Raw genomic sequence first — 106,452 nt, 5'->3', positions numbered from 1 at the left:
ACACTTACCCGCCGACCTTTCTGGATCCGGTCGTTCCTCGAGGTTGCAGGGTGGCGCGAACGAACGATGAAGCTCTGCATCCGCGTGAACGAGCTCACTGAAAGAACGACACCTGGTTCGGAAGGGAAAATCCAGTTATTCCAAATGACAAGTACAAGCGGCTGTGAAAAGGGGGAGAAAAGCGGGACCAGGGGGTGGAATTAAAAGCAGTAGAAATCAGCCACAAACCCAGGTCCCCTTGATGGTGGGAAGAAAAAGACAGCTCCCTCTCCTCTCCAGGGTGGAATAATAAAATCACAACGCAAATAAACTGGCCAGAGAGGCCTTTGCTGACAGATGGGCGCCATATAAATCACATAAATCAATTAGCAAATAAATAAATAAATCACACACACACACACACACAAGCACACATAAATACAGACATGCATGCACGCATACTTACATGCATACATAAAAAATAAATAAAAGAAACAACCATGAAGCACTTCAAATAATTTAATGCAGTGAAAAGTGAGGGAGACGACTGCAAGGCCGCAACGCAATCGCAACGCAAACAAACGGGCCAGAGCGGCCTTGGCTGCCAGATGGGTGCTATATAAATCGCAGAACAAGCAAACAAACAAACAAACAAACAAGCACATGCATCAATAAATACATGCGTGCATACTTACATACATAAAAAATAAATAAAAGAAACAACCATGAAACACTTCAAATATTTTAATGCAGTGAAAAGTGAGGGAGACGAGTACAAGGCCGAGTCCCGCCCTGAATTTCCTACGGGGTTTGGAGGCAGAGGGAGGGAGCGAAATCCACCCAGACCCCCTTTAATCCTTTCCTTAAGGGCCAGCCTCATGGGGAGGAGACCAACTGTAACTCTGCCCATGCCCCAAAACTTGAAAAATCCCGAAGACCGCCTTTCCCACCTTGGATCAGATTCATCTCCTGAAGGACTACAAAGCCCATCATGGGGTGGGGGAGAAGGGTCCCAGCAGTCACCCCACCCTCCCCCACGGGCCTCCTTACCCAGCCGCCGTCCCCGGTCGGAGCGGGGCAGCGTCCAGCGCAGGCCGGGTCTGCCACCGGCCTTGCAGCCGGAACAGCCTCTGGGTGCCGCAGGGGCAGGCCGGACAAATAATGGGGAGACACGGTGGGGAAGGAAAAGCGTGACGCACCGGCCTTTAGCGTCCCAGCGTCGCCATGGCAACGGGACAGGAAGGGGCGGACCCAGAGGACCTGCTCTCCGAGTGCAAAGGGCTAGAAGGTCCCCATGGCGACTTGCAGGAAGAGGCGGGCCCTGAGGACCTGCCCTCTGATTTCCATTGGCTGGGAGCGGCTCCATGGCGACGTGACAGGAAGAGGCGGGCCCGGAGGACCTGCCCTCTGATTTCAGAAGGCTAGAACGGCTCTGGGGCAACTGCCAGGAAGAGGCGGGACCAGAGGACCTGCCCTGTGAGTTCTGAAGGCTAGAACGTCAGCATGAAAGGCCCTCTGAGTCCAAGCGTGCTAGACGGTGCCTCTACTCCCTTGGCCGGCCACTTCCCGGCTCCCTCTGCTGGCAGCCTCATGCCGGAGGACCCTAGTCATTTCTAACCCACCCCCCACCCCCGGCTTCCCGGCTGGGGGAATTAAAAGCGCGGCTCCTAAACGGCTCCTGCTCCATGGGGGGGGGGCATATCCTGAGAGGGACCTAGGAGGAGGAGGAGGAGGAGGAGGAGGTGGAGGTGGAGGAAGAAAAGGAAGGGCGCCTCGCTCTCCCAGGGACTGGGGAGGAGGAAACCTCCTCGTGTCTTTTTTCCCTGGTTCGTCTCCCAACGTTCAAGAGGACGACTGCAATTCAATGAACTTTCGGTGCTTGTCTATTTCACCTGCTTTTTATTAGTAACCCCCCTCCCCTTTTCTCCTTTATCAGCCACTTGTAAAGGTGGTTTTAGATATCTGTAATTTCTCATTTGAACTAAGCGTCCTTTCTTTAAATTAAAATATTTGTTTGCCTTAGTAAGATTACTGCATGAAACGGTAATAAATAAATATAGTTATAAATGATTATTATTGTTGCAGTTATTGTTATTGTTCTTCTTCTTCTTCTTATTGCTTTTTGTCCTACTGTCCACGCTGTAACTGGTGGCAATTTATTTCTTTATTTCTTTATTCTATTTATACCCCGCCTATCTGGTCATTTCGACCACTCTAGGCGGCTGTTTAATTGGTACACTGTTTAATCGGAAAGCTACCAGATGTCTGCGCCTGGATCTTCTTTACCGTTGTCCACGCCCCGTAGCTGTGGGTCTTTATGATGGCAATTTTAATTGTATTTCAATCGTATTTGAATTGTATTTTAATCATTTTATATTTTATTGTATTGAATTTTAATTGTTGTAAGCCGCCCAGAGACCTTTGGGTAGAGTGGGAGGCATATAAATTAAATAAATAAATAAAATAAGAGAAGAAACTCATGGTCCCAAAGCCGTTTCCTGAAGTCTAAAAAGTAACACTCGCGCTCACACAAAAGAGAATGCAGGTGGGGGGGAATGAGAATTTTCAGGTTTTATTGGCAACCCTTTTGCATATTCACCATTACCCATTACCCATGCAAGTTCAGATGTAAAACCGGCCGGCGATGAACGTACTTTAAAGAAGACACTTTACTAGGATATTAAGAAACAGATGATTCCAATCCCCCTCCCCACCCTGCCTTGGTGGGCCCTTTCACTGTATTTTTTTGAGATTTAGAGAAGGGAGTGGGATCCTATAGTGCCACGACCGAGAGCGTAAGGGGGTCTGCCTCTCTTACAGATGGGCTGAGACTCATGGGAAGAATGCAGGGAAACGTGGGTGCGTTTGTTTTAAAGAACCCTAATAATGGATGACAGACTCCTCTGAAGCACTGCCGCCTGAGCTCTTCGAATAAATACAGCAAAGGCAGAAAGCTGTCTGCTGGCACCCTGAACAGGGAAAAAGAAAAGGCCTCCTCTGCCTGCCAGATCACGGCGTAGGGCGAGAGGGTCCTCCAACCTTCCTTCGGCCCTGCTCCCCCCCCCCCCCCCGTGCGCGCTGGAGGAGACAAGAACAATAAAAGCCAGAAGAAGAGTAATAATAAAATAATAACTTACATGAAACACAAAGAAGACGGTCACGGCACTCGGCCCCGAACTGCACTTTCTCTCGTCCTTGGCGGGAAAGAAGGGGAGATGGAAGTCCTCAGGAATCTCCACCTCGGCACTCGAACCCGAGCTGGGAGGGAGACTGCAGACAGCTCGCCATGTCCTGCAGGCGTAAAGGGCCGAGAGACATACGCACCTGTACACACATCTGCCTTAATCCTTTTTTGTTTTGGACCGGCCATCCTAACGGCAAGTTTGAAAACTGCAACTCTGTGCACGCCCAGGGGCGTTAAAATTACCCAGAGCGGTTTTTTAAATCGTTATTTCACACCTTTCTTCTCTGTTAACAACTACAAGGGCCGTCACGGGGCAGAGGGGCTCGTGACAGACCCACATGGTATGCCTACCATCCCGCCGGCCCCCTGCACACTTACCCGCCGACCTTTCTGGATCCGGTCGTTCCTCGAGGTTGCAGGGTGGCGCGAACGAACGATGAAGCTCTGCATCCGCGTGAACGAGCTCACTGAAAGAACGACACCTGGTTCGGAAGGGAAAATCCAGTTATTCCAAATGACAAGTACAAGCGGCTGTGAAAAGGGGGAGAAAAGCGGGACCAGGGGGTGGAATTAAAAGCAGTAGAAATCAGCCACAAACCCAGGTCCCCTTGATGGTGGGAAGAAAAAGACAGCTCCCTCTCCTCTCCAGGGTGGAATAATAAAATCACAACGCAAATAAACTGGCCAGAGAGGCCTTTGCTGACAGATGGGCGCCATATAAATCACATAAATCAATTAGCAAATAAATAAATAAATCACACACACACACACACACAAGCACACATAAATACAGACATGCATGCACGCATACTTACATGCATACATAAAAAATAAATAAAAGAAACAACCATGAAGCACTTCAAATAATTTAATGCAGTGAAAAGTGAGGGAGACGACTGCAAGGCCGCAACGCAATCGCAACGCAAACAAACGGGCCAGAGCGGCCTTGGCTGCCAGATGGGTGCTATATAAATCGCAGAACAAGCAAACAAACAAACAAACAAACAAACAAGCACATGCATCAATAAATACATGCGTGCATACTTACATACATAAAAAATAAATAAAAGAAACAACCATGAAACACTTCAAATATTTTAATGCAGTGAAAAGTGAGGGAGACGAGTACAAGGCCGAGTCCCGCCCTGAATTTCCTACGGGGTTTGGAGGCAGAGGGAGGGAGCGAAATCCACCCAGACCCCCTTTAATCCTTTCCTTAAGGGCCAGCCTCATGGGGAGGAGACCAACTGTAACTCTGCCCATGCCCCAAAACTTGAAAAATCCCGAAGACCGCCTTTCCCACCTTGGATCAGATTCATCTCCTGAAGGACTACAAAGCCCATCATGGGGTGGGGGAGAAGGGTCCCAGCAGTCACCCCACCCTCCCCCACGGGCCTCCTTACCCAGCCGCCGTCCCCGGTCGGAGCGGGGCAGCGTCCAGCGCAGGCCGGGTCTGCCACCGGCCTTGCAGCCGGAACAGCCTCTGGGTGCCGCAGGGGCAGGCCGGACAAATAATGGGGAGACACGGTGGGGAAGGAAAAGCGTGACGCACCGGCCTTTAGCGTCCCAGCGTCGCCATGGCAACGGGACAGGAAGGGGCGGGCCCAGAGGACCTGCTCTCCGAGTGCAAAGGGCTAGAAGGTCCCCATGGCGACTTGCAGGAAGAGGCGGGCCCGGAGGACCTGCCCTCTGATTTCAGAAGGCTAGAACGGCTCTGGGGCAACTGCCAGGAAGAGGCGGGACCAGAGGACCTGCCCTGTGAGTTCTGAAGGCTAGAACGTCAGCATGAAAGGCCCTCTGAGTCCAAGCGTGCTAGACGGTGCCTCTACTCCCTTGGCCGGCCACTTCTCGGCTCCCTCTGCTGGCAGCCTCATGCCGGAGGACCCTAGCCATTTCTAACCCACCCCCCACCCCCGGCTTCCCGGCTGGGGGAATTAAAAGCGCGGCTCCTAAACGGCTCCTGCTCCATGGGGGGGGCATATCCTGAGAGGGACCTAGGAGGAGGAGGAGGAGGAGGAGGAGGAGGTGGAGGTGGAGGAAGAAAAGGAAGGGCGCCTCGCTCTCCCAGGGACTGGGGAGGAGGAAACCTCCTCGTGTCTTTTTTCCCTGGTTCGTCTCCCAACGTTCAAGAGGACGACTGCAATTCAATGAACTTTCGGTGCTTGTCTATTTCACCTGCTTTTTATTAGTAACCCCCCTCCCCTTTTCTCCTTTATCAGCCACTTGTAAAGGTGGTTTTAGATATCTGTAATTTCTCATTTGAACTAAGCGTCCTTTCTTTAAATTAAAATATTTGTGTGCCTTAGTAAGATTACTGCATGAAACGGTAATAAATAAATATAGTTATAAATGATTATTATTGTTGCAGTTATTGTTATTGTTCTTCTTCTTATTATTATTGCTTTTTGTCCTACTGTCCACGCTGTAACTGGTGGCAATTTATTTCTTTATTTCTTTATTCTATTTATACCCCGCCTATCTGGTCATTTCGACCACTCTAGGCGGCTGTTTAATTGGTACACTGTTTAATCGGAAAGCTACCAGATGTCTGCGCCTGGATCTTCTTTACCGTTGTCCACGCCCCGTAGCTGTGGGTCTTTATGATGGCAATTTTAATTGTATTTCAATCGTATTTGAATTGTATTTTAATCATTTTATATTTTATTGTATTGAATTTTAATTGTTGTAAGCCGCCCAGAGACCTTTGGGTAGAGTGGGAGGCATATAAATTAAATAAATAAATAAAATAAGAGAAGAAACTCATGGTCCCAAAGCCGTTTCCTGAAGTCTAAAAAGTAACACTCGCGCTCACACAAAAGAGAATGCAGGTGGGGGGGAATGAGAATTTTCAGGTTTTATTGGCAACCCTTTTGCATATTCACCATTACCCATTAGCCATGCAAGTTCAGATGTAAAACCGGCCGGCGATGAACGTACTTTAAAGAAGACACTTTACTAGGATATTAAGAAACAGATGATTCCAATCCCCCTCCCCACCCTGCCTTGGTGGGCCCTTTCACTGTATTTTTTTGAGATTTAGAGAAGGGAGTGGGATCCTATAGTGCCACGACCGAGAGCGTAAGGGGGTCTGCCTCTCTTACAGATGGGCTGAGACTCATGGGAAGAATGCAGGGAAACGTGGGTGCGTTTGTTTTAAAGAACCCTAATAATGGATGACAGACTCCTCTGAAGCACTGCCGCCTGAGCTCTTCGAATAAATACAGCAAAGGCAGAAAGCTGTCTGCTGGCACCCTGAACAGGGAAAAAGAAAAGGCCTCCTCTGCCTGCCAGATCACGGCGTAGGGCGAGAGGGTCCTCCAACCTTCCTTCGGCCCTGCTCCCCCCCCCCCGTGCGCGCTGGAGGAGACAAGAACAATAAAAGCCAGAAGAAGAGTAATAATAAAATAATAACTTACATGAAACACAAAGAAGACGGTCACGGCACTCGGCCCCGAACTGCACTTTCTCTCGTCCTTGGCGGGAAAGAAGGGGAGATGGAAGTCCTCAGGAATCTCCACCTCGGCACTCGAACCCGAGCTGGGAGGGAGACTGCAGACAGCTCGCCATGTCCTGCAGGCGTAAAGGGCCGAGAGACATACGCACCTGTACACACATCTGCCTTAATCCTTTTTTGTTTTGGACCGGCCATCCTAACGGCAAGTTTGAAAACTGCAACTCTGTGCACGCCCAGGGGCGTTAAAATTACCCAGAGCGGTTTTTTAAATCGTTATTTCACACCTTTCTTCTCTGTTAACAACTACAAGGGCCGTCACGGGGCAGAGGGGCTCGTGACAGACCCACATGGTATGCCCGCCGGCCCCCTGCACACTTACCCGCCGACCTTTCTGGATCCGGTCGTTCCTCGAGGTTGCAGGGTGGCGCGAACGAACGATGAAGCTCTGCATCCGCGTGAACGAGCTCACTGAAAGAACGACACCTGGTTCGGAAGGGAAAATCCAGTTATTCCAAATGACAAGTACAAGCGGCTGTGAAAAGGGGGAGAAAAGCGGGACCAGGGGGTGGAATTAAAAGCAGTAGAAATCAGCCACAAACCCAGGTCCCCTTGATGGTGGGAAGAAAAAGACAGCTCCCTCTCCTCTCCAGGGTGGAATAATAAAATCACAACGCAAATAAACTGGCCAGAGAGGCCTTTGCTGACAGATGGGCGCCATATAAATCACATAAATCAATTAGCAAATAAATAAATAAATCACACACACACAAGCACACATAAATACAGACATGCATGCACGCATACTTACATGCATACATAAAAAATAAATAAAAGAAACAACCATGAAGCACTTCAAATAATTTAATGCAGTGAAAAGTGAGGGAGACGACTGCAAGGCCGCAACGCAATCGCAACGCAAACAAACGGGCCAGAGCGGCCTTGGCTGCCAGATGGGTGCTATATAAATCGCAGAACAAGCAAACAAACAAACAAACAAACAAACAAGCACATGCATCAATAAATACATGCGTGCATACTTACATACATAAAAAATAAATAAAAGAAACAACCATGAAACACTTCAAATATTTTAATGCAGTGAAAAGTGAGGGAGACGAGTACAAGGCCGAGTCCCGCCCTGAATTTCCTACGGGGTTTGGAGGCAGAGGGAGGGAGCGAAATCCACCCAGACCCCCTTTAATCCTTTCCTTAAGGGCCAGCCTCATGGGGAGGAGACCAACTGTAACTCTGCCCATGCCCCAAAACTTGAAAAATCCCGAAGACCGCCTTTCCCACCTTGGATCAGATTCATCTCCTGAAGGACTACAAAGCCCATCATGGGGTGGGGGAGAAGGGTCCCAGCAGTCACCCCACCCTCCCCCACGGGCCTCCTTACCCAGCCGCCGTCCCCGGTCGGAGCGGGGCAGCGTCCAGCGCAGGCCGGGTCTGCCACCGGCCTTGCAGCCGGAACAGCCTCTGGGTGCCGCAGGGGCAGGCCGGACAAATAATGGGGAGACACGGTGGGGAAGGAAAAGCGTGACGCACCGACCTTTAGCGTCCCAGCGTCGCCATGGCAACGGGACAGGAAGGGGCGGACCCAGAGGACCTGCTCTCCGAGTGCAAAGGGCTAGAAGGTCCCCATGGCGACTTGCAGGAAGAGGCGGGCCCTGAGGACCTGCCCTCTGATTTCCATTGGCTGGGAGCGGCTCCATGGCGACGCGACAGGAAGAGGCGGGCCCGGAGGACCTGCCCTCTGATTTCAGAAGGCTAGAACGGCTCTGGGGCAACTGCCAGGAAGAGGCGGGACCAGAGGACCTGCCCTGTGAGTTCTGAAGGCTAGAACGTCAGCATGAAAGGCCCTCTGAGTCCAAGCGTGCTAGACGGTGCCTCTACTCCCTTGGCCGGCCACTTCTCGGCTCCCTCTGCTGGCAGCCTCATGCCGGAGGACCCTAGCCATTTCTAACCCACCCCCCACCCCCGGCTTCCCGGCTGGGGGAATTAAAAGCGCGGCTCCTAAACGGCTCCTGCTCCATGGGGGGGGCATATCCTGAGAGGGACCTAGGAGGAGGAGGAGGAGGAGGAGGAGGAGGAGGAGGTGGAGGTGGAGGAAGAAAAGGAAGGGCGCCTCGCTCTCCCAGGGACTGGGGAGGAGGAAACCTCCTCGTGTCTTTTTTCCCTGGTTCGTCTCCCAACGTTCAAGAGGACGACTGCAATTCAATGAACTTTCGGTGCTTGTCTATTTCACCTGCTTTTTATTAGTAACCCCCCTCCCCTTTTCTCCTTTATCAGCCACTTGTAAAGGTGGTTTTAGATATCTGTAATTTCTCATTTGAACTAAGCGTCCTTTCTTTAAATTAAAATATTTGTGTGCCTTAGTAAGATTACTGCATGAAACGGTAATAAATAAATATAGTTATAAATGATTATTATTGTTGCAGTTATTGTTATTGTTCTTCTTATTATTCTTATTGCTTTTTGTCCTACTGTCCACGCTGTAACTGGTGGCAATTTATTTCTTTATTTCTTTATTCTATTTATACCCCGCCTATCTGGTCATTTCGACCACTCTAGGCGGCTGTTTAATTGGTACACTGTTTAATCGGAAAGCTACCAGATGTCTGCGCCTGGATCTTCTTTACCGTTGTCCACGCCCCGTAGCTGTGGGTCTTTATGATGGCAATTTTAATTGTATTTCAATCGTATTTGAATTGTATTTTAATCATTTTATATTTTATTGTATTGAATTTTAATTGTTGTAAGCCGCCCAGAGACCTTTGGGTAGAGTGGGAGGCATATAAATTAAATAAATAAATAAAATAAGAGAAGAAACTCATGGTCCCAAAGCCGTTTCCTGAAGTCTAAAAAGTAACACTCGCGCTCACACAAAAGAGAATGCAGGTGGGGGGGAATGAGAATTTTCAGGTTTTATTGGCAACCCTTTTGCATATTCACCATTACCCATTACCCATGCAAGTTCAGATGTAAAACCGGCCGGCGATGAACGTACTTTAAAGAAGACACTTTACTAGGATATTAAGAAACAGATGATTCCAATCCCCCTCCCCACCCTGCCTTGGTGGGCCCTTTCACTGTATTTTTTTGAGATTTAGAGAAGGGAGTGGGATCCTATAGTGCCACGACCGAGAGCGTAAGGGGGTCTGCCTCTCTTACAGATGGGCTGAGACTCATGGGAAGAATGCAGGGAAACGTGGGTGCGTTTGTTTTAAAGAACCCTAATAATGGATGACAGACTCCTCTGAAGCACTGCCGCCTGAGCTCTTCGAATAAATACAGCAAAGGCAGAAAGCTGTCTGCTGGCACCCTGAACAGGGAAAAAGAAAAGGCCTCCTCTGCCTGCCAGATCCCGGCGTAGGGCGAGAGGGTCCTCCAACCTTCCTTCGGCCCTGCTCCCCCCCCCCCCCCGTGCGCGCTGGAGGAGACAAGAACAATAAAAGCCAGAAGAAGAGTAATAATAAAATAATAACTTACATGAAACACAAAGAAGACGGTCACGGCACTCGGCCCCGAACTGCACTTTCTCTCGTCCTTGGCGGGAAAGAAGGGGAGATGGAAGTCCTCAGGAATCTCCACCTCGGCACTCGAACCCGAGCTGGGAGGGAGACTGCAGACAGCTCGCCATGTCCTGCAGGCGTAAAGGGCCGAGAGACATACGCACCTGTACACACATCTGCCTTAATCCTTTTTTGTTTTGGACCGGCCATCCTAACGGCAAGTTTGAAAACTGCAACTCTGTGCACGCCCAGGGGCGTTAAAATTACCCAGAGCGGTTTTTTAAATCGTTATTTCACACCTTTCTTCTCTGTTAACAACTACAAGGGCCGTCACGGGGCAGAGGGGCTCGTGACAGACCCACATGGTATGCCTACCATCCCGCCGGCCCCCTGCACACTTACCCGCCGACCTTTCTGGATCCGGTCGTTCCTCGAGGTTGCAGGGTGGCGCGAACGAACGATGAAGCTCTGCATCCGCGTGAACGAGCTCACTGAAAGAACGACACCTGGTTCGGAAGGGAAAATCCAGTTATTCCAAATGACAAGTACAAGCGGCTGTGAAAAGGGGGAGAAAAGCGGGACCAGGGGGTGGAATTAAAAGCAGTAGAAATCAGCCACAAACCCAGGTCCCCTTGATGGTGGGAAGAAAAAGACAGCTCCCTCTCCTCTCCAGGGTGGAATAATAAAATCACAACGCAAATAAACTGGCCAGAGAGGCCTTTGCTGACAGATGGGCGCCATATAAATCACATAAATCAATTAGCAAATAAATAAATAAATCACACACACACACACACACAAGCACACATAAATACAGACATGCATGCACGCATACTTACATGCATACATAAAAAATAAATAAAAGAAACAACCATGAAGCACTTCAAATAATTTAATGCAGTGAAAAGTGAGGGAGACGACTGCAAGGCCGCAACGCAATCGCAACGCAAACAAACGGGCCAGAGCGGCCTTGGCTGCCAGATGGGTGCTATATAAATCGCAGAACAAGCAAACAAACAAACAAACAAACAAACAAGCACATGCATCAATAAATACATGCGTGCATACTTACATACATAAAAAATAAATAAAAGAAACAACCATGAAACACTTCAAATATTTTAATGCAGTGAAAAGTGAGGGAGACGAGTACAAGGCCGAGTCCCGCCCTGAATTTCCTACGGGGTTTGGAGGCAGAGGGAGGGAGCGAAATCCACCCAGACCCCCTTTAATCCTTTCCTTAAGGGCCAGCCTCATGGGGAGGAGACCAACTGTAACTCTGCCCATGCCCCAAAACTTGAAAAATCCCGAAGACCGCCTTTCCCACCTTGGATCAGATTCATCTCCTGAAGGACTACAAAGCCCATCATGGGGTGGGGGAGAAGGGTCCCAGCAGTCACCCCACCCTCCCCCACGGGCCTCCTTACCCAGCCGCCGTCCCCGGTCGGAGCGGGGCAGCGTCCAGCGCAGGCCGGGTCTGCCACCGGCCTTGCAGCCGGAACAGCCTCTGGGTGCCGCAGGGGCAGGCCGGACAAATAATGGGGAGACACGGTGGGGAAGGAAAAGCGTGACGCACCGGCCTTTAGCGTCCCAGCGTCGCCATGGCAACGGGACAGGAAGGGGCGGGCCCAGAGGACCTGCTCTCCGAGTGCAAAGGGCTAGAAGGTCCCCATGGCGACTTGCAGGAAGAGGCGGGCCGGAGGACCTGCCCTCTGATTTCAGAAGGCTAGAACGGCTCTGGGGCAACTGCCAGGAAGAGGCGGGACCAGAGGACCTGCCCTGTGAGTTCTGAAGGCTAGAACGTCAGCATGAAAGGCCCTCTGAGTCCAAGCGTGCTAGACGGTGCCTCTACTCCCTTGGCCGGCCACTTCTCGGCTCCCTCTGCTGGCAGCCTCATGCCGGAGGACCCTAGCCATTTCTAACCCACCCCCCACCCCCGGCTTCCCGGCTGGGGGAATTAAAAGCGCGGCTCCTAAACGGCTCCTGCTCCATGGGGGGGGCATATCCTGAGAGGGACCTAGGAGGAGGAGGAGGAGGAGGAGGAGGAGGTGGAGGTGGAGGAAGAAAAGGAAGGGCGCCTCGCTCTCCCAGGGACTGGGGAGGAGGAAACCTCCTCGTGTCTTTTTTCCCTGGTTCGTCTCCCAACGTTCAAGAGGACGACTGCAATTCAATGAACTTTCGGTGCTTGTCTATTTCACCTGCTTTTTATTAGTAACCCCCCTCCCCTTTTCTCCTTTATCAGCCACTTGTAAAGGTGGTTTTAGATATCTGTAATTTCTCATTTGAACTAAGCGTCCTTTCTTTAAATTAAAATATTTGTTTGCCTTAGTAAGATTACTGCATGAAACGGTAATAAATAAATATAGTTATAAATGATTATTATTGTTGCAGTTATTGTTATTGTTCTTCTTCTTCTTCTTATTGCTTTTTGTCCTACTGTCCACGCTGTAACTGGTGGCAATTTATTTCTTTATTTCTTTATTCTATTTATACCCCGCCTATCTGGTCATTTCGACCACTCTAGGCGGCTGTTTAATTGGTACACTGTTTAATCGGAAAGCTACCAGATGTCTGCGCCTGGATCTTCTTTACCGTTGTCCACGCCCCGTAGCTGTGGGTCTTTATGATGGCAATTTTAATTGTATTTCAATCGTATTTGAATTGTATTTTAATCATTTTATATTTTATTGTATTGAATTTTAATTGTTGTAAGCCGCCCAGAGACCTTTGGGTAGAGTGGGAGGCATATAAATTAAATAAATAAATAAAATAAGAGAAGAAACTCATGGTCCCAAAGCCGTTTCCTGAAGTCTAAAAAGTAACACTCGCGCTCACACAAAAGAGAATGCAGGTGGGGGGGAATGAGAATTTTCAGGTTTTATTGGCAACCCTTTTGCATATTCACCATTACCCATTACCCATGCAAGTTCAGATGTAAAACCGGCCGGCGATGAACGTACTTTAAAGAAGACACTTTACTAGGATATTAAGAAACAGATGATTCCAATCCCCCTCCCCACCCTGCCTTGGTGGGCCCTTTCACTGTATTTTTTTGAGATTTAGAGAAGGGAGTGGGATCCTATAGTGCCACGACCGAGAGCGTAAGGGGGTCTGCCTCTCTTACAGATGGGCTGAGACTCATGGGAAGAATGCAGGGAAACGTGGGTGCGTTTGTTTTAAAGAACCCTAATAATGGATGACAGACTCCTCTGAAGCACTGCCGCCTGAGCTCTTCGAATAAATACAGCAAAGGCAGAAAGCTGTCTGCTGGCACCCTGAACAGGGAAAAAGAAAAGGCCTCCTCTGCCTGCCAGATCACGGCGTAGGGCGAGAGGGTCCTCCAACCTTCCTTCGGCCCTGCTCCCCCCCCCCCCCCGTGCGCGCTGGAGGAGACAAGAACAATAAAAGCCAGAAGAAGAGTAATAATAAAATAATAACTTACATGAAACACAAAGAAGACGGTCACGGCACTCGGCCCCGAACTGCACTTTCTCTCGTCCTTGGCGGGAAAGAAGGGGAGATGGAAGTCCTCAGGAATCTCCACCTCGGCACTCGAACCCGAGCTGGGAGGGAGACTGCAGACAGCTCGCCATGTCCTGCAGGCGTAAAGGGCCGAGAGACATACGCACCTGTACACACATCTGCCTTAATCCTTTTTTGTTTTGGACCGGCCATCCTAACGGCAAGTTTGAAAACTGCAACTCTGTGCACGCCCAGGGGCGTTAAAATTACCCAGAGCGGTTTTTTAAATCGTTATTTCACACCTTTCTTCTCTGTTAACAACTACAAGGGCCGTCACGGGGCAGAGGGGCTCGTGACAGACCCACATGGTATGCCTACCATCCCGCCGGCCCCCTGCACACTTACCCGCCGACCTTTCTGGATCCGGTCGTTCCTCGAGGTTGCAGGGTGGCGCGAACAAACGATGAAGCTCTGCATCCGCGTGAACGAGCTCACTGAAAGAACGACACCTGGTTCGGAAGGGAAAATCCAGTTATTCCAAATGACAAGTACAAGCGGCTGTGAAAAGGGGGAGAAAAGCGGGACCAGGGGGTGGAATTAAAAGCAGTAGAAATCAGCCACAAACCCAGGTCCCCTTGATGGTGGGAAGAAAAAGACAGCTCCCTCTCCTCTCCAGGGTGGAATAATAAAATCACAACGCAAATAAACTGGCCAGAGAGGCCTTTGCTGACAGATGGGCGCCATATAAATCACATAAATCAATTAGCAAATAAATAAATAAATCACACACACACACACACACAAGCACACATAAATACAGACATGCATGCACGCATACTTACATGCATACATAAAAAATAAATAAAAGAAACAACCATGAAGCACTTCAAATAATTTAATGCAGTGAAAAGTGAGGGAGACGACTGCAAGGCCGCAACGCAATCGCAACGCAAACAAACGGGCCAGAGCGGCCTTGGCTGCCAGATGGGTGCTATATAAATCGCAGAACAAGCAAACAAACAAACAAACAAACAAACAAGCACATGCATCAATAAATACATGCGTGCATACTTACATACATAAAAAATAAATAAAAGAAACAACCATGAAACACTTCAAATATTTTAATGCAGTGAAAAGTGAGGGAGACGAGTACAAGGCCGAGTCCCGCCCTGAATTTCCTACGGGGTTTGGAGGCAGAGGGAGGGAGCGAAATCCACCCAGACCCCCTTTAATCCTTTCCTTAAGGGCCAGCCTCATGGGGAGGAGACCAACTGTAACTCTGCCCATGCCCCAAAACTTGAAAAATCCCGAAGACCGCCTTTCCCACCTTGGATCAGATTCATCTCCTGAAGGACTACAAAGCCCATCATGGGGTGGGGGAGAAGGGTCCCAGCAGTCACCCCACCCTCCCCCACGGGCCTCCTTACCCAGCCGCCGTCCCCGGTCGGAGCGGGGCAGCGTCCAGCGCAGGCCGGGTCTGCCACCGGCCTTGCAGCCGGAACAGCCTCTGGGTGCCGCAGGGGCAGGCCGGACAAATAATGGGGAGACACGGTGGGGAAGGAAAAGCGTGACGCACCGGCCTTTAGCGTCCCAGCGTCGCCATGGCAACGGGACAGGAAGGGGCGGGCCCAGAGGACCTGCTCTCCGAGTGCAAAGGGCTAGAAGGTCCCCATGGCGACTTGCAGGAAGAGGCGGGCCGGAGGACCTGCCCTCTGATTTCAGAAGGCTAGAACGGCTCTGGGGCAACTGCCAGGAAGAGGCGGGACCAGAGGACCTGCCCTGTGAGTTCTGAAGGCTAGAACGTCAGCATGAAAGGCCCTCTGAGTCCAAGCGTGCTAGACGGTGCCTCTACTCCCTTGGCCGGCCACTTCTCGGCTCCCTCTGCTGGCAGCCTCATGCCGGAGGACCCTAGCCATTTCTAACCCACCCCCCACCCCCGGCTTCCCGGCTGGGGGAATTAAAAGCGCGGCTCCTAAACGGCTCCTGCTCCATGGGGGGGGCATATCCTGAGAGGGACCTAGGAGGAGGAGGAGGAGGAGGAGGAGGAGGTGGAGGTGGAGGAAGAAAAGGAAGGGCGCCTCGCTCTCCCAGGGACTGGGGAGGAGGAAACCTCCTCGTGTCTTTTTTCCCTGGTTCGTCTCCCAACGTTCAAGAGGACGACTGCAATTCAATGAACTTTCGGTGCTTGTCTATTTCACCTGCTTTTTATTAGTAACCCCCCTCCCCTTTTCTCCTTTATCAGCCACTTGTAAAGGTGGTTTTAGATATCTGTAATTTCTCATTTGAACTAAGCGTCCTTTCTTTAAATTAAAATATTTGTGTGCCTTAGTAAGATTACTGCATGAAACGGTAATAAATAAATATAGTTATAAATGATTATTATTGTTGCAGTTATTGTTATTGTTCTTCTTATTATTCTTATTGCTTTTTGTCCTACTGTCCACGCTGTAACTGGTGGCAATTTATTTCTTTATTTCTTTATTCTATTTATACCCCGCCTATCTGGTCATTTCGACCACTCTAGGCGGCTGTTTAATTGGTACACTGTTTAATCGGAAAGCTACCAGATGTCTGCGCCTGGATCTTCTTTACCGTTGTCCACGCCCCGTAGCTGTGGGTCTTTATGATGGCAATTTTAATTGTATTTCAATCGTATTTGAATTGTATTTTAATCATTTTATATTTTATTGTATTGAATTTTAATTGTTGTAAGCCGCCCAGAGACCTTTGGGTAGAGTGGGAGGCATATAAATTAAATAAATAAATAAAATAAGAGAAGAAACTCATGGTCCCAAAGCCGTTTCCTGAAGTCTAAAAAGTAACACTCGCGCTCACACAAAAGAGAATGCAGGTGGGGGGGAATGAGAATTTTCAGGTTTTATTGGCAACCCTTTTGCATATTCACCATTACCCATTACCCATGCAAGTTCAGATGTAAAACCGGCCGGCGATGAACGTACTTTAAAGAAGACACTTTACTAGGATATTAAGAAACAGATGATTCCAATCCCCCTCCCCACCCTGCCTTGGTGGGCCCTTTCACTGTATTTTTTTGAGATTTAGAGAAGGGAGTGGGATCCTATAGTGCCACGACCGAGAGCGTAAGGGGGTCTGCCTCTCTTACAGATGGGCTGAGACTCATGGGAAGAATGCAGGGAAACGTGGGTGCGTTTGTTTTAAAGAACCCTAATAATGGATGACAGACTCCTCTGAAGCACTGCCGCCTGAGCTCTTCGAATAAATACAGCAAAGGCAGAAAGCTGTCTGCTGGCACCCTGAACAGGGAAAAAGAAAAGGCCTCCTCTGCCTGCCAGATCACGGCGTAGGGCGAGAGGGTCCTCCAACCTTCCTTCGGCCCTGCTCCCCCCCCCCCCGTGCGCGCTGGAGGAGACAAGAACAATAAAAGCCAGAAGAAGAGTAATAATAAAATAATAACTTACATGAAACACAAAGAAGACGGTCACGGCACTCGGCCCCGAACTGCACTTTCTCTCGTCCTTGGCGGGAAAGAAGGGGAGATGGAAGTCCTCAGGAATCTCCACCTCGGCACTCGAACCCGAGCTGGGAGGGAGACTGCAGACAGCTCGCCATGTCCTGCAGGCGTAAAGGGCCGAGAGACATACGCACCTGTACACACATCTGCCTTAATCCTTTTTTGTTTTGGACCGGCCATCCTAACGGCAAGTTTGAAAACTGCAACTCTGTGCACGCCCAGGGGCGTTAAAATTACCCAGAGCGGTTTTTTAAATCGTTATTTCACACCTTTCTTCTCTGTTAACAACTACAAGGGCCGTCACGGGGCAGAGGGGCTCGTGACAGACCCACATGGTATGCCCGCCGGCCCCCTGCACACTTACCCGCCGACCTTTCTGGATCCGGTCGTTCCTCGAGGTTGCAGGGTGGCGCGAACGAACGATGAAGCTCTGCATCCGCGTGAACGAGCTCACTGAAAGAACGACACCTGGTTCGGAAGGGAAAATCCAGTTATTCCAAATGACAAGTACAAGCGGCTGTGAAAAGGGGGAGAAAAGCGGGACCAGGGGGTGGAATTAAAAGCAGTAGAAATCAGCCACAAACCCAGGTCCCCTTGATGGTGGGAAGAAAAAGACAGCTCCCTCTCCTCTCCAGGGTGGAATAATAAAATCACAACGCAAATAAACTGGCCAGAGAGGCCTTTGCTGACAGATGGGCGCCATATAAATCACATAAATCAATTAGCAAATAAATAAATAAATCACACACACACAAGCACACATAAATACAGACATGCATGCACGCATACTTACATGCATACATAAAAAATAAATAAAAGAAACAACCATGAAGCACTTCAAATAATTTAATGCAGTGAAAAGTGAGGGAGACGACTGCAAGGCCGCAACGCAATCGCAACGCAAACAAACGGGCCAGAGCGGCCTTGGCTGCCAGATGGGTGCTATATAAATCGCAGAACAAGCAAACAAACAAACAAACAAACAAACAAGCACATGCATCAATAAATACATGCGTGCATACTTACATACATAAAAAATAAATAAAAGAAACAACCATGAAACACTTCAAATATTTTAATGCAGTGAAAAGTGAGGGAGACGAGTACAAGGCCGAGTCCCGCCCTGAATTTCCTACGGGGTTTGGAGGCAGAGGGAGGGAGCGAAATCCACCCAGACCCCCTTTAATCCTTTCCTTAAGGGCCAGCCTCATGGGGAGGAGACCAACTGTAACTCTGCCCATGCCCCAAAACTTGAAAAATCCCGAAGACCGCCTTTCCCACCTTGGATCAGATTCATCTCCTGAAGGACTACAAAGCCCATCATGGGGTGGGGGAGAAGGGTCCCAGCAGTCACCCCACCCTCCCCCACGGGCCTCCTTACCCAGCCGCCGTCCCCGGTCGGAGCGGGGCAGCGTCCAGCGCAGGCCGGGTCTGCCACCGGCCTTGCAGCCGGAACAGCCTCTGGGTGCCGCAGGGGCAGGCCGGACAAATAATGGGGAGACACGGTGGGGAAGGAAAAGCGTGACGCACCGGCCTTTAGCGTCCCAGCGTCGCCATGGCAACGGGACAGGAAGGGGCGGGCCCAGAGGACCTGCTCTCCGAGTGCAAAGGGCTAGAAGGTCCCCATGGCGACTTGCAGGAAGAGGCGGGCCCTGAGGACCTGCCCTCTGATTTCCATTGGCTGGGAGCGGCTCCATGGCGACGCGACAGGAAGAGGCGGGCCCGGAGGACCTGCCCTCTGATTTCAGAAGGCTAGAACGGCTCTGGGGCAACTGCCAGGAAGAGGCGGGACCAGAGGACCTGCCCTGTGAGTTCTGAAGGCTAGAACGTCAGCATGAAAGGCCCTCTGAGTCCAAGCGTGCTAGACGGTGCCTCTACTCCCTTGGCCGGCCACTTCTCGGCTCCCTCTGCTGGCAGCCTCATGCCGGAGGACCCTAGCCATTTCTAACCCACCCCCCACCCCCGGCTTCCCGGCTGGGGGAATTAAAAGCGCGGCTCCTAAACGGCTCCTGCTCCATGGGGGGGGCATATCCTGAGAGGGACCTAGGAGGAGGAGGAGGAGGAGGAGGAGGAGGTGGAGGTGGAGGAAGAAAAGGAAGGGCGCCTCGCTCTCCCAGGGACTGGGGAGGAGGAAACCTCCTCGTGTCTTTTTTCCCTGGTTCGTCTCCCAACGTTCAAGAGGACGACTGCAATTCAATGAACTTTCGGTGCTTGTCTATTTCACCTGCTTTTTATTAGTAACCCCCCTCCCCTTTTCTCCTTTATCAGCCACTTGTAAAGGTGGTTTTAGATATCTGTAATTTCTCATTTGAACTAAGCGTCCTTTCTTTAAATTAAAATATTTGTGTGCCTTAGTAAGATTACTGCATGAAACGGTAATAAATAAATATAGTTATAAATGATTATTATTGTTGCAGTTATTGTTATTGTTCTTCTTATTATTCTTATTGCTTTTTGTCCTACTGTCCACGCTGTAACTGGTGGCAATTTATTTCTTTATTTCTTTATTCTATTTATACCCCGCCTATCTGGTCATTTCGACCACTCTAGGCGGCTGTTTAATTGGTACACTGTTTAATCGGAGAGCTACCAGATGTCTGCGCCTGGATCTTCTTTACCGTTGTCCACGCCCCGTAGCTGTGGGTCTTTATGATGGCAATTTTAATTGTATTTCAATCGTATTTGAATTGTATTTTAATCATTTTATATTTTATTGTATTGAATTTTAATTGTTGTAAGCCGCCCAGAGACCTTTGGGTAGAGTGGGAGGCATATAAATTAAATAAATAAATAAAATAAGAGAAGAAACTCATGGTCCCAAAGCCGTTTCCTGAAGTCTAAAAAGTAACACTCGCGCTCACACAAAAGAGAATGCAGGTGGGGGGGAATGAGAATTTTCAGGTTTTATTGGCAACCCTTTTGCATATTCACCATTACCCATTACCCATGCAAGTTCAGATGTAAAACCGGCCGGCGATGAACGTACTTTAAAGAAGACACTTTACTAGGATATTAAGAAACAGATGATTCCAATCCCCCTCCCCACCCTGCCTTGGTGGGCCCTTTCACTGTATTTTTTTGAGATTTAGAGAAGGGAGTGGGATCCTATAGTGCCACGACCGAGAGCGTAAGGGGGTCTGCCTCTCTTACAGATGGGCTGAGACTCATGGGAAGAATGCAGGGAAACGTGGGTGCGTTTGTTTTAAAGAACCCTAATAATGGATGACAGACTCCTCTGAAGCACTGCCGCCTGAGCTCTTCGAATAAATACAGCAAAGGCAGAAAGCTGTCTGCTGGCACCCTGAACAGGGAAAAAGAAAAGGCCTCCTCTGCCTGCCAGATCCCGGCGTAGGGCGAGAGGGTCCTCCAACCTTCCTTCGGCCCTGCTCCCCCACCCCCCGTGCGCGCTGGAGGAGACAAGAACAATAAAAGCCAGAAGAAGAGTAATAATAAAATAATAACTTACATGAAACACAAAGAAGACGGTCACGGCACTCGGCCCCGAACTGCACTTTCTCTCGTCCTTGGCGGGAAAGAAGGGGAGATGGAAGTCCTCAGGAATCTCCACCTCGGCACTCGAACCCGAGCTGGGAGGGAGACTGCAGACAGCTCGCCATGTCCTGCAGGCGTAAAGGGCCGAGAGACATACGCACCTGTACACACATCTGCCTTAATCCTTTTTTGTTTTGGACCGGCCATCCTAACGGCAAGTTTGAAAACTGCAACTCTGTGCACGCCCAGGGGCGTTAAAATTACCCAGAGCGGTTTTTTAAATCGTTATTTCACACCTTTCTTCTCTGTTAACAACTACAAGGGCCGTCACGGGGCAGAGGGGCTCGTGACAGACCCACATGGTATGCCTACCATCCCGCCGGCCCCCTGCACACTTACCCGCCGACCTTTCTGGATCCGGTCGTTCCTCGAGGTTGCAGGGTGGCGCGAACGAACGATGAAGCTCTGCATCCGCGTGAACGAGCTCACTGAAAGAACGACACCTGGTTCGGAAGGGAAAATCCAGTTATTCCAAATGACAAGTACAAGCGGCTGTGAAAAGGGGGAGAAAAGCGGGACCAGGGGGTGGAATTAAAAGCAGTAGAAATCAGCCACAAACCCAGGTCCCCTTGATGGTGGGAAGAAAAAGACAGCTCCCTCTCCTCTCCAGGGTGGAATAATAAAATCACAACGCAAATAAACTGGCCAGAGAGGCCTTTGCTGACAGATGGGCGCCATATAAATCACATAAATCAATTAGCAAATAAATAAATAAATCACACACACACACACACACAAGCACACATAAATACAGACATGCATGCACGCATACTTACATGCATACATAAAAAATAAATAAAAGAAACAACCATGAAGCACTTCAAATAATTTAATGCAGTGAAAAGTGAGGGAGACGACTGCAAGGCCGCAACGCAATCGCAACGCAAACAAACGGGCCAGAGCGGCCTTGGCTGCCAGATGGGTGCTATATAAATCGCAGAACAAGCAAACAAACAAACAAACAAACAAACAAGCACATGCATCAATAAATACATGCGTGCATACTTACATACATAAAAAATAAATAAAAGAAACAACCATGAAACACTTCAAATATTTTAATGCAGTGAAAAGTGAGGGAGACGAGTACAAGGCCGAGTCCCGCCCTGAATTTCCTACGGGGTTTGGAGGCAGAGGGAGGGAGCGAAATCCACCCAGACCCCCTTTAATCCTTTCCTTAAGGGCCAGCCTCATGGGGAGGAGACCAACTGTAACTCTGCCCATGCCCCAAAACTTGAAAAATCCCGAAGACCGCCTTTCCCACCTTGGATCAGATTCATCTCCTGAAGGACTACAAAGCCCATCATGGGGTGGGGGAGAAGGGTCCCAGCAGTCACCCCACCCTCCCCCACGGGCCTCCTTACCCAGCCGCCATCCCCGGTCGGAGCGGGGCAGCGTCCAGCGCAGGCCGGGTCTGCCACCGGCCTTGCAGCCGGAACAGCCTCTGGGTGCCGCAGGGGCAGGCCGGACAAATAATGGGGAGACACGGTGGGGAAGGAAAAGCGTGACGCACCGGCCTTTAGCGTCCCAGCGTCGCCATGGCAACGGGACAGGAAGGGGCGGGCCCAGAGGACCTGCTCTCCGAGTGCAAAGGGCTAGAAGGTCCCCATGGCGACTTGCAGGAAGAGGCGGGCCCTGAGGACCTGCCCTCTGATTTCCATTGGCTGGGAGCGGCTCCATGGCGACGCGACAGGAAGAGGCGGGCCCGGAGGACCTGCCCTCTGATTTCAGAAGGCTAGAACGGCTCTGGGGCAACTGTCAGGAAGAGGCGGGACCAGAGGACCTGCCCTGTGAGTTCTGAAGGCTAGAACGTCAGCATGAAAGGCCCTCTGAGTCCAAGCGTGCTAGACGGTGCCTCTACTCCCTTGGCCGGCCACTTCTCGGCTCCCTCTGCTGGCAGCCTCATGCCGGAGGACCCTAGCCATTTCTAACCCACCCCCCACCCCCGGCTTCCCGGCTGGGGGAATTAAAAGCGCGGCTCCTAAACGGCTCCTGCTCCATGGGGGGGGCATATCCTGAGAGGGACCTAGGAGGAGGAGGAGGAGGAGGAGGAGGAGGTGGAGGTGGAGGAAGAAAAGGAAGGGCGCCTCGCTCTCCCAGGGACTGGGGAGGAGGAAACTTCCTCGTGTCTTTTTTCCCTGGTTCGTCTCCCAACGTTCAAGAGGACGACTGCAATTCAATGAACTTTCGGTGCTTGTCTATTTCACCTGCTTTTTATTAGTAACCCCCCTCCCCTTTTCTCCTTTATCAGCCACTTGTAAAGGTGGTTTTAGATATCTGTAATTTCTCATTTGAACTAAGCGTCCTTTCTTTAAATTAAAATATTTGTTTGCCTTAGTAAGATTACTGCATGAAACGGTAATAAATAAATATAGTTATAAATGATTATTATTGTTGCAGTTATTGTTATTGTTCTTCTTCTTCTTCTTATTGCTTTTTGTCCTACTGTCCACGCTGTAACTGGTGGCAATTTATTTCTTTATTTCTTTATTCTATTTATACCCCGCCTATCTGGTCATTTCGACCACTCTAGGCGGCTGTTTAATTGGTACACTGTTTAATCGGAAAGCTACCAGATGTCTGCGCCTGGATCTTCTTTACCGTTGTCCACGCCCCGTAGCTGTGGGTCTTTATGATGGCAATTTTAATTGTATTTCAATCGTATTTGAATTGTATTTTAATCATTTTATATTTTATTGTATTGAATTTTAATTGTTGTAAGCCGCCCAGAGACCTTTGGGTAGAGTGGGAGGCATATAAATTAAATAAATAAATAAAATAAGAGAAGAAACTCATGGTCCCAAAGCCGTTTCCTGAAGTCTAAAAAGTAACACTCGCGCTCACACAAAAGAGAATGCAGGTGGGGGGGAATGAGAATTTTCAGGTTTTATTGGCAACCCTTTTGCATATTCACCATTACCCATTACCCATGCAAGTTCAGATGTAAAACCGGCCGGCGATGAACGTACTTTAAAGAAGACACTTTACTAGGATATTAAGAAACAGATGATTCCAATCCCCCTCCCCACCCTGCCTTGGTGGGCCCTTTCACTGTATTTTTTTGAGATTTAGAGAAGGGAGTGGGATCCTATAGTGCCACGACCGAGAGCGTAAGGGGGTCTGCCTCTCTTACAGATGGGCTGAGACTCATGGGAAGAATGCAGGGAAACGTGGGTGCGTTTGTTTTAAAGAACCCTAATAATGGATGACAGACTCCTCTGAAGCACTGCCGCCTGAGCTCTTCGAATAAATACAGCAAAGGCAGAAAGCTGTCTGCTGGCACCCTGAACAGGGAAAAAGAAAAGGCCTCCTCTGCCTGCCAGATCACGGCGTAGGGCGAGAGGGTCCTCCAACCTTCCTTCGGCCCTGCTCCCCCCCCCCGTGCGCGCTGGAGGAGACAAGAACAATAAAAGCCAGAAGAAGAGTAATAATAAAATAATAACTTACATGAAACACAAAGAAGACGGTCACGGCACTCGGCCCCGAACTGCACTTTCTCTCGTCCTTGGCGGGAAAGAAGGGGAGATGGAAGTCCTCAGGAATCTCCACCTCGGCACTCGAACCCGAGCTGGGAGGGAGACTGCAGACAGCTCGCCATGTCCTGCAGGCGTAAAGGGCCGAGAGACATACGCACCTGTACACACATCTGCCTTAATCCTTTTTTGTTTTGGACCGGCCATCCTAACGGCAAGTTTGAAAACTGCAACTCTGTGCACGCCCAGGGGCGTTAAAATTACCCAGAGCGGTTTTTTAAATCGTTATTTCACACCTTTCTTCTCTGTTAACAACTACAAGGGCCGTCACGGGGCAGAGGGGCTCGTGACAGACCCACATGGTATGCCTACCATCCCGCCGGCCCCCTGCACACTTACCCGCCGACCTTTCTGGATCCGGTCGTTCCTCGAGGTTGCAGGGTGGCGCGAACGAACGATGAAGCTCTGCATCCGCGTGAACGAGCTCACTGAAAGAACGACACCTGGTTCGGAAGGGAAAATCCAGTTATTCCAAATGACAAGTACAAGCGGCTGTGAAAAGGGGGAGAAAAGCGGGACCAGGGGGTGGAATTAAAAGCAGTAGAAATCAGCCACAAACCCAGGTCCCCTTGATGGTGGGAAGAAAAAGACAGCTCCCTCTCCTCTCCAGGGTGGAATAATAAAATCACAACGCAAATAAACTGGCCAGAGAGGCCTTTGCTGACAGATGGGCGCCATATAAATCACATAAATCAATTAGCAAATAAATAAATAAATCACACACACACACACACACAAGCACACATAAATACAGACATGCATGCACGCATACTTACATGCATACATAAAAAATAAATAAAAGAAACAACCATGAAGCACTTCAAATAATTTAATGCAGTGAAAAGTGAGGGAGACGACTGCAAGGCCGCAACGCAATCGCAACGCAAACAAACGGGCCAGAGCGGCCTTGGCTGCCAGATGGGTGCTATATAAATCGCAGAACAAGCAAACAAACAAACAAACAAACAAACAAGCACATGCATCAATAAATACATGCGTGCATACTTACATACATAAAAAATAAATAAAAGAAACAACCATGAAACACTTCAAATATTTTAATGCAGTGAAAAGTGAGGGAGACGAGTACAAGGCCGAGTCCCGCCCTGAATTTCCTACGGGGTTTGGAGGCAGAGGGAGGGAGCGAAATCCACCCAGACCCCCTTTAATCCTTTCCTTAAGGGCCAGCCTCATGGGGAGGAGACCAACTGTAACTCTGCCCATGCCCCAAAACTTGAAAAATCCCGAAGACCGCCTTTCCCACCTTGGATCAGATTCATCTCCTGAAGGACTACAAAGCCCATCATGGGGTGGGGGAGAAGGGTCCCAGCAGTCACCCCACCCTCCCCCACGGGCCTCCTTACCCAGCCGCCGTCCCCGGTCGGAGCGGGGCAGCGTCCAGCGCAGGCCGGGTCTGCCACCGGCCTTGCAGCCGGAACAGCCTCTGGGTGCCGCAGGGGCAGGCCGGACAAATAATGGGGAGACACGGTGGGGAAGGAAAAGCGTGACGCACCGGCCTTTAGCGTCCCAGCGTCGCCATGGCAACGGGACAGGAAGGGGCGGGCCCAGAGGACCTGCTCTCGGAGTGCAAAGGGCTAGGTCCCCATGGCGACTTGCAGGAAGAGGCGGGCCCTGAGGACCTGCCCTCTGATTTCCATTGGCTGGGAGGGGCTCCATGGCGACGCGACAGGAAGAGGCAGGCCCGGAGGACCTGCCCTCTGATTTCAGAAGGCTAGAACGGCTCTGGGGCAACTGCCAGGAAGAGGCGGGACCAGAGGACCTGCCCTGTGAGTTCTGAAGGCTAGAACGTCAGCATGAAAGGCCCTCTGAGTCCAAGCGTGCTAGACGGTGCCTCTACTCCCTTGGCCGGCCACTTCTCGGCTCCCTCTGCTGGCAGCCTCATGCCGGAGGACCCTAGCCATTTCTAACCCACCCCCCACCCCCGGCTTCCCGGCTGGGGGAATTAAAAGCGCGGCTCCTAAACGGCTCCTGCTCCATGGGGGGGGCATATCCTGAGAGGGACCTAGGAGGAGGAGGAGGAGGAGGAGGAGGTGGAGGTGGAGGAAGAAAAGGAAGGGCGCCTCGCTCTCCCAGGGACTGGGGAGGAGGAAACCTCCTCGTGTCTTTTTTCCCTGGTTCGTCTCCCAACGTTCAAGAGGACGACTGCAATTCAATGAACTTTCGGTGCTTGTCTATTTCACCTGCTTTTTATTAGTAACCCCCCTCCCCTTTTCTCCTTTATCAGCCACTTGTAAAGGTGGTTTTAGATATCTGTAATTTCTCATTTGAACTAAGCGTCCTTTCTTTAAATTAAAATATTTGTTTGCCTTAGTAAGATTACTGCATGAAACGGTAATAAATAAATATAGTTATAAATGATTATTATTGTTGCAGTTATTGTTATTGTTCTTCTTCTTCTTCTTATTGCTTTTTGTCCTACTGTCCACGCTGTAACTGGTGGCAATTTATTTCTTTATTTCTTTATTCTATTTATACCCCGCCTATCTGGTCATTTCGACCACTCTAGGCGGCTGTTTAATTGGTACACTGTTTAATCGGAAAGCTACCAGATGTCTGCGCCTGGATCTTCTTTACCGTTGTCCACGCCCCGTAGCTGTGGGTCTTTATGATGGCAATTTTAATTGTATTTCAATCGTATTTGAATTGTATTTTAATCATTTTATATTTTATTGTATTGAATTTTAATTGTTGTAAGCCGCCCAGAGACCTTTGGGTAGAGTGGGAGGCATATAAATTAAATAAATAAATAAAATAAGAGAAGAAACTCATGGTCCCAAAGCCGTTTCCTGAAGTCTAAAAAGTAACACTCGCGCTCACACAAAAGAGAATGCAGGTGGGGGGGAATGAGAATTTTCAGGTTTTATTGGCAACCCTTTTGCATATTCACCATTACCCATTACCCATGCAAGTTCAGATGTAAAACCGGCCGGCGATGAACGTACTTTAAAGAAGACACTTTACTAGGATATTAAGAAACAGATGATTCCAATCCCCCTCCCCACCCTGCCTTGGTGGGCCCTTTCACTGTATTTTTTTGAGATTTAGAGAAGGGAGTGGGATCCTATAGTGCCACGACCGAGAGCGTAAGGGGGTCTGCCTCTCTTACAGATGGGCTGAGACTCATGGGAAGAATGCAGGGAAACGTGGGTGCGTTTGTTTTAAAGAACCCTAATAATGGATGACAGACTCCTCTGAAGCACTGCCGCCTGAGCTCTTCGAATAAATACAGCAAAGGCAGAAAGCTGTCTGCTGGCACCCTGAACAGGGAAAAAGAAAAGGCCTCCTCTGCCTGCCAGATCACGGCGTAGGGCGAGAGGGTCCTCCAACCTTCCTTCGGCCCTGCTCCCCCCCCCCGTGCGCGCTGGAGGAGACAAGAACAATAAAAGCCAGAAGAAGAGTAATAATAAAATAATAACTTACATGAAACACAAAGAAGACGGTCACGGCACTCGGCCCCGAACTGCACTTTCTCTCGTCCTTGGCGGGAAAGAAGGGGAGATGGAAGTCCTCAGGAATCTCCACCTCGGCACTCGAACCCGAGCTGGGAGGGAGACTGCAGACAGCTCGCCATGTCCTGCAGGCGTAAAGGGCCGAGAGACATACGCACCTGTACACACATCTGCCTTAATCCTTTTTTGTTTTGGACCGGCCATCCTAACGGCAAGTTTGAAAACTGCAACTCTGTGCACGCCCAGGGGCGTTAAAATTACCCAGAGCGGTTTTTTAAATCGTTATTTCACACCTTTCTTCTCTGTTAACAACTACAAGGGCCGTCACGGGGCAGAGGGGCTCGTGACAGACCCACATGGTATGCCTACCATCCCGCCGGCCCCCTGCACACTTACCCGCCGACCTTTCTGGATCCGGTCGTTCCTCGAGGTTGCAGGGTGGCGCGAACGAACGATGAAGCTCTGCATCCGCGTGAACGAGCTCACTGAAAGAACGACACCTGGTTCGGAAGGGAAAATCCAGTTATTCCAAATGACAAGTACAAGCGGCTGTGAAAAGGGGGAGAAAAGCGGGACCAGGGGGTGGAATTAAAAGCAGTAGAAATCAGCCACAAACCCAGGTCCCCTTGATGGTGGGAAGAAAAAGACAGCTCCCTCTCCTCTCCAGGGTGGAATAATAAAATCACAACGCAAATAAACTGGCCAGAGAGGCCTTTGCTGACAGATGGGCGCCATATAAATCACATAAATCAATTAGCAAATAAATAAATAAATCACACACACACACACACACAAGCACACATAAATACAGACATGCATGCACGCATACTTACATGCATACATAAAAAATAAATAAAAGAAACAACCATGAAGCACTTCAAATAATTTAATGCAGTGAAAAGTGAGGGAGACGACTGCAAGGCCGCAACGCAATCGCAACGCAAACAAACGGGCCAGAGCGGCCTTGGCTGCCAGATGGGTGCTATATAAATCGCAGAACAAGCAAACAAACAAACAAACAAACAAACAAGCACATGCATCAATAAATACATGCGTGCATACTTACATACATAAAAAATAAATAAAAGAAACAACCATGAAACACTTCAAATATTTTAATGCAGTGAAAAGTGAGGGAGACGAGTACAAGGCCGAGTCCCGCCCTGAATTTCCTACGGGGTTTGGAGGCAGAGGGAGGGAGCGAAATCCACCCAGACCCCCTTTAATCCTTTCCTTAAGGGCCAGCCTCATGGGGAGGAGACCAACTGTAACTCTGCCCATGCCCCAAAACTTGAAAAATCCCGAAGACCGCCTTTCCCACCTTGGATCAGATTCATCTCCTGAAGGACTACAAAGCCCATCATGGGGTGGGGGAGAAGGGTCCCAGCAGTCACCCCACCCTCCCCCACGGGCCTCCTTACCCAGCCGCCGTCCCCGGTCGGAGCGGGGCAGCGTCCAGCGCAGGCCGGGTCTGCCACCGGCCTTGCAGCCGGAACAGCCTCTGGGTGCCGCAGGGGCAGGCCGGACAAATAATGGGGAGACACGGTGGGGAAGGAAAAGCGTGACGCACCGGCCTTTAGCGTCCCAGCGTCGCCATGGCAACGGGACAGGAAGGGGCGGGCCCAGAGGACCTGCTCTCCGAGTGCAAAGGGCTAGGTCCCCATGGCGACTTGCAGGAAGAGGCGGGCCCTGAGGACCTGCCCTCTGATTTCCATTGGCTGGGAGGGGCTCCATGGCGACGCGACAGGAAGAGGCAGGCCCGGAGGACCTGCCCTCTGATTTCAGAAGGCTAGAACGGCTCTGGGGCAACTGCCAGGAAGAGGCGGGACCAGAGGACCTGCCCTGTGAGTTCTGAAGGCTAGAACGTCAGCATGAAAGGCCCTCTGAGTCCAAGCGTGCTAGACGGTGCCTCTACTCCCTTGGCCGGCCACTTCTCGGCTCCCTCTGCTGGCAGCCTCATGCCGGAGGACCCTAGCCATTTCTAACCCACCCCCCACCCCCGGCTTCCCGGCTGGGGGAATTCAAAGCGCGGCTCCTAAACGGCTCCTGCTCCATGGGGGGGGCATATCCTGAGAGGGACCTAGGAGGAGGAGGAGGAGGAGGAGGAGGTGGAGGTGGAGGAAGAAAAGGAAGGGCGCCTCGCTCTCCCAGGGACTGGGGAGGAGGAAACCTCCTCGTGTCTTTTTTTCCTGGTTCGTTTCCCAAGGAACAATTCAATGAACTTTCCGTGCTTGTCTATTTCACCTGCTTTTTATTAGTAACCCCCCTCCCCTTTTCTCCTTTATCAGCCACTTGTAAAGGTGGTTTTAGATATCTGTAATTTCTCATTTGAACTAAGCGTCCTTTCTTTAAATTAAAATATTTGTGTGCCTTAGTAAGATTACTGCATGAAACGGTAATAAATAAATATAGTTATAAATGATTATTATTGTTGCAGTTATTGTTATTGTTCTTCTTCTTCTTATTATTGCTTTTTGTCCTACTGTCCACGCTGTAACTGGTGGCAATTTATTTCTTTATTTCTTTATTCTATTTATACCCCGCCTATCTGGTCATTTCGACCACTCTAGGCGGCTGTTTAATTGGTACACTGTTTAATCGGAAAGCTACCAGATGTCTGCGCCTGGATCTTCTTTACCGTTGTCCACGCCCCGTAGCTGTGGGTCTTTATGATGGCAATTTTAATTGTATTTCAATCGTATTTGAATTGTATTTTAATCATTTTATATTTTATTGTATTGAATTTTAATTGCTGAAGCCTAGAATATCAGCATGAAAGGCCCTCTGAGTCAAAGTGTGCTAGACCGTTCCTCTACTAGCCTGCCCTGCCACTTCTCCGCTCCCTCTGCTGTCAGCCTCATGCCGGAGGACCCTAACCAATTCAACCCCCCCCCGGCTTCCCAGCTGAGGGAATGAAAAGCCCGGCTGCTAAAGGGCTCCTGCTTGGGGGCAGATCCCGAGATGGACCGAGGAGGAGGAGGAGAAGGAGGAGGAAGGGCGCCTCACTCTCGAAGGGACTAGGGAGGAGGAATCCTCCTCGTGCCTTTTTTTCCTGCTTGGTCTCCCAACCTGCTATTCATTGGACATCCGGTGCTTGTCTATTTCACCTGCTTTTTATTAGTAACACCCTTTGGAGAACTACAGGTGGTGACCATTCAGAGGCCCCTGGCAAAGGTGGGGAAAAGGCACTTCCAGCCAATGGCGCAGCAAATGGATGCAGAAGAGTCCACATGGCACACCCCCGTGAGCTCCCTTCTTTAGAACCTCTCCTTTGTTCACACCCTTTTTACTTGGAAGGCCTGGTGAAAGGGTAGTTTTCAAAGCAAAACCAGAACTTCTACTCAGGGGCCTACTCAGGGGGTGGCAGGATGGGAAACGGGGGGGGGGGCAGTAAGCTTGGGAGACACAAGAGCATTCTGAAGAGGTGGCAACGCTACAACTTTATTAACCACACTCATAATGCTACCACCATAAATCAGAGATGTTAGTATATTTTCACCATTTAGCTTAGATTTTACACTAAGTATATATTTAAATGTTTTCTCTCCACTTCTTCGATGCCAGTCCATTCTACAGGTAACTCAGCTCTGGCATGGTCTTCATGTCTTTCCACACACAAAGGAGGCATGAAAAGGGCAGTAGAAACACAAAACCTGCCCCTGAAGTAAAGTTGCAAGCGTTACCGTCTAGTTAAGAGGGTTGCCCAGCCTTCCACGGTGCCACCATGCAAACAGCCCTACTTCCGTTTCACAGAAGTTCCTGTTCTATATGCTAAGAATCTGTTACATCACAGACATTCTAAAAGTGCCACAGGAGATGGAATAGAATGACAACTCAGTGTACAGCTCTGTAATTTTTTTCAAGAAGATACTCCAAACCAAGATAGTCTAATAAAGATTTAATTCACGGTACTACTAGAAAAGTACATGTGAAACAACAGAAAGGAGCTGTGCATAGCAACAGAATGGGATGCATACAGTTGAAGACTCCACTTGACACGGAGAGCTGTGGTGGAGGACTAGGCTTAACAGTTAATCCACTAGGTGGAAAAAGCTTCGAGAAAGCTACACCATGATCCCTTTACAGAGACTCCCGGGTGAAGGGGAGTTACTTCCCATAAAACTTCTTGTTCAGGAGAAAAATTAGGAGATTAACATTGACTTTTGCTCGATCAAACAGCTTCATGACAGCCACACCTTCATACTGTAGTTGTAACAGATCCTGCATCAGAGGGAGGTGAGGGGTGACAAGAAAAAGGGAGAATTAATTGACTAAATTCTCAAGCTGCTCCTTGCCAAGCATGAGTGAGGGTGAACCCTTGGTGCCATCTGAGCAAAGATTTTCCAAAATAGCATTGACTTCATTTAGTGGGGGAGTGGACAATCTTGGACAACGGCTTCATCCAGCCCATTTCTTTTAACCCAGATCTAGTGGGCCCTTTTAGGCTATCGGTGTGCAGCAAAATAAATCTGCAAATACAAGTTCTGTGCCACTCCCCAAACCCAACTCTGGGGTTAAATTTTCACGCAGGTTTCCCATCCCATCCCTGTCTGTTGCTGGGACATAAAGAAATGACCAACCCTGAAAAAAATGTAGCCGATCAGCATTATGAGTTGCAGGCTGTAGTTTTTACATGGCCTGCCTAATCTGGACTTGCGATCAGTTCAAAACGGACAGATTGAAACCATGTGATTCAGCAGCTGCTTTCTACAGGACAAGGAAGGCGAAGGGATTGGTTGCAGCAAACAAAGCTAATTGTTGTAAGCTGCCCAGAGAGTTTTGGGTAGAGTGGGCGGCATATAAATTAAAAAAATAAATAAAGCTGAGGAGTCACTTTATGAAGCCTTAGGAGAACCCTTGCACAATAATTTTTAGGGTGAAACATGCTATCAACCTGTGATGCAAAGTATGAAACTTTCAAGCTATTATAATGGCAGCTGTCCCACCTGTTGATCATGGGAAGAAATATCTGGAAGACCAAGTGCCATCCTCCATATGAATGACAAGAAGTTTAGGCACGATATTTAATTTGTTGCATTTGCTGGTTGCCTCTCCTTCAGCATAATCTCTCCTAGGCACTCATCAGGCCTGCTTATCCTCAGGAAACTGGCTGGCTCATGAACTTTTAAGATACTCGGGGATTTTGAGCATGCCGAACATCCATATACCTAGGATTCATACCTGATAATGCAGCATGAACGTCTCCATCTGGACACCCATGAACTTTGCTTTTACTTCAAAGTCACCAACTTCTTCGGTTGGGCCAATTTCAAATATCACATTTTTAAATCTGTATGGTTGGGGCAAGAAAAAAAACATGATATTTTTATCTGCTGGCTTAAATCAAAGTGTCAGTGCAACATTAGACAATGAAATACGAGTCAATATTTAGGGCCAAAGTGAAGGCCATTCAAATGAAGATGAGATGGCAAGGAGCAGGAAGAGGGCTGGCCAGAGACAGCCGTCCAATGCCATTTCTCCAACATAATTCACCCCAGATTTGTGGGCTTCTTAAACTTAAAGCCTGCACCTTCCCCACTTAACCCAAAATCAATACTGCTCTCGTTAATTCTAACAAACAGAAAAAGAAAAGTCTTCTGCCTGCTTTCATCTTACCACCAGAGTAAGATTTTCTTCCCCTAACATTTTGCCTTACATATTGGCTAGTTCTCCTGCAAGTTTTCAAAGTCATAATCATTTTCTAGTCATTTTAGTAATTTAGATTCAAAGAATATTTTTAGTTGCTGCAAAATAATTTTTCCATCTGTATCAGAAAGTACTTTTCAAACACTATAAAGAGCAATGAGAACACATTACTTTAAAAGCTCTAGGATGGCTTAACTGGCTCTTTCGATCCGGTCCTTTATCATTATCCCCATTATCCCTTCTCACTCCTGTCAATTCTAGGAAACCTGTATTATGAGCAGGGCTGGAAGGCAACCGTCCGCCCTCTGGGTAGTTTCCCAACCACATTCAGAGGCATGCGCTGGACGGCCCTTGGGGAGGGGCGCAACCACTTCATACAACGCCCCAAGCGATAACTTGGTTGACCGCTTCCCCTCCTGGAAGAGGAGAAGACGGCCGTGTCAGAGAGGCCAGAGACGTCCCAGGCTGCCCAATTTTAGGCCTGGGAAAAGCTCTTACAGGGATTTTACCCCAGAAAGGTCTTTTCACGGTAAAATCCATCCCAATGTTCAAAGCAAGATGCAACAAAGCACAACATTAAGTGGAGACTGCAGAGTGGAAGGGCTGGAATGAAAAAACCCTATTCCCCCCCCAAAAAAAAAGCTGATCCTTCTGCACAGAATGACCCCAGAGCCTCACTCTGGTCTCTGGGGCCTGAGCCAGCGAGCCGAAGACACCTCAGAATGGCACCAGGAATCAGCGAACACCAACCAGCTGCAACCATCCCCACACTGCCCTCGAAAGTGCCACACAGGAGACACCCACGCAGCAGAGAGCACCATTCTGGTCTGGGGATAAACCCTGTTGCCCTCCAGTCTTGACGGGATCCACGTCCCAGCACCATCGGATGTTTAACGTTTTCCTACATTACCACGTGGCTCTTCCTCCAAGGAGTTCTGGGTGCCACAAGGGTTACCCAAAGGAGTGGCATGAATGGCTTCTTCAAAATGTTTCTCATCATGCTTTGTCTACCACTTTGCCATGGAACGAGACCCACTGCCTCTTGGCATGTTTCTCCTTCCTCCTTTGGGAAATGCAATACTCACTGGCCAACTTGCAGGTCCTCAATCTCAAGCAGAACTCCCTTCTCATGGAGTCGGGCTGCTGTGTATTTCAGGAAAATCTTCTTACTTTTCTTTCCTTTCATTTCCCGTGGCTTCTTGGAGACCCTGAAGAAAATTAACACAGGGCCCTTTGCTGAAGAGGAAACTGCAGCAACACTCACGGGACCCCTCCCCGTTTGTCAGGGGCTCCCGGGTCCCTCCATTCCCCAGCGTTGGGCCAAAACAGTGGCAGGGCTCAGGACGTCACAGAACCCAATGGGGAGGATAAAGGCCCCCTCCTGCCTCTTAGGTGCTCTGCCTAAGAGCCCGCCTCATTCCTTCTCTGACGGGCTGGCTATTCTCAGTCCTCCTTGGGCCCTTGCTCACGGAGAGGGGCGCCAAGGTCAGTTCCCCTGTGAGGACCAACTCACTTGCCCTTGCTGGCCAAGTTATCCAAGCAGGTTTTTATGTAGCTCTTGTAGTAATCCACTTGCTCTTCGTAAAACGTAGCCTTAGAGTTGAGCGCATTGTACGTCTGTTGCAGCTTCACCAGTTCTGCTTTTCTCCTTTGGCGATATCGGCGCTGATTCCGTATGTCCTGAATCAGGCAAGGGGGGGGGGGGGAAAGCAAGCCTCACGCTGACATGAAGGTCCGACAAGGAGAGGCCCAGCAGAGACAAGGCCCAGCCGTCAGGTGCAAGAGGAGGCAGCCACCGTGTTCTGGGAGGAGGGGTGTGGCACGTGGGACACGGATGTCTTTTGCCTCCCACACCTGCCCCTCAGCACCCAGACGTGGAAGCACGAGCCTCTCGCACCCCCGGTCTCAGCAAACCTGAGGGAGTTTGCAAGCACACAGCCAACTTTTCTTGGCACCCACCTTTGCCACATCATTGATCAACTCCTGGTATCCGTGCTTCGGGTTGACAAGGCCCAGTTCTGTGAGCTTCTTCAGCCCTGACCTGATCTTCTCCTTCTTCTCCTGGAGGCTCAGGTTGCTATCCTCCTTGAGCGCTTTAGAGGTCTTCATTTTGTCAGGAGTTCTGGCGTCCCGAATCGCTCGCCTCTGCATGGCTCTCTGGTGCTCAGCTTCCTAGGCCGGGGGGGGGTCAAAAGGACGCCTTAAATCACATCCAATGAGGCCCAATTAGCGGCCTGCAGGGCTACCGCCTTCACTGGGGCCACCCCAGCCCCACATGCCAACAGAAGCCAAAAGGAAGGGGGCAGCAGAGGCAAAGAGACAATCGTCCTACCCTACCTGCTCAGTGCTGGCCGGGGTCTCCAAAATCTCACCTAGCGCCTCTCCCGGCTGGAAGCGAATGACATCCACAATCAAGCGCTTTGTGCTGAAAAGCAACAAGAGATGAGACGTGACCCACCCTCTCGACTCGCCTCCTGCATGACCAGAGGAAATAAATGCTCAGTGGGAGCAGCCAGGCTTCTTGGCTCACCACCCCAACAGTCTAGAAAGCAAAGCTACGGGCACCCAGGACTAAACCCACTCACCATCGGGCATTTTCAAAAGTAAGCGGGGTAGGACGGCGTTATTCACTCGGCAATCAAAGGCAAGGGAAGGACAAGGGGGGGGAACCCCTGGGCAGGTCTGGCTGCCAGTGAGGAGGTTCAAACCTTGGCCCGGGCATCTCCTCTGGCTGGCAATATTGGGATAAATTCACTTAGGGTCAAGATAATGCAAGTTTTAAAATCTGGTTCTTTGACTTGGCCAGTCGTGCCATGGGGCATTTTCACGGCGGATGTTGTCACGTTGCCTTTATTGAGGGCTTTTATGTTTCTGCTGTTTTCAGTGTCTTGATTTGTTGTACCCTTAGCCTTTTTAAAAAACTGAATAGTGTGATAAAGTGTTGTTAGGAAGAAGGAAAGGCATATACCTTGTTCTCTGCTCTTTGGAGGAAGATGTGATGCAAAATGTATTAATAATTTTTTTAAAAATAGTGGCCCTTATTTCTTGATGGTTTCTTAAATGTATGTTTTAGCTATATCAGATTATTCCATTTCCCCAGTTTTTCCTACTACAGGACTGACTGGTCAACCACCTGTAAGGACCTAGATGTTAACATCCTCTCTAACATTCTCTGGACTTGGCACCATCAAGAAATCAATTTTATGGGCTTTCCCCTCAAATTGACAGACACTGGCCCCACCAGTGTCTTTTGCAGCACAACCAATCGTAACTGCAAGTCAGCAAGTCAAACCTTTTTCCTAAACTTTATTTGACAATCCATCTGTGCAGCACAGCGGTGAAAACAGCGGCTTATATATTGTGAATACAACTCTTCCTAGACTTTGGGAAGTAAATTCACGTCGGCTTTTAAGAGATTGGTGCAATCCATGTCTGTTGGCCTCTGGATTGCTGGATCTGAGTTCAGGCACACTATCCAGTGGTTCTTTATGTAGTCTTCCTTATATTTTACCTGAATTTTATATGTGGCCTACATGTCTTTTTACTTGTTTTTTTAAGGATTAAAAACACTTATCTTATTATGAAGCCCAGTTTTTTTCCTGTACTTGAAACTGAACAAACATATCTGAGCACTAGAGCATTGTGTGGCTGAAGGCAGGTGTCCCAGGCCATTGTTCCGGTCTTCCTTTAAGGGAAAAGGTTACCGGTCGTAAACCTGTCCCCAACCGCGATCACAAAAAACACAATGCCCCCTGTTGGGGCCCTCTGCAAGTACGGTGTCTTCCTACGGTCTCACCACGCCTCGAACACCATGGACGCCGCGAGGTCACAGACAGAGCCGGTGCAGGACCAAGCGGGAGAGGGCCAAGCCTCCAGAGAGGGAGGCGCCTTGAACTGAGCCCCACTTACTTCAGCAGGATGGTTTTGGCATCCATTTCAGCATTCTCATCCATGGGAACATCAAACTTATTCGTCAGTGTGAGGGAAACCTCTGTCTTGGCCAGCATCTCCTTACTGGGATCATTCATGCTTCCAGTTCCTTCACCTGGGACAAAAACAGACAGAGAAAGAACAGAAGGGTTCACTTCCTTTCTCTAGATCTGCCATGAGTTGTTTTTACTAAAAGTCATTTTTTGCATCTTCAAATTTCTTATCTGGAAAGTTTCATCTTATTCTTTAGAGGAAGAAAAATCCACAAGGAAAGTCCAGTGAATGCCAATTAATGATCTGCATATATATTTTAGTATATATGTAACCAAATTCTCAATATACTAGGTGTCTATAAAAAGGATAGAATATGAACACATTTAGAGCAGCAGGAGCTTAAAGATCAAATGCGGTCAAATTGATGTCCCAATCCCAAACGACTGTGTCATTGCCCCCTCCCCACAAACCCACAAGCCCTCTGGCCCAAACAGGAACCACCCCTAAGCCTCAGTCAGGCCCATGAGAGCAGCACCCCCACAAGAGCCACACCAGCCTGGAATGAAATGACTGAATGGGGAAAGGGAAATCCAGGACAGAGAACGACCAACTGGCATTGCTCTCCTTCTCCATGTAAGGAAAAGCAAAGGTCTTCAACTTTGAACAGAAATTGAAAAATGCCTCTCTCACAGAAAATGAGACACGGGCTGGACTCCCTGTGGCTAACATGGGAGCATTCATTAAAAGGGCCAACCCTTTAGGCTGACCTAAAGAAAAGCTTACCTATCAGAGATTCAATGGTGGGAACTTCACCAAGGTCATCCAGAAGTTCATGAAGAGGGTCATTGTGTTCAGGTGCAATTGCATCTTGATGATCCAGAAGCAGCTGTTTGAAGAGACCAAAGAGGCCTGGTTTAGATGGTACTGCATCTGGGTTCCCCTCTAATTTGGAAAGACACTTTTGTAATGCAGTGCCGTTTCCTTGCCTTGTTTCTGTGAGAGCCCCCATTGGAGACTCACGGCTTTGGTTACACTCCAACGGGCAGGAGACTTACTGTGTGCGTATTGATGATTTCTCCAATGGAAATATAGATCACCGGCTTCGTCAGAGTCACTAAATCAGAGTACTCATCCACATTGAACTTATCCTGAAGCTCTGGGACCTCACATGCAGCTTGGAAAAAGCGCCTTCAGAAAAACAAAAGATCATTAGCCTCCTTCGGCAAGCAAACACTCCAGCAACCCAGTGATTTCGCGCCCCCACCCCCCACCCCCCAGCCGCTGCCTTGCTGTGGCTGGACTTGGACGTGGGCGCAAAACCTTAACTTGTTCTTCACTATAAAAGACACTAAGAAAACAACTTAGTGGAAATTTAGGCACCACTGAAAGTATGGCCAGCTACTTATGCTGTACATCACTGAAATCCTGTGATGCCACGCCACTATCAAAACTCAACCCTTCTTGTATTGTAGCAAAATGCCAAACCAACAGGGCAATAGAAGAAATGCTCTATTCATAATATTTTTTTCTCCCACTCTTTTTTCTTTGGTTTTATGCTACGGTAGCATACTGTATCCTGGAATGTGCAGTCACTGCATTGCGCATGTGCAGATCACCCAAGCTGCCCCGAAACACAGCAGGGCATCCGGGCATCCAGAGGAGCGTCTCTCGAGAAGCTGATGGGATTTTGTGGGAGCCGAAAGAGAGCCCCAGCACAGAGCGGCGGGCACCAAGGGCACGTCGCTGCACTTCCTCTGGCTTCCCTGGCCCCTCGTCAGCCCCCCCCCAATTCACAAGACATCCATTAAGTCCCACCTGCCGCCAGGGATTCTTTACCTGAATTTCTGATAGGACTGAGAAAGGTATTCATTTATAATCCCAAGATGTGCATTGTCACCCAGAAACATTTTATTGGATGCGGCATGTTGCAACATTTTTGCGATGGAGCCGAGGTTTCGCCGCTGGTCCGTGGTCAGTTGCCCTCCAGCTGACAGATCGATGATGTCGAAGGCGTCGGGAGCCACAATGGCCGGGTTCATGTAGCGATAATATAGAAGGTTGCCGACAATCTACAGAAAGACCAAAGACACCAACACAGCTCTCTCTCTCTCTCTCTCTCTCTCTCTCTCTGTGAGTGTGAGTGTGAGAGAGACAGAGACTTAAGTCTGCCACAAGTAGGAAAAGATGCGACTAACAGGCACTACGCCTCTCCCTCACATCAGTTCCAGGTTTACTCAGCTGAACAGAGAAGCAGAAAGGAAGCAATGGGCATTTAAAAATAAATAAAGCTGAAATATTTGTAGATGTTCTGCATCTGTTTTCCTCACTTTTAAGACCAATGAGTTAAACACTGTGAGCCTTTTATTACGGACACAATGAATAGCCCCGAGTGGGAAAACTCTTGAGCCTTGCCACCTGCAGAATTTGGCCCCATGTCCTGTGAAGTCAGAAATGGCAAAGGGGAAAGTGGTCGGGGTGGCAGCTCTTCTTTCCAAACCAGCTCCTCTTTTGCCAAGCAGCCTCAAGCAGGACACCCGCTAAGGGAGAAGAGCAGGGGCCAAAGACAGACACACACCGTCCACAACCTGAGCTACTTGTTTCTTCTTCACTGAAACAGTTGCCTGCAGAGAGACAGGCCTGAAGATGTGGACAGTGGAAGGAGGAGGAATTTCAAGCCAGAACGGCAGGTGACCCCTGCTGCCCCCCCCTCCGCCCCGCTGGCTCCCAACAAGAAAGGCTTTGACACAGAAGCTCTCCCAGCAAAGCCTCCCTTCCCCTCGTGCATCATCCCACTACTGCTACACCATTACCAGCGGAGAGGCTGCTTGCTTTTCACCTAAAGGTATGCTTTAAAAATCAAGTCACCTGCAGAGAAAGCCTAGATGCGAGGCCTCAGTGTAGGAAAGCACAGAACTAGAAAAGAGAAGAAAACAGCATTCACATGTCTTTTAAAGGAAGAGGCACAAGACGGCTCTCTATCTATCCGGAAGAGAAGGTGCCAGGTAGATATCGTTCAAGGTCTCTTCCTTTGGGGGAGCCGGAAGCATCGAGGCAGGTCGCCCCCAATGTGTTCGTGGGACCAAAAGGCCACCTTTTGGGCAAATGGTTTTGGCTACAAATAATAGACTGGGAGGTTAACAGGGAGCTCTGGACCCTCCAGGGCCAGCCCCCAAGACAGCGGGATGCTTGGTCTTTTCCACACCGCCCCAGCCCCATCGGAACATGTTGGGTGTCTCTACCTGACATCTTCTCTCTAAGAACGGAAGGAAAGCGGGCTTTGGCTGCCCCTGGAAGAGGACAGGGCAACCGCGGTCAGCCCCTGGAGAGAAGCAGCCCAGCAGAAAGAGAGACAGGCAGGCAGAGGGCAGAAGCAACACCTCCTGCAACTCTCTGGCCTCGGGTACGAGGAGGGAGAGCCAAGGGCCTGGCCTCTCACCTTCAGCAGCTCATCCTCGCTGGCGTCAGGAAATTTCTCATGGAGCGAATCTTTCAGGACTTTGGCGATGAAGCGCATCCCGTACCTGCAGGAGGGGCAAGAGAGAAAAACAGCAGCAACGGAGAAGCTAGGGCCAGGCTTCTGGGCCCACCTTCCTCCCTACAGAAGGAGCTCTTGGGGGGACTCACGGGATTTTCTCCAGAGAGCCGATGATGGCCAGCAGGAACTTGTCAGTCACGGCCCGCATGTTCTTGACGGAGGCATCCAGGCGTGTCCTCACCTCTTCGTGGGCCAGGGCTTGCTCTGGTGTAACGTCATAAGGCAGCTTACTGCCAGAGAAAAAGCAGCAGAGACATAAATCTCCGGGGAGGGGAGGGGGAGAGCCTTGCTCACGTCCCACTTCACCTCTACCACAAACTCACACAAAGGAAGTGGGAACGCAATCCGTTTAGATAACTCGGCATGCTGGGACCTAAAGCCTGGGACCATCGGTCATGAAAACAAGAGCTCCCCGTGTTCCCAATGCAAGGTTTATTGTTCTTAGCGGTCAAGGTTTTTCCTATCTTTTTTCCTTTGTTGGTTTTATTGTTATTATTCCATGTGACATTATTAACAATAAAAAAGAGAAAGGGGGGGGGGAGAGTGTTCTCACCTGGCCTCTCCTGTCTGTGACTCCATTTGGTTGACCCATGACTTGTATATGTCCACAGGATCCGTTTTGATATTGAGGGATTTGTCTTCCATGATCTCCTTCACCACAGGGGCCAGAATCTGCCTCAAAGCGTTCTGCCCACGAGCACCACGGTTGAAGCTCACCACCATTTTGATCACTGTGGGGTTTCCAGTCACAATCTCGTGGAGCTGATCCACTTTTGATCTGGAAGGTGAGAATCACAACCTTGACTGTAGACAGACAGACAGACAGACAGACAGCATCTCTCTCTCTCTCTCTCTCTCTCTCTCTCTCTCTCTCTATCTATGCGCACATACACACACACACACGATTTTAAAAGACCAAACAGAGTTCCTTCTTCTGGACGAGGTATCCCCCCCCCCCCGAGCGCAACAAAGGACCCCCTGAAGGTCCCTCCGCAGAGGAAATGGGATGTTCCAGAGAGGAAGCAGGTCGGGGGCCCTTTGTCCCTCCTGCCTGGCCCCCGCCTCTCTGCAATCCAAACAGAAGTCCAGTTTGGGTCTCCCAAGGAGCCCCAGAGAGGTGCGACGAAGACAAGCAGGGCGGCCATCGATCAGAAGAGCTACTGCTCTCTTTCGGGATTCATGAGAACAGGAACCAGGGGCATAAAACGCCTGGGTAACCCTAGTTTACAAATGGTTAAGCCAGAAGCACAGAAGGAAACAGCAGCAGCTGGTCTGTGCCCATGGTTCTATTCATTTATTTATTTAAAATATTTTTATCCCACCTTTCTCCTTAAAAAGAACTCAAAGTGGCAAACAACTTCTAGAAGTTGTTTGTTTAATCAAGGCAGTAACATGCTGGCCAGGTCAGGCAAGGACTTCATGCCATGAACAGTTTTCCCATGGTTGCTGTGGGTTTTTCGGGCTCTTTGGCCGTGTTCTGGAGGTCGTTCTTCCTAATGTTTCGCCAGTCTCTGTGGCCGGCACCTTCGGAGCACAAAGTGCTCTCCTCTGAAGATGCCCATGGCCACAGAGACTGGCGCAACATTAGGAAGAACGCCTCCAGAACATGGCCAAAGAGCCCGAAAAACCCACAACAACCATTAGATCCCAGCCGTGAAAGCCTTTGCAAATACAGTTTTCCCATGGTTTCAACAGAGCGGCTGGCATGCAGGACTCCCAACCGCAGGCGGACCGGGGGAGGGGGGAGAACGTCACCCATGTGGCCCTCCTCCTCCTCCTCCGCCTCCTCCTCCTCCGTGCCCAGCTGGACTCAGCACATGAAGGCGTTCCTGGGTTTCCTTTTGCCACAGTCCATCGTGGTGAGTGTCTGCAAAAACTACTTACACAATAAATCCTCAAAGATGACCGTGGCTCTTTATCATCATCTGCATGCGAAGAACAGACATTCCCTGGAGGGAGGGGGGAGGGGCTGGCTGAGCCAACCTTGCCAATTAGCACACATCCCAGGCTACCTGAAAGACTCTGTGCTCTTAACACAAGCTCCAGCCGGGTTCTGAGATCTGCTGGAGAGGACTGTCCACTCGGCCCGCCACCTTCAGAGGCCCATTTGTTGGGATGTGAGGAAGGAGGACCTTTCTCAGTGGTCCCTCCCAAGCTCCAAAATGCTTTGCGCAAAGTGACTGCATTTGTTTTCTCCTGGCCATGCTTCAGGCGGGCCTCTGAAGGTAAATTAATATAAATATTTAAGGAAGTGATTTTAAAATCAAAAATTTTAAGTTTTATTTAGTGGTCTTAATTTCCTGTTGCTTTTTAACTGTACCGAAAGTAGCCTAGGTTTCAAAATTCTGGGAGAAAGGAAGCATATAACATAAACACATGCCAAATGCAAAGATTGTTTCAAGCGGTGCCAACAAGTGAAAAGGCAAAGACAAGATAAAGGTTCAGAGGCAGAGAAGCCTTCCAACCACACCACCACTGAATCCAGCTGTTAGCTGCCAGATGCAATACTTGGTACGGATCCATATGTGAAAGCTGACTAGCTCTGTAGACCAGAGACCCCTCACAATGCCTGCAAGGAGCATATTCAGATCTGGGCTTGCAACCATTTCCTACTGGAAGCAGCAAGACAAAAAAACAAAAACAAAAAACAAAAACAACCAATTGGAAAAAAACCTGACAGCAGCCTCTGTGCTCCTGAGGCTCCCCCTCTTCTCTAGGCCTGTGTCGGAAGGCCCTGCCACGACCAGGCACAGGCCCGCGGTCCCTAGAGGACCCCCCCCCTTGGGCCAAATGGCTCTCCTTGCAGTCACAGCCACCCTGAGCACCACCGTTATCCAAAGATCCCTCCCCCGAGGCGGTGCTCCTGAACTGCCAGGCGGCATCCGTCTCAGAGGGGAGAGGACGGACGGACGAGTGCGAGAGAGCCTTCCACTTCAGACGGTCACCAACAGGCCTCAACCCATACGAGAGACTACGCGAAATGCTGGGCCAGGAGCCTCCTGGCCACGTACTTGATCTCTTCCTGCAGAGCCGTCTGGAAGAGGCGCAGCAACAGGTACTCCTCTCTCTGATTGGACGCATAGTTGTACAGTGTGAAGATCACAGAGTCCATGAACTTGGTAGATTTGTTCTGTGGCATTTGGAAAATCAGTTTTGCCAAGTACGTCGGGTTTGTCTGCAGAAAAACAAGGAGGAGAACATGGAGAAATCTATGGTTTTCTCAAAATGGGGACAGCAAGATTTATCTGTACGTGGCCAGCTGATGGCGGTCACTCCTCTCTCTCACCTGCAACAAGTAGAAGAGATGCTGGTAGGCCTCCAACTTCTCCCTCTTCTCTTTGCTCAGAGCTTTCAGGCCCCCCCTTTGCTTGTTTAGCATCATCATGTCTGAAAGCTGCTCTTTATTCTTTTTAGTCAGCTTCTTACTGTGAGACACAACATCCTGTAAAGGCAGGAATTCAGCGTCTCGTTAGATCCGTACTTGCCCCTGCCTTTTATCTTGATCCGTCTTCCCCAAGTCCCAGGTTGGACTAAAGAGTATTTAAGAAGTGAGTGTAAGACGAGCTGAGCAGACGTGCAAACTACTCTAGTCCTGGCTTGCCTTCACTATAACCTTTCTTAAGATGCTGAAGAGCATCTGTAGATCTACCACTGAAACAGCCAGAGGTGAGACACGGAAGGACACCCAGGGAGTCTCCCAAAGCCAGAAACAGCCGGAGCCAAGACCAGCTGAACGTTCTGTGGGGACAAGAGGCTCCTTGCCTGGCGGAGGCCAGGGCTTTTGCTGACAGCTATATCAACAAGAAACACAAAGGCGGAAGAAAAAAAAGGTATTGTGGAACTGCTATATTTTCATTCATACATTCATTCATTCAATTTGTATTCATTCATACATACGTTCATTCAATTTGTATTTGCACTACTCTGAGCAGATTACAATCTCATAAAATAGAAAACACCAATGAAAATGAAAATAATAAAACTGATAACAAAAACCCTAAAAGAAAAGAAAATAAATCAGATAGCACCAACTAATCTCAGAGTGGATGGAGGAAAAGAGAAGAGGAGGAGGGAATTTTTTTTAAAAAGGATGGGGGTGGGAGAGGGAGGAAGGTGGTCAGCTGGAGCTGGTGTGGAAAGCCTCCCTGAGAAGCAATGTCCGTGATTGCTTCTTAAAAGTCCACAGGGAGGGGGCCGGGCGGAGCTCCTCTGGAAGCTCTTTCCATAATCTTGGAGCCAGCGCCAAGAAGGCCCTTTTTAAATTTTAATGCAAGCTTTCATGGAACAGCCAGCAACATGTCGTCCTGTCCAAAATAAAACAGCAGCAGCAGGCCCGACTGCTGTCCAAACATGTTAATCTCACACAACATGGTTCTCGACAGCTTTCAGGATGCAAAGGAGAGATTCACTGTGCAGTGCGATTCATGCCTGTGAATTTCTAGAGGCACCCTCTGTTCTTACGGACCGATTCTTGTTGGAAGAAACATCCTGGGGAGTTGGCTGCGGCTGCTTGCTTTCACTGAACTTGGTGACCCAAGTAGCGAGTCCCAGATTTGGAGCCCACCCACCCAGCCAGCCTCCCTCTAAAAAGCGTACATATGCTGTACCTGAAGTGTGATTTTGTTTTTTACCAGCAACCCAATTTTGATGTCCATGAGATTGAGATCATTCTCCAGTTGCTGATTGGAGCGGATCAAGGTCACAACCTCCTCGCGCAGCTTCATCAAATCCAGCTCCTCTTGGAAGTCTTGGTCACTCTGATCCAGCAGGTGGACAAACTTCCTAACAACCACCATGGGCGGCTCTTCGGCATTGACTGTGGAGCAAAGAGAGAAACACTGCGGATACAGAACACTTTTTTCCAAAAGAATCAAAGGCAGGCTTTTTATAGCACGTGTCTTCTGGATCTTGTTGATGAAAGAAATATTCGGAACAGCCCCTTCCTTGCCCAATTGTTGCAATGCGAAGGGTAGAAGACTTGGGGGTGGGATTTCTACAACTCAGGAACTCAAGGACCGCAGAAACCGGGCAGGTAGGAAGGCGCCATCCACTGTTTAACTTCAGCATGGAGCCCAGGATGTGGCCCGTTTCTAAGACTGGAAGAGGAGAAGGCCTTGCAGCTGCTGTTCGCCTAGTGGCCGTAAGGGCAACTGAAGGAGGAGACACTGGTGACCTCTCTCCAGACAGGCTTCAGGAAGCATCCGGCCGCCGGAAACTCTGCAGAGCTGTTGCCAGAGGATGCTGCGATGGCTCCTGTACTGGTGGCAGCTACTTGAGAAGAGGAGTGAGGACTCCTGGAGGCCTGAGACAATAGAGGCTCCAGCGTGCTCGTCACAGCTCCAAAGGCAGAACAGAACGAGGGCAGGTTGTGCTCCTTGAAAACGGTCCTCCCCCCCCCCTCCCAAGCACCATCAGCTGAGGAAGGATGGCCAGAGGACATTCCCCCCCCCCCCCCCGCTGGCTCCTGGCTGCTCTTCCACTCCCCCTCAGGGTGATCAGGAGCCACACAAGCACCCCTCGCCTCCCACACTCACTGAGGGTTCTGTAGTCATCACGAGCTTTGTTGGCACGGATGAAGGCCTGGATTTTCACAATGTCATTGATCTAGACGAGAGACAAGAACAATCACTTTGCGAGGCGAGTCCACTAAGAGTGCGGTTTCGTATAAGCCGAAGAGTTCTTACATGATCCCGGAAGTACTGCAGCCGATCTCTGTACCGCTTTCGAGCCTGGTACATCCTGGTCATTGCTTGAATCTGTGGAAGACAGCAATTGAGGTCCGTTATCGTCTCTTTCCCAGTGAATGCGGAAATCCCTTATGCTTTCAGATAGATAAGAACAGGTGGAGCATTCCAAGATATTAAAACACCATCTTGAATGTTTTCTGTATCGAATTTTGTCATTTAAAATAATTCTTTTTAAACTCAAAAACTGTCCAGTCCGGACTAGCTAAACAAGAGGAGTTGGCGTGGGAGACAGGCACAAGGCCACCTCCCCTTTTTCCCTCACAGAGCCTCCTCCCTGGTCCATCTCCAGCGGACCCATAACCAGTGAAAAGGCGGGCCTGATCCTCCTCCCCCCCCCCATCCCCTGTTGCTGCCAAAAAGACACAGATGGGCTGGCAGAGAGAAACGAAGAGCTCTCCACCAGATAGTTTTGCCTGGAGAGCAAATTACCTTCACTGCCTCGTCCTTGTGTGCCTGGAGGTACTTCAGCCGATCCTGGTACTTCTTCTGCTGCCTGTAGCCTCGCCAGTGAGACTGAAGCCAAACAAAACAATTTGTTGGGGGAAGGTCCTTGTCTGACGCTAAGATCCCGACAGGCCTCAGCCAAAGATCGGGTCCCCCCATCAGGTCCCCGACCTGCTGCGTGTGGGCCACAAAAGGGTGCCCTGTGGAACGAGAGAGACCCCTGCCTTCCCCTCCTTATTAGAGGGATAAAAAGGAGAGGAGAGCGCTCAGAAGCCCTTGCTACAGGCTAGGCCACCCCATGTTTAAAAGAAAAAGCAAAGGGGCTCCTTCAAGAGCAAGGACAGCTCGGAGGCAGAGCAAAGAGGATCTGAGCTTCGTTGTCTCTCTCTCTCTGAAACCCTGCATGCCAGGCAGCTGCTACCCAGTTCCTCTCCCAGTTTGCCTATCGGCCCCCTCCCCCTCCCTGCTGGCCCCCACGCCAAGGGCCACCTACCTGGATGCAGGTGATAGCCGGAACCTGTTTCTTCAGAAAGTGCATCCTGGCGCTGAACTCCTGGCGAACAAGGTATCCACGGCAACGGGCCTGGAGCCGGGTGATCAGGCCCTCGTTGGCCAGCCAGAGCTGCTCCCGATTGTAGGCGGCTGTGACGGCAGAGATGGTGGCCTGGCTCCCCGTGGCCGGAGGAGGAGGAGGAGGAGGAGGAAGGCGCAGAGGAGGAAAAACAAAAAACAAACAAGCCACACTTCAGCGCAGGGCTGGAGGGCTCTCCCAACAGCCCTGCAGGTAGGCCCCTCCTGCAGCGCCACATCCGGCAAGCAGCCAGCTTTCCAGATTGATGGTATGAGTCTGCTAGAGACCCCTTTTCTGCACCTGGCCAACCCCAGACACGTGGGCGGCCACGGAGGCCCCAAGGAAAGGCTGCTCTGCCGAGCGACCATCGTGCTCTGGACCTCCCCGGCTGGCGAAGTCCAAAACCCCGTCCGTACCCGCCTACTGTGGCGAGCTCTGCCTCTGGACTCATCCTGCCGCTGCTCAGAGACTTTTAATTGGTGTCATCTATTCCTTTCCCCTAGTCTTTTCTACAAAGGTCTCATACACTTAATTTAAAACATATTACAAAACAATTATATGCAACATACCTAAAGTCTATGCCATTCAAAAACTTTCAGTTTTGCGATAGCACAGTAAATACTTTCTTCCTTATTTTAAATCAACCTAGCACTGGCACCGAGCTGAAAAGGGCTACGGTGTTCTAAGAGCTGTAGAGAGGTTTATTTCATTTATAAATAAAAACACCAGTCCCTGTGCCCAGTCTCATGACTTTCTCCAAAAGGTAATGGGAAGCCAGCTCAGGCACTGTTCTGAAAGCAGGAAACGTTCTTTCAAGGATCCCTTTCTTGTCCTGTCCTTCCGCGGGTGGGGGCAAAGCGTGATGTCCCAATCCCAGAGATGCTTTTCTCTACCTACCTGGATCTCCTCCCGGGATAGCTGTGCATTGTTCTGTACAAATCCTGGGGGCTCCTCCCAGCTCCCCTCCTTGGTCTGCAGGTTATGATAGTAATGGTAGCCTCCCTTCACCCAGTGCTTCACCCACGCGCTGCCGTTGTCCCCTGGAAGAAAGGAGGGTCGCCTGCAGGCCTGAGCCAGCCAACCTCTGCCTGGCGGTAGAGACAGGGCTCTGCATAGCCACTCAGCACCTGGACTACTTGCCCACCCCCAGGAAGAAGACGGTCCAGGGTAGCCGCGGCAGCCGCCACCCGTCGAGATCGGAATAACATACGGAGGTAGGAGAACGAAGAGACTTTACCAGCCCCCGAGGCACACCTAAGCTCATTTTCCACCGGTTCCTGCCCATTCCTAGGCAACAAAACCTCCGTCGTGGAAGGGAGCCCACTGGAAGATCCTTTCCACAAGGCGTGCGGGGAAGGGGGGGCCCTGCTGGATACGCCCCCTCCACCTCTCCCACAGGTCAAAATGCAGGGCCTTCCTCAGCACCCAACACCCATCGTTTTTTCTTTTTAAAAAAACTTCAGAAACGCCCCTTGGATCCTCTGCCTCCAGGGGCCCCCGAAGGCAATCGTGGTCCTGTTTCCAGAACCCGCACGGCTCCTCACGCCTCTGAATTATAGCCACGGGGGCACAGGAGGGGATTGTCGAGTAAAATACACCATTTTCTAAGAAAAGCCAATGGGCTGTGGAAGTCCCAGGAGACCCAGTGGGCGACGTCGGTGGCCCCTTGAGACGGCCTCGCCCCTGCTTTGGCGCTCCCCTTTCGGGCACCCACGGCCTTTACCCGCAGCCAGCTTGGCTTTCTTGATGCCTGTCAGTTCCAGCTGATACGTGTCTGCACATTCGGGCGTCACCCCATACAGGCCGACGTCCGGTGAGCGCAGGAAGCCGAGGGTTTTCACAACGTCCGCCTCGTCCACTGCTTTGTTAATGGCCAAAATCCCTAAAGAAACTGGGAGAAAATACGAAGGAAGTCCTCATGAAGACCTCAGCGAAGGGCTCTAGCTCGGAGCTCTTCCCAGGGTTTCTGCCACTACAACGGCCTTCGCGGTGGAGAACTGGCTGCTCCTTTTCCTCCTCCTTTTCCACTAGAAACCGGACGGATCCTGCCCCACCCGCCCCTTCACACAGATGTGAAATCTGAGAGCAGGCAGTCCCTGTTCCCTACAGGACCAAAGGTCACAGCGTGCACCAAAACCGAAGTGTCATCCACCGTACGTACAATCCTGCGTCTGCATGTCTACACAGGAAGGTTGAGGAAGACGTCTCGCTGAATTCAGCGGTGTGCGGACTCCCAGGAGTCAGTCTCAAAATGCAATCAATGGGATTACATCCAGAAATCACCCACATTCCCCAATCACCTCTTTTAGGGCAAAATCCCTCGGGAGCTCTAGAAATGCTGGCTCTTTTGCGTCTGTGACTGCTGCACACCTTTTCCCGATCCATTCTCCCCGACAACCCTTCCTTCTTTGGCAGGCCCCCCAGCTCCCTTCTCAAGACCCCCCTGAGCCTTCTGCCCTCCTTCCACGGGGGGGGGGAGAACCCGCTGCCACCCTTCCGCTACTTCGGGGCGTGGTCCTGTCAGCCACCACAATGAGGAGAAGCCACCAGCCCTGCTGAAACTTTATGTGACTTCAGGTCACTGTGGATGAAGCAGATTCCTGCTGCCACTCCGCCTTGTCTTTCCCGTAGGAAGAATTGGGGGGGGGGGGGGAGGCAGTAGCCACTCCAGATGCTGATGGACTGCAGGGTCTTGTTACTCCTCAGCACTGATTATGCTAGTGTGTGTGTGTGCGCGCGTTTGCGTGTGTGCATGTGTGTAATGTGCAGCCAGTCCAGTAACTCGTGCCAAGCCACAAGAGGCCCACCCCCTTTTTGTCATGCTGAGGAGCAACGGTGATCACCTCCCACTGACTCATCCACTGGGTGGGTTCCTGTTGTGCGCCTTCTGCACGTTCGTGCTCATGCAGTGTCCACATCCACGTGTACCCACCAACACTTGTGGACCAGAGAAGGAAAGCTCCTGCCCTGTCACTACGATGTCCTGACGGGATTGGAATGAAAGCGCAAGAGCAGTCTGGCAAGTCCTGCCCCAAAGCGTGTGTGTGGGGGGGGGGGGGGAAGGAACGACACCCCACCAGGGAAGGACGACTAGGGCCACCCCACACTCATAGTGACCGTGACTATTCAAAGGGGGCTCAATTATGTCACTAAGGTCCTTGACCTTCTGGCCCGAATGCACATCTCATGACAACATATGGGTGAAGCTTCTCAGTCATCCGGGTGAGGTTAACTGGAAGCCGAGTCATGGCAACGGGACTTCTTTCTTGTGAGGCTGTAACGTTCTGCTCCTCATCCAGACTGAAGAAGCTGCTCGGATGAGGAGCGAAACGTTTCAACCTAGTAAGAAAGAAGCCCAGTTGCCATGACTCGGCTTCGGGATGATATGACCGAGCGCTGCAGTACGGGACAGCCTGGAGCCGGCCAAGAATGACACGGGGGGAAAACGCAGAGCGTTTAAAGCAAGGGCAAGGCCCTCTCTCAAGGCCTTCAGCTTCAAAGGGCAGAAGCCTCCACGGCAAAGAGAGACGACTCAGGCCAGGGTCTGGCATCCCTGAAAGAGAGGAAGAGGAGGCTTACACTTTTGAGCTTCTTCCGTGTCCCTGTTGGACTGATGAATGCCACCCTGGATTTCATCCAGCCAGAGAACAGCTGTTTCATCCCGAGTTTCCTGAAAGGAAAGGAAAGCAAAGCAACACTGTCTTCATCACAGACATGAGAGACTATTTCGCCCCCCCACACACACACACACACATACACACACACACTCAGGACGTGCCTGGGCAGGGGGTGAACCGGCTTCCCTTCGGGAATTTACCCTCCTTCCCACCAGGTAAAGGAGGAACTAAGAGGAGGGCAGGAAAGTCATCCTACGGAAGCCTTATGTTTGGAGAGGGTTGACCGGAGGAAACCAAGAGACTATGTCCTCGGCCAGGATGGGCTGCTCTGCAGAGACATGCCAAAGGAGCCGTGGAGTTGGCGGGCCGGGCAGTGAGGGGAGGCCCACGTCCCTTCCTGCCGCTGGTTGTTCTTCAGGCTCTGAGCAACCGCCCTGTGGCCACCCTCGCTGGACACCAGTGATCCCACCAGCAGCCACTCCAGCCCCCAAAGCCCCAGGTCTCCCCCTGGCCTCGTCTTGGGCTGGGACCGATGCGGCCGCCGGTCGACTCACCTGCGCTTTCTCCCTCTTCGTGCGAAGCAGGACAACTTGGTAATGTTGTGCTACTTTGGGGGTCACCCCTTCCAGTTTTGCTGCGGGAATCTGCAGCGCCTGTAGCGTTTTCTTCGGATCTCCTTCATCCAAAGCCTCATTGATGAGCCCAATGGCCACAATCCCTGGGACACGCATGATGAAAAAGAAGAAGCTGGACGTCGATACGGCAGGGAGGCACCAGCTGGCAACTGGCCACAAACCCTGTGCTCACCCTTGCTCTGAAAGGGACAGGCGCCCCCCCTACCCGGTCCACCACCTCTGCTACGTGGTAACCTTTCAAGGCCACCTTTCCTCTGGCGAGCACTCAAGTCAACAGGCACGGCTCTCCTTCTCACTTCTTTTATCTTCACAACAACCCTGAGGTAAGTCAGGCTGAGAGAGCAGAACTGGCCAAGGCTCACCCAGCCAGTTTGCCAGCTGAGGCAGGATTTGAACCCATGTCTCCACAGTCCTGGCCTAACGCTCTAACCCAACACCACACCTTTTCTATGATCATTTTCCTTAACCATCCAAGTCTCAGGGACTACCAGGCTCCCTTCTGCTGCCTGATGACTTCAACTCTTCTTCAAAGGGCAGGGAATAACAACACCCCCTTGCCCAGTTCAGGAGCAGCTTAAGGTCTATTCCATGTCACTCAAGGGTTTCCTACGAACGAAAGCCTCGAACAAAGAAGGAACTGCCGCTCATTTGCCTGCTCTAGGAGAACTCTGTGCAACCCACAGGCAACCAGAGGCCTCTTAGCCAATAGACAGAAACACACACACGTACACACACACGTACACACACACGCACACCCCGCTGCCTTCTGCCACTTACTCTCATGTTCCTCCTGGACCACGATGTTCACGCGGTCCACACAGGACTGTATGTCGTTCCAAGTGACGAACTCAACCCCTTCAGCCTGCACCCGAGCCTTCAGCTTCAGCAGTTCATCAAGGTACCTGCCACAGCCAGGAGACAAGGTGGCAACTATGTTAAGGAACCACTTGGAGACACACATTAAATACAAAAACTTAAGCAGACCCACAAAAGAAAAACAGAAAGAGAAAGTGAGACAACCTTCGGGGGGGGGAGGGAGAGAGGTGAATCCGAGCAGGCCCAAAGGGAAAGCTTTTCCCCGAGCATCAAAGTACAGCGTAAAGCCACTGGAGGACACCCAAGGGATCACCATCCTCTCTCCCCCCCCCACCGCCCAAACTGCCCCCTCTGGCCTCACACCGAGGGGGCAGTTTGCAAGCCTTCTTCCGGAGGACTTCAATGGGGAGGGCCTTCCGCCGCCTCCCAGCCCCCCCCTCCCCCCAACTCTGCAGGAGGCGCACAAACTCTGGGTGAACGAAGCAGACATGGCTGCCCCGCTGCAGGAGCCGCCGGACTCCGGCATCCGCTTCCCTCGCCTTCCGCAGCTGTTCCTTCCCAGGAGCCGAGGAAGCCGAGGGAGAAGCAGGGGAGGGGTCTGCGCCCACGGAGTGGCCCGACCGAACAGACCTCTGGGAATTTTCATCCTCGACGTTGGTCAGGCCCGTCACGGGGCTGCTCAGCTGCTTCCAGACCATGTTCACATCGCCAGAGTCCAGGGCCCGGTTGATCAGGGCGACGGAGGAGAGCATCTCCACGGCCACTGACAGCTCCGGGTGCGTGAGGTTGCCCTGGGTGGGGAAAAGACCGAGATGAAGACCCCACGCCCGGCCACGCAAAGACAAAAGGAGGCGGTCCGCGGTCATCGGAGGCGGCAGCCTGAACCCTCCCCTCTGGCCAGGGCACCGGGAGCCGCTGTGAGTTCCCCTTGAGAGGTGACTGGCTGTTCACCCCCCTCCAGGAGAAAAGCACAGAGAAGGGTCCCTCACCTCCGGGCTCTGCTGCTGGAGCGTGGCCAGCTCCTTCTGGTACAGCTCGGCAGCAAACGGGTACACCGGGGGCAGCTGAGCCTCCGGATTCATCAGCTCCACCACCGTCTTCTCGGCCAAGCCGCCACGGATGGCCACGTTGATCCTCCCCACGGCGGTCAGTCCTGGGAACACAAAGGGGGGATGTGGGGAAGAAAGAGTCAAGGCTCTTGCAGGTGGGGCTCCTCTGCTGTAGGCACGGGTGTGTGTGTGTGTGTGTGTGTGTGTGTGTGTGTGTCGGGCAGGACAGCCAGGCCCTCTGCTGGGACTTGGGGAGTTCCTGGAACCTGCTTTCAGAGGTGCAGAGCCACAGAGGAGGACTTACTTTGCTGGTACTGCTGGGCGGTACTGTTGGCCACGTCCACCCCTGCCTGCAGCTCCTCCTTCTGAAGGGACCCTTCTCTGCCAGCCTAAAACAGAACACTTGGGGTTCACAATGTCCACCAACTCTGAAATCGCATCCTGAAACCTGTGTCACTTGGCTCTGCAGATCTCACTCCAGAACACAAACCAGAGCAGTCTGGAAGGTAATGGGGAAACCCTCTGAACCACTGATAGGGTGTGGCCCGGCCTGAACACAGCCACTGCACACACAGCCACAGTAACACAAATCACAACAGGAAGCAAATGAAAAAAGGGCACAGAGCAGAAGCCCAACAGTGGCCACCCCTGGCCAACCGGCCCGGATGTCCAGCGTGGTTCTGTTCTAGATCAGAGACACATTTTCTGTGCATTCCATTTTTCTGTGTCACGGCAAGCCTGTGTTTGCTTCAAGGTCAGAACACTGCTCGGCCAACTACAGAGGCTAAAGGGGCTTCTGAACTGGCCTGCGTTCACCCACGCCTCCCCTTTTTCTCATGTACCTCCTGCCTCTGTTGCTTCTCTCGCAGAAGCTGCTTGAAATACCAGTCGCTGTTTTCACGCTGCAGCCCCCGAAGGCCCAGAGCGGCTGATGCCAAGGCCTGGAACAGAGCAGCCGCATCTCCTCGGTTCAGAGCCAGGTCCACCTTTGACAGGGCTGAAAGTGCTGGAAGAAAAGAGGCCGAAGTCTCAACAGGGCAGCGCTTGCAAGGGGCCGGGGGAGGGGGGGAAGGAACCGCTCAGGATTGCTCTCCGCTTTCCACTACCATGTGGAGGGAGAAGGGAGGGGGGCGTCGGTGTGGGAGATGCCTTCCAGCACGTCAGATGGCACCAGGTCTGCGAGGGCGGTTCAAGGCATCACTTGAGGCATCGCTTCTCCTGAAAGGGCTTGTGTGCCTTTGGGTGCTGGCCCTCCCCATTCCCAGGTGTAACGAGGAGGGAAAACCAGGCAGAGCAGAGGATGATGATGGCTTTCCAGAGGAAGCCAGGAGAGTCCGGCCAGGACGGCGGCCTGCACTTACTATTAACTTTGTTGATGTTGCCCTGGATCTCCGCTTGTGTCAGGAGCTCTTCATACACGTCCCGTTCTCTTTCCGCATCTTCAGAGGCAATCTGGAGACAGGAGAGCATCAAGAAGGACCCTTTCTTTCGAGACCTCGTCTGTAGGGCCAACGCTTCTACCACGGAGGGAGTTGGGATGCTCCTGGCAGGGAAGCTGATGGGAGTGTGGCTCTCCTAGGCTCGCCAGCGGTTGCCGGCCACTGGCCAGGCCTCTGGACTGCCTTTCCGCCACCCCCGCTCCACCTCTAGGGAGGAATGGCACACAGCCCACCCTGAAAACGCTGCAACCCCAAGGAGCGTTCCCTACACAGAAGGAAGAGCAGCCCTTCTGCGAAGCCACAACAGGCTGCCAGGAGGAGGGAGCCACGTTTGACCCATCCGTGCCTAAACTCCAGTTTGCTCAGATCAGCCTCCCACTGCTTGCAGTAATAGAACAGCACCACAATCCCCCACTATTTAGTTCGCCTCTTCACCGTGACACTGGCTATGTTTACCTAGAAGCTTTGAGCTTCATATGAAAAAAGAGACTCTCTTTTAATTGGTTGATGCAGGTCCTTACTCCTATACAAACACCATTGCTTAATAAGTAAAAAAAAAAGGCACAGTCAGCATGCCAAGAGCAGCAGACAGCTGTTCTGCAAGAATGGCTGCTCTCTCTTCCTAAAGGGCCCAGAAGAAGAACATGGGAAGAAGAGGCATCTCCTTCTGCACGGAACGGGTTCCGGGGCCTCCTGGGCTGGGCATCCCTCTTCATCCCATTCTTCAGCTCTAAGAGACAGAGAGAGGACTCTGGGACATGCTGGCTGCACCCAGCATGATCGCCTCTCTTTCTGGCCATGGGTCTAGCTACTTTCTCCTGGGAAGGAGGAGGGAGCCCCTACCCTGTTTCGGGCGTTTGCAGTCTTCTCCTGCTTGGCTTGGTACAGAGTGCCCTGGTAGTCTGGGGCCAGGGTCTCCTCCAGGTTCACCAGCATAGCATTGGGGTTCCTCATAGCGGCAAAAGTCTCAGCCGGAATCTGGCGCTCAACAGCATCGTTGATGGCAATGACAGCTGCATGCACTGTAAGAAAGAGGACAAAGGCACACATTCAGGACGTCGTCCACTGCCCTGGAGGCACACATCTGGCAGAGCCACACACATGGAAGAGCCACCTGCTCTAGCCTTTGCAGAGGGCAAAAATCCTATAGAGTGGTGGTCCCCAACCTCGGGCCCCCAGATGTTCTTGGACTTCAACTCCCAGAAATCCTGGCTAGCAGAGGTGGTGATGAAGGTTTCTGGGAGTTGTAGTCCAAAGACATCTGGTTGGGGACCACTGCTTTAGGGGCCAAAGCAGCCATAAACCCATCAAGGGGCAAATAACAGCTTTGCTGCCTGATTGAAAACCTCTGCTGCTTTTACTGCTGTCCATATACCCTATTTTCTGTTTCATTCTGCTCGGGACAACAAGGGAAGAGGAATTCAGCCTGTGCTGGATAGGGCTAAAACGCCCCCTACAACTGAGTCATGTCACCTGGATGACCTTCTGGATTCCTCGCTAAGCCTGGATGCCCAATTCTTGGTAGTGACCAGAAGTGGACTTGCACAATTAAAACTGGTGAGCCAACTGTTGAGTAAGCTGCTTTTATTAATTAATTAATTAATTAATTAATTAATTAATTAATTAATTAATTCATTCATTCATTCATTCATTCATTCATTCATCTTTTATACCACCCATCTAGCTGCAAGGCCACTCTGGGCGGTTTACAATATACTGTAATCAAAGAAACAAACAATAAATAAAAGATAAAACAAGAGCACTAGTAGGTAAAAAACAAACACATCAGACATTATAATTATACAAAAATCAAAAACACAATCAAAACTGCAATAGGTCTATGCACATTTGATAAACAGCCCAGACAGAGAGGAGGGAATGTCACTGGCACTTACATGCGGCTTCATCCACAGAGAGCTCATTGGCCAGAATCCCACCAATCTTGCTGAATGCCGGCATCTGGATCCCATATTTTTCCAGCTCAAGCCTCATGTTGCTGATTTCTTCCTCTGAAAGAGGGCAAAGAGATCAAGAGGGTGAGAACGGCCCTTTGGCTCCAGTGACCGAGCATTAGGTGCTCTCCAGGGGACTCGATCATGACTCCTAGAGAGAGGGGAAAAAAACCCCAGGAAGGCCCTTGTTCCACTGAGGCAGGGTTCGTTCTAACCCAGGCTTTGCTTTTTGGCAAGAAACAAAAACAGGCACAGAAATTCCAGCCGGCTGTTTCTCCTCCTGGTCAGTCCCCCTCACCTGTGAAATCCACTTTGCCGTACAGGTCCTGGATCTGTGGGGCCAATCCCAACTTGAAAAGGTACAGACTGAGGAGAAGAAAAGGAAACGGTCAGGCAGCCTTCTATCCTCCAGGCCTGCAATATCATTTCGTAATGTCTTATTTTAAAAGGTCTACAGGTTCACTTGGAAAGTGATACACAAGTCCTTTTTTTTAAAAAAAGGGTTCCCTTACCTGAGTGCATGGATACAGTAAATGCAACGAGGCATGTTCTTGCGATCATAGATGTCTGTGGTTTCTGGGTAAAAAATCTGAAGGCAGAAGAAACAAACAATGCACCCAGGTTCCCTACCAAAACTCGCAGAGGGCAACCGCGTTCAGCAAGCTCCCTTCCCTTTGCCCTGAGTCACTCCTTACCTCTTGGGGGAACAGCTGGGGCAGACATGGGCAGAAGAATCTCCCTGGCTCACCAAGGAAGCCAGCCCATCCCCATCCCCAAACCACAAAAGGGTCAGGAAATCTGAGAGGGCCAAGCACTCCGTCGGCCACTTCCGCCCTCCCTGAGATAACCATCCACCCAGCCTCCAGCCCATAATGCTCATTCACATAAATCTGCACCACCTTTTCAGCCACCGAGTATTATTTCACAGAACTCTTGGCAATGACCAGGGGAACATTTGGGAGCCAAAGATTCCCAGACAGGAGATGAGGCCGGCCTTTGGAGTCTCACGGCACTGAAGGAGGGGGGTGGCGGAGGTTTTCCCGGCCCTTTGGCAAGCTCGACCCAGAACCTCTATATGAGCGACAAGATCCCAGGCATGAGCAGAAAGAAGCGGTCTCCCTCCCACCTACAGGCAAACGTTCCTACCTTGGGAAGCCCGATTTCAGCCATGGCATTCAGCCACTGGATCACATTGTCTGTATGCCGGAAGTGGAGGCCTGTGGCCTGAAACACAGAAAAGATGATTCCTGGGCATCTCATAACGTTCCCAGTCCCAACTCTGGTTAGAGGCAGGTCACGTTCCTGGGCATTCTGAACTCCCTTAGCCAACATCATTCTTCAACCATCAGCCATGTAGATTTGGGACATTAATAACCATGTAAGTTGGAACTATCCACAAAAACATGATGCCCAGCCTTGAAGATGTTGTTTTGTCATCGAAAGCTTGCTGTTTGCATTTTGTTTTCTGTTTTCTTGTTTGTTTTATATTCTGAATGGTCAACTAAAGGTATCGCTTGCTCCTGTATCTGTGCTGTTTCCATGACCATGCAGCCTTTTTTAATAGAGAAGAAAAGGGGAACATGACACAGCACCGAGAATCAGGTGGGCGCTGGCATGGGTCACCTTTGTCTATGAACCAGGAGTTGGAGAGAACCAAGGTCATGGTTTTGCCAACCAAAGCTGCTCTCTCTGAGCCCTAAGAGTGCCGAGACGAGGCTCTCAGGATCCTGCAAACTGGTGTCTATGATTCCTTCTTTCCTAGTCATACTACCTACCGCCAAAACAAAAACAGAGGCCCATTTAAGCATGAAACACTTGTTTCAAAATATGAGCTTTCCTGGATTACAGTATCCATTTTGTTTGAGGAACTGGATTGTCTTCCACAAAAACTCACACTGAAAGAGAGGTATTAATCTTAAAGATGTTACATTCCTCATGTTTTTGTTTCTGCTTCCCCCCCCCCCCATTATGGAAGTTGAAAATAAATTAACACAGCAACCTCTTCGAAATTTCCTTACTGAAAGCTGCTGGGCAGGGTCAATTAAGGTCCGTTGAACAGCAGAATTTCAAAATTTTGAATGAAAAAATGAATCCTTGGAGTTGGCAGCTGAAGCCACCTTTCATAGATGATCCCGGTTAAAATTTTTCCGCAAGCATAATTTCACCCCTCCCACCCGGGATACTTTTCTCTATCCCCCTCCCCGGGACGCGCTCTCTCTCTCTCTCTCTCTCTCTCTCTCTCTCTCTCAACTCTCCAAGTGTTTTGGGATCCCTGCAGAGGGAAATGTCACCCACCCACCTTATATCTCGTTTGCTCTCGGTCATAGATCTTCTTGAGCGACACCACTTTGGGAGAGAAGAAGTTTCCAAGTTTTGCCAAGAAGACCCCATTCCTGAGCCCCTCCTCCAGCTCGGTCGTGGGGGGCAGATCCTCGTTAAGGCAGGCCTCCATCCACCTGAAAAGAGAGAGCGAACGTAAGAGGAGGAAGTGCCCGCAATGGAATTGGAGTCTCGAGTTACTAAATGTGCTCAAGGACGTCCATCTACCTGCTTCGGTAAGAACTTCTCACAACACAGCACAACTATAAAAATGCAGCAGCAGAAGAGCCTTCCCAAGAAGAGGAGAGGTGCCAGCCCCGAAGCGGACGGCCAGGGCAAAGGAAAGGGGCCTTGGTCCGGAAAGGCAAACGGTCCCGGTGGGTTGGTTTACGAGAAGGCGGGCGGGTGTTTTAGACCTGGAGAGCCTTCGACTGAACGGCTGAAGTCCTTCAGCTGGGGGGGGGGGCTGGGGGGGGGAGTCCTCCGCAGGGCCTTCTTTGTGTGCTGCCCTGACTTCTCCACAGTGGTGTTTTTCTTCCCTAATTCCTTCTCCGGAGGTTGGCCTGCTTGGGGTGTTGCTCTTCCCTCGGCCCAGACATCAGCAGGAGGAACAGGAGGAACCTCCTCCTGGCAGACACCACTTCCTCTTGACTGCAGGAGGCAAACCAAGCCTCTGGAGGAAATGCCACACAGCAGCTCCGGAAGCCCCGGAGTGGGGGTGGAGGGGGAGACAAGAGCCGAGCAGGCTGAAGAGAGAGGTGGTGGGCAGAGCCGGGCTCCCGGGGGGGGGGGGAGAGAGAGCAGGCCTCCCTCCAGCCCAACCCGGGCCTCTTTCTTCTTCTTTTTAAGGCAGATCCTTCAACAACCACCTGAGAAAAGTATCCTATATGGTGGACTTTCCAGTCAGGTACCCGGTCGCTCCACCCAAGGAGCCGAAGCCAAACCACCAGGACCCTTGGAGGAGAGCATTTTACAGCCAACCTGCAGCACTGGTGGGGGGGGGCTTCTGGCTCCGGCTGGCAGGCCAGGGGTTCCCTCTCTCCTCACCAGCGCCAGCCACCCACTGCTCTGACCCTGGCCAGCAGGAAACAGGCTGAGTGGAGGAGGCCAAGACTGGAAAGGCCGTGCGGCTGCCCCCCCCCCCGCCACCCCCAGTGCCTTGAAAAGCCCCCCCCCCGAGTGCTTTTCCTGCCCTGCCCTCTGCGCTCTCCTGGCAAATATGGGAGGGGGGCAACGACTAGAAAACAATCTCCCTGCCCCAACTGGCATAGCAGCTCTCTTTCCCCCCCTCCCACTCTGGCTCCTTCTGTTGCCAAACCATGGAAAGAACCTGCTGGCAGCCCCTTCCCTTCTAGAGGTGAGTTTTCTGGAGGCTGCAAACGCCTTGGGAAGCTGGTGGTGCCTAAAAGTAAAATGGGTGGGTGGGTGGAGGTTTCCAGAGAGAAAGCACCCGATGCCAGCAACCAGATAGGGCCTGGGCGACTCTCCTCTTTTGCCCAGTTCTCTTGTTTTAAGGAGAAGGCGGAAGCCCTGGGTGCAATAACACAGAGCAGAGGCAAATGGAGGATCAGGGCTGATGTGTCTTCCACCCATCCATCCACACAGCCATCACACTGCCAGCTCAAAGCCAAAGGACTGTCCTTTGTCCTCCTTGATGCTCTGCCCCCCCCCCGGCCTTCCATGGAAAAGGGAGTCCAGCCCCAGGACGGTCAAGAAGCTTCTCAAGTGCTCAGCCAGGTTAGTCAGAGGCTTTGGCCCAAACAGGGGAAAGAGAGACTGAGCAAGAGGGAGGGGGAGAGAGAGAGAGAGGGAGGGAGAGGGAGAGCGGGAGAGCGCGAGCGCTGCTCCGTCCCAGCCCCTTCCTCTCCCCCCCCACTCCTTTCTTCGGTGAACTTTCCAGCACAGGACTGACTAGGAACGTTATTTTACCAAATTTAAAACATGACATCAGCGAAGGCCCCACCCAGAGGCCCTGGGCCATTCTTGCCTGCGCAGCTGGACTGAGCCACAGAGCAGAACGCGAGGAAAGCTCAGCGCCCGAGCCAGAGGGGCCGCGGCCGGCCGTGAGGCTGGCAGCAGATCTAAATGCCAGATGGGCTCCCAAAGGGGTGGGTCTGTCTGTGTGCGTGTGTCTTGGGGGCACTAGAACAAAGTGCCCCCTATGAGCTGCCTGAAATGGAGGCAAAGAAGACACCCCAGTTGCCTGGAGCCCCCCTCCCTCCCTCCCAGCAAGTCTGTGGCCTTGTACCTCAGGGGCTCCCTCTGGAGCACCAATCATCCCAACCTGACCGACCACTGGGATTTCCCAGATGGCCTGAGGGAGGGCCTCAAAATGCCCCGTGAGCATCTCCGGTGCTCCACCAGCAACTGGCCAAGGGCTGCCTGCCCATGACTGCAGCTCAAAGGAACGGACAAAACTACACTGCCAACAGCCCCCACCAGAGAGACGCCCATTTCTGCAAAGTCCTGAGCGGCTGCTTGCCCTGATCAGGGGCTCCAGAGGGCGGCTGCTGACGGTTTGGCTTTCTCTGCCTTGGTGTATAAGATGACTCATCCGCAGGAGGAACCAACCCACCCTCAGATCAAAACCTAGTCAATCCCGAGCAGCCGCCGCAGGCAGAAAGCAAGGAGGAGGAGGAGGAGGAGGAGGAGGAGGAGGAGGAAGGGAGTGGAGAGCCCCTCCCTCTGCTCTCAAGGAGGGAAACCGGCCCGACCTGTTTGGCCCTCCTCCTTCCCTGACTTTCCCACCTCAAAAAAACGTCAGTCCAACCCAGGGCTGGGCAAGGGGGAGGAAGGAAGAAGCTGGCAAGACTGCCTGGTGGCCCCAAAAGAAGACAGATCACCCGTCCCTGGAAGGATGATAGCCCTGAGGAGGGAAAAGGCAAAGGCGGTCCTCTGCTCCCCAGCCAGATTTCTAGAAGTGATGCTGCTCTTCTCCTGCAAGCTCTCCCGAGTAGGGTCTTGGGGCATCGCCTCCACTCCTGTGCCCCCCACTTCGCTCCCCAAAGCTCGTTTTTATATTCCTCAGGCAAGAGAGAGAGAGAGAGAGAGAGAGCAGCACCATTTCCTCTGCTACAAAAATGTTGAAACTCTGCTGTGCCTGAACCAACCACTCAGAGGAAGCGCGCCTGGCGCTTGGCACATGGCGCAGCTGCCAACCCTCTGGTGAGGCCCTGGGGGGGGGAGAAGCCCCCTGGCACTCACCAAGGCAGCCAGGCAGGCTGGTCAGCCTCACCACTCCTCGTGCTCCCACGAACGAACGATGGAGCCACCTCCTCCTGCAACACACACACACACACACACACACACACACACACACACACACACACACACACACACACACACACACACACACACACACACACACACACACACACACCTGCCCCTCTTCCACCGCCCTCAGCATGTGAGGGCTGGACACGCCCCATCCACTGTCCTGTCCGCGCAAGAGGGCAGCCAAACCCGTCAGTCCCCGGATCTGGCCACCGCCAACCACTCCCAGGGACCATCCGCCTCCTGCCCCCTAGAAGGGGCAAAGGAAGGGCCAGCACCTGCCCCCCCCTCCGATCCTGCCTCTGTGCCAGTCACAGCAACAACCCCCCTCCCCCCCCAGAGGAGCCTGAGCGTCCTGGCAGGAAAGCAGCCGTTAGAGGGGAACATTCCCACTGGGGCCTGGGCTTGCTCACGACGGGGGAGGATTCTGGCAGCAGCAGCAGCAGCAGCAGCGCTCCACACCTGGCGAGCCTCCACCCAAGCACACGATGCCAGGCTCGGCTGCTGCAGGTCCAGACGGAGCCCCTTTCCCAGCAGCAGCAGCAGCAGCAGCAGGAGAACCACAGACGGTCGGACTACGGCATGAAGGAAGACGGGCCCTGGGTATCGTTGCCCTCCACATGTTGAGGGGATAACAAGGGGCACAACCGTCCATCCAACCGTCCTTCTCTCTCTCTCTCTCTCTCTCTCTCATTTGCTACTAATTGAAGCCCCCTAGATCCCGGGTGCCTAGGAGCCCATGCACACTGGCCAGTTATTCCTTAGGCACTCAGATTCTGTGGGCAGAAAAAATAGGTGGTCCTTAGTAAGAAGAAGGTGCCAGAGGCTGCCAGCTCCCTGCCTGTGCTTCCCCCCCCCAGCCCACCCACTGGCATGAGAGCCGAGAGAAACCCAGTGGAATGGGCCAGGCTGGTTCCTCCGCCACATCAGGGGCCCTTTGTGAGGGGGAAAGCGGGGGCAGCCCAGGGCAGGCCTGCCGCCCGAGGGAGGACTCCCCTCCAGGCTGGCTGCTTGCTCAAGGGAGCCACTCCAGCCCCCCCCACCCCAGTTCTGCTGCAAGGAGGCCTTTGCACCACTAGCAGAAAAGCAGGAAGCAACCCCCTAACCTCTCGCATTTGGAGGGTGGGTGGGGGGGAACGGGTTCCCCAATGCCACCACAGCTCCTCACCTAGATTTTGGAGAGCCCCCAAGGACGACTTCTTCTTCTTCTTCTTTTTGCTTTGGTTGAAATCAGTAACCATTTCCCATCTAACCAGACTGGCTGGTTCTGGCTGGAGGCACAAGCCTGCCTTTGTCTTCCCTTGCAGGCCAAGGGCATTCGCTCTTCAACTCCCTCAACACAGCAGGCAGAAGAGGGCTTGACTAGTGCTGAGGGGACTGTGCGCACAGCGTCCGCCAGCCCAGATGCTGGCAGGCAGGCAGGCAGGCACCTCTCCCTGGTGTCCCCCCTCCCCTCCCCTCCCCTCCCCTCCCCTCCTGGCCTTGGAGGGGAACCATCCAGATAAACAGGGCATGGGAGCGAAGGTGGGACTCGAGTCTCAGCCGACAGAGGCCGGCTGATCTGTCTCTGAACAAGGAGCACCCTGTCAGCCCCAGCTGAAGCCACCACGGCACCATCAGGACATCTCAATCCAGGCCTCCTCACCTGGGACGCTCACACAGCAGCGGCCGTGGGCAACGCGGACACTTTTTCACAGTACCCACTCTGCACCCTGATCTGTCTACTCATAACAAAGCAGCGAAAAAGGACAAAATATCCCCAGCCCAGCCTAGCCCAGCCCAAGAAAACAGAGGAGTGGAACCGGCTCTTCAAAGACAGCCCAGATGACTAAAAGGCCAGGCATTCCCACGTTTTGTGAAAATGCCTAGTGCAATAAGCTACCAAGGGAGGATTTCACAACGACAACCAATTTAGAACTTGGTTCCAGAAGTGCAACAACCACAGCACCAAAAAATCTGTGTAAAAAAAGAAAAAAGCTGGGGGGGGGAAGCACTCTAAACAACACAGGCACAGTTCAAAACACTGCTCCCTTTTCTATCTTCTCAGTCCAGGAACTGGGGGGGGGGCACTCGCCAGCTTAAGGGCAAAAGAACCTTCATCCACAGTGCAGATCATCTGTCCGATTCTCTTATTCAGGACGAAATAGAGGCCCCACCCTCACCCTTGGGAGAGGCTCTTGAGCAGCCCTGAACTGCAGAAGGAGCCCTATAGCGACGACCTCGCCTCCTTGCTAACAGCTCTTCTGCTCACACACAATGTGCTCCTAATATCGTCCCAATACAGTATTAGGAACATTTTGGGAATTTGAACATTCCCAAACTAAAGCTGCCACCTCGTATCTATTTCCATTTATCCATTACAAGCTTTCCTGTGCCCCCACCCACCCCAGCACGGGTATATATCCATACCAGGCATCTTGAACATAGCATATGGCCCCAAAGGCCTAACTGAATCTCATTACAGTAGCAAAAGAGGAAGTTTTGACTTTGTTGTTGCATAATCACAAGGGATACAAAATAGGTGCTTGTTTCAAAACGGGCCTGCTTTACTCGTAGAGGTCGGACATAGAACACCTCCTTTGCATGCAGCAAGCTACAAGAAGCCAACGTTTTTCCTGTTATTTATAATGCCTGTTCTATTAATTTTCCAGAAACCACAATATGAACAGGAGTGGAAGAAGCTACAGTACAAAGAGTATTAGGCAATTTTAAAAAAAGTGAACAAGTTAATGCTATCCATAAACAGACTAAACACCCACTTCCAAGCAGGCTGGTTACTCAAGACAAACTATTCTTTGTCAGGGATGAAGATTTCTAACCCGATTACCAATCTGATAAACAGCAACAGTTCTTTCCACAATATGCAAATGACATCATCTTCCGTAACATCCATGGAGAGCCACCCAAGCTTCAGGACTCCCACCTTCATTCCACACCTTGCCAGCCTGTCCACTCTTTGACACCAACTCGTGAGAACCTGCCAAACTGCTCGTGGTTTCTCAGGTATATGCACCAACACTTTCTAATCAACATCTTCTTAACTGCTCCTAAGCAACTTCTGTGGGACGCACATGTCTCAGACAACTAGGTCCCAAAGACAAAGATTGAGAAAGAACCAAAAAAAAAAAAAAAAAAAGCCTTATTCTACACTGAATGAGTCAACAGGCCTAAAATATTCCAAGAGTAACCAAGGATGGAGAACCAGACTCAAGCCAAACCCTTCGTAGGAAACTCATCTTTACAAAGTAGAGAAACAACAGCAAGGCTGTGTAACTCAGAGAAACAAACGGCATGAAAAGGCAGGAGGAAAAAATTAGTCACTTCCTCATCTCACTCTTGAGTCTATAGCTCTGTCAAATAAGGAAGCAAAGAAAGCAAAAGGGAGGGAGGGAGGGAGGGAGGGAGGGAGGGAAGGCCATCATGAAACCGGGTGCCCATGAAAAGGAGACCCAAACCCAGGCGGGGCGGCGGCGGCTGCAGTGGGAAGCAGAGTACGGGGAGGCCCAGAGGCGGAACAGACGGGCGGCCAAGAGCACACCCCTCTTGGCACCGGAAAAAGCTGCCGTGTGTGGAGCCAATCCAGCGGTGCCCCACCCAAGGGTGTGAGCCCTCAGCCTTTCCCCTCCAAGGTCCCTTCACAAAGGAGGAAGTCAACCTCCACGATGCCACTCCAGCAGCAGCAGCAGCGGCAGCTGCAGGACACGACAGCGCCTGGTCAGGAACCCCTGATGACGGCACCCCACGTGCCCATGGAGGAGGACCAGGCACCCTTTCCAACTGGCCTGCCATAACTCCCACAACGTACACCTCCCTCTCCCTGGTGCTGAGCTCTGCTATTCACAGGAGTGCCAGGAAAGGCCCTCCAGCAGCCTTTCCGTCTCCGGTTCTGCTGATGCAAGAAACCCAGAAAGGGCTGAAAGCGCAGCTGCAAGGAAGGCCGGGGGGGGGGGGAGAAGGGCAGCACCAGAATAGCACCCGCTTCACTAAGTTGCCCCGATCCCCTCAAGGGCACCACACGCACCAATATCAAGCTTGCACAACCCGCACTCCTCAGCTGCACCCACTGAATCCCAAAAAACCGGCGCGGTTCCGCCCATTTCCCGGCCACTGGCTGCTTAGCAAATCACGGTTTGTTGGCTGCAGGGTTCCTTCTGTCAAATGAGGATTTAGCTTCATCTAAAGACCTAAATTTAGATTTTGCTCATGTGTTCTAAATCATTGAAAAACATTTCTCAATCTGGGTGTTCCAAAGAATCCACGGTAGCTAAATTTAGACTATGCTGTTGAAAAAAAAAACACACACACACACACATTCACCCATAAAAGCTTGCTTAGATTTTGAAACCTATGCGGGTAACCCTTATCTTAACCAAACTCTCCACAAAAGCACATTTGTCGCAAAGTTAAGGAAAATAAAACAAAAGATCTTCTCAGAGACCTCTCGCCCGGCACGCCCTCCCACATCCCAAGAAGCACGTGCAAGCCTTCCTTCCTAAATTCTTCAAGGTACCACGTCGCCATGTCAGAACAGATGGGCAGCCAGTAAAGCGGTTCTAAGAAGAAAGTCGCCCTTACCATCTCACCCACCCCGGTGCGCCGTTCAGCCCCAGCACCGGAGAGCAGCAGGCCTTTCTCGGCACTTCCCAAGCAGAGAGTGTGTCACAAGGGACCCAGTGGTTGTTCCTGAGGCCTGTGTCTCCATGTCTAGACCAGGCAGCTCCAGGAAGCCAGGGGAAGGGCAGCCGGCCTACACAAACACCCCCAGCTGGCTCACCTAGGAGTGCAGCCATGTTGTGTCCCTCCCTCCCCCCCCAGTCCATTTTGGGGAGAAAGCTGGGACTGTAAAGCCAATAAATGAAATCCAGCAGGGTTTAGCAAACAGAGTGATGAACTGGGGCTCAGGAGAACCAGGTTCAAATCACTGTCCATGTGGGCGGGGGGGGGGGGAAGAGAAGAAAACTCTATTAGCATCACAGCAAGCCAGAAGGGCGACTTGGGTGATGCACAGCATGAAAGTAAACAGTAAACAAATACTGTGTGACTCCAAATCCTTGGGGGAAGAGGAACCTCTCTGGCGGAACCATCCTCTGATTTACCTTTCACCTCATCTGATGTTTCTGCATTAAAACTCAACGTTTTTGTTGTTTTTCACACTGGAATCATTTTTGGTAACTTCCAAATGCTCTACCACATAACTCTGTGCCAAAAGTCCAATTTTGTCCAAACCAGCAATAAACTATGTTAACTTAACTTTTGTGTGTCATTTCACCAAATAAGCCATCTAAAAATTAAAACCTGAAAAACTGGGTGAATCTCACTTTGGTTTTGTCACCCGTTGTTGTAGCACCAGGGCTCAGAGGTACCACCAAGGAAGGCCGTTTCCGACGGGGCTTGGTCCTCACGTTTGAGCCCCGACCGGGTCATGCGCAGACCCCGCACCCACCCACAGGACGACGATGAGGACGGCCGGCTGACCTTTTGGCTTCCTCCAGGTGGCACAGATATTCATAGGCCACATTCTGACGCCGCCTTTCATCCATCTCTTCGGCTGTCATCCGTTCGTTATCCAGAACAGCTGTAAGGAGACAGCCACAAAGTCAGCCCTGAGGAAACGGAGGTGTGTCTCCCCCCCCCCCAGAGAGAAGGCCTTCTTTGCATGGCAGCAGCCTGAGAAGGTTCCCTCCCCCCCGCCCAGTGAGGCAGGCGGCCTGCCAGAGCACAGCCACCTCCTCCTGGAAGCAGGAGGGGAGAAGCCCACGCCCTGCCTGGGTTGCCAGGACCCTGGGCCGGCGGACAGGCAGGCAGGCGCCCTCTCAGACATCTCCCCCTACCCCCCCCCCGCCCGCCCGCTTGGTGGTCCCGGACCCTAATAAAGCGGTCCTTATCTCCCTACCACCACCACCACCCCCCCCCGCCCGCCCGCCCGCTATGCGGAGGAAGCCTGGCCCTGTCCCTGGCAGCCGGATTGGGGCCGCAGGCAGCCTGAGGTCCGGGGTCTGGGCATCCGCGCGCGCACACACACACACACACAAACACGCGCGCACACACTCCCGCACGCAGGCAGGCAGGCAAGCGGCTGCTCTCCTTTTCCTTCTCCTCCTCGGGAGGAGCCGGACTCTGGCTGGGCGGGCGACGAGGGCTTCCTGCGGAAAAGGCCGGCGGCGCCCGCGGGGAAAGGAGCGGGCAAGGGGAAGGAAGGGGGGCCCTCGTCCTCCCGCCGCAGCCGAGGGATGAGCCCCCCCCCGGGATTCCCCACCGCCCCGGGCCCGGGCGTTTGCCCAAAGGGCCGGCGGCTCCCCCGGGGAACGGAGGGCGGGAGGGAGCGCCCGTGGCCCCCCTCCGAGCGCCCCTGAAGCCCGGGCCCGGTGGGGGGGGAGGAGGAGGAGGAGGAGGAGGGGGCCCGAGGACGACCCTCCCCGGCGGGTCACTTACAGCCATAGTGGGGCCGGGCCACGCCCGCCCCGTCGGGCTCTTCCGAAACGGACATGAGGGCGAGTCCCCGCGGCGTCTGCGAAGCACCAGCGACGGAGGAGACCCGAGAGCGAGCGGGCGGATGGGCTCCCCCCAGGGAGACGCGGGCGCGGCCGGGCTCGTTCCTGCCTGCGCGGCGGCAACCACTCCAGCCAGGCTCTCCCACCGCCGCGAGGAGGAGCGAGGAGGAGGGCGGCGAGCCAGGCAGGGAGTGGCGCCGGAAGCCCAGCCGCAATACGGATCACCACCACCACCAGCAGCAGCAGCAGCACTAGCGACGCCGCCCCCGCCCCGCCCTTCCCGGCCCCGGCCCCTCCCCCTCCGGGGTGTCAGGCCAAGGCCCGCCCGCCGGGCCCCACCCAGGAAGCGCGCGGAGCCTCTCCGCCCTGAACCGCGGGGGAAGCGAGCCTCGCCCCCACCCGCCCTCCGCGCAGGGCAGGGAAACTGGGAGGGCCCGCTTTGGCCGCCGCCCCTTGGAGGGAGGGAGGGGGCGGGCACAAGCGGCTGCTTGCCTTCACGGGGCGGGGCGGGCCGAGACACCGCCCACTCCGGGGCAAAGGGGCTGGCCCTGCTTCAGCCGCCGCCTGGCACGCGCTGGCACCTAGAGCTATACCCTGCAGAGGAGGGCACGCTCCCGTTGGCTGCGCGGGGAGCTTCCGGGGCTTTTAGTGCCGCCACAGCCCGGAAAGTTCTCATCGCCCTTCCGGGGGCGCCGCCGGAGCCGGGCGGTCCCAGGGAGCCCGGAAGCACGTCCCCGCGCGGCCCTCTTTCCTTGGGCTGGCTCTAGGGGCACCGGGGGCGGGGCGGGGCGCGACGGCGGCGCGAAAGGCCCCGTTTCGGCCCAGCCACCCGCTCGCCCATCCGCAGACCGGGCCGGGGGAGGTTTGGGGGGAGCCGGCACCCGGGCGCCATGATCCACGAGCTGCTGCTCGCGCTGCGCGGCTACACGGGCGGCCTCTTCGTCGTCAGCGGGACCGGCGGCGGCGGCTTGCAGGTGGCTCCCGCCCCGGGCAGGAGGGAAGGAAGGAGGGTTAAGGGTCCAGACCCCCCCCCGCCCCCGCCGCCGCTCACCGCCCCTTCTCCCTCTCCCTCTCCCCGCGGCAGGTGTCGCCCGAGGCGCTGCCGCCCTTCCTGCACCCGAGCGAGGCCGGGCTCCTGGGGCGCGCCTGCCGCCTGGGCGCCTTCTACCTCCGCTTCAGCGAGTTCGTCGAGCAGTTCGCCGAGCACGTCCCGCCGCCCCCGCCGCCGCCCCCGCAGCCCGCGCAGCCCCCGCCGACCCCGGCGCAGGTAGGGCCCCCCTCCCCGCCGCTGCCCCCCTCCCCTAGCGAAGGCCAACCGGGAGGGAGGGAGGGAGGGAGGGAGGGGCGCCCCCCCCCGCGCCGCCTTTCCTCCATCTCTGCCTTGTGCCCCCCCCCCGCTTGCAGGATCTGCTCCCGGCGGCTCCCCAGCACGGGATCTACCTGCGCGCCTTCTGCGCGGGGCTGGACGCGGTGCTGCAGCCCTACCGGCAGGCGCTCCTGGACCTCGAGCAGGAGGTGAGCCCGAGGGAGGGTCCCAGGGAGGGAGGGGTGGAAGGAAGAGGCCCCGGCGGCTGTTTGGGGGGGGGCGCCGGTCCCCGGAGGGGGGGGCGCGATCGCGGCAGGCCCGGTGCCCTGACAGCCCTGCTCAAGGCCGGCAAAGCGGGGCGCTCGGCCCGGTTTGCAGTTTGAGGTAATGCCTCTCTTAGGGGGGGGGGAAGTCGCCTCGCGGGTCTGTTTTAAGGAGAAAGAGAAAAAAAGGGGGGGGGTGAAATAAGAGAGAGAGAGAGAGGAGTCCTTTCCGAGCTCTCCGGGGCCAGGCGGGGGTTGCCCTCTCAGGAAGGCAGCCCCTCTGCTGATAGTTGCGCAGCCCCCTCTTTCGGAGAGGGGGGGTCTGTAGGGAGGGGGACACAGAATGGGGGAGGGTGGGTGGTGTATGATCTCCCAGGCATCATCCGCACCTGGTCTTCCTTTCCTTCTTGGGTAGTTTTTGGCTGATCCTCACCTGACCATCTCGCACGTCAACTACTCCCTCGACCAGGTGAGTCGCTTCGCGTGGCCTGCCTGGCGCTCCTTCTGCCGGCCGGAGTTTGTTTTCTCTCCCAGGGTGGCTTGTAGCTGCTCTTGCCTCTCTGGGCTGCGACCTCTGCCTGGCTCAGGCGTGAGTGGGTTTCGGTCCACCTACTTCCCAGTACTGGGTGTGAGGTCGTGCTGGGGTGGACGGGCAGGCGAGCAGGAGCCGGTCCGACGTGAGTTTGTGCCCACAGACCCCCCCCCTCGCCTCCCGTCTCCCAGCAGCCACGCAGAGAGCTCCTGGTGAAGGCAGGGGAAGCGTTGCTACAAAAGGAGAGTCGGCCGGCCCCAACTCCTGGGGGCAGGGCCCCTGTGCCAGAAGCGGGGAGGAAGAGGGGAGCCCCTTGTCTTTCATTTTGGGCAGCGTCATTACGCCGCCCGTCCGGCTGTGCGGTTTGCCAAACAGGAGGGCAACTCACACACCCGGAGAGGGGCCTTGCACCGAAGCAGGTCGTCTTTCTGTTCCTTCTCCTTTACCTTATCAGGACCCTTTCCTCTGAACCTGGTGCTTTTGCCCAGAGATGGACACATCATGGCCTTTTCAGGGGCTCTTACAAACATGGAGGGGGGGGGGACTGAAGCCGCTCAGAGCAAGCTTCTGCTGAGCTGGGACACCAGGGAGGCTCCCAGTGGGCTGGGGGCTCTGCCTCGGCAGGGGTGCGCCTGCCTTCCCATCACTGGGGACCCAGCGACTCAGTGCTCCCTGAGCCTCCCCTCGCTTCTCAGGCCCCACAGCGGGCCCTTGGCCCATCCCTTTCCGGGGAGCAGGCCTGCCCCCTTCCTTATTCGCTGCTTTTCCCACAGTTTCAGCTCTTGTTCCCCTCGTTGATGGTGGTGGTGGAGCAGATCAAGAGCCAAAAGGTACGGCCAAAGGCTCAGATTCCCATGGGCTGTGGCTGCCTCTAGAGGCAGAGGTGTGGCAAACAAGATAAGAAGAGACTTATATTGGGGAGAAGAAGAATTAAGAAAAGGCCGTGTGGTTGTAAAGGTTACACAACTGCAAGAGTAGCAGGATACTTTTACTGACCTACTAAAAAAGCAAGCAGATTATTATTATTATTATTTATTTAATTTATATGCCGCCCACACTACCCAAAGGTCTCTGGGCGGATTGCAAGCTTTTGTGGAGAAAACCCCACTTCACCAGGCTGGGCAGCCCCCTTTCATGGACAGTGCAGGAAAATGGTAGATAAGAGCCCCCAAAATTCATCAAGGCAGATGTTTATGTCAAGCCGGATTGTGTGAGGTAAATTCAGACTTAGGTTGAAAAGGTCAGCTTGCTGGGGTGGGTGGGTGGTCTTAAGCACCATCCCTTGCAACCGATTTGGAATATGGCTTCCTTTTACTGAAGGAAATAAATGGATGTCAGGGCATTTGGGCCACTATTCAGAGCTCATTCATGGCCAGGGGCCCTTTTGGGGCACTTATTTTTCCCTCTCTAAGTTTAAAGAAAGTGGGTGGGTGGTCTCTAGATCTTCAGCTCTCAAGCAGCATATGCAGGCCTCCGCTCTGGTAAGTGATGCACGGGTCCACGTTTCTTGCAGATCCATGGCTGTCAGATCTTGGAAATCGTCCACCGGCATAGCCAAGGGGGCTTGCCCCCCGTGCGTCATGCTTTGGAGAAGTAAGAAGCAGGAATTGAAGCCGTTTCCTGAGGTTGGCTGGGTGGAAGTGTTCTGAATTGGGAAGAGGAGTCCCCTCCCCGTGCCCCACCCACCCATTCACACACCGCGTATGCCTCTTCCCGAAGCTCTGCTGCCACTTTTGAGGGCCCGTGTGTGTTCTCCCCTGGGGAGACGACCCACAGTGAAAGCTAGCCGTCCCCCGTGTGTCGGGGGCGCCTGTGTTCTGCTGGATTTCAGTGTTACGGGCAGCTGCTTCGTGGAGAGAGAGAGGGAGGGAGGGAAGCCCACCACCAGCCCCAGGAGATCCCCATTGTTGGCGCTGTGCTTCTTCCAGGGTCTTGGCCGTGTGCCACGCGGTCCTGTACAAACAGCTCTCAGCCTGGATGCTGCACGGATTGCTCCTGGACCAGCACGAGGAGTTCTTCATCAGGCAGGGTCCCTCGTCGGGGATTGTCCCTGCCCAGCTGGAGGAGGAAGAGGACGACTTGGGCATTGGAGGTCTGACGGGGAAACAGTTGCGAGAACTGCAGGATATGGTGAGCGGGGCCACCTCTCTTGGGACCCCTTGCAGTCCCCTTGGGGCTTCAGACAGCTTTGGGCCAGATCCGGCGGCAGCCCTGAGCACCTGGGGAGCTGCAGGGTCGGGAGTGGCTCTCTTCCCCCAGGGACATGCTTGGATCTAGGCTTCCTCTCGGGCTTGTGCACCCCAAGATATGGGGTGGGGGCACCCGACGCCCTCGGGGGAGGGACCTTGGCAGTGCTTTGAATCCAGAGGTCCTCTCTTGTCATCTCCCACCCCTGTGCACCGTCCCGGTGGCTTCCTTTTGTCGCCACAGAGGCTGATTGAAGAGGAAAATATGCTGGCACCTTCTCCCAAGCAGTTCTCCCTGAGGATAGAAATGTTGCCCTCCTACATCCCTGTGCGCGTGGCTGAGAAAATCCTCTTTGTGGGCGAGTCCGTCCAGATGTTTGAGAGCCAGAACGTGAGCTTTACAAAAAAAGGTCGGGCACTTGGCTTCCGTTCATCCTGAGGGCAAGTGGGCTTAGTGGCCTGTGGCTAGCGCAGCCGCATGTGCTTCAGCCAAGGGGAGGTTGTGCTGGTCCCCCCCCCCCCGCGCGTCTGCAAGGTGCCGTGGCAGGCAGGGCCCAGCCATCAGCTTCCCCGCGTCCACAAGAGCCTCCCTCTTGGCACAGAGCCTTGGGGGCACCTCTGCCACTTTGGCCACGGAGCTGTTATTTTTTGCAATATGACATGTTAAGCTACATCCGATGGGATGTCCCCCTCAGTGGCTCTGTGGCCTCCCCTGTGGCCGCTGTTGTGGCAGCTGTTGAGGTGGTATTTGCGGGCTCAACAGAGGCAGGAATAAAAAGAGGTTACTTACCTGTAACTTTGGTTCTTCGAGTGGTACTCTGTGAATTCACACTAATGGGTTAATCTGCGCTTGCGCAGAAGGCCTCGGAACATTCTAGAGCTTAAAGTAACACTTTTGGCTCCGCCCCCCCAGGACCTCATGGTCCGCCCGCCCTAACAGTCATTCAGTTCCCCAAATTCCGCTGCTGCTCTAAAGGCGAGACAGCCGTGACGGAAAGTGGGGAGGACGGGCGGGCCGTGTGAATTCACAGAGTACCACTCGAAGAACCAAAGTTACAGGTAAGTAACCTCTTTTTCTTCTTCGTGGACTCTGTGAAATCACACTAATGGGTGACTAGCAAGCTTACCTCTGGAAGGAGGAGGGAAACGTCACGGCAGCACAGCCGACAGGACAGCCCGGCCAAACCTCGCATCCTCCTTGGCTCGCAGGTCGAGTCTGTAGTGGGATGCAAACGTGGAAGGCGTGGACCACGTGGCGGCTTTACAAACGTCCTGTAGTGGGACTCCACGGAGAAAGGCTGTAGAGGCCGCAACAGCCCTAGTAGAATGGGCGTGAACAGATGCCGGTAGAGGCTTCTTAGCCAGTTCATAGGCCAGACGGATGACCTGAACTATCCATCTGGATACAGTTTGCGGAGACACTTCCCGACCCCTATGGGGTTACTGGTAAGAGACAAACAGGCGCTTGGAGAGACGGAACGAGGAAGTCCTTTGAACGTAGAAGGCTAACGCCCGACGAACGTCGAGGAGATGGAGGGATTTCTCAACCGGAGAAGAAGGTTGGGGAAAGAAGGTTGGCAGGACTATAGGCTGCTTGACATGAAAGTCCGTGGTGACTTTGGGCAGAAAAGACACGTCAGGGTACAAGACCACCTTGTCCCGGAAAAATTGCAAGAAAGGTGGGTCGGTCCTCAGGGCAGCCAATTCAGAGGCCCTTCTGGCTGACGTAATAGCTACCAAGAAAACCACTTTAAGGGTAAGGAGGCGTTCAGAAACCGTAGCGAGCGGCTCAAATGGTGGTTTTGAAAGGCAGTTTAAGACCGTATGGAGAGACCACTGAGGAATAGGATTAATTGTAGGTGGACGAAGGCGGACAACCCCTCGAAGAAAACGTTTGATCTTCGCGTGTCTAAATAACAGGGCACTGTCCGTCTCTGGCGGTTGATGGGCTATGATGGCGGAGAGGTACACCTTCAGGGTGGAATGAGACAGGTTCATCTGGAAAAGGTAAGCCAGAAACTGTAACACAGTATGGAGCGTGGTGGGCGACGCGGGTAGTTGATGAGAAGCGGTGAACTTCAGGAAAGCCTTCCACTTGCTCCCGTACAGGGTGTCAGTGGACGGCTTACGACAATGGGAGAGGACGTGAGCTACCGTGGGACTATCCTCCAGGCGGTGAGGTGGAGTGACTGCACGTCCGGGTGGTAAGTTGTCCCTTCGTTCTGGGTCAGCAGATGCGGAAGGTAAGGTAGCCTGACGTACTCCGTCGCCCTCGAGATGAGCCTCGCGAACCACGGTTGGCGCGGCCAAAACGGAGCAATCAGAATGGCATTCGCATTGTCGTCGCAAACTTTCACCAGTGTTCTCAGTAGGAGAGGAAACGGTGGAAACATGTAGAGAAGGCGGTTGCTCCACGCCACCATCAGAGCATCGCCGTGCGAATTCGGGCCGTGACCGCCCCTGGAGAAGAAGGTGGGGCATTTGGTGTTGAGGTGAGTGGCGAAGACATCCACCACGGGAGTTCCCCATCGCTCGCAGAGTGTTAGGAACACCGTATGGTCCAGCACCCATTCGTGCATGGTAACAGCAGTCCTGCTGAGCCGATCCGCAAGTATGTTGTCGTGAGTGGAAATGTATACAGCGGATGGAAAGACATGATGTTGGAGACACCACTCCCATAGCTGGACAGCAAGATACAGGAGGGAGAAAGAGTGGGTACCGCCCTGTTTGTTGACATACGCGACAGCCGTCGTGTTGTCCGAAACAACCTGAAGGGCCGTGCCCCTGATGATGGGCAGGAACGCCCGGCAAGCCTTGAAGATGGCGAGAAGTTCCCGATTGTTGATGTGGAGAGCAAGCTCCTTTGGAGACCATCGGTCGTGGACCTGCAGACCGCAACAATGGGCACCCCAGCCGATGTCGCTGGCATCCGTCGTGATGCGAGTTTGTAGGGCAATGGGAGCAAAAGGGCGTCCCATGAACAGATTGCCCGGGTTGAGCCACCAGTTCAGCTGCTCTGACAACTCCTTGGACACCAAGAGTCTCTTTTTGGGGAAGTCCCAGAGGGGATTGAAGAGGGACAGGAGCCACACTTGCAGCGAACGAAGCTTCAGTCTCGCATGAGGGATGACCGAAGTGGTGGAGGCCATAAGGCCCAGTAGCCTCTGCGCGGTGTGAGCGGTGACATGATGGAGAGGGCGGAATTTCTCGATGAGAACAGCCATCTTCCGCGCTCTTTCTAAAGGCAGGAATGCTCGGCCGGTCCGAGCATCGAGAGTAGCGCCTATGTAGGAGGCAACAGGCGAGGGAACAAGGACGGACTTCTTGTAGTTCACCTGCAGTCCGAGAGTTTTGAGGAGGCGAAGCACTGTAAGGGTGTGACGCTCCGCCTGAAGCCTGGAGTGTGCAACCAGTAGCCAGTCGTCGATGTATGGAAAGACGGCTATGCCCCTTGTTCTCAGGAAAGCCGCCACCGGGGCCATACACTTCGTAAAGACTCTGGGCGCGGTGGAAAGTCCAAAAGGCAGAGCGGAGAATTCGTAACATCTTGACCCCAGCGAGAAACGCAGGAAGCGACGATGGTCGTGCCTGATATTTATGTGGAAATAGGCGTCGCTGAGGTCTATGACGACGAACCAGTCGCCCTGTCGCAAGAGGGGCAGGATCCTCTCTAAGGTTACCATCCGGAAACGGCGATAGGCAATGAATTTGTTGAGGCGCCTGAGGTCCAAAATAGGACGGAAAGAGTCGTCCCGCTTTGTCACCAGAAAATATCTGGAGAAAAAACCAGGATTGGCAGGGTTTGGAAACACCCTGGTTATTGCATGCTTTTGTAACAGGGTGGTTACTTCTTGCTTTAGAGGGTCGGATGGGGGGGTAAGAACTAGACGGGGAGGAGGCGTCTCCAAAAATTCTATCGCGTAACCGGGAGCGATGATAGAAAGGACCCACTTGTCCGAAGTGATGGTAAGCCAACTGGAGAGGAAGGGAGACAAGCGGGTGGCGCAGGAATGAGGAAATGGCTGTAGAGCAGTCAAAGGCCCTGTTTATTCTTACGGTCGACCTTTTTGAAGGGAGCACGTGTCTTGTGTCGTTGGTCATGTCTAGTGGTGTAGCCGGAAGAAGGAGAATACCTCTGCTTGTAGGGATAGGATCTCCCTGGCTGCGTAGCCGGGGAGAAAGATGGACGCTTCCATGGGTAGCGTTGTTTGTAGAACGGTTGAGCAGCATAGGATCTGGCAGCCTTTTTCGCTTCATGGAGACCCTTCAGGATCTCATCCGTCTTGGGATCAAAAAGACCCGAACCGTCAAAGGGGAGGTCAAGGATACGGGCCTTGGAGTCTTCAGGAATGGCCGCAGACTTAAGCCACGCCTGCCGCCTCATGGCAATACCCGTCATTAGATTACGGGATGCAGCATCCAAAATATGACGAACCGTGACCCGTTCCTGACGAATGAGTTGTGATGCCTCCTGATGAAGGGAGAGACCTCTCGGTTGCAGCTCATCAGGTGCAGCTTGTAAGGATGGTAAAGCCAAGTCCCATAAGTGTTGGTGGTAAGCCGCCATAGCGGCGACATAGTTAGCAGCTCTCACAATTAGAGATGAGAAGGCATATGAACGCCGACCAAATATGTCCATTTTCCTCCCATCCTTGTTATTGGGGGATGCGGCTGATGCAGGCCGAAACTTAGACTGGGCGACGTCCACAATAAGGGAATTGGGGGCGGGATGTTTCACAAGGAAGTCCAGTTCAGATCCCTGAATCCGGTATAGGTTCTCAACCCGTCTGGACATTTGAGGGGTAGAGCAAGGTTTGTCCCAAGGTTGCTTTAGGGTTCGCAGTAGCGAAGGGATGAACGCTAGGCGCATGGGTAGGTTCTGATCCTCATCGATATCGCCGTATACCTTGTCGGGGACCGTTTCCGGCGGACGTTCGACAGGGAGTTCCAAAGCGGAGGCTATTCTATGTATTAGTTGAGAATAGCTAGGAAAATCGGCCGCAGGAGAAACCGGGTTCTTATCAATGATGGCAGAGTCCGGAGTGTTATCATTAGGAGCCGATGTATCCGAAAATGAGCATTCGGAGGAGGAGTCTTCGGGATGATCAGAAGGGAGGGACGGGGGGAATGGGAGTTCCGGCATGGGAAAAACGGGGGCCGGTATCGATTTGCCTCTTCGTTTAGAGCGTTTCTTGCCCCTCGGTCCGGTATCGGTACCGTGTCCGGTACCGTGTCCTGTACCGTGCCCGGTATCGGGATCGGTATCGGTATCGAGGAGATCCAATTGAAAGGAGTCAGAGTCAGAGGAAACGTGGCGTCGTTTCTTCTTGCGCGGTTTCGCCGGTACCGAGTCGCGAGGACGCTTCGGTTTAGGTGGCACCGCATCGGTACCGAGTGGCGCGGTACCGAGTCCGGTATCGGTAGTGGTACGACGTGGGATACCGGTCGGTATCGGAGGTGGAGGCGGTACGCAGCCCTCGGCATTGGTCCGTTGCTCTGTCTTCCGTAGGGAGGAAGGTCCTCCCGGTACCGATCTAGACCCTTTCGCTCCGATATCGTGAAGGGACGGTACCGACTGGACGTGTCGCCGTCTGCCCCTGTCGGTATCGCGGGGCGGCGGTACCGACGGTACCGAAGAATCGGAGGAAACCGACGAGGAGGACGAGGAGTCGGATGAGGAACTCCGCGTAGCGAGGCTGTAAAGAAGCCGCGGGTCATAGAGCTTTTGCATCTGCTTCCGCCATTTTCTTAAATAGCTCTTGGAAAGTTTGAGCGGAGCGGTTTTGTCCTCCATAGCCTCCTGCCTCTTAGGCTTCTTGGGGCGAGAATGTCGAGCCCCGTGGGGGGAGACCTTCGGTCCCGAGGGGCTCGGAGACCGGGAATCTCCAGAGGCTGTTTCCAAATGCTTAGTCTTGGCTCTCTTCTTCCTAGGAGATGGGAAGAAGGGTATATCCGGCGTATCGGTTGGCGGTGGCAAGGATGGTGGAGAAGAGGCTGCCGACGACGCCTGGGAGTGAATCTCAATAGGAGATTGCGGAGTAAGAGCAGGCAGGGAGGGCGACGGTTGGAGTTGAGGAGTGGCCGCAGGAGACGGCGGGGGAGGAATGGCGGCCGTGGCCTGACTCTTAGGAGGCTTGGGTTTCTTAGAAGCCTTCTTGGTAGACGTAGTTGGCTTGCCATTAGCCCTAGTTTTAGGGCCAGGTGCAGGAGCTGAATCTGCAGGCGCGGATGACGCCGCCATAGCAGGCGCGGAGAGGGATTTTTCCCAGAGCGCTGCCCGAAGACGTTGCTCTCTAAGTCTCAGGCCTTGCCGGGTAAAACGTTCACAATGGCGACAAGTCTGGGGGATATGGGACTCCCCAAGACAAAACAAACAATAACGATGTCCGTCTGTGGAAGGGATCTTTTTAGAACAGGCGGCACAGCTTTTAAAAGTAACTTTAGGTGAAGAGGGTGCCTTGGAGGCCATAAAAGAAAAAAGGCGGGAAAGAAACAGTCCAAGAAATAGGGGGGAAAAAGGGGGTAGGGGAGCGAGGGAAAACCCTCAGACACAGTCCAAAAACTCCCCTAATAATAATATGAAGTAAAGTACTTCCCTTGAAGCATGAAAAGCGGAGCCAAATCTCAGGAATCTTCCAGATCTTTCCAATATTTCACGGAGCTCTAGCTAGGAGACCTAACTGCAGCAGCGGAAAAAATGGAACTGAATGACTGTTAGGGCGGGCGGACCATGAGGTCCTGGGGGGGCGGAGCCAAAAGTGTTACTTTAAGCTCTAGAATGTTCCGAGGCCTTCTGCGCAAGCGCAGATTAACCCATTAGTGTGATTTCACAGAGTCCACGAAGAAGAAGCATGTCTTCCCCTCTGGAGAATGAGTGGGGAAAACGGGTTCCTCTGGCTTTTTGGGAAAATGAGGAAGGGCTATTCGTACCTCCTTGTTTCCTTGGTGTTGGGAGGTTTCTGGGGTTCACGCAAGGTCACTTCCTCCCGTGTTCTTGCCTGTTCTGCCTGCAGTGTGCCTGGAAGAACCACTCTTCCTCCTTGATCTCCTGTCGGGTATCTGAAGCTCTGTTGCCTCTTGCAAAAGCGAACCCTCTAGTTCCTCCAGGTTCTCTTAGCAAGATTTAACTCCTGGCCTGGGATGGGCCCCCATGGCAGCCAGGGGGGTGGATGGCATGGGCCTCTGTCTAGTCCAGGAAGAGAGTAACAGAAGGGGCTTTGCCTGGCTCTGGAGTTTCGTTTGGACCACTTTCCCTTTCCTCTCCTCCTTCACAGGCTCCATCTTGAAGAATCAGGAGGACACGTTCGCTGCAGAGTTGCATCGCCTCAAGCAGCAGCCGCTCTTCCATTTGGTGGACTTTGAATCTGTGGTTGACTGGATCCGGAGCACCGTGGCTGAGGTCAGCTGCAGCTCTAGGCAGGGACCGGCCTCTTGCTCCATCCCTTGGAGCGCCCGTGGAGGCCTGGAGGGCATGGCCGGCTTGTACCATGAGAGGCAGGCTGTCCCCAAGAACTCTCTCTGGGAGAGAGGCGGTGACTTTCTAAGCAGCCATCATCTGCGGGCCCCGATGCTGATGGACTGTTCTTTGTTTCCTTTCCTAAGCACTTGTGGAAGCTGATGGTGGAAGAGTCCGATTTGATAGGACAGCTGAAAGTAAGTGCAGAACGCCTCTGGAAGCTTCCAGATTTGCCGCCCTCCTTTCTCCAGACAACAGCCACTTCACCATTTTCAAGGGTGCCTTGAGAATGGCCTGTGTGTCCTTCCTTCCTTCTAGATCATCAAAGACTTTTATCTCTTGGGGAGAGGGGAATTATTCCAGGCTTTTATTGACACAGCACAGCAGATGCTCAAGACTCCTCCAACAGCGGTGACAGAGCACGGTGAGCCCCTCGGTGTCCTGGCAGGGCCCCCTCGGTGTCCCACACCCGGTCCTGGGGCTGGGAGGTCGCGTGTGGGGCTTCCCGGGCGCCTCCTGCCTCTGTCTTGATTCTAAAGGCCAGGGCGCCCCAAGGACACACACAGTCAGGCTGCGGAGTGGCCGGGCTCTGGACGGCGGGGCAGCTGGCCAGCTCCCACCTTTTGCTGGTGGGAACAGCGGCCTGGGTGCCGCCCTGACCGTTCTCATGGCCTCCCTCCAGATGTCAACGTGGCGTTCCAGCAGTCAGCCCACAAAGTGTTGCTGGACGATGACACCCTGCTTCCTCTCCTTCATCTCACCATCCACTACCACGGAAAGGAGCATCGAGGTGGGTGGTTGGGGGTGTGTGCCAGGGGCGCAGCTGCCTTGGCCACCTGAGGGTTCGTCTCCCCTGCCCTTTGCCAGCATGAGTCGCCCAAGGGGGTCATGGTGATGACCAGGCACGTAGAGCAGCTTTTATTTTAATTTTTCCTGTTGAGACAGATCTGCATCTCTTGAGCTCTGAAGAGGGCCGTTCCATTCTCCCGGCTACACTCTGCCCTCTTTCTCAGGGGAAGATGGCCGAAGGGAGACCTGTGGGGTGGGGGTGAGGGGGAGACGAGAGGGACTATGGGATCCTGGGCCTTCTCCCATATCCCCCAGCACGGTTCTCTGTGGCCTCCACCCTCCTGGCAGCCATTCAGAAACATCCTTGTGCTTCCCTTTCAGATGGTTCTCAGGCTCGTGAAGCCCCTTTGCGTGAACTCTCACCCCACGAGTCCCCGACCTCTGGCTGGGCTGCTCTGGGGCTCAGCTACAAAGTCCAGTGGCCTCTGCACATCCTCTTTACTCCAGCTGTCCTAGAAAAGTAAGGGTGGCCTCCCCCACGGTCCCCGGGGCTCTGGGGCCATAGCCGTGGCTGGGCGGAGCGAGGCACGTTTTCCCAGTGGTGGCAGAAAGAGGCTCCCCCCCCCTTCCTGTCCTTGGTCGGGCACCCGCCTCCCTTTCGCCTTCCGTTCCCGTGTCTGGCTCCAGGTACAATGTGGTCTTCAAGTACCTCCTGAGTGTGCGGCGCGTGCAGGCCGAGCTGCAGCATTGCTGGGCGCTGCAGATGCAGTGCAAGAGGCTGAAGTCCAACCGGACGGACGCCATCAAGTGGCGGCTGCGCCATCACATGACTTTCCTGGTGGACAACCTCCAGTACTACCTGCAGGTGAGGGAGGGCGCGCGGCGGTGGCGGCAGCAGCAGCTTCTCTCCTCCTCCTCTGGGCAGGCCAGGAGGGTTGGAGACCCACCCAGCGGACTCCGCTGCCGACATTGCTCAGGGAGGGCACGGCGGAGTCTTTCCCGGGCCTGGCGGTAGACCCAGAGCGGTTCCTTCTCCAGGGTCGTCTTGCTTCCTGCTGAGCCTTTGCTGGGGGTTGGGGGGCGAAAGGCAGCTCCGGGTCGTCTTGTCCCCTCAGGTGGATGTCCTGGAGTCTCAGTTCTCGCAGCTCCTACAGCAGATCAACTCCACCCGCGACTTTGAGAGCATCCGACTGGCCCACGATCATTTTCTGAGCAACCTCCTGGCCCAGTCCTTCATTCTGCTGAAACCGGTGAGTGCCCCAGCCTCTACCCCCACCCCCACCCCCATCTTCAGGCATCCATCCGCCCGGGCCTCTGCCTAAAGCTAAACAAGCATCCTAGGCCAAGCAAATACCTCTGCTTCATACTGCGTGGCCAACCTCAGCCCTAGCAGGCTATGAAGGGGACACTCAGCCCAAAACCCGACACCCCCCTCCCAGGTGGGACTGGATTTGTGGTTTGGCCACCCTCTTCTGTGCTAAGCCAAACTGGGTGGCGAGCGAAAGGCACGGAGAGAGGCCGGGGCGCGTTCCAGAGTCTTGGCCCAAGAGACCCACTTCCCCCTTGGCCTTGCTGACCGAGTCATGTAGATCCTTGACCCAGAGGTCCCTGTGTGGAGGGCTCTTGGGGTGTGTCTGAACAAAGCAGAATGTTTGCTCCCTTCTCCTTCAGGCTTTGGTGCTTGATGGGAACGCCCACACAAGGCTGAGTAAGCGGGTCAGAAGAGGGAGGCGCCAGGAGGAGAAAGCCTGGGCTGTCATGCCCTTCACCTGGCTTTGCTTGTCTGTTTCCTGTGCAGGCTTTCCACTGCCTGAACGAAATCTTGGACCTTTGCCACAGCTTCTGCTCGCTGGTCAGCCAGAATCGAGGGCCCCTGGATGAGCGAGGGACTGCCCAGCTGAGCATTTTGGCCAAGGTGGGGCTCCCTGCTCGCATGGCACCCTGAGAGAGCTTTCCTGGGGCCTTTTCTCCACGGGGCTGAAGTGGGGCCAGGAGGCCCTGGGAGAGGGTCTCTAGAGGGCAGTGAGCCAATGAGCGGCACTTGCAGACCGACCGGGGGGGGGGGGGCGCTTCCTTCTTGCAGCAGAGCAGCTGCTGAGGAAGGCTGGTCAGATGTAGCCCCCCGGGGCCCTTTGGTTGAAGCCCTCATGAGCGGTGGTGTCTCGGGGACTCCCTCTTGTCGCCTGTCTCCCCGTCTGCTAAAGGTTGGAGGGGGAGGGCGGCAGTGGGTTTCTCTCACGCAGGGGCCCACTCTCCACGGGGGTGGGTGGCTGGGAGGTGTGTGTTTGTGGCAACTCGGGGACGTTTCCCTTGCAGGGCTTCAGCTGCCAGTCGTCCCTCCTGTTCAAGATCCTCTCCAGCGTTCATAACCATCAGATCAACTCGGACTTGGCGCAGTTGCTTTTGCGCCTGGACTACAACAAGTACTACACGCAGGCGGGGGGCACCTTGGGCAGGTAGGACACGGAGCTCCGGGGGGGGGCGAGCGAGGGTGGTTGTTGCGCTGAGGTGTCTGCCCTGGGGGTGGGGAGGGGAGAGGAGGGGCACTGCAGCCCAAGGGGCCTGGGGGTGGGGTGGGGGTGAGGGACCTGTCTGAGGCCAAGGTGCAGGGCCTGGGCCACGGGAGATGCAGGATGCGGCCACGGCTCCCTCCGCCCCAAAGGTCTCTGGCACCTGTGAAGTGGCCGCCACCTCCTCACGGGAGGCATTGGCTGCCCTGGTTAAAATGGGTCAAGGGTCTGTTTGAGGCTGCTAGGAGATGAGTGGGGAAAGTACGGCCCCCGTGGGCTGCTGCCACCGACTGCTGCCACGGCGGCTAGCCCGAAGGGGAGTCGTCATCCAGGTTTTTACTCCGGTAGCCGTGAAAGGGGCAAGAGGCTTCTTTCCTTTGAGTTACGACTCGATCCTGGGCCTCAGATGCTGTTGTGCCCATTTCTCCACGCCCAAGAGCTGGGTTACAGCAGCAGGTGTGTCTCAGGGAGGCGCAGCCAGGCCTGGATGTACCTGGTGGAATTTTGCACCTTACGGTCCCTAATGGCATTGATATATTAGGAGGTATGCATAATTTCTCAGGCTGAACAGGATTATGACGTTCTTGTTGCGATACCTGGTTTTCTCATTTTGCCGACTCTTCTGCATGCAACCCTTCCTTCCATCTAACCGGCCCCTTTTTCTGTGCAGTGTGGGATTAGAGTAGAACAAGCCCACGGCAATGCTGACCCTTCCCAGACCGTGGCCCCGGCTGCCCCGTCCTGACCACTCTGGAGAGAGAGGGCTGCCCTCTCAACAGAGGCCTGCACTGACCACGGCGCTTCTCCTATCGACGCACGAAAGGCTGGCCTGTCCTGCCCGTCACGTGACAGAGGGCAATGGCCCTCCCTGCTCCCTTCGGGTTCTGTGAGCGTCATTAAATGTCTCTAGTGCTGCTTTTCTTGTGTATGCTTCACCACCAAGAAGGGAAGTGGAAACGTAGCTTGCTTTTGGCCTGGTGTGACACAGGCCACTCTTTGGCAGCAATTCTAGCTCTTTTGTTTGAGGCTGCTAGGAGATGAGTGGGGAAAGTACGGCCCCCGTGGGCTGCTGCCACCGACTGCTGCCACGGCGGCTAGCCCGAAGGGGAGTCGTCATCCAGGTTTTTACTCCGGTAGCCGTGAAAGGGGCAAGAGGCTTCTTTCCTTTGAGTTACGACTCGATCCTGGGCCTCAGATGCTGTTGTGCCCATTTCTCCACGCCCAAGAGCTGGGTTACAGCAGCAGGTGTGTCTCAGGGAGGCGCAGCCAGGCCTGGATGTACCTGGTGGAATTTTGCACCTTACGGTCCCTAATGGCATTGATATATTAGGAGGTATGCATAATTTCTCAGGCTGAACAGGATTATGACGTTCTTGTTGCGATACCTGGTTTTCTCATTTTGCCGACTCTTCTGCATGCAACCCTTCCTTCCATCTAACCGGCCCCTTTTTCTGTGCAGTGTGGGATTAGAGTAGAACAAGCCCACGGCAATGCTGACCCTTCCCAGACCGTGGCCCCGGCTGCCCCGTCCTGACCACTCTGGAGAGAGAGGGCTGCCCTCTCAACAGAGGCCTGCACTGACCACGGCGCTTCTCCTATCGACGCACGAAAGGCTGGCCTGTCCTGCCCGTCACGTGACAGAGGGCAATGGCCCTCCCTGCTCCCTTCGGGTTCTGTGAGCGTCATTAAATGTCTCTAGTGCTGCTTTTCTTGTGTATGCTTCACCACCAAGAAGGGAAGCGGAAACGTAGCTTGCTTTTGGCCTGGTGTGACACAGGCCACTCTTTGGCAGCAATTCTAGCTCTTTCAGCTGTGGCCAGAGTCTTGCCCTCAGTATTTCCACCTTGGGTAGCCTGGTGAAAAAATTCAGGCCAGATCAGGAGTAACAGAAAAGGCAGGCCTGGCTTGGCCGCTCACCAGAAAGGCATTTCTCTTGAAGCTGCACTATAGGAAGAAGTACGCATTCAGGTGGCCAGACTGGAATGGGGCTGTTGCCCCCTCCTGCCCCAGCCGTTGTTGCCTTGATGGGGGAGCAGAGGCTGCTCTGCCTTGATCTTCTGCTCTGCTGCTTTTTCTAGGAGGGGAATAGATTTGGTGCAGCAACTCTGCCCAAGGCAGAAGGAAATAAAGAACTGCCTGGCTTCTCTAAGCAACCACTTCTGCCTCCAGGGGGAAAAAGGAGGGTCCCCCTTTCTCCTGACCCCTTCAGGACAGTGAAGAGTTCCTTGACCAAAAGGCGCAGACCAGAGGAAGTTACAGTACTTGACTACATAAAGACAGCCAGTGAGGGGTAACGACCCATCCCACCACAGCAAATTCTTGCTCGGCTGCGAAAACACATTGAAAGGCACTCCTTGGAACCTCTCACATTTCTTGAAGCCCAGTGGAAGAACTCGGGAGGCCTTTGCGTTTAGCACTGCGGGGCGACGACAGGGGAGACGGTGCTGTCTGCTGCCCATTGAAGGCTGCCGCATTTTGTGTGTTGCGATTGGAGTTGGCGAGAGGGCTTGCAAAGCACGCCAGGTGGGGTGGGGGTGGGAACACGGAGTAGCCCTGGAAAGGCCACTCCTTCCACCGCCCCCACGGGCTTGCTGCCGACACCCCCACAGAGGCTTTCCCCTCCCTTTAGCCCTCTGTGTTTTTTGCCACACCTTAGGCTCCAGAGTTTGAAGCCAGTAGTGAGAAAGGCAGAGCTGGGATGCAGCAGGATCAGTCCGTGCACCACAGCTCTCGACAGAAGAAGGTCAGCAAAGGATGAACCAGGGAGGAGGACCAGACAGCGGGCGGGAGAGAGAGAGAGAGAGGTTTTCTTTGAGGACTGAAAATGTTTTGGGAGGACAAGTGTGGCTGCCACGCTACTGCTCATCATCACGGCTCCAAAATGGTGAGAAAAACCTTTCCGGCAAGCTCTCTACTGGGGCCTAAACATTGCTGGCAGGTCTGGCATAGGTGGGGAAACTCCCTAAAGAACTTGTTGCCCTTCAGAGGCCCCTGTTCCCGATGCACAGGTGTCTTCAGGATGGGACCCAAGTATCGGCAGGATTTCCAAAAGGGGCTGCTACTGGGGCTTCTGGCCTCCCTCCCACCCCCACCTTGCTTCTGTTCTCTCCCCCAGTCCTGGATTGGGGATGGTGGAGGTGTCTCCACTGAACACCCCCCCACCCACCCCCATGTCAGGTCCAGCATCCTCTCCCATAACGGCCGTCACTCGGCATCATTTGCAACCCCAGCACATTCCATCCTCCAGTGCTCATTTTTTGCTCATTTGTATCCATTATAATTAACAAACCAAAATTGAATGTGTGAGTTAATGAGAGAATGTTGGTTGCTAACAACCGACATCCTACCATTGGGTTTATTTAAGGCCATAAATAACATGGAACCCATTTAATGATGGCCAGAGAAATCCCCCATACCACAACAAGAAGCTTAACATTTATTTTTCCATCATAAAAGTCCAGAAATTAAAATTATGTACATAATTCATGCACAGGTCAGGGGACACAAAATGTTAAAACCTCCGCCACAACCATCTCCACCAAGCCAGTTTTAGGAGGGGACGTAATCGTGCCGGTACCTGGGATGCCTGAATCCCACTCTCTCTCCTGCAATGAGGCTCTGGGCGACCCACTCCTGGGTGACCACGGGCAGCTTCAGGGCATCGGCACACTTCAACAGGGCAGGCGGGCAAGACTGGTCAGTCACCACCACGTCAAACACCCCCAAGGCCACATCTGCAGGAAGAGGGAAGGGGATCAGCCACACCCAGGAGGCCACGGCTGGCTTGCCTTGCCCCAGAGGCTCCCCCCCCCCAAGAGACGAGCTGCCTGGGAAGGCGCTCCCACGGACATGCCGGGCGGGGAGGGGCACCGTGGCTGAACTGCACCCCCTTCCTTCACCCTTTCAGCAAGAACCAAGTGGACCTTGGGAAGGGGTCCTTTCTGCTTGGGATTGCCAGGCGCATATCTGCACGGGGTGGTGGTGGTGGTTTGCTATGCTACCATCTAGCTTTCTAGGTGATGTCCCAGACCGTAGTCTGGGGAGAACGGAGCAGGGGAGGACCGGCCTTTTGCCCTGAAGACTCCTCTCGCCCGCACCTCATGTGCTGGTAGAGGTTCTGATGACAGAATCTACTGGGTTAGGGCTGGGCAGACGGGGGGGGGGGGAGCTGGAGCACTCATGAGGATGACTGAATTGCTCTGAGCTTGGAACACGTCTTAATAGGAGTGGCAGCAGAGAGGGATGAGGGCAAGCTGCCCCACCCAGGTTGACCAGAGGTCAGGGCCAGTGGAGAAACAAGGCTCCTGGAGGGGCCTCAGCTGAAAGGCCCTGGCTGGGGTCTCGGATGACCACACTCCTCCAGGCTGCTGTGGACTGCGGCCGACGGGCTACTCGGGGGGACAAAGCCACGAGGAACTCTTCCCAGTGTTGCTGGCTGGACATTTCTGCGCATGGCAGTCAAAGGAAGCGATTCCCACCCACTGCTACATGGACTGTGAGGAGGTGGGGGCTTCTCACCTGGGTTTCCAGGGCAATTTTACCCTAGGCTAAAGGGTTGCTCAAAGCTGCCACTCCAGCCTGACTAGTGTGCAAATTCATGTAACCGCAGCAGTAACACCCCCAGCAGTTCCAGGATGTGGAAGAAGGTGAGTAGGCCCAAGAGAGGCCCCCATCCGTCCGTCCACCCTTCCCTTTCGTCCAGATTCTCCACCGCCCGCGGTCGCTCCTCAGTCCCCAACACAAGGCCAGGGGGCTGAGCAGGAGCAGCCACCGTGCCCCGCCCACCCGGTCTCGCCAGCCTCCCCTCCAGCGGCCAAGGACAAAGGCAGTACCTTGGTTCCATGTGTCTGACTGCTGCTGCTTGACGGAAGCGGCCCCTCCGGTCATAAGGATTTCTGCCCAGAACTCCAAGAAGCCCTTGGGCTCACCCGACACCAGAAGCACCCTCAGGGTACGGAAGGGGCTCTTCCGGGGATGCCTAGAGAGGACCCAAGCGAGGGTGAGAGGCGGTGCGGGCAAGCCCCCCACCCACCCGTCCTCGGCCCAGCTTCTCTTGCGCCAGGCAAGCGGGCCTGGGCCAGACCTCCCCCCCCCGCTCGGCCGGATACCGGACACACTCACCACTCCAGCAGCCTCTCCTCTTGCAGGCTGTAGCCAGCGGGGAGCAAGTAATCCCGGTAATTCTGGAGCTGGTTGGCGTGGCAACTGTCAAGGACCCAGAGGTGGGAGACGCAGGGAATGCTCCGGGCAAGGCACAGGAAGTACTTCCGGGTGCGGCAGGGCTGGTCCGAGATCAGGAGGCACTGATACGCCACGCTGCACTGAACAGGGAGGGAAGGAGGGCAAGGCTGGGACCCACAACCTACACCTGGCAACCACCTCCCCACACACACACACACACACACACGGTTTCCTGCCCGGTCCCTCTCTTTCCAGAGGAAGGCAAGGCCCCACTGCTGCTCAGTGGGGGACCCCACCCCACCTGAGGGCTGTGACACGGCCAGAGGTGGAGGTGGTGGTGGTGGTGGTGGGGACACAGAGGTCCTGAGGAAGGCGGCAGCAGCCATGCGCCAGGAGAGAGCCCGACCGGCTGGCTGCTTTGGGTGCCCTGCAGAACATGTGGCCCCCCCCAACCTTCCCCCCCCCAGCTTGCAAGTCCCCTCCTCAAGGGGCATTTTGCAACAGGGGGAAGTGTTTTGGACGACACGCACACCATTTTTGGGGGGCTGCTTATATAACACCCACAGGTTGTAGAGACGGGGGGGGGCTGAAGGTGTGCAGCATTGCACGACCAGACCGCGAGTCACGGGGCCCATCCAGCACCGACTCCTGGTTCTCACCAGGCCATCGGAAACGTGAGAAACAGCTGGACAAAGAAGCCACTCCCCAGGAGCGTCCCAAAACACCGCAGGCCCTGCTATGAGGCTGGGCCAGGGAACCCCCCCCAGCTCGTGCCCCCCCCCCATGGGCTGACCTGGCTCTCGCTGAAGTCCTCGAGGACGAAACCGCCTCCGGCACGCAGCTGACGCTCCAAGTAGGGCCGGTTGTACGGCGCGGTCTCTGCGGATTCTGGAACGCAGAGGGATTTCTAAGAAGGCTGCCTAAGGCCTGGCGCTTCCCAGGCAGGCCTCCTTTCGGAATCGGCAGCACCCCTTCTGTGCTCCGGTCTGGCCAGAGCAATCCTGAAAGGCCGGCTGATTCGTTTTCTCTCACTGCACTAAGCAGGGCACGCCTGCCTTTCCTTCCAGGAGCTCAAGGCGATGTCCGCAACGGCCCTGCCCAGGTTTCAACTCCCAACACTCCTGCGAGGTAGGCGAGGCTGAGCGTGACAGCCGGGCCCCCGATCGCCCAGGGAGCATCACAGCCAAGGGAGGAGGGAGGAAGGCCTCTCCTCTCCTGTGCGCTGACCGCTGGCCCCCCCTGCCCCCGGCAAGGCAAAGGCCGCCGGCCCCTCGTGGGCCAGCACAACAGGGTTCCTGGGTGGGTCTCGACATTTGCTTTCTCTTCCCCACCGAACAGGAACGCAGAGGTCAACGGCTGTCCGGCCACAATGCTTCCCTCTTCCCACTGTGTTGCTCCAGAGCACGGAAGGCCCCGAAGGAGGCCGCTTGGGACCAAAGCCCAGGAGAGTCCAGCCGAGAGCGCCCTCCGCTGTCCACTTGACCCCCGGCTGGGAGGGGGGGGCCTCTGGGGTCCTCTCGCATTCCCCTCTCCCCCTTTGCTTCTCCCCTTCGCGGTTCCTGAGGCAGGAGGGGTGGATGCGCACGCACACACACACGCACACCCCACGACTCCAGGAATAACCATCTGCTCACCTTCCTCTTCAGAGGCTGATGCAAACTTTTTGCCACTGGGGACCTTATCCGTCGCCTTCGCGCTGGTGAGGAGGAAGGCATAACCCACGAACAGGGCTCTGTTCTGGGGCAGAGGCCCCCAGGACTCATCAGTGGCCACCGGCAGGCTCGACCCCTCACGGCTCCCCACAGGCCCTGCGGAGAAAAAGGCGGGAGGGCCCCGCGGGGCCACCTCTTTGTGAAAAGGACCCACTGCCACCCCCACCCCCCCAGGACCATCCAGACCCCCCGCCCTCCCCCTTCGGTCGACCCAGGCTCACAGGGCCCAGATCCAAGAAAAGCCTGACCTGACTTCGGGGGAGCCAACCGCCGCCCTCGCTTGGCCGGGGATCGCTCCTCTTCGGAAGCAACCAGCTTCCTCTTGCCGGACAGCGGCCTGTGGGGGGTTGGGGGGCTCTCCAGGCCTCGGCGGGCAGGCGTGGTGGCGCTGCTGCTGCTGCTGGAGGCGGTGGGGGAGGCCAGGTGACGCCGCCGGCGTTTCCCTTCCACCAGGTTATCTGGAGCCGGCAGGTGGGCCGTAGTTAGACACACAAAGAGAGACACACCCTGCCACCGGCAAGCGCACCAGCCCTCATCTTGGAGAAGCTGTGCTCCCCCCGCGCCCCCCTTACCGCCATCCTTCCAGCGAACCAAAAGCCAGCCGAGGCGGATGTTGGTTTGCAGGGCCAACCTCCGCCAGGCGGCCCCGTCTGCCCACCCGCCCCTCACCCAAGCTGATGTCGGCGGCCTTGGTCAGGGGTGTAACGGGCTCGTAGGGGCCCAAGCCAAACTGCTCCCGCAGCCGGTTCCCTTGTTCCAGGGAGAGGATGACGGCCGTCCGCCGGTACCACTTGCACTGCCCGTCTTTCTCCACGCAGTAGAAAAGGCCGGCCGCCTCCATCCGGTGGCCTTTCACCACCCCTGTGGGGCAGAGACAGCGGAAGGCCTCAATCTCCATCTCCCCCCCACACAAACACACCCTGGCCCCTCTCGGGGCACAGCCGCCGCCCCCCCCCGCCACTACCTGCACTGAAGTACTCGTCCTCCGAGAGGGCGGTCACCTCCGTCTCCAGCGGGAGGGGGTCGCACAGGAGGATGTCTCGGCCGGGGACGTCGCACTCGTAGCCGTCATCAAAGAGCAGCTTGTACTTGCCCGCCCCGACGTCCCGCGTGATGGTGCCCGAGTAGAAATAGCCGTTGGAGGACCACTTGGCCACCACCCGGAGGCCCACCAGGGTGCTCCCGGCGGCGGAGGAGGAAGAGGCGCCACCGCCAGCCGAGGAGGAGAGGCCGGAGCTTTCGGAGAGACCCAGCCGTTCTTGCAGTGGGATTTCCGGGGAGTTGCTGCGGCGCCGCAGAGCCCCCGGCGGCTCCTGGCCCTCCGAAAGAGGACCGGCCGCACGGGCCAAAGCGTGGTTCTCGTGAGGGGAGTCTGTCCCAGACGGCTCTGCCCTCACAGGCGGACGGTCTCTGGGCAAGCACAAAGAGAAGACGGCTGCTCGCTCTGGAAAACTGCCTCAGTCTCTCTCTCTCACAGACACACAATGACAGACAGACAGCCGAGTCTAGCCCTGTCTCCCTCATGGAACTGGCTAGCCCTCACTACACTACCTGGTCGTGGTCGGTCGTGCAGCGGAACGGCCCTTTCGCCCTCGGCTACGGGAAGGGGTGTGTGGGCTCCCACCCCGCAGGTGGCTCAGGCCTGGCTCTTCCTCCTCCTCCTCCTCCTCACACACTCCAACCGCTACACGGCCACGCTGGACTGGAGGTCGGGGCCGGCACCCTGCCTTCTTAGGGCTAGAAGACAAGAGGCAGCTGGAGAGCGTCTGTGCAGCCAGAGGGCAAAGGGCTTCCGCCCAGCATTCCCCTTGCAGGTCGGCCTCAGGGCTTCGCAGGGCCATTATGTGCCGCTGCTGCTCAAAGCAGAAACCCATGACTGCTCTCAAGGCCCAAACTCTTCAGTTAAAATGTAAATAATAAAACTGCCTATGAGAGAAACCCGGAACCCGTCAAGGTGTTTCTCCTTCAGCTTTGGGCAATTTAAAATAAAATGCTGACCTTCAAACCTCCTCCAAACATCTTCGAAACATCATCATATAAAACCTGCCCACCCCTCGCCCAAATAAACCCAAAGAACTCTTCATCTCCAGGGCATGACAGACCCTGGTTGTCTCTTAAGCCTTCAGGACACCAAGCCCCCCAGGGCTCCACCTGGGCCCGTCAAGAGGCCAGTTCCGCTCCCGAACTCCAACAGCAGGGCACGGCCACGCGGCCTTTTCTACGTAGTGCTGCCCTCCGCCCCCCGCCCCCCCCAGCAGCTGAGCCCGAGGTGCGTGCCGTGGGCATTCCCTCCCCTTCCTGCCTTTCAGCCCCACACGCACCTTGGCCTTCGGGCAGCAGGTGAGTCCAGGCCAGCCAGCCGGGCTCCTTTCAGGGACCTGGTGGCCTGGTGAGAGCTCGCACCGCCCTGAGTGACCGACAAGGCGGCGCTCCCCCCGCTGGACGTGTGTCCCAGCCCTGACGCCCTAGAGGAGAAGGAGCTGACGTCCCCGAGGTCCCCCGAGGCCAGCGACGACGATGCCCCGGTGCGGGAAGGCGAGACATCCACCTCGGACTCCTGGCACTCCACCACCGGCTCCTCGTTCTCCTGGAAGAGAAGCGAGGAGGAGGACATGGAGGACACGGGAAGAACCGCAGGACCCAAGAAGAACAGAAGCCCCGGCTGGCCGGAGAGAGGGGCAAAGAAGGGCCAGGCGCCTCTGGGCTTTCCCCTTTTTAAAAAAACTATTTTTTTCATTGTCTTATTTTTTACAAAATGAAAACTAAAATGCAAACTCAAGAGTGACGACACACGATATACACTGAACTTTTCCCACCTTGTGCCACCTTCATCCTTGGGGCGAGGTGACCAGTAATACCAATTTATATCCCTTTTCACCCCATGCCTCTCAAAAAAATACATGGGTTCTTTTGCTGGCCTGTAACCTTTTCCCCAAATATAAATTCCATACATCCTTAAAATCATTAGACTTTACCATTCCTCTTCTTATTTTCATTTAACATGTTATTGTTAATTGCTAAGCTCCACATTTTTATACCAGTCTTCCAGATTAATTTGTCGCTTTTCCAATTCTTTGCAAATATTGATCTTGCTACTGTAACCATTATAACAATTGACTCTTTCTGTTCTTTTCTATGATCATCATTTTTAATTATGTTTAGGAGAGCTATAACGGGTAATATCTGAATATTTTATCCAATAATTTCTCTAATTTCTTTAAAAACTAGTCCCCATTCTTTCTTGTTTCACACGTCCACCACATACGCATATAGGTCCCTTTTTCCTTTTTGCCTCTCCAGCACTGAGATGGTATGTTTTTATTTATTATAGTCAATCTTACTTGAAAGTACCATCTCCATGCTATCTTATAACGATTTTCTTTTACCCTTACAGACATATTTTTCATTATTCTTGGTGACTATATCTTGTTTCAGTCCTCTCCTTCAATCTCTTCCTCCAAGTCCTCCTGCCACTGGTTTTTCACCATTGCTTGTTCGAATCAGAAATGTACTAAAATCTTATATATTACACTAACTGTTCCCTTTCTTATGTTTCCTTCTCCTTGGTCTTGTCTTTGTTCGACAATCTCCGCAAATTTTGTCAGTTTTCGAATCTCTCTTACTGCCCAGCACCATCTACTGGATTAAAACAGCATCTTAGGCCAACACACGTACGTACACACGCGTGCATGCACATTTAAGCATCAAACTGCAGAGGACGCTTAATCATGATGCTCCACTCTCACGTGCAGCATTCAGGGCCCCACAAACAACCCCCGCCAGGCATGGGGGGCCTGGTGTGACAGAGCTCCAACCAGGACTGGGGAGGTCCCTAAAGCCACAGGTGCCCCTCGCTTTCTTTGGGACGCCTGGGGAGGGGGGGGCGGCCCTTGCCTGGATCAAAGGCAGCCGCTCCAGCCTCTCCTGGAGCCAACTGCAGCCCGGCTCTTCCAGGCGACCTGAAGGACATCCCTGGCTCCCTTAAGCCATGTGGCCGCTGGGACCCTGACACCACCTTCAAATAGAAGTTGGATGTTCTGTTTGGATCATGGGACAAGGTTTCCAGGACCCAGAAACACAGCTGAGTTGCTAGATGATGATAATGATGATGCACCTCTCTCTGCAATTTACAGGAGGAAAACACACACCCTCTCCTCTTGGCCCAGAAAAGAAGCAGGATGACAACGGGGTGCACCAAGCCGTTTTTTGTCCAACACACCTCCGTATTATCCAGAAAATCTTAAGTCTGTTGCTTGAAAAGAAGGATCGGCTCGGGGGGGGGGGGGGGAGAGAACAGGCTGAAGTACGTGGTCTCCGAACTGAGTTCAGGAGCCTTCTGGCAGTTCTAACCACTGGTCTACACACCCAGCACCACCCACAGCAGTGATGGAGAGAGCGCATCCAGGCCTCCGGAGGCCTCCGGGAGGGTCTGTCGTGAAGAGACCCAGGACGAGACACGAGGGCAGCTGGCGCCCCCTTGGGGCAGCTCACCTCTACCACATTGCGTTCCACCTCGACCCCATCCTTGTAGTAGACGTCCGTGATGACTCTCGTCACTTGCGTCCGCACTTCTCGGATTGTTCGAATGTGACGCCGCAGGACTTTGCCTACTGGGGGGAAAGACGAGTCCGGCTCTTCCACAGTCTGCAGAAAAGAGAAAGCCCCAGAGGGAGGTTCAGAGGCTCCTCTTGGACGACGTGTTTCCGGGCAGGGCTGAAAAGGGAACAGCCCCAGCCCCCCTTCTGCCAGCACAGCCAGCAGGATGAGGGACGGCAACCTTTCGGGACATAAACCCCTCCAGGCCGTGCGGGGCCAAAGAGGGCCAAACGACTGTCTGCCTCTCTTCTGGGCCCAATTCTCGGCCTCAAGAAAGACAGGCTGTAATTCCTGCATCGCTCCGTCTCCGACAAAAGAGCTGGCACTTAACACAAAACACACCTGAGATATCCTCCCTCGCCAAGTCTGTCTCTTTTGCTTTGTGGTTTTTGTTCTACCACTTCATTTTCCTACTCCTGGCACACATGCTTTCGCTGACTTGAAATCCTCACAGGTTTACCAGCTTCATTTAAGAAAAACTACTGAGACAGACAAACATGCCACCTTTCTTCCTGACCAGGCTGAGAGATGCCGCTCCCTCTCACCTGGTTACGCAGAGTCTCTGCCGTGTTCCCGGGTGTTTGCGCCTCCTCAGTTTGCACCTCAGCATCCTGTTGCCGTGGCCGTGAGCCAGCCTCACTCACCAGGCTGCAAGGCACGGTCCGTGTAGCTGCGGACAGGAAGACTGCTGCGCCCCCAGGACGTTCGGCCACCGCCTGGACTCCCCCCTGGTGGCTGGAGTCGGCCTCGGGCCCCAGGCTCCCCCTGGTCTCTTCAGTCTCAGGAGGAGGCTCCGGCTTTTTTGGGGCTCCTGGCCTTGCCTGCTCCCGGGCGCCAGCCACCTCGGCCTCTGTCTCCATGGCCTCGGCCTCCTCCTGGCTGCCGGCTGGTCTTTCAGCCTCCTTCCCACCATCCGAGACCAGCACGCTCTTCGGGGAATCAACTCCCTGTTGCCTCAGAGAGGCCCCGGGAGAAGCGGCCTCTTCCTTCTCCTTCTCCTCACCCTGGGAACTTGGGAAATGGATCAGGTCACCCCTGAGACCAAGCAAAACAAGGTGAGAACAGCCCCAAATCTGGCGCTGGCCACACAAGCCCTCCGAGCAGGGAGCCTCTTTCAAGCCGAGAGCGTGCGAGCAGGGCGTGACCGCCTCAGCCTTTCTCGGCTCCCTGGCCTTCGGGTCAAAAGGCCGCATAAGCTCAACACTGCTCATGGCCAGGAAGAATGTAGGGCGTGAACCGCATGACTCCGAGTGCTGTGTCTGGATTCGGGCTCCCAGGTGGCTTCCAGGCAACATGTGGCCCAAAATCCACCACACAAAAAATACTCCAGCTCCCAGAAAGTTCTGCCATGACGCCAAAGTGTCACAGGAGGAAAGAGCCCCCCCCCCGAGCGGCTGTTCTTTAGCCACCATCCCACAACAGCACAACTAGCTCCCAGGCTGCCTGGGGGAGGGGCGTGGGGGGCGCGGGGGGGGCAGGGCAGGTGCTCCCAAGCCCCAGGTACCGCCCACACGAAAGCCGCTTCCAGGCCTCCTTGCCCCTCTCCCTGAGTTCTGCTTGCCACGCCCCACGCCTGAACCCAGTTCAGGATGGAGGCACTGTCTCTCCCCCAGACAGGAGGGCTTCTGGGCGTGCTGAGCAAGGCAATGCGGACAAGAGGAAGCAGAGGTGCAACCCAGCCAGTGGCAGCCATTTTGGGCAACCCACTTCTCCGGCATGCCAGGCCACCCTTAAGAAAGTAGCCCCATCGAGGGCTCCTACGGACTTGCCTGAAGGGAGAGGAAGGCAACTCCCTACTCTGAGGTTTCTCGTCACTCTGGGCTTTGCACACGCGAGTGAACACAGAGGACGGCGTCTTCTGGTAGCTGTGGAGAGATGCATAGGGCACACTCAGGCGGGTGTTCCTGCCCAGACCTCAAGCAGACAGACCACCAGGAAAGCGGCCCGGCCAGTATCCACGCAAGGGAGCTGGCTGGGGCCTCAGTTCTCGCCCTGGAGAAAGCTCAGGGCACACCAGAGGACAATCCCCTCACGGCCAAGCCCCCCACAAGCCCCGAGAGCTGGGCCACCTGCCCTTGCCCTCCCTGGGCAGGCACCAGAAGCCCACCAGTCCACCCCTGCCTCCTCAGGGACTGGCAATGCATGCCCAGCCCTTGACCAGAGAGAGGGGGGAGCTGCCTGGTTAGCCTAGAGACATGAGGCGTCAAGACACCTAACGGGCTGGCCCTCTGCCACAAGGAAAGGCAACTAGGGCCCCCCTCTGGGCCCCCACCACCACTCCCCGTCCATTCTCGGCCTGGGCTTCCCAGCAGGTCTGATCTCCAGTCTCTAGACACCAGCAACAGGCAGGCGGGCGGGTGGGTGGGTGGTCAGGAAGCCATCTCGGTCTGCTGAAGCAAAATATCTTACAGTGCCTGTAAGACGGACACATTCCTTCGACAAAAACTTCCATAGACTACAGCCGACACCACCAGGCAAGACTGTCCTCCAGCCTTATGCCATATAAACTAGGACAACCTTTAGAATTCCTCTTCTCTTCCCCCCAGAGACCGGCAAGCACTGAATTACCTCGACACGCTGGCTGTGACAGACCCATTTTTCCTTTCACTGGCTCCAGGCTCTGGGGACAGAAAGAGGGCAGAGGCATCAAAAGAAGGGCTCCCCCGCCAGCGCCGCTCCCCCACCCTCCTTTCCCCACCCGGGAAAGGGCCTCTCTCCGCCCAGGGCCTGCCTGGAACTGCCTCCTCCTGGGGGAGGCTGCGACGAATCCAAAGGGCTGGGGATTTCCAGAAAGAAGCTCCCCTTTCCTCTGCCAGTCGTACCTGAACGACTGAGCCGGCTGGCGACCCTCCCTGAGATCCTGCGCCTTAATAAGGGGGATCCGGCCCCTCCCCTCCCCTGGCCCTTTCACAGCCCCTCCGGCCACAAAAGAGCTCCCTTTCTTACGCTCCAGGCTGAAGGACAGAGACTCCTCACTCTCTTCCACCCGAGGCGTGGTGGCAAGACTCATTCGTAAGGAGAGCTTCCCGGCTTCCCCCTCGTGGCCAGCCGGCGTGCCCTGCCTGGGGCTCTCCCCCCCCATCTCGGCACTCTCCTCGGTCAGGCGGCTGGCACCTCCCTCTGCCGTGACATCACTGGTCGCAATGGTGTGGTCCGGGCAGCTTCCAGCCCCTGGAAAAAAGCCAGGCAAAGTGACCCCTTCACAGCAGCTTCCTGCAGAGAACCAGCACAGGGGATCCCTCCCCTCTCCTTCTTCCAGGATGCTCAAGTTCTGCAACATTCGCGGGTGCCTGAGCTTTTGGCCCCTGACTCCCAAACTGCACCCGCCAGGGCTAAAGTCATGCCCCCCCCCCACTCACCAATGGGTGTGCTGTGCTTCCGGGGGCCTTTCTTCAGCTGGCCCATGAGAGGAGAGGGGATGCCTGCCGTGGGCTCAGCGATATTCCTCTCCTTCGGCAGGAAGGGGGTTCCTGAAACAAAGTGCAGAAACAGTGGTGAGCTTAGCCCAGCCAGGAGCACTCTCTGCCCTCCTTCCTGGTGCTCCATGCATAGACCCTCCGCAGGCCCCGAAGCCAAGGAATGGGCCAGTCCTGCGTTCAGATTTCGGTCTTTCTCTTTGCTGCACAGAACTTGGTACCAGGGAAATTCTTCTGTGGGCTCCCTGTGCTTTTTTTTATGTTCATTTTTAAAAACCCAACTGTCTGCCACTGTGCGAGGGCTTCCAACCGGAGCAGAGGGACCAGGGCTTGCGCACCCCTGCTCCGATTCCTCACACAGAGAACACGCCACATCTCTTCAAGCGTGTTCACAAAATGTACATCCTTTCCGAATCTTGCCTCCCAGATGCAAGAAACACGGACAACGAAGAAGACGACAGAGGAGAGCTGGAACCCGGGCTCTGCAGCCTGTCCAGCGGCCACATCAGCTGCGGGCGCTCCACCCAGCCTCCTAACCACAGGGCTCCAGGGGACACGTGCGCGTGTGTGTGCACAGAGCACTCACTGAAAGCTTTCCCTCCGGGCTCAACTCCCTCTCAAAGGGACATCTAAAAGGCATCAAGCCAATCGCCACCACAAAGGAAACAGCCTCCAGAACTCCCTTACAGACCTGTCCAAGCTGGGGCAATTGGGGGGGGGCACGGGGGGCTTGTAAGACAACAACACCTATCGCCTCTGCTTGTCTTACACACACACCCCTGTCCCTGGTAGCCAAGCATCCAGCTCTTCCCAGCAAGGATCCTGCACATACTTCCAAGGAAAGACGTTGCACAAGGAGGTGTGGTGGCAAGCAGGGGGTGGCGGCTGGCACCACTGCCCCGGCCTGTAGGAAGCCACCCAGCGATGCCAGCTGCTCCTGCACCCACCCCAACAGCCGTCCTCCGGGCCCCAGCTGGACACTCACCCGAGGGCTGGTGGTCAGAGGCAGCCCCAGCTCTAGGCCCCGAAGACTGGCCCTCCTGCTGGCTTCCTGCATCCCCTTGAAGGGGCCTCTCTTGCACAGCCGCGGCTGCCTTCCCTTCCCTGGCTTCCTCGCCTTGGCTGGTCCAGGGTTCCACCGGCCCCTCACTAGCCCGCCTTGCACGTCTGCGGGCCGCTTCGTCCTGCTTGATCCGCGAGGCTCCCACCGAGGGCAGCTGCAAGTCCCCTTCTTCATCCTCCACCTGTGCCCCATCTGGACAACTCCCTCCCCCGTTTTTGCTGGCAGAAAGATTCAAAGAGATCAGGGCTCCAGCGGCCATCCCGCCAGGCTCCGGGGGTGCCCTGCGTTCCAGTTCTGGCCGTGTCTGGGAATCGCCAAGCCTCAAGGCCATGACGGGGCTTGAAGAGACGCCCTGAGTCTCGGAGGGGCCTTTCCTCAGCTCTCCCCTCGGGTTTCCTGCGGTGGGGTGTGCTTTCTCCCCGTCTGCCCGGGGCCTCTCTGCGCGTGGCACTGCCTCTTCCTCTGGAGAAAGCAGTAAGTGAAGGGAAGGTCCGTCCTCGCTCGGCAGCTCTTCTGCCTTTCCTTGTTCCTCACGGGGTGGTGTCTCTGGGACAGCTTTGCCCTCTGACAAAAAAGATCCCTGGCCCGAATCGCTGTGCTCGTCTCCGAGGTCCTCCTGGACAGCGGGGGTGCCTTCTGGGGCCCGTAGGGGAGAGGGTGGGCTGCCCGCCTCAGGCGGAGGCTCATGACTGCTGTCAGCCAGGCCCTGCTTCTCCAAGGGAGCCACCCCCGCCCTTTCCTCCGCTTGCAGGTTGCTCATCTCCACCTCCATCGCCTGGCGGTCTTCACTCGCCGGGAGGACTAGAGCACAGGCCTGGCCCGAGGGCAACACCAGGGTCTCGGGGACATCAGAGGGAGGGCTGGGCGGCAAGCTGGCACTGGGACCATCCTTCCCTGCTTCTTCATTGCTTCCTTTTACCTCCAGACTGGGAGTTGGGAGGAAGGGGTCCTGAAAACAAGCCGAAGGATGGCTGAGCGGCAAGGACTGCACGGGGCTGGTCCTGAAGAGAGCCGGCTGCCACGCCCACTGCCTCCCCACAAGCCCTTCGCATCAGAGGATGCAGGACCAGGACTGTCCCAAGATACTTTCCTGAAAGATCGAGAACTGACCTCCGTGAACGCACCCCCGCCCTGCCCCCCTCCATCTCTCTCTCTCTCTCTCTCTCTCTCTCTCTCTCTCCCTCCAACTGGCTCACCCAGCAGGCAGGAGCCGAAACACAGGCAGCTGCCTTTGAGAATAAGCCCAAGCTGCTGCTTGGCTCCCTTGGAGCAGCTGGCCGTCAGCGAGGAGACCCTTCTGCCCTTTTAACATGCAAGACCATTTCCTTTCACAAGCTCCCACCCAAGCTGGGCAGACCTTTGCAGGCTCTTTGTAGCCTTCAAAACATTCTTGGGCAGCAGTCAAGCGACACACGGGAAGGGGAGATTGGCTGAGCTACCCAGACCATGACTAAGGTCTCCCCTGACATCTGCCAAGAAAGTGTTCCTCACCCGGGTTCCAAAGCCAGTCCCAGAAGAGCCCCCCCTCCCCGCTTGGAGAAAAAGAGGGCCTTCTGTACACTTACGTGGGAAAACGCTGGTTGCGAGGGCAGTGGGGTGGAGGCCAACGCCTCCTGAGACAGGGGCGTGGAAGCACGCTGGGACCCGGGAGTCCCCACCTGCACTGGCTCCCCTTCTGCTTTTCCTGCTACAACAAGAGGATGGTGGGAGAGCCATTATTCCCTCACTCAAGGAAAGCAGCCACCCATAGGCTCCAAAAGCAACACACAGACACAAACACACAACCAGTGGGCAGGTTTCTTTATCTTAGTACTTAAGTCCTGCCTCCCTTTCCGGCTGATTCTAAAAAAACCCCAAAAAGTAGATAACATCTCGCAAACAGGTTGACTACAATCACTCATATTTAGAAATGTTCATTTCCTTCAAAAAATGTTTCGGCAACAGTCAAGCAAGACAGAGGAAGGGCAGAATGGCCGCACTACGGGGCCAGTGATTTGGGCTTAACCAAAGGCCACCCAGACACCCGACCACAAAAGATGAGGCACCTTCTGACTGCTGGTCTGTCGGGCTTCTTGGGACAAGGAGAGGCACCGGTTCCAAGTCACCATGAGATGGTGTCACCAAGGTGGATGCGCGGCTACTGCAAGGGGAGGAAGAAAGCACATGGCTGCACCGCCAGCCTTCAACCCACCCACGGCCCCACCCTCACATTTCTGGAGCAACGGGGACGGAAGCCGCTGCCAGCCTTGGCCATTGCTTGGCCTCTTTAGGGACCGGAGGGGGGGCTGGCCAGGAGATCTTTTGGGGGAACAAGGAGTGTATCTCCTCACAAGGAGCCCAGGCAAGGGCAGGGCATGTGGAAAGAAGGAAGGCCAAGAAAGTATGCCACCCATCAGGGAGACCAGCAGACACAATTAAGAAGCCACTCCACACAGAAGGGAGCCAGAAGGCGGACGCTTGCCAGGTACTGTGGGTGGGCAACTTCACTTTGAGCTGCTCACAGAGCTGGCCAACAGCTGAAGTCTGGCTGACATCCAGAGGGTTTGGCACTCACTGCCCCAAGAACCAAAGGAGTGACTTACAGGACCAAGAGGTGAAAACACATGAAATATCCATCAGCAAAAGCTCCATGACTGAAACAAGGCAGCATTGATTGGAACCCAGCTGGGCTAGCTCCCTACCTGGAAAGAGGCACCTGACCGGAGAGATGCAGGACGCGCAAACAGTCTGCTGGTGTGGATGCCGGAGAACCTGCCCCTTCTACTCTGGCCATGGTGCTGCCGGTATCGACGGCTGTCCCAAAGAGGAGACAATCACAATTCACACCCTGAATGCCATTTCATAATTTGCTCCCTCCCGCAACTGTTCCTTTTCTCCAGCCCAGTCAACTCCCGCAGCCCACGCCTACAGTGACGGCAAATTTAAAAAGACCAAACACAACGGGAAGCATGTTTCGCATCTCCTGGCATCCCCAGCTACTGCTGCCCAGCGGAGTGTTCCCTGGCTGAGCAGGGTTTTTAACTCAGATCTTCCATCACTCTCTCCATTACGTCCCACAAGCTGTCTCACAGAATGTGATGCAAAGTATTTTACAAATAATGAACAAATATCCAAAGCCATCTGAACAGAGGTATTAGCTTCATCAGCATCTTTTTCACCCCAAAGGCAAAAGGTTGTCCCCAGAGCCTTGCTGTCCCTTGTCACCTGTGGGACTGCTCTGGCTAAACAGCTCCTCCTGTGTAGACAAGAGTTCAGCCTCTTGAGCCTGATTCCGAGAGGGGTCCTTCCCTTCTGGGCTTCCGTCAAGCGAGCAACAGAGAGAAGTCTGGTTTCCGGCTATTTCTTTATGGAGTGATGGCATCCTAGAGGTACCACTGCTGGGGGACCTTGAAATACAAGTGCAACCACATAGTCAGAACAGTATTTCTGCAGTTCAGGAGTCTACAACACAGCAAAAATGCAAGCTGAAAGCTCTCTTGGGAAATAAACCTCCACACACACACACACACACACACACGACCTTCCCCAGGAAGGCACAACCCATCACCAGAAGCCAAAAACTGCGGCTGAAGGATTTGGGGCCAGGGGAGCTCCCTTTACACCCCTTCCCCCCACCTGTATCCCTGCCACCTAAGGACGGTGTGTTTGCTTTTTCCTGGGATTTAGCTGGGGTTGCAAAGAGCATCTTGCTGCTGCTTCCTATAAAACCTAAACAGAGTGGGAGGAAGTCCCACCCTGTCCTGTTCTCTGGCGAGAGGAGAAATGGGGAAGAACACCTTTGAATGAGGATGAAATGCGCTGAAGGCACCTCTCTGGTGCCCTCAACCAGCAACATCTGCAGGAAGAGGACAAATGCCTTTTCTTATCCCTCCGGGTAGAGAGTGAACAGTCACCTTCCCTTCTGGCTTGGATTTCGCAGGAAGCAACAACAAGGCCTCACAAGTAAGTTTTTGCAAAATATTGGTTCCTAAGAACAAATGTAGTTCTCAAACACAGAAAAAAAAAAAAGGAAGAGAGCTACCACCAACACCTCCCAGAAGCACTGGTCAGCTGGGGGACGACAGCAGTTCAACACTAGGAAACTGCTCAATTGAGGTCAGCAAATCCTCCTGGTTCCCCAGCAATGCAACTGCACCCCCATCTCCACACAGAGAGGGTCTCTCTCTCTCTCTCTCTCTCTCTCTCTCTCCCACAGAAACAGAAGAGGGAAATTCCTCCAAGCCCTGAAGTCAGGTGACAGCAGACGCTCACTTGTCAGGGAAGCTGCTCTCAGGTTTTCTCACATTGCACAGCGCTGCTCCACATTTATCTGCAAGGGAAACAAGAAAAGGGTCAGAAAACAGACAGTTTGCCTCCTCCTGCCTTTCATAGAGCTGCCCCATGAGCCACCCTTCATTGGACTTGGCTGGACAATAATCAGCCCTACTTTCGAAAAGCCAGGATATTAAATCACTTATTTTAAATATTATCAGTCAATCAATCCACAACATCCTGGATTCTGAGTCAATAACACAGCCTGACTGTATCATCACCACCACAGTTTTGCAGAAGATGATCTGTGTCCTGAATTTTTAAGGTGTGGGGAAGGTATGGATTCAACCACACTTATCCTTTAAACTGAAGCAACTTTCTCTTCTAAACACAGAATTCCAAATTAAGGTAGATAAACCAAGGTAGCATTTCCATTGGAGACACAAAAGGGTAGCTCGCTCTCTGGAAAGCACTATCCTATCGTGATTGCCCACCAACCATCCTCCTAGGTGTCGCCCTCCTTACGGGAGACCTACAAACTCTGGAAAACCTCTCTAGCCACCTTCTGGCTGGTCAAAACCCAAGAATCCTCCCCCCCCCCCCGGGAAAGGAGGGAGGGAGGGAGGCTGGCTCTCCGCCGCCGCTGCTGCTGCTGCTGCTTCTCCTCAGGAGTCTTCTGGGCTCGGGCGCAGCCTCGTCCTCCTCCTTCCCCCCCCCCCCCAGGAAGAGGTGGGAGCACAAAAGAAAAGGCCAGCCAAACACACACAGGCGGCGGGGGGGGGGGGAGAGGGAGCAGGATCCTCCACTGAGAGCCCCCTCCAACGGGGGTGGGGGTGGGGGAGGGGCAGGAAGGTTCCCCCCCCGCCGCCACCGCCGCCCCCCCTCCTCCTCCCCCCTGCGGCCAAAGCAGCAGAGCCCGGGCGCACCTCGCGGGGGGGCCTCCGGCTCTTCTTCCTCTTCCTCCCCGGGAGGGAGAACCGGGCGGGGCGGCGGGACTCCGGCCGCCGCGGCTCCTCCGCCTCGCGGTCCCGCCTCTGGCCCGAGGTCCTGGCTGGGCGAGAGCTCCAGCGCGCTCAGGTCCGGCTCCTCCGGCGGGCCCGACTCTGGCGAGAGAGAGAGAGAGAGGCCCCGAGAGGCATGACGGGCGGCGGCGGGGGCGGCTTCTCCCCCTCGGCCCAGCCCGGCCGCCGGAGGGAAAAGCCCGGAGGCCCCGAGCCGCCCCCTTCCCCTTTCGGCCGCCCCGCCCGGGGGACGGACCCGCGCCGCGCCAGCCAGCCGCGAAGGCTCACCTCCGGCCGGGAGCGGCGATCCGGGAGCCTCTCCCTCCTCCGCTTGCCTGGAAAGAGAGAAGGGGGTCGGGGCCCCGGGGGGGGGGGAGGGGGAGGAGAGGGGAGGGGGATGGAGTCAGCCGCCGGAGGGAAGGGGCGGGGGGGCGGGGCGCTGGGTCGGCCCTGCCGCCGCCGCCGGTGCCCCCCCCGGCCCCGCGAGTGGGCGGAGGGGAGGGGAAGGGGCGTCGTCGACCCACCTGGCCGGGCGCGGGGCCGGGAGCGGCGGGAGGACCGGGCTGAGGGCGCCGCCCGAGGGCGCTCCGCTGGGCTCGCCGGGGCAGGCGGAGGGGGACCCCGCGGCCCGGCGGCCCTCCTCCTCCGCCGCCGCCCCTTCCCCGCCCGCCGGGGGCGCGGCCTGGACCGCGAGCGGGGCCTCGGCTTCGCCGCCTGGCGCCAGCCCGGGGAGGCCAAGGGGGCCCCCGGCGGAGGCGGCGGCGTCGAGGAGGCCCTGCTCCTCCGGCTGCGAGTCCTCCACCACCAGGCGGGGCGTCGGGGCCGGGAAGCCCAACTCCAGCGGGCCCTGCGAAGCCTCTGCTGCCGCCTCGCCCGGGCCCTCCCTCCCGGGGACGCTCCCGGGGCTACTGCAGGGGGGGGCCGCCGCCTCCGCCTCCGCCGCCGCCTCGGGGCTCCATCGCAGCGGCCGGCCGGCCGGGGAGGGGGGGGGCGCGCGAGGGGGGCCCGGAATGGCGGGGGCGCCACGAGGAGCGCGGGACGCACGGAGCGGAGCCACGCCCTTTGCGCGCTGACGCCAGGCCACGCCCCC

General features: G+C 54.1%; 3 protein-coding genes across 6 annotated transcripts; 1 reads left to right on the top strand and 2 right to left on the bottom strand.

The window, feature by feature from the left end:
- Nucleotides 1-31,525: 31,525 nt before the first annotated feature.
- IQGAP1 (IQ motif containing GTPase activating protein 1) lies at nucleotides 31,526-69,329 on the bottom strand. Of its 2 annotated transcripts, XM_020790049.3 has the most exons (38): nucleotides 69,042-69,329; nucleotides 68,085-68,184; nucleotides 59,317-59,473; nucleotides 58,164-58,241; nucleotides 57,530-57,606; nucleotides 57,316-57,383; nucleotides 56,961-57,074; nucleotides 55,909-56,087; nucleotides 54,988-55,078; nucleotides 54,469-54,632; nucleotides 53,931-54,015; nucleotides 53,567-53,730; nucleotides 53,208-53,368; nucleotides 52,539-52,663; nucleotides 51,681-51,844; nucleotides 51,089-51,179; nucleotides 49,233-49,400; nucleotides 48,407-48,549; nucleotides 47,432-47,602; nucleotides 46,924-47,007; nucleotides 46,432-46,503; nucleotides 46,282-46,351; nucleotides 45,355-45,563; nucleotides 44,034-44,189; nucleotides 43,759-43,922; nucleotides 41,301-41,525; nucleotides 40,837-40,977; nucleotides 40,649-40,733; nucleotides 39,049-39,281; nucleotides 38,268-38,400; nucleotides 37,996-38,098; nucleotides 37,198-37,333; nucleotides 35,626-35,713; nucleotides 35,248-35,460; nucleotides 34,802-34,968; nucleotides 34,374-34,496; nucleotides 32,824-32,932; nucleotides 31,526-31,863 (listed from the first exon to the last, which is right to left on the bottom strand). In XM_020790049.3, exons 1-38 carry the CDS (start codon nucleotides 69,094-69,096, stop codon nucleotides 31,750-31,752), a joined length of 4,980 nt encoding a protein of 1,659 aa, XP_020645708.3. In that variant the 5' UTR covers nucleotides 69,097-69,329; the 3' UTR covers nucleotides 31,526-31,749. The 2 variants fall into 2 exon arrangements, with proteins under 2 accessions (XP_020645708.3, XP_072837659.2); XM_072981558.2 differs by lacking the exons at nucleotides 68,085-68,184; nucleotides 69,042-69,329 and adding an exon at nucleotides 63,778-63,964.
- Nucleotides 69,330-69,862: 533 nt separating this feature from the next.
- Nucleotides 69,863-85,848, top strand: TUBGCP4 (tubulin gamma complex component 4). The gene is made up of 18 exons (XM_078381040.1): nucleotides 69,863-70,074; nucleotides 70,185-70,367; nucleotides 70,505-70,615; nucleotides 71,085-71,138; nucleotides 71,975-72,031; nucleotides 72,715-72,794; nucleotides 73,130-73,331; nucleotides 73,632-73,797; nucleotides 80,662-80,786; nucleotides 80,990-81,040; nucleotides 81,162-81,267; nucleotides 81,526-81,633; nucleotides 82,014-82,152; nucleotides 82,320-82,497; nucleotides 82,748-82,882; nucleotides 83,431-83,547; nucleotides 83,949-84,088; nucleotides 84,813-85,848. Exons 1-18 carry the CDS (start codon nucleotides 69,991-69,993, stop codon nucleotides 84,826-84,828), a joined length of 2,052 nt encoding a protein of 683 aa, XP_078237166.1. The 5' UTR covers nucleotides 69,863-69,990; the 3' UTR covers nucleotides 84,829-85,848.
- A 1,707-nt stretch (nucleotides 85,849-87,555) lies between these two features.
- TP53BP1 (tumor protein p53 binding protein 1) lies at nucleotides 87,556-106,020 on the bottom strand. 3 transcript variants are annotated; one of them, XM_072981555.2, is made up of 25 exons: nucleotides 105,887-106,020; nucleotides 105,651-105,697; nucleotides 105,288-105,464; nucleotides 104,362-104,419; nucleotides 103,315-103,496; nucleotides 102,792-102,903; nucleotides 102,156-102,250; nucleotides 101,676-101,797; nucleotides 100,033-101,059; nucleotides 98,991-99,101; nucleotides 98,578-98,802; nucleotides 98,200-98,251; nucleotides 97,401-97,496; nucleotides 96,177-96,666; nucleotides 95,527-95,679; nucleotides 93,357-93,622; nucleotides 92,587-92,772; nucleotides 92,000-92,445; nucleotides 91,705-91,896; nucleotides 91,284-91,493; nucleotides 90,958-91,131; nucleotides 90,117-90,211; nucleotides 89,264-89,463; nucleotides 88,975-89,120; nucleotides 87,556-87,876 (listed from the first exon to the last, which is right to left on the bottom strand). In XM_072981555.2, exons 5-25 carry the CDS (start codon nucleotides 103,469-103,471, stop codon nucleotides 87,692-87,694), a joined length of 4,740 nt encoding a protein of 1,579 aa, XP_072837656.2. In that variant the 5' UTR covers nucleotides 103,472-103,496; nucleotides 104,362-104,419; nucleotides 105,288-105,464; nucleotides 105,651-105,697; nucleotides 105,887-106,020; the 3' UTR covers nucleotides 87,556-87,691. The 3 variants fall into 3 exon arrangements, with proteins under 3 accessions (XP_072837656.2, XP_072837657.2, XP_072837658.2); XM_072981556.2 differs by having other exon boundaries at nucleotides 101,676-101,794; XM_072981557.2 differs by lacking the exon at nucleotides 92,587-92,772.
- Nucleotides 106,021-106,452: the final 432 nt, after the last annotated feature.

The sequence above is a fragment of the Pogona vitticeps genome, chromosome 12 (assembly GCF_051106095.1).
Source record: "Pogona vitticeps strain Pit_001003342236 chromosome 12, PviZW2.1, whole genome shotgun sequence".
Lineage (NCBI taxonomy): Eukaryota > Metazoa > Chordata > Lepidosauria > Squamata > Agamidae > Pogona > Pogona vitticeps.
The sequence above is the reverse complement of the archived record's forward strand: the minus strand, read 5'-3'. Positions and strand labels throughout refer to the sequence as shown.

What these genes read in the sequence shown, in the direction of transcription:
- IQGAP1 (XM_020790049.3), bottom strand. Translation starts at nt 69,096, where the DNA reads ATGTCCGTTTCGGAAGAGCCCGACGGGGCGGGCGTGGCCCGGCCCCAC. An exon ending in CTCTGTGGATGAAGCCGCAT is followed by an intron (nt 56,088 to 56,960) that starts GTAAGTGCCAGT and finishes TCTTTCTTACAG; the next exon opens with TGCATGCAGCTGTCATTGCC. An exon ending in CGTTCATGCTGCATTATCAG is followed by an intron (nt 31,864 to 32,823) that starts GTATGAATCCTA and finishes CCTCTGATGCAG; the next exon opens with GATCTGTTACAACTACAGTA.
- TUBGCP4 (XM_078381040.1), top strand. Translation starts at nt 69,991, where the DNA reads ATGATCCACGAGCTGCTGCTCGCGCTGCGCGGCTACACGGGCGGCCTC. An exon ending in TCCTGGACCTCGAGCAGGAG is followed by an intron (nt 70,616 to 71,084) that starts GTGAGCCCGAGG and finishes CTTCTTGGGTAG; the next exon opens with TTTTTGGCTGATCCTCACCT. An exon ending in ACCTCCAGTACTACCTGCAG is followed by an intron (nt 82,498 to 82,747) that starts GTGAGGGAGGGC and finishes TTGTCCCCTCAG; the next exon opens with GTGGATGTCCTGGAGTCTCA.
- TP53BP1 (XM_072981555.2), bottom strand. Translation starts at nt 103,471, where the DNA reads ATGCCATCACTCCATAAAGAAATAGCCGGAAACCAGACTTCTCTCTGT. An exon ending in GAAGCACAGCACACCCATTG is followed by an intron (nt 98,803 to 98,990) that starts GTGAGTGGGGGG and finishes GCTTTTTTCCAG; the next exon opens with GGGCTGGAAGCTGCCCGGAC. An exon ending in TTGCCTTCCTCTCCCTTCAG is followed by an intron (nt 96,667 to 97,400) that starts GCAAGTCCGTAG and finishes GCTTGGTCTCAG; the next exon opens with GGGTGACCTGATCCATTTCC.